This window comes from Anas platyrhynchos, chromosome 12 (genome assembly GCF_047663525.1).
Source record: "Anas platyrhynchos isolate ZD024472 breed Pekin duck chromosome 12, IASCAAS_PekinDuck_T2T, whole genome shotgun sequence".
NCBI lineage: Eukaryota > Metazoa > Chordata > Aves > Anseriformes > Anatidae > Anas > Anas platyrhynchos.
Window position 1 is genome coordinate 4,784,144 of NC_092598.1, and position 122,310 is coordinate 4,906,453.

At 40.0% G+C, this 122,310-nt stretch overlaps 3 protein-coding genes and 2 long non-coding RNA genes across 12 annotated transcripts; 1 reads left to right on the forward strand and 4 right to left on the reverse strand.

Moving 5' to 3' along the window:
- Positions 1–3,324: 3,324 nt before the first annotated feature.
- On the reverse strand, positions 3,325–13,329 carry HSD17B2 (hydroxysteroid 17-beta dehydrogenase 2). The gene is made up of 5 exons (XM_005020166.6): positions 12,987–13,329; positions 8,506–8,718; positions 8,023–8,208; positions 5,800–5,937; positions 3,325–4,754 (listed from the first exon to the last, which is right to left on the reverse strand). Exons 1-5 carry the CDS (start codon positions 13,261–13,263, stop codon positions 4,396–4,398), a joined length of 1,173 nt encoding a protein of 390 aa, XP_005020223.2. The 5' UTR covers positions 13,264–13,329; the 3' UTR covers positions 3,325–4,395.
- A 10,696-nt stretch (positions 13,330–24,025) lies between these two features.
- LOC106017288 (uncharacterized) lies at positions 24,026–26,647 on the reverse strand. Its single transcript, XR_002402484.4, has 3 exons — positions 26,463–26,647; positions 25,560–25,643; positions 24,026–25,350 (listed from the first exon to the last, which is right to left on the reverse strand). It is a non-coding gene; the product is annotated as an uncharacterized lncRNA (long non-coding RNA).
- A 4,495-nt stretch (positions 26,648–31,142) lies between these two features.
- On the forward strand, positions 31,143–34,070 carry SDR42E1 (short chain dehydrogenase/reductase family 42E, member 1). Its single transcript, XM_027466766.3, has 3 exons — positions 31,143–31,368; positions 31,688–31,789; positions 32,355–34,070. Exons 1-3 carry the CDS (start codon positions 31,214–31,216, stop codon positions 33,457–33,459), a joined length of 1,362 nt encoding a protein of 453 aa, XP_027322567.3. The 5' UTR covers positions 31,143–31,213; the 3' UTR covers positions 33,460–34,070.
- A 2,226-nt stretch (positions 34,071–36,296) lies between these two features.
- PLCG2 (phospholipase C gamma 2) lies at positions 36,297–108,552 on the reverse strand. Of its 7 annotated transcripts, XM_038185661.2 has the most exons (34): positions 108,521–108,552; positions 108,310–108,403; positions 95,553–95,792; positions 80,511–80,651; positions 78,262–78,355; positions 76,707–76,754; positions 72,776–72,860; positions 71,909–71,992; positions 70,486–70,529; positions 69,238–69,310; positions 67,992–68,093; positions 67,700–67,818; positions 66,330–66,415; positions 65,222–65,342; positions 64,217–64,385; positions 61,506–61,610; positions 61,212–61,301; positions 59,980–60,158; positions 59,031–59,231; positions 57,408–57,527; positions 56,284–56,464; positions 55,574–55,642; positions 54,448–54,557; positions 53,571–53,667; positions 52,575–52,641; positions 52,150–52,307; positions 49,647–49,749; positions 48,214–48,423; positions 47,477–47,622; positions 46,396–46,510; positions 44,886–45,053; positions 43,933–44,021; positions 40,328–40,512; positions 36,297–39,503 (listed from the first exon to the last, which is right to left on the reverse strand). In XM_038185661.2, exons 3-34 carry the CDS (start codon positions 95,746–95,748, stop codon positions 39,461–39,463), a joined length of 3,798 nt encoding a protein of 1,265 aa, XP_038041589.1. In that variant the 5' UTR covers positions 95,749–95,792; positions 108,310–108,403; positions 108,521–108,552; the 3' UTR covers positions 36,297–39,460. The 7 variants fall into 7 exon arrangements, with proteins under 7 accessions (XP_038041589.1, XP_038041591.1, XP_038041588.1 ...); XM_038185663.2 differs by lacking the exons at positions 108,310–108,403; positions 108,521–108,552 and adding an exon at positions 102,825–102,843; XM_038185660.2 differs by lacking the exons at positions 108,310–108,403; positions 108,521–108,552 and adding an exon at positions 101,224–101,382.
- Positions 108,553–109,177: 625 nt separating this feature from the next.
- On the reverse strand, positions 109,178–121,070 carry LOC140003467 (uncharacterized). Of its 2 annotated transcripts, none has more exons than XR_011812215.1 (4): positions 120,961–121,070; positions 115,095–120,447; positions 112,341–112,386; positions 109,178–110,683 (listed from the first exon to the last, which is right to left on the reverse strand). It is a non-coding gene; the product is annotated as an uncharacterized lncRNA (long non-coding RNA). The 2 variants fall into 2 exon arrangements; XR_011812214.1 differs by having other exon boundaries at positions 120,867–121,000.
- Between the last annotated feature and the right edge of the window lie 1,240 nt (positions 121,071–122,310).

A 122,310-nucleotide genomic window follows, 5' to 3' on the forward strand; every position in this document is an offset into this window, starting at 1 on the left:
ATGATATGGGCATGCTTTAAAAAGAACTACATTTCTTACTACAGTAAAAGCCCACTGCCCCCAAGGTTGCCACAATACACGTATACATGAATAGAAATGGCCTTAATCCTCAGGTTGGATGTCAAATTCAAAGGCTCGTGAGATACTGCCTACGAAGGTGTCTGCATACCAGGGAGCAGTACGCTAGCTGACAAGTTTCTGCAGGAATGATTACACCTCAGGCATCTCAAGATTCAATGTTCTGGGTGTTTCCTGGCAGCGGCAGTACTTTTCATTTATTTATCCTAGTATTTTAAGCAATGGAAAAGGAGAAGAAGAAAAAAAAAAAAAAAAGAAAAAGAACTCTTCCTGTTAATTTCCATGCCACTTTGCAAGAGCCAAAATCTTTTGTTTGAACACTTTTTCTTTGAAGCCTGCATGAGTTTTATTTCAAAGGAAGTCTTTCCGAGCATTCCTAGAAATACGATGACTCCATGCTGCTTAGTTGTTGCATCATTTAGGGAATCCAGCTGGCTTCTAAAACCCAGCCATAAAAAAGGCTAAATAGGCTGTATTTTTCCCAGAAAGGATCCCAGATCCAGTCTTTTTAGGAGATACTGCCAAACTCATATTTTTATCCCAAACATGCTGTAGATATGACTGGTGTTCCCAATGACTCACCTACACAGATCGGTGCTGATAGCCAGTTGTGAACTCTGAATCAAGTGAAGGAAAAGTGACCTGTTCTAGTTGTATCTGCAATTCTGTGCCCAGACTAGCTGATTTACAACAAAAATATTTTTTGTGGGTATGTTTTTATAATATATAGATCTCAGAGTTCCCTGGAAGCGTACTCTTGAAACAAAGCATATGTACAAAAGTCATTATGATTTTTCTTACGCACCTATAAGCAAAAATATCCTCATACACGGCAGGGCACTCACTCATAGGAACTTGGAAGTTTTCCTCTCTCCTCTCGGGATATCGAGGAGTCAAACTGTCAAAATCTGGAATTTTCTCTAACATTCACATACGTCTTCTGGTATGAAGTCATTCTAGCAATCACGTAGTCCAAATTTAAATCATTCAGTTTAAAAGCAACTAAGCTTTTGATCATTCTCATAATATCAGAAGAAATGACTGTTGCCTTTCTCCCCTCTTTGCCTGTGTTTGGCCTCTACTAATGAAAAGTTGGCTTTATTATAGATAGATGCTATACTATATTGATGGCTTTGGCCTGAACAACAAAGCTGTGCATAAATGTTACCAAGGTACCCAGCAGAAAGTATGCCCATGTGTAGCAGAAGGAAGGTCTGCTCACCGTTACTCTGCAGGGCTTAAAAGCAGATTCGGGATTCACTCCTGTCCTCGTGTGACCCGTAGTGACACAGAGTTTCCTGCTCTGGGGAATAAAACACAGGTTTTCTCCAACCCCAACCCCCTTTTGGACCCCCATTTGAACACCATAACTCCACGATACTTTCACTGCTGCTTTCCTTACCTCCAGCCACGTGGACAGTCTTGCACATCAGAGCTTCTGAAGACTCAGAGATGGTCCTTCAGCAGGTGGCCACCAAAACTTGTCCATCGTGGCTTTCTCCCAGAACATGATCACAAAACAAATGCCTGGTATTTCACTGCTCTTCCCCACCTTGCAATGCAAAGCGAGAAGCACACATCAGGTACAGCTGTCATCAGGAGGCCCATAAAGAAGGCAAAGGGAACCAGAATAAAGAAGTTATAAAAACAAATGACTTTATAACCCACCTTTTGGTTCACCAAAGATACACATCTTAAAATCAATTGCTCACATTAAGCAAGAACAGATGTGAGCCAGAGTAATAAACACAGACTAAGAAAGTGGGAGCCAACGATTTGCTTGCTAAGAAGTGTCAGACAGCATTCACTTCTCGGTCACAACCTGCATTCCAGAGGCTGGAGCTGAGGGATGAGTATAAAATCTGCTCTTTAATCATGATTTCTGAAGCACATAACCCCTTTTAAACTGTGCATGTACGTGTCTTTAATATATACACACTTGATTAGTAAGAGACACTTTAGAGTATTATTTATTAGCCTCTCTGAAGTGCAACAGCCAAATTCTTCAGTTTTCAGATGCTTTTCATTAGACTTGTCTTTGAAAATAGTTTCAAGTTATGGTGATTAATTTTTTTTTTAATACATCATCTTCTACTGCTAGAACTAAACATCTTCTCCTCCCACCCCAAATTTGTTTTGTGTTAGATCAGCTTTTTTAGGAAGTGAAGGTGAAACACCCAGACAATGATCCTTGCAAACAGGAGTTAGCATCATCTATAATATTGAGAGAAGCATGTTGGCCACAAGCTCCTATAATTTACTCTCCTGTTCTCCCAGCCATCAGACTTCTTCAGTATGGATTATTCACAATGTAAGTTACAGGCAAAAGAAACTCACCTCTAATACTACAACCCATTAAATGATGGGTAATTCAATAACATGTTACAACAGAATTGTCTTTAAAACACAAAGTAGGATCCCTATACGAATGAAAAAAGGAAAAATCTTTGATACTGTAATTATTTGAGATTTCGTAATTATTTGAGATTTGCTAAAATATCTTTGTACTTAGATGAAGAGGTGTAAAATGGCTATTTAGAATTTAAGTTTCCTGGGAAACAAAAGTTAAAATAATTTTTAAAAATAAACAGATCTTCCACATAAATGCCTAGTTTAACTTGTCTGCAATGTACAAGATAATGTTCCTATTAAGGAAGTGAAAGGGAGAAAACTTTACATTTTATAACCACTGCCAAATAATGCAGCAGTGATTAAAGATTGTTGTGAAGATTGCCACATAAAACAAACTGGCTGTTAAGAGGAATTCAGGTTGTATAATGCTTGTTGGCACCTAAGGGCAAAATTCCAGCCCACCTAAGTTACAGCTAAGCTGCATATGAAGTGAAAAACAACCACCTCCAGCCATGACAAAGACAACCTCTGAGGCAGTAGTTCCCTCACCTGAAGGTAGCCAGACCACAGAGGCTGCCTCCCTGAGTGCTGTGAGCAGCCCTGGCTGGAGGGCTCTCCACACCCAATGCCCCCTACCTCCACACCCATCTTTCCTTCCAGCTCACAACAAGCTGTCTTTGAACCATTTGGGATTGCTTTCCACTCTAGAAAGGGGCACCGACTGCTGTACTGTCCCTCTTCCCCAGGGATGATGTCCTGCTGCCTTCCTCCCTGTTGCTCTCCTGCAGGAATAAGATCAGCCCCAGCAGGGAGGGGAGCAGCCTCACTGGCTGTAGTGCTCATCCCCAAAAGGGCTAAGTGTCAAAATTAGAACAAAAGTCAGAACAATCCAGCTTCTAAATATTTTTTCTTTATTTTTTATTATGCAATTTTGCTGACAAATGAAAAGTTTTGTGAAGTAAGAAATAAATGGGCATGGAAATTTAAATAGTCTCAGACTTTCTGGGTGAAAAACATTTCTAGCCTCGTTTTCCTTAAAGAATGTCAAAATCTAATAGACACTGACACACCCACAAAGCCTCAGCTGCAAAAACAATAACAGAATATACAAGACAGGAGGATTTCCAAAGTGGAATTCTCCATAAACCCAAAACTGAGTAAAGAATTGTACAAAAAAACAGCAGTGAGATCAGAGTTTACTAGTGATTACAAATAAAGTACAAGCATATACAAGACAAAACACAGAATGACCAGGACAATGATATCAGATTAACAGCCAATATACTTACTATCATTTTTTTTTTTTTTTTTTATAATACTGTAGGAAGGAAATGGTTGACTGCTTGGTAAAGATCAGTCTTTGTTCATTTTTCCCCAACAAATTTATGTTGATTGGTACAGCAAAGAGGATACATCAGACAATTATACTTCACAAAAGTTGGGATTAAAAAAAGGATCAATCATTTCTCAGGTCCAACAGGAAAAGAGCCAGGAAAAAAAAAAAAGTACTGGGCTGAAGCTATATTGAAAAGTGTTCACATTAAACATTTATAAGTGATAGGAAAAAGCAGCTTCTTCTAATTTTTAAGAAGGGTGTGGATTCTTGTGGATTCAAAGATCTATTCAGAAAAACACACAGGTTAGACACCTGTCCATGTGTCAGTAGTGCCTTTTGAAGCAGACAGGAACTATACAACCTCATGACATATCTCACACCAAAGGCAGGATATCAGGACATCAGGGAAACATTGCAGCTCCTCCAAATAGGCCATGCCTGGGAATAATTTCCCATTTCTGTTTATTTACCACTTTTCCTGAACACTATTCTTAACAAAAAGATTTCCCTCCACTCATGGGGCAGCACAAATACAGTTTACCAAAAACGGTACAATAAATAGCAGGGTGTTAAAATAGAGTTTTTCCCTCCATTTATCTCATTAAGCGTGATAAATGCTGATGGATACCTTAGAGATTCTTGTTTTCAGCCTCCAGTGTTCTCAGTGCCCTTGGGACAGACTCAATGCTCATCAACTTCCTAATGAAAAAGTCATATAACCAGAAAGGAAAGTAGCAGAAGATGCAGAGGAACACGTAAGCCCCTCTGCCAGGGGTATACAAGCCATGAGGCCGCCTGGCCAGCAAGGCGTGCAGGATGGAGCTCAGCACCGGGGAGAGGTCGGCGTCGCAGCACGCAGGTATCTGTGGGAGGTAGCTCTTCAGCCCCAGCAGGTAGTCCTCACCGTAGTCTTGCCTCACGTCTGCTGGAAGGTGCTCCACCAGCTCCTTTTCTAGCTTGGCCCACAGCTCAGATGTACCATGTATACCTGCAGCAGCAACGGCATGGGATAGCAAGTGAGTTTGAGGTTAAGTGAAATTAATCCATGAGTAGTAGCTGATAAGCTGTTCCCACCACCAAGCCCAGGCTCAGTTCTAAACTGGAGGAATGAAGAACATACAAAGCTCCTGGTTAGTTACAACTGCTCTTACCAAGAAAAGAAACATAACGAAGCACAGACTAGACAAAGAGCATAGGGTTCTGTTGCCAGCTCTACTCAAGAAGGCCTCAGTATCTTTTTTGCCCTCCTTTTCCATTCTGTCCTCACTCATTTCATGGGTATTTCTACTCAGTATTTGTTAATATGTGTCATTGACAGTAGAAAGAAGCGGGCAAACTAAAACAAGGTCAACTTGGATTGGTCAAATGCTCCTCTCATGAGGGATATTGATATTTATTTTAACAAGAAGCTTCATGAAGGATGAGGCTTGTACTGGGCCTGATTAAAAAGAAAATCAAAATTCCCCCCACCCCCCCATTTTCATCATGGCCCTGCAGGAGCCAGGTGGGGAAACATTCAGGGGAGAGAGGTTTTATGGAAAAGGTTTCTATTTGCTTTTTGCTGACATAGGAATGGTCTCTGAAGTAACCAGGGTTTTGAGTAAGCAGCACTGGGACTTCATCGTCCTCGTGTTGCTGCCAGGCACATCCACGGAACGGGGACCTGTGTGACACCCACCTTGCTACTAGGTGGGCACAGGCAGTGGGTATGACAGGAGACAAGTCTAACATGGACAGACTCTACAGAAAAGGTTCAGAGCAATGGGGGAGAAAGAGGAGGATTTGGAAGAGTACACAGCAGGAGGGGAGCAGGGCAAGGAGCAGAGAGGAAATCTCAGGAATCATGTATAGTAACGTCAAGAGCAAGTAAGTGACCTGGAAAGGAACAACATTCAATTAAAAAAAAATCTTAATTTCCATAGTCAACATGAGGAATGGAAAAGAGTTTGAGAATCATTCAAGGCTCTGTTTGAGGATCCTGGAATTCAGGAAAAGAGACAAAGCATAAACCATCCAAAATGTCAAACACCAACCTGTTCTGAAGCCTGATGGCTGGATGGCAGCAACTTTGATTCCCCATTTGGAAAGTTCCTGCCTCATTACTCCAGAAAACATGGACAGAGCTGCCTTTGATGCACCGTATGCAGCATACCTCGGTAGCGGAATGCCTCCTGCAGGAGCAATATAAACATGATAAAGCTCAATGTCTGCTCTTTTCAAGCCTTTATTTTGGTGCTTTAGATAGAAGATTATAGCACAACCAGAATTATGTGGCTCTCACTGAGGTTAGAGACAAGTCAGTGAGGGAATCATTTCTTCCTAGAGGTTAAAAAAAGTGTGAGTTGTAAATTAGCACTTGCTTAGAGCAGTTATGATCAGTAACACCTTGTAAGATACTTTCTATGGGAGAAAACATGAAGTGTATTGCATCCAAGGGTAAAAATTGCTGCAAATTACAAAGTTCCCACTTCAAAATAACACTTATCTTAATGCGTGTGAAACTTGAAAGAAAACATTTCAATATAGGGGAATTTTCTGGTAAGCCACTGGTGCCATTTGTTGGGTTTTGTACTGCAGCAATCCATGTACCACAGGAGCTTCACACACACAGAATCTTTCCTTTGAAGATTTCAGGCCAAACATATGTTTTTTCTTCTGTATGCATCTGAAAAAGTTTTAGTTTCAATTGGTTTGAGCTAATTGAATCACATATGCTTTCCCTCTGAGGTCAGACTAACCTCCTGTCCAGTTAAATTAGCTCTACACAGGCAGGAATAGGCTCAGCACAACAAGAACTCCAACTTTTCTGCTAATGTTTTACCCCATGTTAAGAGGAAGCTATTTACTCAATTCAGAACATCTATGTGAACATCTATAGTTTAAGCAATGTCATTATCAGCTCCTGTAATAGAAAATTATTTAGCACAGAGAATCTCTGTTTATCCCTGCAAGACAGCTTGGGGACTCACACCAAGAATTAAGACATCTGCCTCAAAACACCTAAAATGCAAGCTTCACTTGGGTGCTTAAAGAAAACAGGTCTGTCCTCTGTCCATGCTTGTGAGGTATGGTGGACAGATCAGTACTAGAATGAGTCCCTCTCATAAGTCAGTCCTGATTTATTTAAGTATTGGCAGTGAACCATAAACACAGGTATACAGGTACAAAAACCTTCTTGGGACTTAAAAACAGAAGATGGCAGTGTCAAAACTAGGCTGAGACTACATCCTCAACATAAGCCATGAGCAAAGTAACACCTGTACAAGCCACCTTGGCAATACAGCAGGATTCAAGTGGACACCACCTGCACAGAAAAGACATCCAAACAGACAGGAAAAAGGGAAATCTGGGAAGCAGATGATACAGTAATTCCTTATGAGGTCTTTCAAAAAAGAAACACCTTCCATCATCACAACATCCTGCTTCTAGTAGGTCTCATTTTCAAAGGAGCATTTTTGCTCCTCAGCTGTTGGCTACTGTCATTACTTCTGTTCCTACATCAGTCTCTCAGCTGTCCTCCTAGAATAGAAGGCTATGCCACAAAGGCGTACATATTTAGTAAATACAGGAACAAATTTATAGGGTAAAACTGAAAAGCATATAACACACTTAATATTTTCATCAATAAAATCACTTCTTAGCAAAGTGATAATCCTAAAAACATGTTAGGATAAGTATTTTGGTAATCTTACTGAAGAAATATAAATACACATTCTTTGCTGCCCAAAGGAAACTTCTAATACTTGTTATTAGCAGTTACAAATGGTCTCTGCTTACAAATGGCAAACATCATGAACTTACACAAAACACATTTACACTCCAATGGAAGAACACCTGGTTTTACGTAAATCAGATGGCGTTCAGATATCTCCACAGTATGGTTTGGTTTGCAAACTGAGGTGTTTTCAAATTCCTGCTGGAATGTGTTCCCAAACCAACACAGTTGTTTGTAGATTTTTGTTTTTAAACCACCTATCTTCCTGGAAAAATCAGAGCTATCCCTCACTGCACCTAGAATACAAGACCTGAATTTTATGTTCTTTACAGAGCAGTGTATTTTTAAACCATATTAAACTTTAAGGACTGATTTCTGGAAACAGCCTCCCAACACAAAACCTGCACTTATTATCTAGATCCTAACTCCAGAGGCGTATTTACAGACAAGACTGACCACACCTTCCTCAGCATTTACGCAAGAAAGTTGATTGCTTTTCCTGTTGCACCAGAAACTTACCTGGTGCTTTAGCTCAGCTCACCTGCCATGCTGGACACGTTAACCAGCCTCCCCTGGGACTTCCGAAGTAATGGTAGGAAGGTCTTGGACACCTCCACGGCCCCGAAGAAGTTCACCTCCATGCACTGCCTGTACACGCTCATGGGGAGCAGCTCGCCATCAGCAGGGAAGCCCAGGATGCCCGCATTGTTCACAACTCCCCAGAGCCCTGGGAAGAGAAGAACGCACATAGCTGTTATAACAGGATACTAGCTTCATTAAGGTTAAAATGATGAGCTGGATGGTGCCTCCAGATGAAAGCAGAGATGATCTGTAGCTATAGATACACAGTACCCCCTCCCCAAGCAGTCATCATTGTTTTTCCTGTGTCTACAAAAGCAGGAGCCATCAAAGCAAATTCCCTGACTGCCCACAGACATACACAAGACAGAATGGGGCCATCAGGTATGAGATGTCTTATAAATATGTACATTAGTACCCCCATATATCAACATAAAAGCTGTACCTGTATTTTGCACCTTCTCTGAGACTTGTAGATAGGCTTCCTTGACTTGGGTGGGATTGGTTATATCCAGCTGCAGGAGAGAGAGCCTCTGGGAACAGGTCTGCCTCAGGTCCTCAGCTCCAGGGCCATCCTTATTCAAAACCCCAGCAAACACGATGAAACCTAAGTTATCCAGGTACTTAGCCAGCGCATGTCCAATCCCAGTGTCACTTCCTGGAAGAATCAAAAAAGACACATGAAAAGTCAGTCTGCCCCAGACCATCATCACCATTAAAACAGAAGGATTGGAAATGCACACAGATGTGACCAAAAAGAGGATGAAAGGAAGACACAAACATATAGGAGTAGGAAGAGTGGTTTTGATTCATAGGTTGGAGAAGCTGGTCCTTTGCCTGTTTGGCAGAAGCTGGCAGACCTCCTCTGCTCAGAGCTGAGGGCATCAGCTCATGCTCCCATCGAGAGATCCTAAGACTTACTCCATGTGTACAGAAGAAATAAAACCACAGATCAGTTTAAATACAAACATTCAGGCTGAAAACTGATAATAAAAGTATCTAGGGGGGAAAAAAGAATAAAAAAGAAAAAAGGAAAAACATCTTAATGTGAAATCTCAGCTGGACAAAGCAATTATAGGGCGTTGGAATTGACAGAAATTCACTTGCATCTTATTCTTTCTAGCATCAGACTTATTCCCAACCTTTATCTTGCAAACTTTTTTATTTACCTATAAAGCAATGACCTGCCAGATACATGAAGCGCCACTAAAGAAAGTACACAGCAACAATCACAATCATGATCAATTTCTCCCACCAAGGAAGAATGATGAATATTTAACAAACCAGTCCGTTGATTCACAGGTTTTCATGTTGCCTTTGACATGGTATTTAGCTGCCACTACCTTAAGAAACTTGTAAGGGTTTCCTGATGTGTTTTGTAACTATATTCTTCATTCTGCCCATCTACAGAGGAGCTTCTTACCAAGGGAGGAAGCATCTCGCCCATCTTCCTACCAAGACTCCCAGTGAAGTGACATAGGACTCTGAAGACAGAAAGGGAATTTATAGGGACACTGATGCAGCAGTTTTGCACGGGACAAGATCAGGAGGGCAATGAAAAGGTTAAGGATGGATGCAATTTTCACATCATGAAGAGGAGATGTAACAGCATGTCCCACACTACTGCACTGCACCCTCTTCTGCTGCAAAAGTCTGTGTGCTGACATGCACCATCTGTGGAATTATGCCAGGGTTTAGCTACCTCCTATAATAGCCATTTCTTGCATAAATGCTCAACTTCCAAACTCACCTGCAGCATAGGTGGAAGCCTGAATGTGGTACAAAGAGCTGGAACTTGTGTCAGTTTTTTTTTTTTTAACCATTTCTCCATTTGTGGAAAGGCCACAAGACTCCCTATGTAACATTACCAGAAAGGTAAAGGTTTAATTTATGACTCCAGCACATGCAGAGGGATATTATAATAGTCATTGGCAGGCCAGCTCCTGCACCCAAAATCCTTAGTCAATAGAATTTGATTGACAAATTCATCTTAATCCATGCTAGATCTTCACTTCTTGGTTTTGTCTTCTATCTGGGACCTTAGCCCTGACAGATGAAAAAATTCCAGGTGACTTGAGAAAAATATGTACTTAATGCCTCAATCAATAAGTGCAAGATGTTGAAACAAATTACTCATGCTCTGTTTAATCCCTTCTTTTTAAAAAAAATGCTTTGGGGCACTTTTGAAATCTGCAGTTTGTTGAAGATGCACCAGACCACAGTATACATCACGCTTCACTTCTTACAGCCCTCGCCTGGAAGAGAAGAAGTGAACGATCCTACATTCTTGGAATTCCCTAGAAAACATGAGGAGGCCTGCAGAGATCCTAAAGATATGATGGATTTCTGGGCATGGGGGTGGGGTGTCTTTCTTCCCAGTAAGAGAAGTCATGGAACTACATCCCCCATAAGAAAAAGCCATACAACACAGCTTTAACTGAGAAAGTGGCAGAGGGACAGGTATAGCAGCCCTGAGAAGAATAAATCAATGTTTATTTGTGCCTGCTGCTGGGTTCATCCCCAGCTTTTATCAAAATCAAACCTGATTTGAGTTCCAGACCTGTTATTGATGTCCAGAGAAACCACCTTTCAACTCAAAGTTCAAACAGCATAATCTTTCAGCTTTAGTTAAGTCTCCTGTACAGAAGAATTAGACTTCCTCCCCACATGTAAAATGACTATTTGCGAACCATTCAAAGATTTATTGAAGAAAGACAGATCAGTACAGACTACAACCGAGTCATTGCTGAGAATCCATTAGCAGCTCAACACTAAGCATCAGAGACCCCAAGTCACACACCAGGAATGGAAAGACCAAGGTAACTGAAGGAGTTTGCCCTACCAAATACAAAATATACGAAGCAAGAATTTTTCAGTCCCTGCTACTTTGCGTCTTCATGATGGCTTCATTTTTAGAGATGCTGGCTGTCAAGCCCATCAAACCACGGAAAGCACCTGCATGCTCAGGACCGTGTTTGAGGACAAAGCACTCGCTCCCAGCAAGAAGATCAATAGAAACGTTTCATCAACAACTTTCAGACAGCTCACACACCCACAGTTACTCATGCAAAAAAGCTTTTTGACAATTGGGCAGTTTTCCCTAGTTGTGATGTGGTGCTCCATTGAATTAATAATAAATAAATAATTTTTATATAAATAAATAATGCATAGCAGCAGCTGTACAAGGGCCATCCAAAGAGGATCAGAACAATGTATGGCAAAGCCCAGACAGATGAGCAGAGGTTTCTCCATGCCCTGGCCATAGGCAGCCGTCTCATGAGCGGTAGATATGTGGCAGCTGCTCCGAGCACAGCAGCATTCCTCTACTGTGCAGGGCTGAAACAGGGGGCAGAGTTGGGGAAATCACCATTTCCCATGAAATGCCTGCCTCAGGACTTCTCTAAATTGGAGACAAATGACAACAAAATTGATGGAAAGGAGCCCTGCACCTGTGTGCATGCTGCCACACACACCTTGCTGTCAGTAAGAGGATGAGGGCTGGAGACAGAGCAATTTAGCAGAGAAATGTGTTGAGTAAAACCTTCATTTCATTGATGGAGTGTTTGATTGATTGCATACCAGCCTGGAATCAAAGAGCGATTGAGAAGAGCCTCTTCAGATGTGTCAGCTGCCAGAGGTGTCCAAACTTGCATTTCTTCAGGACAGTTGCAGCACAGGTACAAAGAAAACATTCACTTGCTGCAATGTAACTCAGTGTTCTTCACTCCCCGGTATTGCCCTAACTCTAGTTCTCTGGAATAATTAAGCTCCAAAAGAAGAGCTTATTTGGGTTTTCGGGTTCTCCCAAAGAGCCACTGAAGAGCAGGCTTGCACTCAGGCATCCTCCTCCCTTTTTTAAGTGTGAGCCCAGTGCCTGCCTGGTGGAGAGGCACAGAGACTCTCCCTTCCCATGTGTGATGGTGTCCTTCCCGTACACCTGCCCAGAAAAACCCTGCTGACTGCAAGGGGAGAGCTTGCTGCTCATCCTCTCCTCCCTTAAGTTTTGTGTTTAATCCCCATAGCAATGCCTGCTAGGGAGATTTAAATCATTTCCATAAAGAAAAATGAGATGCTGCAATAAATAGCTATATAATCCAAAGCAACTTAACTCAGCTTTTCAGAGGGGAAAATGGAAAATAAAACAACAAAAAAAAAGAACAAGTTAGTGCAAGAACGAGTAGGTAGGCACTCCAATTCAAAGGTTTGATTAACACAGCAACATTTAAAGTTTCAGAAGAAACAGGAGAAAAGCCATAAAACTACAAAAACGCCATCCCTGCAAACCAAAAGTGGGTTTTGAGTAGATCAGGATGTTAATACAGAGAGTGAATTCATTAGCCCTGAACTTTCATTTCCAGTGAGAAAAATTACTCACTCCCAAACGATTTCATACCTCATTTCAAAGAGATGGCACCAACCTGGTGTCTTGAAATATAGGCATGATATACACAGCGTGTACTATGTAAATGCGCACATCAAAAGATAACTGTATGCCAGTACCTATTGCAGTAAATTCAAGTAAACAAAAGTAATGTATGAGTGTAGTAGGCTGAGGGCTTCCAGAAATTAATGTCTCTCCTAAAAAATTAGACCACCATAAGTATTCTTGTGCTTTTTTTCCCAACCAGTTATTTTCACAAGCATATCCAAAAAGCTACTTGTAAAGATTAAATGAGACACTTAAAAAAAAATGGCATCTATTAAGATACTTTTCTACTTAATTTCAGAGCACTTCTTCACCGGGGAAAGGGAAAAAAATAATAATAATAAAAAAAAAAAAGACATTTCTGGAAAAGCAAATAAATCAAGAAAAGAAAAAAGCAAACCCCTTGGAGCACATGTTTCATAGATTCCTGACCCGAGAACACAAAGTTTTCCAACACACCTCTGAGAAAAGCCCGGTCTTTACTTCCCACAGCACCTTACCTGTGACGAGCACAGCTTTGTCACCCACAGGCAGTGGCGCCGTGCCACCCAGGTACATGGAGGAGATGAGGCACACACCGCAGAACACCAGCAGCCCCCCGCAAGCCCCCAGCACACTCCCACACAGCAGCCCCAGCAAGGCAGGCAGAAGGCTCCAGAGCAGCATGCTGCCTTTCTCCACCGGGCTCCTCTTGGCCATGCGAAGCACAGTGGCCCCAAAAAGCACAGTGACACCCATACAGAGCCATCCTAAAGGGCTGGCAGCAAGAGCATCCATCGCCTGGGCAAGAAGCAAGCACAAGCAGCCCACCTCACCTCCGCAGAGCAAAGCAGGTGCTGCTCGCTGCAGCCTGGTTATATAGGAGCAGGGCCAGGGGGTGGGGCGAGAGAGGGGACTCCGTTTAAAGGTTTGACATAATCTCACTTACCCTTGGCATCTGCAAGGAGCAGGAGCCTTCTGGTTTTCCTTACCTTTTATTCCTTCTGCCTGACAGCTCCACCTTCTGAATAATGTGCTGGCTGGGTAATGATTGACAGCAGCGGGAATGGACATGATGTAGGAATTAAGCACTGGCTTTAGGATAAAATTTAACCACTGTATGTTTCATACGCTTAAATACATTTTTCCAGAGAGTTTTTTTTTTAAAAAAAAAAAAAAAAACAGCTTTCTTTTCAGGAACTGTTTGAATGCCCTCACTAAAAACTTTGGGTGTAGTTTCAGAGGACTTGGTTTTGATGGGCAGTGACAAAAATGAGCACCTGGATGAGGGGATGAGGTTATTTGCTTCGTAGGGCAGCCTGGTCAGTGTCATGCTTCAACACAAGTGACAGTGCTGGGCCACCCTCCTCTTTCAACAGAAAGCCAAAAAAGACTTTCCCTGCTTTAGTGTACACCTGGGTATTTACCTGATGCTCAGAGGGTACCTACGGCTCGCTGACATTCAGAGGTGTTCAGGTGGCAGGGAAAATAGGAATGGGTGACTGCTGGCCTGTCATTGAGGGCAGTTTGCTAAACAATGACATTTAACACACCTGAGGTGGACTCCTCAGCTGACCACCAGTGGTGACATTAACCTCTGTTTAGGCAGGAATTACTGGTTCAATACGCAGAGCAAATTGAAAACAAACATGTGATCAATTAATTGTATTTGAGAGATCTATCACCTCCCCGGTGTACTCTGAGGGTTATTTAAATAAGAAGGAATGAGTGCTTTAATATCCAGCTGGCTAAAATGCTTGAGATGCATTTTAGGCATGTTTAACTCTTTAAAAATCCCTGCTAATTGGTTTAAGACCACAGCAAGCTAACGTGCTGTAGCTGTTTTTCAGACAGAAAATATACTGCTGCCCACTTCTGTTTAGACAGCCACGGGGAGATTGAAGTGCAGGGTGTGCGCCTAGCACGGGATACAGGCGCATTTCTATTCCACTCTTCTTTCTGGGTTTTATGGGGTGGTAAATCTGTTGACTCTGAATTTTTACAGCCAGTAAAAATGTTTACATACCTCTATATGTCGTTTACATTAGAGGTGAGGTCACTTTCTTAAAGGCACATTACCCCAGAGGTCTGCTTGTCACTCACTACGTTGGGAACATTCGTTCATCCCTCCCCTTGCAGCAACACTAGCCCCAAAAGTGCAAACTATTTCCTCTCGTTTTTGCCATTTACTGCTTCTGCTTTTATTTGCGTGATGCTCCTGAGGTCAGTTATACCCTGCCCTCTGCTAAAGCATCTTTGTGAAGATTTCCTTGGAGAATTTTGCTTTCTCTCACTGTTTGGTCTTTACTGCATGATTGAGATGGTCACAGATGTGTTGGCATTTAAAGCATCAGCTCTCACAGAGGAGGACACGGTGAGCTGGAGGTTGTGGATAGTGGGAAAAGGGGCAGGAGTGACCACCTACAGCCCACCCTCGCCATAGGTCCCATCAGCCCACAGGGACACCAGTCCTCATCCCCACATTTTGGTCCCCATTTGAGCCTTCTCCTCTGCCCCATGCACCCCTGCCAAGTCCCCCAGTGAAATGCATATGTGCACCCACACACACATACTCCCGGCTGGAGGGCAAGGATGTGTGGACTGCCAAGGATGCCACATGTAGACTGTACATGCACCTGGTGCCATGTGCTGACACAACACCCGTCTGTGTCCACCAATGTGCAGGGCAGCCATGGGAAGGGCTGGTGCAGGCTGCTCTGTGTCTGAATTCGTGCTGAATTTATATATTGAATACTAAATATAAGCACTGAAGGCTTGGGGGCAGCTTTTAATGAAAGGCTTACCATGTGCTTAGCCTGCAGCGTGTGAATAAAATTACATGTGAATACACACCGTGAAATGGGCTGCTAGTGGAAAGGAGGGCACGATCTACAAATGGCTAAAAAACGCTAACTTGGAGTAACCACCTCATGTACGCTCAGCATGTCCTCCAACACCAGCAGAGACAGATTGCTGCTTGAGGATTTCTCAGTACAATTTTGCAATGAGATAAGTTTTATCATCCCGTGCCCACCATCCATCTTAAGAAAGCATCCACTCTCCTCTCCTCCACTTCGGTATGTCTCCAGTCCTCACCGCTGTACATTAGCACAAGCCTGCAACTGAGCTTACATTCTTTTCTATTTCTCTGGGCCGTGCCTACTCACGCTGTGAATATTCATCCTTATCTCTCCTCTTTCTTGATAGTTCTGCCAGCAAACATGGGGCTGCTCCAAATTATCAGGATGTTCCTTCAATAAAAGGTCTGAGTTACAAGAAGGATGGATTTGGGCTAATTAATTTTGAGCTAAGCTTGACCTTCTTCCTTTGCCAGGATATTTGTCTTCCTTCCCAGCTTTTCCAAACCATCAGACAATAACTCAGTGTCTTGTCTCTTTACACCCTGGCAATCTACATATTCTATACTGAAGTCTAAACACTGCTTCCATGGTCATGACAAACAGCAGAAGAGGAATGATTCAGACCAGCCTGCTGGATGAACTGTCCTGCCATGCAGTTACGATAACCTTTGAAGGTCAGTTAAAACAATGGCAAAAGAAGATGCAACATGAATGGCCAGTATCTACAGAATTTCTTGAGTCCGAATCCAGCTTGTTTTTCACTGAACCCTATAATTATGGCATCTTTCACCCTGTTGTATTCAGAAGACTTTCCCTAGGACAGAAAAAAACACCTCTCCAGTTTGTGAGATCTTCATCATTGCAAGCCTATGCTTGGATTCACATATTCCTCTGAAATGTGGTCAAGTTGGTCCTGTCCATGACTTCTTTGAAGTGCACCACTGAGCATTTTTTCTGTTCTAGCCTAGTAATGAGCATTCTTCTGTCTTTGCCTTGCATGGCTCCATTTCTGGTTCAGAAGTGTTCCTGTTGGGTTTTGGTTTATGCCTCCATGGCTATCAAGCATAGCAGCAGCTTCCAGATCAACGATGAGGTAGGTCTTCGTGTCCCTGTAACCTTTTCTTGCATCGATTGTCATTTCTTTGGACGTTTCTCATGTGCTTCCTTTGTACTTCCCAGTAATGCATTCATCAACATTTCTCCTTTCAGCACTTTCCCTTCACCCAGAGGTACCACGTGCCTCATCCAATATTTGTTTTCTGTTGATATTTTTCTGTCCCAGCTGCAACATAAATTACATTGTCTGCAAGCATCTCTGCCCAGTCTCTGTTTCCTTTCTCTCTGCCAGTCACAGAATTGTCTTTCAGATCAGGCTGGAAGTTCACACAGAGCCCTTCAGTTTTCCATTTTGCTCTGTTTTGTTTGCTGATGCAGCCTTTTTGTGTTTCAGCTGTGCAATTCAATGACTGCTGCTCCTGAGAGACCGTGCTTCGTGTGCCTTTGTAAGTAAGGGAACTGCGTTTCAAGTTCTGCGGGCTGGTTTTTGGCTGCAAGGTTTTTCCTGGAAAACATAATTTCAGCAGAAAATAGACTGGAATTTGTTTCACCAAATGAATCATTAACCAAGATAGGAAAGTGTTTCTCAGAAGTAAATACATATATAAGTAGCAAAAATATGAAATTATTTACTTTGACTACAGTTTCTGAGTACATATCTTCGAACATTTGGATTTTGGTGGACTTAATGGCTACACTAGCACTTGTCAGGCTTTACGCCCTGGATGCAGATGTTATTGACCTTGCAAACACAAAACTCATTTGGGCAAACAGACTTTGCACTTACAAATACCACTGAACTCCTATACAAAGGTTGAGATAATCCTTTGCCTTCAGCAATTTATCTATTCATGCACTCAACTTGCAGCACATGAATTGTCCCAGTAAAGACAGCAAAACTATTCATCTGCCTAAAGCTAGGAATGTAGCCTAGTACCTTTGTGAATTAAGGTCTCTGAAAACACAGACATGTACTGAATAAGTGCAAAAAAAAGGGTTATGTGCAGCTGAAAATTACATCTAACCTCTTCTCTATTGTCAAACTACTTCATTAATAGACACTTAGGGAAAATAATTCTTGTAGAACAAAGTATGTATCTATCGAGGAAAAGTATAAAATATGTATTTACCTCTAAGTTATTGGAGATTTTGTCTTTAGAAATAGAGTAATTGTAAAGACCGGGAATTCAGAGATAAACAGTAGTTCCTGAAGATCACTTGGCAGCGAAGAAAGAGTTGCAGCTCACTATTTCTCAATATTCAATTCTAATAAAAGCTAATAATGATAATAATACTAAGAATAATTATAATAAGTTCCTCAGCTAAATCTCCTGTTACTTTCTCAAGTGTTAGAATCTTGGAATCAAGGAACTTGTACCCATGGTCAAATTGGACCTATAAATCCTTTTGGCAGGTACTCATATAATGCACACCTTAGTTATAAGACCCTCAAGAGAAATAATTGCAGTCTTCATTTCTCATGTGAATTCAATGCCTGCAGCAGCTATACCTGTGGACTAGGTCTTGTAATAACGTGCCATATGAAATGAACCCTTGGGCTGTAAGTGCTGACTTGCTATTTACATGAACTCTAATCACCCTTTTTAAATTTTCTGCAATAGACAAAACATCTTAAATTAGAGAAATAATTAAGATTATGAGCAATCCTCTCTGTATTTGCAAGGGATGTTTTCTTCTGTTTCTTTCAGGAACAGTCGAAAGTGGATTGCACTCTTTCCAAAATAAGTCATTTTTTTATCAACCTAATTGTCACTATCTTCCAAAAAGAGGATGGAATCAAAAAAAAAAAAAAAAATAAAAAGGCAATTAGGCACTCTTCAGGAAGTTAGCCAGGAATCGTCTTTATGTTATCCTCATGAGAAATTATATTTGTCTGCCTTTCTTCTGTCATCCACTGACACAAAACAGCTTTCATAGAACCACTGGTGTTAGAGAAGAAAAGGTAGTAGTTTATCTTAACCCACTTCTCTGACAGAAACAGACTCTTCCTTAAAATCTCCTTTGGTACACTGAGAGTATAATTCCAGCCCTGCCTTGTACTGAGCATAGCACAGTCGTACCTCAGTACAATAAAGATGTAAGCTATAGTCTGGGATGGAAAATTACTTTGTTTTTCCAGCAAGATTTTTATTATATCAACTCTGTTACCTTCCCTTTCCTTCAGCACTGCCTCTCTGAAATTAATGGAAGCATCTGTGTTCCCAGAATGCAAAGGGTTTCCAAAATTTCCTAGCCCACAGTCTGCTCATTTCTTTGGTGATGCTTTCTGAAATGCAACAACAATTTTCCTTGCCTTTCTTCTAGATGGTTTCATAACCATAGGTCAAACAGACCTTATCCACATCAGCAAAAAATACTTCTTGCATCTTTTTTCTGTAATGTTTCCTCCTGAATGTCTCCAAACAATGGCATGTGTGGAGAAACTTCTGTTATACATCCAACCTTTTTTCCATAATTTTCAATAGTAGATGAAAAAACACTTTCAAACATTTGGGTATTATCCATGCAAAAGTCATGCAATTTTTGTCATAGTTAAACTCATAATTAGCGATGTGAAAAGGAAGGCACACAGAAAATTAGGCATACGTACTAATCAGAAGTCTGATTAAAGCATGCGTAGACAAATTGAGTAGCTAAGACAGGTAATGTTAGTGATGGAGATGCAGACTTCAGCAATCCCAGCTGATCAGGGCCTTCAGGTACTCATTGTAGACAATTAGTTTCCATTGCAATCTGGACCCTATAGCACCCTTATAGACATCTAACCAAATTTAACTTACAGCTGGCATAAACATATCTGTGCTGCATGCATTTTATCATACCTTTAAGGGTAATCCAGGCATGGACCAACATTGTCCAATGCAAGATTTTGACAAAAAAAGATCTTCAACTCCAAGTCTATCAGCACTCCTTTCTACACCTCCTCCTTCCCCTGCCCCCCCCCCCAGAAAAGAGTCCCCACAAAGCAGGGGGATTTACTACATCACCAACACAACTTGCCATTCATAGTAGATAGTGACAACATTATGAATAAACCATTCTTGTTTGTACCCTCAAGTTATTGTGTTCTGAGCATGGATTCTGTGAAGGGGATGAAAGGAAAGGAGTGGTAGCAAGTCTCAATTGTCAGGTGGGTTATTAAATATGCACACGTCTGGTGCACCTTCCCTTCCATCTGCAAACTCCTAAAAACATCTCCCCTCTCCTAAAAAGGGATTAACACATTTTTAGATTTTCCTCACAGTCTTATCAGCTAGTCTTTGAAATGCAAACTGAAATGAAATGAGATGAAAAATGAAAGATGATTCAAAAAGCATTAAGTGATCAGCCGTGACAGAGTGTCACCTGCTCTAAATGCATTCTGTTTTCTGCCGCTTGAAGGACGAGTCCCTCGTTTTTGAAACGTGAAGCCATGTATTTTTCCTGTTGAGGAATCACGACCTCAGTCTGTGTTTAATCAATGACTTACATTACTGCTTTGATTGGATGTGTTTGCTGCGTACTAAATGTCACCAATTTCTCCTTCAATGCAGTTGATCCGAAGGGCATCCCCGCGGCTTTTCGGCAATGCCTGTGCTGCTGGCAAACTGCTGCAATCTCATTTGAGAGCTGCTGACAAAACCAGCTTTCTGTCAGGAGTGACTCAGGGATGGATGATCCTCCCATGGAGCAGGGGGGGCAAACGAGGTGACATCTCAAGGTCATTTTCAGGATCTGTGAGGGGGTTGATGGTGCTATGGCAGGTACCATTTCAGTTAAATTGTTTTTTTTCCTTTAGCAAGCGGCTGACTATGGAAAGCCTGTATACTCAGTGTAATTTGTTGTTGTTTTGTTTCCCTTTATTATATTGTCTATCTTAGACATTTTATATCATGCAGTAACCTTAACCCCTGACTCAAAAATTATCTAGATGTAATCTCTAATCCCATTAAAATCACTGTGACTATTCACACATATAAAATTAGATAGATGATCAAATAGCTTCCTGAACAAGCATCCAAGTACTCACTAGGTCTAAACATTTCCTGACAGCCAGAGCCCACAGTCACTTATGTGCATTCTTAAATATAAACATAGCTACCATGCTCAAGTAACTGACATAAATGTTCATACACATAAACATACCTGCAGAATTAGACCTGTTGTAAAGCCCCTCTCCACCTCAATTTGAGACATCTACATGCCGATAGATTTGTAAAAATGAACACACACCATAAAACTATTTACTTCAATTTCTAGGTGAAACAATTTTCAAGTGCAACTTCTATGAACTTTTACACATTTTGTAATCAATATTAAAATATTTCCAAGCCCCAGGTGCAGTCAGACCCAAATGCACACAGATTCCATGGGAATAAGTACACACACATACTTTAAACAAATCATCTCTTGCAGGGGATTCCTTCCTGAGCTGTGCTTACTTTGTAATTTGTTTTATTAATACTGTAAACTGTCACTTGGCTTTTAATTTTTATTTCAAAAGTGCTTTTTAACAATGTACACGACAGCCCTGGGGCAAGCCTCTCTCATGGATGAGCACATGCACACTTTGCCTGAATCACTAAGGGCTATGCACATGTAGCTTCAAAGGCAGATTTGGGACCTATAACTTTAATTCATCCACCAAATGGAGCTCCAAAATCCATTAAGGAAAAATAACTAGTAACCATCTGTCTTTATTCATCAGACTGAAAGCAGTCAATCAAACCTAGTGGACATTTTTACTTTCTTCTTTCTCACTCAACAGCTTTGAACACAGATGCAGCCTTTCCATAATTAAGCTGAGCACAGTAGCTCCTAGACCAATTAATTCTGGAGAGCTTGTCAAAAATGTCAGATGGCATACAGGTTCTGTATCTTGTCCCTGGATTTTTATATATATATATTTATTTATATATATATATCAGATTCTGGATACAATTATTAAAATTAACAGCTATCTATAGCCCACACTGTTGACCTATCACGATGACAGCAGTGTTAGGAGAACCTGTTCTCCATGACAAAGTATATTTTTTTAATTTGCTGCAGCTCAGGATGTCACCTCTGCAGCTGAACAAATGTCCCTGGGAACAGAACTGAAGCACAGGATGCAAGTCGCCCCCAGAAGGCCACCACTTTTACTCCCTGCTGAGCCACATTTTCACTACTGACTGAAGGGCAAAAATCTGTAAAGTCGTGGACGGTATTTTGAACATGAAGAACCTAAAGGTGTTTCCATTTAGAGAATTTATATTCTAACAAGCTGGAATATAATTAGATAGCTCACACCCAATAACTGTTCCAGATAAGTTTTTAAGGAAGTTCTCAGACATATGAGATGGTTTCTATTAACTTTAAGGGGGCGAGCACAAATATCAAAGGCAGCTTTTAGATCTCGATTACTATTAATAATGAGCTCATATGTGTTTTCAATTTCCCTTTTTCTGAGTTATAACATTTTAAAGAGGAGAGCACCTCCAATTCTTAAGGATTTTATGTTACTTGTTAAATATTCTGGTTTTTCAATTTAACTTTATGATAAAATCTATGGGCTAAAACCAGAATTTAAAAGTGCCAGCCTAGGAGCAATTTTTGCTTCCCTTAAATTGGGTTTTTATCTTATTTTTAAATAAAGTAAAAACTCAGATCAAATCTATTTTGGTGATATTAAATTAGAATTCCAGTATCATAAAAAAGTGTAAAAGTTCTTATCTTTTTATCTAGTGGCAAGAGTTGATTACTCTTACTGTTGATTAAACACCGTAGTTTGAAAACGAGTTGTACAAAACAAGGAGAGACTGTTCCAGAGAACACCACTACATGTCTTTGGAAAGGAGAAAAGAAATGTGCTTTCAAAGTAGTCAGGAAAACTAGACCAATGGAAGTACTGATAGAAATGAGCAGATACTGGCAGAACTTCAGGAGCCAACTTCTGCACATGGAATCTATTTGCGTAATTAGGAAGATAATTTTGGTTCCATGTGTCTAATTAGTGATAACTGGCTCATCCATCCCCACAGATGTATTCAAACTGGCAAATTTGGCACCCACCTGTACTTGGAAATGTGGGCAAGTATTAGATAACCTTTACACCTCTAGATATCAGACTCTACAGCAGAAAATAGACAAAAAAGAGTTATTTTGAAGAAAAAACTATGCTGGCATGATCTCTCTTTAAATGGTGCTTCTTTCCCTTAGGAACATTTGAGCACTTAACTATCATAAATGTTCTACAAGGCAAGATAGAATTATTGTTCCCACTGTACACATGAATGAACAGAGGCAAAGAAAGGTCATTCCCTAATTAGTCAAAAAATCATAGATTAAACCTTCAATATCATAGCGCTCAGTCCTACACCCTGCTGCTAGAATGCCTTCCCTTTAATTTCTCCTGTGACATTTCCCAGTTCTCCGTTTAGTAACTGCTACGTGGCAGCCAGATAGCCTAACCACAGAGCTGCTCCCTTCGTGCTAGAAGCGATACAAGTAGGAAGTGAAAAGGACAGTTTCTTCACCCCAAATGTTACCAGCTAAATTCACAGAAAAGTGCAGGTGTTGGGCACAGACACTGAAGAATAGATTGAGTCAGTAGTGATCAACTTGACAGGCTCTTGATTACAAGTAACCTAAAGAGCATCAAATAATGTTTTATAGACATCATAACAGAATTTTAAGGTCAGCAGTGAATCACACTGTAGATGCTTACACAGGGTTTCTCTGGAAAATGACAGAAACATAAGCAAAAGTAGGAAGATGAAAAAAATAAGAAGTGGGCAGTGGAGACTGGAATTGCAGACTCATCAGAAGAGGGTGTTAGCATCTCTCTGCTGAAGCCGAGAGAAGTGTAGACGATAAAGACACATGTGTAAAGGGACAGATGCAAGTGAAGAAAAATAGTTTTTATGAAGAAAGCCAAGGCTAAACCATAGCCCAGGACTGTACAATAACACATCTGAACAATGGGGCTCTGCTCTACATATTGTCTATTAAAATCAGAGTACACGTTTACAGTAATGCTAGCCAGAAAGATAAGAGAAAAATACAAAGACTTGTAATAAAAAGGAAAGAATTTGAAACAATTATTTTCATCCATTCTTATGAATGCAATTATATACTTTCGTGTCATGTTGTTACAAAGTCTCTCTGCACAAAGTTCCCTTTTACTAAAATGCCAGAGAACATGTAAAGCTTTTATAAAATCAGTATTTATAATGAAAGATGATGAATTATAATGAAAGAAGATGAAGCCTGATCTGAATGGTATTAAAGACTTACATTACATTTAGTATGTCACCTGCAAGGGTACAGCTCATCTACTAAAACTGAATAGCTCCATCACCAAGCAGCTTCAGAAAGTGTAACTGCAATATGAAAATCACAGCTCAAAGGCTGCAAGTGCAGCCACAGAATACATGCAACAGAGGGAAAAAATATATATTTTTTTTATTTCAAACTTTCTTAAGAGTGCTGTTTTGCAGCCCTCCAGCATGATGTGCTAAGTGGGCTATAGCCACTATGCATGAAGTATATTCTATAGTATTTACATACATAGGTTTACTTTAGCCATAATTTTTGTACTCTTTTCACTCCACAAAAGAGGAAAATAAAAGTTCATACTCCATAGCACCTTCATCCCAAGATATCAGGCCATGACATTAACTTCAGCTATTATGGCCAGAAGCAACCAGTGGGTAACTTGTTAAAGAAATCTAATAACTCCAATAATCTAATAATTCTAGTTTTAAGAAGTACAAAGTATGGAACACACAAATGATGTGATTTTGCACAAAGATTACATACAAAAACCGGATTCAGTGGCAGCAGAGATGCTTTCTTAAAGCACAGTCTACACTCATTGGAGGCCTGCCTCCTTATTCAGTCCTGGTTGGACTGCTTTATGTCATGTTTATCTTACCAGAGATAATAAGGGAAATAAATTTGCTATCTAAATGGGGGCATTGCTTCTAGCCTGCTTTCAAAAGGGCCATTCCAACTTTGAAATTCTTTCCCAAGTTAGTAAACTTTAGAACACAATGAGAAGGCCATCCCTGCCAAAAAAAATAAAATAAATGCGGAACGGCAGAAGCAGTGTGGTCTTTTTGCAAACACAACACAAGGAGAGTTTGGCTGCATAATGTATTCTTATTAACACTTACAAACTGTGACTCATTTTGTGTTGTTTTTCTTTAAATTACAGTTATGGAAGGCATTTTCTCCATAATCAGATAAAACATCTCGGAAGGTGAGATGATCCTGACTGATAAGTTACAATGTGTGTGCTACTTATGTGTGGTTAACTGCCTGATTTAGTTGATGCCTGTTCCTAGCACAGATTACCTTAATTGATGAGGTTAGGAAAAAGAGCCAGGACCAAAACTACACAAGAAACACAAACAGTGAAGTCTTCTGGCTTTTCCATTAACCATATGGCACTCAAGGGATTCTCTCTGGTCATTCAAATTGCTTTCCCAAGGTTTTCCAGAGTATTTTTAAAGGCAATGTCAGTAACAGCTTGGGAAAAGAATTTTACTAGATAATGCCTTCCTTTTAAAAGTGTTAAAATGATGACTGCTAAAACAGACATTCTTATGATAATAATAATTGTGAGTTGTTAAAGCTGAAAATGTAAATTGATTAAGCAATTTTCCTCTATAACATTTTGTTCAGATAGTGTATAAAGAATTCCTTTACAACGTTTTTTATTATTGCTATTTTTTTTTGTAACTTTAAGATTGCATATTAGATGGGCAAAAATTTCGTTATACACAACATCCAGTTTCTAGAACATGTCATTCTTCTACATCATTCAGAAGACATTTCAATTTATACAACTTGTCCATAATGCATCTGATGTTTTATTCTTATGCATTCCTAGAATGAATGACAAATTAAGCTCATGTATGTCCTGGAATTAATCCAGCATTGTCAACCAGCACAAATCCTGTTTCAACTAGCTGGATACTCTCTGAAAGATAAAGAAGAAATACATTAAGTACAAAGCCCAGTCAGAATTCCTTTGCTACAAAAATCAAACAAAAATTCATATCTTTCAATCCCACGCGTATTCAGGTCTTGCTTTTCCCTCAAAAGTAGAAAAAAAATCAAAATTAGTTATAACCAGACGCTGCACCCACAATTTCTGTTAAGTGGAATGAAAACTAAGAGCAAAAATACCTTGCAGAAAATAACAGTGTTACAGCTCTTGCACACTCCCAGTTGAATAGTTCCCGCTTTGAACATATCTTTCACGTTACCATTCTAGGATAAAACATGTCCGAATAAGACTTTTGAACAAGATAAATTCATTTTATAACTAGCTTGTCTTTGAAATCTTAGTAACTGTGCCCCACTGTAGAGTAAGGGGATTTACCTTGTTTTGACAGAGTCTACAACCTTCACAATTTTGGGTTCTGAACAAATCCATTTCAAAGGCACGGCTTTGTGCCAGAACCACTTAATTTGGACTGGCTCAGAATGAAGTAATATATCAGGTCATGATAAAACATTTACGAATTCTGAATTATACTATCATTAATTTCATGGTACAGATAAATCACACAGATGCATAAGAAAACTGTTATTGTAAATACCAAGTTGCCATTAAGTAATGCTTACAGAGGTTATCTAATTTAAATACAGCTGAAGCAAAAACGAGATTGCATCCTTTTTTGAAGTTGTTTTCCTTTCCTTTACTTAGATGTTCAACTTCTTACCTGATCATTCCTCTGCAAAATAATGTAATTTTTGCAATGTTTTCAAGGTAATTACAGAACTAAAATGGGCAGTATAATTTCTGATGCCAGTGCCTGTCCTGCTGTTACAAGTGCCAGAGAAGTGGAAGACCACTACCTAGACCTAGAACACAGTATCATGAAAATGAAAGCACCAAGTACTACAACATTTCCTCAGTAAATACAGCTTCCCCTGAGAATCCTACTGAAACGCTAGAACAAACTCAGGCTTTGGAGTTCCTTCTGACACATCTCTTCTCATCCTCAGCACTGATACCTGCAGATTTGTTATTCACAGATAGGAAATTAACACAGTACAAGATACAGATTAAAGAACATATTTTACCTCCAGTTTGTTCTACATACAGTATAGCACATGATTAGCTGCTTGTGAAGCTGAAATATCCTTTAGATCCCCCAAATGATCAAAGTAGTACATTTCCAACCATCAGCTGGATGTTCAATTATTAGTGTCAATGATTCATAGCAGACTGACATCTTGTTTTTGCTAGCTAAGTAGGTAAAACTTCTGAAAACCTACAGATAGTGGAATTAAATTAGAATTTACTGCAACAGGGAAGCCATTCGTCATTATCAGTGTGGTAAATCAGGGCAGCTGGATGCACTTGAATCACACTTGAAAACTAATCAGACAATTACTGAAATGTAAGTGTATAATTCTGTTCCAAAGGAGTTGCCCGTTTAACTTAGGAGAAGACTTGCTTTAAGTGACTGAATCAAACACATTCAGAATTTCATCCCAAAACCTGTCCTCCCTTACTCTGAAAGCAAAAACATCTGTGAAAGTCTTTTCAAGAATATTTTGCTAGCCTTTTCATCAGACGTTTATTAATGCACTAAAGCATATAATCTTTTCAGGTACAAAGGGGCTCAATACTTCAGCCCTTAGAGTCCTGTGTACTTCCTTTGCATTACAGAAGTTATTCATGAAGTAAAGGATCAGGATAGGCTAAAATTTGGCCTTTTACCTATGGGGCACCTCAGTGATACTGGATAACATGCTTTTGCACTGTTAAATACTGATGTTTGTAACCTATTTTAATTATATGAATACCACTGGTATTTCATCGGATTCTAAGGTAATCATCTATGCTTTAAGAATCCTTGCAAAAATAATCGAAGACATTTTCATCATCTTTTATAATAATGACTTTTCATATATATATATATAAACTGATGCACTAAAGATGACCACAGTGAAACCCTGCTATAAAATTCAAGATAGCCATGGCATGACCGCCTAGGTTATGTCATTCTGATCTGTGAACAGCTGTCCGGAGGGAAAGTTGAATTCTGTCTTCCTATTGTTTCCTGATTCAGCACACATACACTGCATGAAACACCAAGATGGTAATTAAGCTGTAATGACTGTTACCATGAATCCAAATATAACGCTGATATTAACAATGTCAGATACTTGTGCTACATCAACGCTGTGGTACAACAGCACCCTCTCTCAGGGTGACTGCCATTAGCGTTGAAATCCTTTTCCTTTCTCCATGTGGAACAGATAGGCTAAGTTTTTCTATTATTATTTGAACAGGAAAAATAAACTATAATACTTGGCTTGTCATCTCCACATCTCCGAAAGTATGGCACTTTCTACAAGCAATACTGATGGGGAACAGATATCCTAAGAAGTCACTGATAACCCTTTCTGAATGTCTATCTTGCATACTTTCCAAAACTCTTGAAGCCCTATTCAACGGGTCTCTTGCTTTATCAATATTTGCATAGCACCTCCAATTTGAGCTTCAGAAACACAAATGAAACAAGCACAGTGAAAAAGTGCTTCATTAGAGAACAGAAATCAATTTTCTGAAGTTCACTCAGAAAACCCCTATCTGAGCCAAGAACTCAGACTAGCATTTTTATTCATAACCCTGCTCTCCTTTAAAAATATTCCTTTCTAATCTAAATAGAATGCTTAATCCTAATTTTGAACATTCCTGTTCTCTCTACTCCTGTTCTTCTCATGACACGGATGTTGTTTTAGACTTGTTAGTACTGCTCTAACCAAATGTTTTTGCACGTCTTGCGATGCAGCTTGTTTAGATCTAGTTTTGAGTCTTGTACTTCTCTCCCACTCTATTGGTTCAATGAAAAAAAAAAAAAAAAAAAAAGGCAGAATTAAATAATACCAAAAAGAAATCAATTGAGTAATATAAAAACAGTAGACTAAGGTTTATTTCCACAGATGAAATACTACTGCTTCCTGAGATGGTACTGTTGGCATGTTATATTTTGATGACAAAAGTAATTTTACTGGTTAAGTATTTTAAGTTTCAAACAGAATCTGATGAAGTAACATACAATAAAAGAAGAATAAATGAGTTCATTACTCAAGCTTTCCACCTTATGTGGCTCACTACAGCTGCTTATTTAGCTCTGTGTAGTTGCTGATTTAAGGAGTTCTTTGCAGTCCATTTCAGCTTCATTTCATCTAAGGTTATGGCAGATAACACCCTATTTACACTGCAAATGGTTCTATCCTGACATATCTTGTCCTAGCCTGTAATTGCACATATCAATACAATCTCTTCAATCAACTGCAACATAGTTTGATTCTCTGCATGCTGGGATATATGCAAGATGTACTATAGCATGGCACCCGCTCTAAATGTCTAGTTCTTTAAAGTGAAAACGGTAGTGGAGACCAGCATTGCAGGTTAGGAAAAAAAATATATAAAAAATAATAATAATAAAAAAAAAGAAGTTAAAAAGGCTGGATAAGCATTCCATCATACAAAAAGTAGAAGTGGAATTCTATTTATTTGATGGTAATATACAATCTAAGATAGATTCAGAAAGTCCATTAAAATGTTAGGGAAAAACAGAGTCTTACAGGAAATCATTGAGATAGCATGAACAAACAGATTGTGCAAAATGTGATCTGTGTCAAGTTTTAAAGTCAAATCTGTCACTGTAAAGTGAGGAATGACTGTTTCCTACTATGTTTTGAAGACCAACTAAATTAATAAATAAATAATTATATGAGTTCATTACCATGATAGTCATTTAAATTTTACAATATCTTAACCACAGCTTTCTTATATTCATAATATTTACACTAATTATAACATAATCTGACACAATTCTTTCACTGTACATAACTAGGCAGAAAACAAGAAAAAGCAGAATGTAGATGAAGGTCTCAATCCTACAAGCTGTCCAGCACAGACATATCACAAAGCCCAGTAGACAAACTGTCATACTGAAGTTAACCTATTCAAATGCAAGGATTTACCCACACAACATGGAAAGCAAGGTCAGAGACACAGTTCAGATAGCTCCAGGATTCTCATATTTAATATAAGGATATATAAATGATTTTTATTATTGCTTCTGAGCTAGAATTCTTATGCCTTTATGAATACACTGCAAACTATTTTAAGGGATGATTCAAGGCTGCCTCAAGACCCACTCTTCTGCACCTACAGACAGCAGACAGGGAATTATACCATCAGATATGACTGAAGGATGCCCTCCAAGCCAGACACTCCACACATCTACATAGATGCAGCACTTCTGCATAGTCAGGTTGTTCACAGGCTGACCACAACTGATAAGCGTGTGACATGCAAGTCATTTGCTCTGCTCACATGCAACATTTGCTCTATGCCTGAAATTGCTGTTTAAGAGCCACAGAGGTTCACTGGCAAAAAATAATTGCTAAAAATATATATATATATATATATATTTAGTGCTCATAGTATTCTTTTCAGAATCTGCTTAGTTTTAATTCTTGCCATTCGTCAATCAAAATAAAACACAGCATATTTTGTCTACTTCTCTCAAGGTTTTGCAAAATGGAAACTCATATATTTTAAGTAGTTTTGACAGTGAATTCACTTTTTGAGTTCTTTTTGACATTCCCCAGGTGACTCACACTGCTTTGAAAGAAAAAGGGAAAATACTACAAAACAGACTTTGAAAGTGTAATTCTATGTTGTTTTCCTATTACTGCTCTCTCTTGTAGGCAGCTTGCACTGCATTTCTGATGCTTAACTCGGGAGCAATTCTGTTGAAGTCAGTCACCATTACGCATTGCTTCCCCACTAGCAAAAACATTTCAGCCTCTCCATGAGATTAACACTCTTCTGTTAGCATGCTATACAATACAGGCTTGTGATAGATGAACGTTAGAGCAACTACATGTATTAGTTATTATTTAGCCTTTGTGCAGCACAGATTGCACCGTGAGAATCTGGGATAACTAGCACGACATCAAGCTGTCCCATTTCTTACTCAACTCTACGAGAAATAAAGTTCTTCCAGATTGATGACAATATAACAATAATGAGAACCTGTGTGCTCTAGAGGAGAAAGAGATTTATGTATCAACGTTTTGTTCTCTAATGAAATCATCGTCCAAAAATAACTGTAAGGTCTTACATTACACTTTCCAAAATGTGAAGCAAGCCTGGGGAGGCTCTGTCACCAGGTACTTTTAACACACTTCAGTGAAAATGAGTTCCAGAAGCAGGACACATCTCAAACAGGTTCATGGCCCCAGGACACCGTGAATACACAGCTCTCCTGAAGGTCACAACCTGTTCGAGAGTGGCCGAGGTATCTACACACCACTGTCAGCAGCAGCATGGCCAGAGAGGAGTTGGACTAACTGGTGCTGTGTTTTGGCTCTCAAGCAGTACACAGAAAGATACTGGGTTAAGCAGGCAAAAAATATATATATGATTTATTTTTTTTTTAAGATTTCCAGTGGTAGGCATGTGATGGAAACCAGCATTTATTAATGGGCTCCTGGTGAGGTTGCAATTACGGTTTGTTTTTGAACTACAGAGGCAACTAAAGACTTTGTGCACACACAGAGCGTCAGGACTAAAAGAAAACAATTAAAAATGAGGGAGACAGAAAGTTAGTTCTATTTTTATTTTCAAGTATAAACAGTGGAACGTGACAGCGCGACAAGGCTCAGGCTTCAAAGATAACTGGAGATTCCTCATCTTAAAGCACCTCACAGTGAACACCAAGCTCTGCTCAAGTATCGCCGGGGAAGGAAAGGAGGAAAGCAGTATCTGCGGGGGCACAGACTGACACAGCACGGCGCACACCATGACACAAACCCAACGCCCACCGCCCCATTCCCCCCCGGGTCGCCCTGCGCTCTTGGCAGCCATTTTGTGGCCCGGCGCGGGAACTCCATTTCCCGTGGAGCCCGGCGGCCCCGCGGGGAGGCGGCACGGAGCGGGGCCGGGGCCGGGGCTGAGGTACGGGGCTGGCGGGGCCTCGGACCGGCCTCACCCGCAGCGACCACCGCGGCCAAACGGGCAGGGAACGGCCGCGGAAAGCCGGGGAGGGAAGGCTGAGGGCGTCCCCGGAGCTTCCCAGCCGCGGAGTCGCTGCGTTTTCGCGACAGGCAGCGCTGCTTCAGCTATAAGCTGGCTTGGGAGCAATGCCAGTTTCCGCCTTGCCTGGCAGATGGTGGAAGGAAGGGCCTGAATCAAAGCACGACCTATAGCTGGGAATAACCAGACACGTTAGAACTCGGATTGGTTTTAACGTGCTTTTTTACTGTGTGTTTTATAGATCGATTTCCTTCAACAGCACCAAAGGCAAGAGGATGGAGGCAGAAAATGTTGCCAAGGAAACGGTCCTAATTACTGGAGGAGGTGGCTATTTTGGCTTCCGGTTAGTGCATTAAATAGTTATTACATACAAGAATAAATGTAATAGAGCGCTGTTGGTGAGGCAACAGAATCCGTCCGTGAAAGGAAACCTACAGGATCTAGGGCTTGAGCTTCCTCACCTGGTTCACCCCATCGCCTGATGGTTCCTATTGGGGTCTCGTTTTTCAACAAACAATCATATACTGCTTCTGAATGTTTTAAGCAAATACATTATTCTGTTTCCACATGATTACAAGACAGTTAGTCTCAATATTTAATCAGTCTGGGCAACTTTGTAACAGGAATTTACATTTTTATCCTCAAAATATGTAGGGAACAGGAGAGAAATGCCTGGGTTCTTCCAAAACGCAGTTAAAAACACCAGTTAGTGGTGTTGTGTTTTTTTCCCTTATTGTAGTTTCCCACTTTATGTTTTTTCTTTTGTTTTCTTTTCCTCTAAGTAAAGAGGGAAAGAATAAATTAAAAAGATATATTAGAATAGTTAATAGGCTTCTCTTTCCTCCAGGTGAAATGTTTCATGCATTACTGTGTTATGTATATAACATGTGGTTTCCGTCCTGTTTTAGTTTAGGTTGTGCCATATACCAAATGGGAGTGGATGTGATTCTCTTTGATGTCACGAAGCCACTTCAACCAGTGCCAGAGGGAATAAAGTTTATGCGAGGGGATGTCTGCTGTCTGTCTGAAGTGGAAGAGGCTCTTAAAGATGTAATCTGCGTATTCCATATCGCTTCCTATGGAATGTCTGGCAGGGAGCAGCTGAACCGAAAACTTATAGAAGTTGTTAACGTGAAAGGAACAGAAAATGTCATCCAGGCCTGCAAGAGCACAGGAGTGTCAAGTCTGGTTTATACAAGTACATATAACGTGATATTTGGAGGCCAGATTATAGAAAATGGGGATGAATCTCTGCCTTATCTACCTCTTCACCTTCATCCAGATCACTACTCCCGGACCAAATCTTTAGCTGAAATGAAGGTGCTGGAGGCAAACGGTGCTGAGCTTGGAAATGAGAAAGGTGTATTAAGGACTTGTGCTCTCCGACCAGCAGGTATCTATGGGCCAGGAGAGCAAAGACATCTTCCAAGAATAGTTAGTTACATTGAAAGGGGACTGTTTAAATTTGTATATGGAGACCCTCTCAGTTTAGTAGAATTTGTACATGTAGATAATCTTGTTCAGGCTCACATCCTTGCCTTTGAGGCCCTCAAAGCCACCAAAAAGCACATAGCTGCAGGCCAAGCCTATTTTATTTCAGATGGCAGGCCAGTAAATAACTTCGAATTTTTCCGACCATTAGTAGAAGGGCTGGGTTATAAGTTCCCAACCTGCCGCCTTCCTCTCTCCCTTGTCTATTTTTTTGCATTCCTTACTGAAATAGTTCATTTTCTTGTAGGTCATGTTTATAATTTTCAGCCTCTCCTCACCCGCACAGAAGTTTACAAAACCGGTGTCACACATTATTTTAGCATGGAGAAAGCCAAGAAAGAGCTGGGGTATAAGCCTCAAAAATACAGCCTGAATGAAGTGGTTGAGTGGTTTAAATCTCAGGGCTGTGGACCAAAGCCAAGAAAGTATACCATTACGAAGGTTGTTAGGAATGGAGGATTGCTCTTGTTGATTGCCGTGGTGGTTGCATGGTTTCCATCTGCAGTTACATTTTCACACTGAAAGATGAAACACTGAACATTATGGAATGTGGGGGACAGAATTTACTTATGTTGAGTACTCGTTAGTGTTGACAGGTATTAAAAAAACACATTGGTGCTATTCAGGTAAATATTTTTAACATTTCTAGCCCTAAGGAACGGAACTGCTAAGTAAAAAAGATGTAATTTTTATACAAAATTCCTCTTCAAAGTGAAATTGATCAGATCACTAATAAGACAAAGCTTAGTACTCCTGCAAAAACAGCATTTTTTTGTCTGTTACAGTGGTACACTTAGACTGACCCTTCCTCCCCAACAATATTATACTCTGCCCCTTTATTCCTAACAAGTTTCTGCTACATGATCCAGAGGAGAATAAACTTGCTCTTTGATCACATTCCAAAACCAAATTCTGCTTTCCAGCTTGGATGTATATATGCCTGACCAAGAATTTGCCTTAGTTGCTTGATTAACTGTTTAAGTGATAGACAATAAATGAATGTTTTGGGGATTGTTTTGCTTTTTTAAAAAAAATAAATTCTGATGTACTTCTCTAAGTAAACTCTGATATCTAATGACACTTCTGGAAAATGTTGAATTGTTAATAAAATGACAGCGAAGTGCTTGAAGCAACACAGCTCTGTATATATTTCAAACTACAATATTCCTGTTTAAAATGAGTTACCACAAGTGCATTCATAAGAAACAGCTATGGTTTTTCCCAGCATTACTGAATGGTTAAACAAAAAAAATACATAAAGGACATCAGATAAGTGATCACACTCATGTTCCATTGCTTATAAAGTCTTTTTAGCCTTTAATAATATTTATTTAACACCTGATAGCATTTGAAGAGAACGTCACCTTTGAAGCAGGATGATAAACGCTCTGCAGAGTGAAAGTCAGGATTTTGTGAAGTTTTAAGAATAGAAAATACTTTGCTAGAAACAGTAATGATCTGTACTTAACTCCCTCATCTCTTTCAGTTTAACAATAGAAGAGATGCTGAGAAACTTCACATCGAAATGTTAAATCACAAAGTTGTGTTCCCTTAACTGATAAGCATTACAGTTTCTCAGTATTTCTAGATAAGTACACAATCCTTCAGGAAGTTCACACTTGTCCCTAGTCTTTCCATTTTAATAGCTGAAACTACACTGTTTTAATTTTATGCTAGTTCCAGTAACTTCAGCTTCAGTTGGGAAACCAAGCTACAAGTACGCTGCCACCTGTGTTTAGAAGATGAAGATATTTTCAGTTAATGCTGACTGAAGCCAGCATTCTTTGAATGTTGAGTTTGTTTCCTCAGTTAATTTTTGTAATCACTGATAATTAGATGCTTAGTTTTACTTGAAATCTGTTTGGTTTTCTTTTTCCTCCTTAATTCCTCCACCACTGTGCATACCATAAAAGAAAATTTAATAGTTAACTTGAGGGACAACTGAAGACGATGGCATTTCAGTGTTCCACCATGCTGATGGCAGAAGGGCCACTTACCAGAAGCTGTTAATATACATAATCATAGTTTGCAGGAAGAAGAATCTTGCTTTACTTAAAGATGGAAAAATAAAGGTAGTTGTGATCTCATGAAAGCATTGGACTGCTGTTACCTTCCTAGCAGGCCCTGTTTTTCAAGTGAAAACCACCTGGTTTGTCTCCTCCAAGTACCCTGGTTTTGACATAATGTTATCAGAAATAGATTAAGAATTTTTAATGCTAGCAGAAGCAATAGACAAAAGAAAATGTACAAGAAAGTGCACAGGCCTGTTGCATGGCATGAAATACCAATATCGTGGTTCTGATTCTTGTAAAAAGCAGACCTTTTTAAGATGTAGAACAGAACTCCTGTGCCCCGGAGGAATTTCTTCTGCTATTTTCTTCTGCTCGGGGAGGGGAGCACGAACACGAATACCAAAACTGAAGCAGCAAATCCTCCTGCAGAAGCTGAGCAAAACACATGAAGGTCTTCATTTTCCTGGAGTCAAGGACAGAACTTCTCATTGATAACGGAGTAAGAGGTGTTACTGTGTCCTAACTGCCCATGACTTATGCTTGAGCACGGGGTACTAAATCAGGCCTAGTTCAGAGAAACAAGCGGGCGCTTGGCAATGGTTATCCCAGACCAAAACAAAAACAAAAAAGGAGAATCCAGACTACAGAAGAGGTGAAGGATACTCTTCCTCTTTTACTTTCCAAAATGAAAAGAGGAAACGTCTGGCTTAAGGAGTTTAAAATTGCTTGAGTTATGTACATACAAAGCCAGTCACAGCTGCTCTATTTCAAGTATTTTTCAATGAGAAATCTCTCCCTTCCTTCCTGTTTTTGTTGTTTGTTTTTTTTTGTTTGTTTGTTTTTTACTACTTTTGGATGAGCAGCTGAGTAAACTAAGGTAATTCACTTGTGTCTGTTTCAAAATTGTCATCAATGGTTTGTTTTCCTTTCACCCCATGATTTGTTTTCCTTTAATTACCAGAACACCTAAAAACTGAAAAAGCAGAATTGAAAATTTGCTACTCCTCACCATTATTTAATGAAGGTAAAAAGAACGGTGCTGATGTTTTAAGTGAACAGTTTAAGAACACCAATTTTCACAAATGAATAGGTGAAGATGACCATTTGGCTCGTCTAACAGCCTCATAGATGGCTTAGGCTACAGATACCTCATATTGATTGCTACTCAACATGCATACATTTTTTAATAAAAGACTGATAAAGTTTTTCTTCCCAAGACTGCCAAGATACAAATAAATAAATGTTAAAGACATCATGCCTGCCCCCAGCAACACTTACACCCATACAATTACGGTGACCTTGTGAGCAGAAAGGGAACATGCATTCCAAATTACTACAAACTTCATCTTTGCCTTGGTTATGCTTTATTGTTTGAGTTGATACAAATCTGATACTCACTACAACCAAAGTTAGTATCTGCCTGGAAAAGGTCGGTTAGGAGTTGCAAGTTAAATGTGATCTTTGACCTTTTCCTTCTGCAGTGCTCGTTTGTATCCAGATGAAGTGCAACAACGATGACTTCTATGGAAGCAATCAAAGTCAGTTCATCTTAAAAACACAGAGATGCCGTTCTTCCGACCTCCAACATAACACACCATAACTCTAACACACCACTTTTCAGTAACACACTCATACCGACTCAAATGGCTGGAGATTTAAGTCATGAAATTCAATAAACAATGCTTAAATGAAGAAGCATCCGTCATCATTTACATCACCGCTATCAAAAATTATTTATTAAAAATAAAATAATTTAAGGATTTAAAATAGTTTCTGTAAGAATGTAACAATACAACAGATATTGTTAACTTCAAAAATTTATAAATGTTTTCCCTTCTAGATTATAAAATTAGCACACACACTCAATCCTAGTTTTATATTAAAACAGCTGCAACTGTGAAAAAGTTGCTAGAGTCTGCCCTGACAAAGAATTGAGAGGTGGGGCTTCAGAGTTAAAACACAATGCAAGAGAAGAGTTAGTACACAGCCTGGCCCAATTCACACATCAACCAAACAGCTAACACAGTATTTTCTTTCTGAATACAACCTAGCGTTTATACTCAGAGGGGGAAAAAAAAAAAGCCTTACTGTAAAATGAAATGGATTTTCATAAATACTGAGTACCACCTCGTAACTTTTGACATTACATACGTGACATAACATACACACAACTTTCTGAAGGACTGTAAAAGGTGCTATTTCTTAAGCATTTGGACAACAGCAGCACAAGGAACTCATACGTTCATCACACAATGGCTGTTCTGTGTCAGGAACATGCAAAATGAAAGTAGTCAAGACAAATGACCCGCATGGGCAATCTGGCTATGTCTGCTCTGGAAATGAGCTAAAAAAACAACAACCTGGAGCTCTAGGTTTTGATCTCCCTCAGCCTGAGCATCTTACAGTCTCTTATTTTTTGTAATCAGTATAAGCCCAGCTGGTATTCAGCTGCCTACAGATCCAGTCCCAACTGAAGTAAGAGCTTCAGGACCTTCCAAACAGGGCTTTGGGCCCCCTTGTCTGATCAATACTGACAACACAACATTCTCGAAACATTAAACAAGACACATACATGCTGCTGAATGAAATATATAGCACAGGGACTGATCATGTAACAAAACAAAATGCATCCCAGATCATGCTACAAAATGTGTGCGCACCAAAGGTCCTCACCTTCCAGCAACAGCAACTGGCCAGCCCATCACGCATGGATACTGCAGAGAAGCACAGCTTTACACAGCAGTCTAAGTTACTGCTGTACCTTCAAAATCCACAGTTGATGATTTATTTTTTGTCCCTTTTTTTTTTTGTTTTTTTTTTTCCTTTGGCGTCCATCTAATCTTTGAAAAGACCAAGCAGAGCTGGGGACTGAAGGGATTTCAGGCAGGAAGAAGCCTAGAATTACCTTTAACTTTATCCTCTTCTCTTTTCCAGTTCACTGATTGGTATTAATTTCTCCAGGAAGAAAAAATAAATCTGCAGAAGCCACCGCACTGTAGGACACTATTACAGCACTTTCATCTTAAGATAAGAGACAAGACTCTATTCAGAGTAACTAAAACCTCAGAGGAGTTCCTCAAACCATCGCTGGTGAATGCACTATGGCATCAATTAAGTGCATCTTGAAACAACAGAATTCATAGCATGAGGAGCAAGAGCAACTGAGAACTGCTGAGGCAGCTTCATCAGGCAATGAATCCCAAAACCAAGCAGGTTTTCTGTGATCAGAAATACACCATGATGTATGCAACATTTTATAATTCAGGCAGTCATTTAGACATAACTCCTGTGCACACACATGAAAGGTAAACTCATGCATGCAGATAGTAAAACTCCACCCATGTAGACAGAAGGAAACTAGGAATTCAATAGTAGTAACATAGTACTATCTCAAATTAGGACAACTGGTTTTAAATATGCCATTCAAGGACTTTCACTCTGCTCTTGCAACAAAACACACTTGCTAATCTAACAAGTTTTCTCATCTGTAGCTCAATGCTCTTCAATTGATTAAAGCTGTAAGAATGACTGTGTATACTATCATTCTTGGATTAGATACATTTTGGGAAAATGGTCTACACATTTACAGAACACTATCATTTGATGCTACCATCTAACTAGGATTGCAAGATTAAAAATGGACAGTTCATTAAAAAAATCATTTCTAAGCACATTAGCAGCTGAAAGGGTTTGCATATAATGATAGTATACCAAAGCAAATGCTTTTCAGATTTGAAATACCTTTCCATTCTGCAAACAGGTATTTCCTACCACATATATTAAAACCTTTCCTTCCAGTGCCTTAAGTTAGGAATATAAATTCAGAGGGGCTGCAAACACAGGTTCGCACATTGTTCCTTTCCTAAACTTTTCAAGAAGAAACAACTACAGTCACAGAGGATATTTGGTTTCAACAAAGTTAACATTATTTGGTACTCAAAAAGAGAACAGAAAACTTATAACAAGACAATACAGTATGAGCTATTAGCTGCCCAAAATACTTTATACAGTATCGAAAGTACAATCTTCTGTAACATACATTAAAAAAAATGCTGGTGCAAAAGTGCTTTTACAGCATTTAATAAATTAAAAAACTCACTACCAGTTAATCTTAAGGAGCCAGGTTGTTAAAGTGGTGAGGTTCCATGCATGTAAATTGTTATGAATGTCTTATCTACAGCCTGTGTACACAAATACAGTAGATGATTTAAACTTGTGCTTCAGGTATTGATAAGAAGTGAAGTCTATGCAATTACCCACCCTCCAATTTTAAAAATCTTGAATACACAGAAGTCTGGCCTGCACAGAGGGTATGCTTTGTACAGAATATAAATTATTAGGAATTTAAACAGTTTTTCTTATAACAAGAAATTATTAAGGAAACCCATCTTTTCTCCTCCTCCTCTTCTATTCATTCAGCTTGATGAGATCTGCATGGAGTAGGATGACCAGGATAAATTAATATCTCCTCCTGAATTGCTCCATAAAGCATCCATCAAAGAATGATTGCTTTAAGAGTAGAATTTGCTGTTACTGACTTTCTTCTCCTTTAATCTTAAGGGAAAATAAAAAAAAAAAAAAAAAAAGAAAAAAAAAAAAAGAATGAAAAGTCAAGTTTACTAGGAATTTTTCAGAAGAGAACAGTTTACTACATTCATTTTACTTAGACACAAATGGCGAGTAACATATCGGCAACAAGTACTGTTTTTCCTGCAATAAATGTGAATAAGCCAGTGATTCACACAGCTGTTCAGCACACATAAAATGGTAAAAATATTTAAAGAAAAGTCTTCCTCCCATCCCATCAGCTCAGAAAGGAAAAAAGATGTACTTGACTGGTACAAGAAGCTTCTGTCTCCCTCACAATGCAAAGGTAGCAGCAAAGGAGACAGACCCTTCTCTTAAGCTTTGGATAGTGCACTGACACTTAACTGACAGTTCTGTGCTCTAACAACTAACTCCTGCTTTCATCTTTTGCAGTTTGTCTGTCTGGAAGTGTGCTTTCTTCCCACACATTTAATATGTTAATAGCACTGCCAAGGACATAATTCCGATATTGTAGGAGTAAGGTGGCTTGTTTATTTGACAATACAGGCTATTTGGCTGTGCGTATTTCCAGGCTTTTCTCCTAGAAAGCAAAAGAACATAACCTCACAGGATTACATGTTTCACTGCGATCCCTAAAACCAGGATTTCACTGAGCAGGTATTTCATTGAGTCTGCTGGCCTCTAGTGGCTTGCAGCCCAGCCTCACTTGAGATATCCTCATCCTACTCCAGTCACTCTTTAGATGATTATTTTAATAAATCTGAGACTTCCTTACCATAAATCATGTTTGGACAGAGCTGCCTTGGGAAGGAGAATGATTATCAACCTACCTGCGGTTGCATGTCTCTTGATATATCTGTAGTTTGTGCTCATTCACATTAAATTCTTTTAATATAGCATCTCTGTTAGGATTCCTTAAATTCACATGGGTGTCATAAAGGAACAGCTGATTATTAAGCTCCTCCTGGCGTTTCCGAAGTTGCCGACATGAGGAATAAAGCTCTTCTTCACTTTCCTTCAAAAGAATATTGGAAAACAATGTACAGTGTAAGACAGAACCAACAGAGTTTGGGTGGTTATTTTGTTTTTCTAAACACATTCCATTGTTTTTCTAAAATTAGTTTTGCATGATGATTCTGCAACATTTATGGAAATAAACTAAGTAACTAAGAACATAGTGGAAAAAAAAAACCCTTACACCCATTATCTAAGGCACCACACTGTCTAATAGGGGCATCATGGACATTCCAGGAATCATGAAGTGTCTGTATCTGAAACATATGTTGGAATATTTTTCCACACACAAAGTATGCCAGCATGTTAAGGAAAGGACAGCAAACGATGTATCACTGTGGGACATCAGATTATAAATTTTTAAAAGACTTTTTTTTTTTAAATCTTATTTTTGACTGCTCCACCATATTTATGTAAGGTGACATATTCCTGGCGCTTTCTTATTGAAATCTAGGCTGCAAGTGGAAATACTGACTAGTAAATAAGATCTCTAATATTATCAAGTGTCAGACAATCAAGAAAGGACACATCCTTTGTTTCTGTGGAGCTATGACAACCTGCAACAGAACTTGCTAAGTATTTCAAGTATAATTTGCAGCCATCTGAATTTCTCTTGTTGAATGTGGCCCACAGGAGAACATCTCAAAATTATCCACAAGCATAAAACAATCATCATGATTCCCTTCATGACTTCAAATTGCTTTAATATTTCAAAACTTTGGATGCACAAGCTGTCTCCTTTATTGAGTTACTGGTGGGGAATAGTATTGGCAGGAACTAAGTCTTAATTTTTACATCAACAGCAAAACAAGATGCACATCTTACAAGAAATGACATGGAATCAATAAACATAAAAATCTAAGCATTTTCAGAGATGGCATATTAATAAGAATGCCTCTTTTAGCACTCAGTACAGATCTAGGGAAGCTGTCATGTTTAGCAAACACCCATGGGGTTTCAACAGGTAGAGCAACCAGATCCTTTCCTAACCTTTCTTTTTCCTCCCAAAGCATACTCCTACAGCTCCCTGGTATGGCTTGAAGCAAATGGAGCAGCCTCAGTGCTATGCTACTGATTAAGTTTTAAAAAGCTTCCCCTGCAAGAATAGGAATGAAACTTTGCATTCCCAAATTGCAGAAGGAATAAGCAGATTGCTAATTACCAATTTGCAGGTGTAATTGTCGAGATGCATATGTACTACTATTTGTGCAAAGCTAGACTTTAAAATGCTGTTTAATGCCCACTGTAATTAGGAAGTGCTAAAGTGGTACACATACTTTCTGAAGCAAGTAAATCAAATTTCAAACAAAGAAGACATGCTTCTATATGAGACAACAGCACCAATGTAACAGAATTTCTGCAGGATCGGGAAGACCAGTCAACTTGGACAAAAACTACATAAGGCCCCATAAATGATTCACACATGTGAATGCTTACTTTGCAATATTCTTGCTTCTCTATTCCTAAAGAATTTTCTCAGCCATCTGTAATTCCCCTTTATATCTTTGTATTTCATCTCCAAGAGTATGCAGATGGGCTCTGTATATAAACAGGCCTGTTATTAAATTATACCATTTTATGGAGGGTCATTTAAAAAAAAAAAAAAAAAAGCAGAAGAACAGATGGATACAAGCTTGATCTTTCCTGATGCTTCTTGAATGACCTGGCAGAAGCTCTAGAAGTTGATTAACCATGGCAAATCTTGGTTTGCTGCAGACTGCCAAACTAAAGGAAAAATTTTTGAAAGTTCTCCTGCAACTGCATTATCACCCAAAGATATCAAAAAGCGTGAAAATACAGATCTGTGCTTCATCTTCATTTGGCTTAAGCAGAAGGGGCTTCAAGAGTGTGAAATGTGCTACTGTGAAAGGACTTGGTGCTGACAGACTGGGAGACATACACTGCTGCTGCGAGCAGCACTTTAAGAGATACTCCTGCCCCAGGCAAAGAATGATCTGAATTTCTGAGGAAGAATTAGCAATGTATCTACGTATCATGCCCATGCTCGACAGTTTTGGCAATAGCAAGTTGTTACCAGTTTACTCAAAGGAGGCAAGACAAAAACATGTAAGCTTATCTGGCCTCCTGTATCAGACTTGTATCCATGGAATATGAACATTTCAAATGTTATCTTCAAAGGACATACATCTCTTTTCTTTATACACACCCTTTGTCTCAGTTCCCAGCCTTCTTCTCTCCTAACTCTTGCTAACCACCAGAAGAAAGCTACCATGGCTACAAAAACTGTGATTACACACAGTCCTTTTACATCACGTGTCCATAAGGTGGCTTTACAAAAGTCTTGACAAAGGACATTTGGACAAGAGGCTGCCATTTGTCTGTGAGGAATGTGACTGAGAATTCAAACATTTCCATTTCAGTACGTGTAACTACAGGCACAAATCTCTCCAGAGACATAAAGACTTACTGTTAGCAGAATCTGATAGTTTAATCAGGAAACATAATGTACACTGGTGTGAACCATAGCATAAGCCTAAATGGTTGTGAATGACTACAAATAAGTTCTACTTTCTTTCCCCCCTCTTCTGAATCAGAAGGGTACTGGAAAACACCGTGAAATCCTCACTTCCCAGAAGTACCATAAAATTTCATCACTTGTCTTCTATGCCATTGTGTTTAATAAAATATTATAATAAAATAAAAAATGAATATATAGTTATAATTGCATATGTATTTAGTTATTATAGTTACTGTATATTAATATATAAAGCAAATAGCATAACATACTGTTGAGGTATGGAGACAGTCTGAGAATAAACCTGCTTTAAATTAGCATATAAAGCACCACCTCTGGAGCACCAACAAATGCTCTTCACAGATCAGCCGCTTTAATGCCTGGCTTCATAAGCAAGGGATGCATCATCATCATTTTTTCCTTATGTGCATGAAAATACTAGTACTTCAATCAGTTGTTTTACGGAGGCTTAAGAGAAGGAGATTAGAGCTTCAGTAGGAACCAGGATGTGTCTTCCATTTGTTGGGTTATTTATGTTAATGACATACTGGGAGAAGTAAATTTATCTTCTCTTCTTAAAGACATTTTTTTTTTTTTTTTTTTTTTAAATGCAGGACCTTTAAAAAGAATTCCAAGAAGCTAAGGCCTGAATTTAGCTAGCTTTGCACAGCATCAGGTAGTTAACACTGAAGACAATGACCATGCTTGTAACAGAAAAAAAAAATAGAGGCAATTAGTCTTTGTTTCTGCATTATTTCTTTTAACAAGTGAGTAATCTGTGTCCTCCCCAGAGGAGAGTAACTCAATTCGCATCCTTGGTCTTCCCCAATACCTAATGAAATATCAGACTATACAACAGTAGAAAACTAAATCCTCACTTCCCGGTTTCCACAAAGAACTGATAACACAAGCTCTAAGTGCACAAAACAAACCAATAGTTCTCACCAGAACTTGTTGCATTTCACAATGAATCAGAAGCGAGGCTAGCTCTATGTCTTCACTGTAACCATTCTTGAGAGGAACTGATCTAAAACCTGTGGAAAACAAAAAACATACACAAAGGAGAACCAGAATCAAGGCAAATGGTTACCTGCAGTCATCAAAATGGTGCAAACAGTCCTAAGGACTAAGAGATCCTTCTCTGCTCAAATGCTCCATTGCTGAGAGCAGGCTTTGCTACGTGAATTACAGAGAAGCAAAAGACAATAACGGCCAAAATGAAAAACACAAGATTTCACATGTTCTTGAAAACTAAAGCCAGTTGCAGAGAGAATCAGAAAACCTACTTCTGCATATGTCCACATCTAAGGCAATTAATAAAACAAATCCACTGACACCAAAACAGAATCTTCCCACATTTTACTTAGAGCACATAACCCTGTTGCTGAGATGGAGTCCATGGTGAAGACAGTTGAAGACATATAAGTGATATTAGTAAGGAGATAGGTGTAATATCAAAAGTAGTGATCTTGTTACTTTCTTCTGAAACACAACACAAACTAGAGAGGAAGAAAGAACCTTTATTGGAATCTCCCACTTTCAGAACAAATAAGTTAGAATTAAACCTCTGGGTCTACAGGTACACAAGAAATTTATGTTTAACTTCCTCAGAGTCACGGCACACTATCAGTAGCAATTTTAACATCTTTGTTGTGTTTTTTGCTGTTGCAAATTTTTCTATGTTTTACTATCTCAAAACAAATCAGAAAGTGAGAGGAGAATTATTTTAAATACTTGCACACTACACACCCCACATCATAACAAACAACTAAAGGAGCAGATCAAAAGCGCAATTCTCCTTTGGCGTGTTATAGTTGCTACTGACAGCAAGATCACAATACAACAATGCTGAACCACATTTTTCTGACTTAGCCCCATATTACACCTCCCATTCTTACCTGTTTTGATTCCTTTGATAGGGAAAGTGGCATGTGCTAAGAAATTAGGGTCACTGAACATATCCTCCTCATAAACAACAAAGCGCAGAAACGCTAGATTGGGATCATAAATTTCAAATTTCACTTGCTCTGGACACGGCGCCCAAACTGGATTAAGGCCATTGTCATCTGTAATGAAAAGGAAACATTTGCTGTATGAAGCAATAAATTCACTTCATTCATACATGGGTATGTATCCCTGGACATTTTCTGGGAATACAAAGGCCCAAAAATCCTATTTACCATCTGTCTCATGTTGTAACCTCACTTCAGGCAGTTTGTATTTGTTTATTTGTGGGGGGAGATAGGAGGAAGCTTGGCAGGGATGGAAATCCACAAAGAAAGGCTATTATTCGTCTTTAAATATACAAAATCTCCTTGGATGTGTACGTGTAAAAAAAGCTAATTCATTGCTCATATTCATGAGCCTCATGCTCCATATCAGTAAAAGCATGGAAAGTACTGGAAAGACTGATGTATAATTGCTCAATTCTCGTACTCGTTTCTGGAAGACCAAGTAACTTGTCATGTGCAATACTGCCAGGAATTTTGCTGTCTAAGGTCTTGGTCACTCCCCACAAAAATTTAAAATCATAAGCCTCTTCTCTGAAGTACTGAAGAGCCACAACACATGTTTTGCTCTTTATTCTGTGTTTTTCTTCCACTCCTCTCTAAGCTGTAAGTTTCAGTGGCCTGGATAATTAGATTCAAAGCCTCTTGTCTACCAGAGGAACACTGCTACATCCAGATATATTAAATCGTGAAAAGACAGCCAGTCAGTTTATTAAAGATTGTTCTGTGTTATCTTCTTACATTTAAAATTCCAATAATCAATTTTTACTTGGCTGTTGGTGAGATATTGTCCCATTTCAGTGCACTTAAATGCACTTAACCTCCTCTACAGACAAACACACCTTATCCAGAACTCACCAGGAGCAAGCTTTGATCAAACTTCTGTTTTTCAGGTTATACTACTTTACAGCCATATATACCCAAGCTGTCTCTGATGGGATGCCAGTCTTCAAACCCAAATTTAAATAAACACAGTCTGGATCTCAGAGCAGTAACTCCCCACTGGGACCAGAGTTTGGGCAAATGATTGTAACTGTAGGAGGCACTTTCAAGACAGCAATTTTTTATTTATTTTTTTAAAAAAAAACGTGCAGATTATGCAAACTTGTCCATGGGCAAAAATTAAAACAATCATGACTTTCTACAAACTGATGGTTGAGGTTTTTTGAAAAAACTCTGATACACATTTGAGTTTCCCAAATTAACTGGCACTGAGGCAACCAGGAAAACAGTAATGTATGACTCACCAGCCAAGAGCAACAGTTACCTAATTCCTCCCCATACAGGTTGCTGACCAACTACAGACATTGTAAATTCATGACCATCACCTACTCATTTTATTGAAGTGCACTCAGAGCATAACCATGTCCCCACAACACAGAAAACCTCAGATACTCACTCACAACTGTTGTCTTGAATTTGTTGTTATCATATTCAGCCCCACAAATTTCCACCTCTACAAAGGGACAAGCAATGCTTCTACCAGGCTTAGGAAGATGGCGAGCCCCCAAAACCTGCAAAAGAAACGACGTTATAACCACCTCCAAAGGAAACTTCACACCATTATTTGTGTGGAAGGTAGCCTACAGAACTGAACAGGAATTCACTAGAGAAAAAAAAAATAAACCCAAAAGAACATGATAAATCTCTTGAATATGTTCGCATGTATTAAACTATCTGTGCCACCAATAATAATATTCTCCCATTCTTTGGGTGACTCAGTGATTTATGCAATGGCTGACACTCATTGCACAGAGCATGCAGCTACAGATCAAGTTCATAACACAAGTTTACTCATCTTTCCTCAGCCTTTATCTACTTTAAGAAACTCCTGCTTTACAGTGATGACCCCTGTTTACCTTGTCTCTAAACTGTGGTGAAAAGCAGTTAATGTATTTCTTCCTTCTCAGAAAACATACTTTTAAAGGACATCTCTCTTATTGAATAGCAACTGAGAACAGAAACAAGTTCAATTCACATTTGGCACTAGAAGACAATATATTATAATTTTTAAGTGATAAATCCCCATCTCTCTATGAGTCAGTGTACTAAATACTATTATGAATGGGAAAAAAAATCAGTTTAATATCTTTTGTGTTTAGTTTCTTTATTTCATTATAAACATCTTTCATCCACACTGGAAATTTCTGACCTAGTTAGTCTGCTGCTAACCAATCTCCAATAGGACATTTCTATTAAGAAGTCATTAGGTGGGAAATTCACATTAGTCTATTTTATTAACAATTATATAAAATTATCCTAGGATTGTGCTTTCAATCCTATACCACGTGCTTCATTAGCATAATAAAGATAGCATTTCCTGTCAGGAACCAGTGGAATTACTTTTATTCTCCAACATTGACAATAAAAAACAGTATTTTGACAATCTGTCAGGTCTTGCTATGAAACATAATAGCTTTATTTTTAGTTGTAAAGATATTTATGACTTGTAAAAAACATAATTTACAAAAGAGATTTACCCTCACTGTCATAATCATCTGCAATTTCCTCCTCGATTCATTTGGCATTGGGTCATATTCTTCATTTCGCATGCTTTCTGGCTGCAGAACATAGCCAGTGCGTCCATTAAGTGAAAACAAGGCATGGTTCAATTGCATGTATTTATCTAGGGAGAGAGTTAAACAGTCATAACAGAAGTAAAAAACATTTGAATAAAGCTAAGGAACTACCAGAATAATGGCTTCTCTGTGCAGTTCCTCCTGGTTGCCACTATCTCAGAAAGAGCTGGAAAGGTAAGTTGGAAAACTCAGTTCCCTTCAGTAACTATATTTGACTGGTCGTTAATCCAAATAAATTCATCTCCATTCACAATTAGTTTGTTATCAGTGTGTCATAAGCTAGTTGGCCCTTATTTGAAAGTTGCGTACAGCTTTCCCTGCAAATGAACAACGGTTCATCCACCTGAACTTCAGAGTAACTATCTCTGCTTATCATGAAGAGATAAAGGTGGAATAAACCTTTCAGAGGTAACAAGTGGGTTAGTCTGGCTCAGCGACAGGGAGACTGATCTGGGGGGACCAGCTCTAGCAAGGGATTCACATACGCAAGCTAACTTTAGTTTCTGCATCTCCCTTCTTGCTGTGAATTACAAATCAATAGAATAGCAACAGTGATTAGAATGGCAGAGAGTCCATAAAGAGGCTCATTAATGGTAAAATGGAAGGCAGATCAAACCCTTTTTCAAAGGGAATATTACCTGGAGTTTGGAAGTTAAGAGCCACCATCTGAGAGCCACAAAGCCAGAGGCGAAATGGGTCATAGTTTGATGAGTCAACCCTCTGTCCTTTAGGATAGACACGCGTCAGTCCCTTCAGGTTGTATTTCAGCAACTCAACTGGCTTTTGCTTAACAATATTTTCTGCCTTGGTTTCCACGAAAGAACGGATTTCTTTGAAATCGGGATTTTCTACAGAAGCGAGGGAGGAAAAGAAGAGTCATTACATTAGTAAAGGAAGAAGTCGACATTTATGCTGTATTTCTACTAACATTTTGGTTCACTTTGTTTTGCTTTGTCCTTTAATGCAGCAATTTCCACTGTTTTAATGCAGACACGGCAAATTGGTTGAACACCAGGTCTGAAAGTTAAAATTGCCTGCCTGCCTCATGTTTTGCAGCAGGGCAGATAGTCTGTAGTCATGCTCTCATCTCATCATTGCTAATAATGCACTTCTGACCACTGCAAGACATATTTAAATGAGACGTCTTTTCCTAGGTTTAAATGGAGAGAAGAAAGGGTGAGCCAGGGTTACCCAATGCCTCAAACAATGACTGTAATTATAATGTCTTAACCATACTGACAGCTTATTAAAAATGTTTGCAAAGAAGCTTAAGGAAGAAGGGCACATTTCCTGGCTTCTCTGGAATAAGAAGTACATATTTCAGTGTCAGATTCTACACCCACACTTACACAGACCCCAGTTTTCATTTATATTATGAAACTATTCCCAATAGCTTACATAAATGGCAAATACACCATTCTTATAGCTTATATAAATGGCAAATGCATAACAAATCCATTTTGAGGGTTCTTACAAACAAATTGCAAGTGTTCAGTCAGACTTTTTAGTCTTCAAAAAAGTCAACTGACACATAAATAGTGAACTTCCCTATGAAAGTTATATTGAGATGTCTTTAGTCAACTAGGTTAGAAATTTGTGACATTTGCAGGATCTCTTCTTTTAAAGCCTCCTTTCTAATGGAAATTCACAAACATTGAGAAGCTTTCTAGTCCTTACCGTGATTTTACTGACAGCAAGAATGCAATGCTATGGGAAATGAAAGCCTGAATAGTTTCACAATTGTTCTTGTCTCCTCATTTATGGTCTCTTGTTTCTCTGTCTCATATGACTAATTTGTTCCACATTTGGTACCACACTTAAGCCTTAGCAGGTTGAGATGTACGTTCAAAACAATTCTGATAAACCATAGGCTTTTACCTGACATTTCACAGTATGAATATCATCACGTTCCCCAGCGTGCAATTCAAATTGCCACTGAATACTCTCCATGGGTGATGCAGAATATTTTTTTCCCCATAGAGAAAGGATATCTTCAGTCCTCTAATTTCAACTAACATCTGTACAGATTAGTAGTAAAGTTAAAATTCAGGTGTAATATTAAAGAAAATACCTAAATTGTCCTTGGTTTTGCTTGTTGGCTTGCAGTAGATTACCAGATCAGATAATTCAATAGCAATCAATTGATTCTTTTCCCAGTATTTCCTCCTGTTCTCCTGTAAAATTTAACATTTTAGATTACAGACAACACTGGATATTATGGTACAGTAACTCCAGGGTATACTCTAACAAAAAGGACAAAGTTGATCCATTCCTCTTCACCCAGATTCCTATTTGATACTTAGAACACCTACATAAACGTTGTGTACCCAATCAGAGAACAGATTAATGAGTGTGTGTTTGTTTCTTAAAGAAAGTGTTTCTGAGTTTCCTTGAATCAGTTCCACTCAGGAGCTCGGCAACCATGTTTTACTATAAGAAACTAATAATTTGTTTCTGTTCGGTTTTAGATATATTCATGACTCTATACCTCATGTAAATGCAAATGTATGAAGTAAAAAAAATGTTAAATGTAGTGAAGTTTCTCACTATTTATTACCTTGAGCAGGACTTAGGTCTTGTTACTAATCCCCAAACAGCTAAACTTAAACCCTATGAGTATCATTCCTGGAATTTTGCATTTGCACATCAAACCAACAGTATAGTGTACGGTAAGTCATGTGCAATCGTATAGGCATCATCACTAATAAACCTAGTAGCTACTTCCCTCTTTGTAAGCACCTGCTATGTGGAAGCTGAGCCAAGGTCTTTGCAACCAGAGGCTGGAAGCCACTGAAATCAGCAAGACATTCCCCGAATGGAGACATTTTGGCTGGAGGCTTTTCAGACATAAGAAGCAATTACAGGATAGCACATGTTAGAAGAGCCCCATACTGAACAGCTATTAGCTTTGGTACAAGAGGTTATGAAGCAGCAGCAATTAGGAGGTCTTCCAAAAGAATTCCCTCAACAAGATGAACTGAAGAGGAAAGAAAAACCAGAGAAGCTGATGGGTTTCTACAGTGTTTCAATGAACCAGAGATTATACATCGAGGTCCAAGAAAAGCAAAGAGGAATACAGCATTAACACTTGAAATAGGCGGAGGAAAAAACTGCAAACACAGACTTCATGGTACTTAATGATAAAGCAGTTTCCCAGATATTGCACAACAGAATGTGGTGCTTCAAATACAAAGAAGCACTTCAAAATGCTGTGAGCTCATCTTTAGACATGACCCTCTAGAAATACCCAAACAGGAGAGCTAACAATGAACAACAATTCCTAGGAGCATGGCAGGTGTTAATATTAGAGATGACAAGGTATATGAAGCTCAGATATTTTTACTTTTTATATACAATGTACACAGCACAAAAATAAAGTGAAACCATGTCTGTATCATACTGCAGCATTGTGGTGACTCACTATGCTTTTTCCTTCCCCAGAATTCAGACTGTTAATTCTACTGGCAAAAAAGGCTTTTCCTTGTCTTTTCCCCCCCCCCATGCTGCAGACTATCACGTGAGCTTTCAAGAGGCCAAACTGAGAAAAGCCTCCTGACTGACAGAAACAAATTTTAAACCACCTTTGAAGACAGGCTGTTTAATACTTCTTTTACTGTACAGAGGGAAAGAAAGCTGGCAAGCTCCTGAAGAGCCATTGATGTGCTATAAAAAAACATTCAATTTAGAGACATTTCTTCTAGGTCGTGTTTCTCTTTTTCTCATTTTTATTTCTAAATGAAAGCCGTGCAATAATGACTACATCTCTCTTCCTCCAACAATACGCCAACAGTTCCTGTTGCTTCCTCCCTTGCTGAATTTGCTGTCTCCTCTTCTTGAGATACCAACTTGCTTGCCATAAATAGGATTTTGATGACCTTCAGAATATTACTACTCCAGAGGAAGGATAAACAACACAAGCCAACATGATACTGAAACATATTTTCCATTGTACATGCCACCCACTTAGTAATAAAAAGTGAATAAAAACAAGAAAGGAAAAAGTACACCTAAGTATAGTCAACAGAAGGGCACTTTGATCATGTCAGAAACTTAAATATCCAAAAAGAGAAGAGCAAAGTAAATTAATACTTCAGGGCAGGAACAGCAAGTCTTGAAGAATGTCCTTCAGTGGCAGTAGTAGTACAGGTACACCAATTAGGTTATTAGTTACAAATAAAGTATTTGCCTAAACAATTACCTATTCAATTCTGCATTCACTGCAAAGCAGAGTTAGTAAGGATGCAAAGGTGCAACAAAGACAGTACTCTGCTGAAAAACTCCTGTTAACACAAAACCAAAATGTTTTCTGATGACTGGCACTCTGCTATCTTGGGTACTATTCCCAAAAGGGTTCAGAGAACAAGATTCACAGAATCAGTAAAACGAACAGGCAAACAGTAACTTGCAAGAGAGTCTAGGATCAGGTCTTAGCAAGGTTTAGCAATATATGGTAGCTAAAAAATAAATAGTATTGTAAACTTATAACAGTACGTTATAAAATAATGGGTATACTTTTTTTTTTTTTTTTTATCAATACCAGGTGTGTGCACACATAGTTATTTATTAATCAATACCTCTTCTGCAGTTTTCCACGTGATTTCACGGATACTTTGGTACCATTCAAAGAGTTCTTCTACTTTATCAGTTGCAAACTCAACACACGGATCTTCTGGATTCTTAGGTTCCAGAATGAAGACAAAAGGCTTTTTGTGTTTCCCTTGTGGCATTTTCACTGTTAAGCAACAACAGTAGCAAGAAGTTTATACTAAAATCTAGAAGTAGAAGCTGCCCTTGATCTGTTACAACAGCTAGTAGTCAAGTTCTGGCCATTGTAATAAAGGTCTTACAGGGCTGAACAGTTAGTATTAACAAGCTTAATCATATTAATTTTATTACCTGTAGTAATACAAATATTCTTCAAAAACAAATCTTTTATAGTAAAAACAATAAAACTTTCTCAATACAGAAAGCCCACATGTAAGGATCAGAAAATACATACCAACATTGTATGTATTGAGTACCAGGATGCCACGACATAGAGAGCCTAATGGATTGTCCTCGATGATCTGTGAAAAACATGAGTTAAATCTGACCCTCAGTCTTCAAGTGCATTTAAAGAATATTAACAAATATTAAATACACACCATTAAATCTACTCTCAGTTTCACTGAAAGCAGGCCCACCGTAATATTTAAAAGCCTACTTCCATATCAAGAATTTCTCGTTCTGAGAAATAGATAAGAACTTCTGTACTGAGAGTCAAAATGAGGACTGCAACTTCTGCCATGACACAACCACTTATTTTTCAAGTCTGCTTAACGCTACTATCGTCAGAAGAAAACAAAAAAAATCTAATAAACATATTTTCCTCCAAAGGCTCCTGGCAAATCATTGGAAGTACTTAACAACAACAACAGAATAATGTAACATTTTATTTCTAATACTCCAGAAAGTAAAAATGAGTATCTTTGTCTTCTTGTCATAAATAGATCTTTGTTCAAGACTCTGGACTAGATTTTCTTAGACCCATTTGACAATCAGTATAAACGTTAGTTATGCATCAAAACATGATCCTCGACTGTGAATATAAGAATTATGTGTTTGGGCACATGTTTTTTCTATTTGCAAATATCTAGGGAGTAATCACACAGGCAAACTAGTTTCAGACACATTACTGTTTAGATAAGCTATCTGAAAAATCTATACCGGTATGATTTTCATTAGCATGAAACCATTATAACCTCTTAAAACCCAAGCAAATCAGCTATCTCCCTAAGTAGTTTTCCTTGATGGAAGTCCTGACAAAAATACTCAACAGCACAGAGAACAGTGAAGAACGCATTCATTTCTTTATTCTGCATTCCCTCAAACACAGCATGCACAGTCCTAGTATAAACTAGATTAGCATAAACTAGATTTCCACTTCCAGAGGGCAGCATATTATAGGGAAACACAGCAGACAAACCTTAAACTTTAGACAAGCTTCAAACCTCACCTGGCTTTCAAGCTCAGCAGAGTTATCAGATGACATGTCTTCAACATAATTAGATGGAAAATAGTGTTGGACTTTTTCTCCATAATCCCCCTTCCACCTAAATTAAATTAAAAAAAAAATACATAGAGAAAAAGAAATTAAAGAGTTTCAACAGGCCATTAATGAAGCAACAATCTTCAATAAATTGGTCACTGATACCACTAGCTTCTCTAGCTGGCAGTCACCAAAATATAAGTGATGAAGTAGCTAAAATCTCTAACAAAGTGATCATTAACTGTAGTAACAGATCATTTCAGAGGGATTACAGTTACTGTAAACTGCAATTAATGACTTAAGAGGCTTTTCCCCCTCCAGTACTAAAAACACTATTATGTGGTTGATTGCACTGCAGAAACTACAGGGAAATATTAGGTTTCCAAGCTTTCTAAGCAATTTGCAAGCCAGCTAAGAAATAAAATCTTTTCTGAAAGGAGACCATACAGATAACTAAAAAAAAGTGGATTTGATTCCTGAGAAGTACCAAGCAGACAAAATGATACACAGCAATGATGATAATGGTAAAAGATGTGTGATTTCCCAGAATAGACAAGTGTTCAGGAAGTATTCATGTAGCAAAGGAAAAATACTGGATACGCTGGGATATGAAGGTTCTACATAGTGAGGTTAGTGCTACAGAGCAGAACAATGAAAAAGACAAGAAAAGAGACTTGAATTTGAGGGTTTTTGGTTTTGTTTAATATACTAGAATTAAGATTTGTAGGACTATAGTTAATAAGCAGCAAACAGTTATTTAAAAACCTACTACCCAAAGCTTAATTTATTTTTCTCCCATCTAGTAAGTCACTAGAAGTTTTCCTATGAGGAATTTTGTCCTTACCAGCCTCCAGTTTCCTTTGTGACATTATGAATTAGAGCTCCTCGACAGAAGCTCAATTCATCACTTCTTTTGGCTCTGTAGTCATACAAGGCTTTCACTGTTCTCTGAGGCTTTAAGAGAAGCAAAACAAAAGGGTCATCTATAGGGGGACGGGTCATAAAATGATCAAGAATGCAATTTTATTTATTTATTTATTTATAAAGGGTGAGGAGAATGGAATCAGATTTATTTTTTTTTTAAAGCTTAGAAATTGCAATACTGAAGTTCCAGAGTGACATCTATTGGTGGAAGCAAGTAATGCTACTTAACTGCTATTCTTTGCATACCAGCTTGGAAAATAAAAATTATTAAAAAAAAAAAAAAAAAAAAAAAAAAAAAAAGAGTACACCAACATAATTACTGTAGAAAAAAAAAATAAAATTAAAAATAAAATTAAAAAGTGAAATATCAATCAACTATCCTCATCACATGTATTCATATGCATCTGTAGCTTGTAGACTTCGATGCAGTCTAAAAGCCTCCACTTCCAAACCACGTCAGCTATCCTTCTGGTCATACTTCCTTTAGGAAGACATCTAGTTTCAGCAGACCAAGCAGTTGTTTTATCTTGAATTTCCTACCACTTGAATTGATGGTAAATGGTACCAACGTAAATGGCAGCAGCAATGTAAATTCATTAGCCAAAAAAAGATATATTTTTTTTGAATTACAGTCACAGAATTTACTAGCAGGTGAACTTTTATGAGAATCTAAAAGTTGAATGCCCTAACAATAAGTAGAGAAGTAGCTGTTTGCTGTGTCACTTGTTATTTAATTTTGGGAGCATGCCCAGATAAGCACAGCTGATAAACCATAACACTTCCACAAACTCAAAAGCAGGAAGTGCCCAAATTCCCAGTATGGGTGAACCAATACAGGATTTGCACACAAAGTATGTAGGTACAAATTTAGAAGAGATACTAGAAAAAACGTCACACTTTAGAAGTTCTGCTGTCTAGTCCTCTGTAAAGCACCCTAACATTTTCAATTAACCTTTTTATTACTACTAACAGGAAGTCAACGAACAATTCTCATCATTTTCAGAAGTCTAAGAGAAAATGTGAAGGCCATCTCTCCTTAAGCATACCACTGTAGGGTTGATTTCACTGGGTTCCACATACATCTTGACATCATAAAGCGAATTTATATCTTTTTCCTAAAAATGGGAAAAAAAGAAAAAAGATACATTATAGGAATCAAAAATTAGATAACTAATGTTAATAGACAAGAAAATTTTGCTGAAACCACCTTTCTGACAATATATAAGCAAATAGGAGAGGAGGAAAGCCAGAAACCGATGGTAAGCTCATTACTACAGTTGAACACAGCTGAACATGAGTTTGTTATTTAACTTGTCTGCACCTCAGTTTAATGAACAGTTAATACAATGAAACAGCAATGCCTCACCAAATTTTCTCTTAATCAAATAGTTTTGAGATTGTGAGTACCATTCTGGGCACAACAGTGGAAGACAATACCCAAGCTCACAATTTCTGTGTTAAAGTACTTTAGTTCCAACAGTGGTTTCACTGTGAGATAGAAACTCTAAGACAAGAAAAGTGGTTTTAATATACAGTCATATTTATTCTTTTATTGGCATCTGCACAATCAATATAAGATCTCTGCCCACTCCAGTAACAGAAGAGAGGAACAGTGCTATTATCAAAAACTTGTTTCAGCAGAGCTACACCTCAATTTCACAGACTGTGTAAGCTCCCCTGAAGGACGTCTATCATAGCTAGAACCACACCCAGCTCAACCAAGTCTAAATCTGGGACTCAAAGGTCCATCACTCACCGTGCTGTAGCGCTCCAGCAGCTCTTCAGTCACCGGGTAACGCAATTTCATTTTCCTGTACAGAGGGTGCTTCTCGTAGTATGTTACAAGCTCCACTAAACTCTCAAAATAGGCCGAGGTTCCAAGCACAAAATGGGGACCTTCTTGCCGAATTCGGAAGTGCTTCACCTTCCCCTCAGCTCTGTGAAACAAGTACAATTGCTGTAGAAGATATTGGTACTTGGCATAATGAAAGCATCAGCACTGCATACTAGACCAGAATAGCTTCATGCATCTTAATCATATGAAATTGTTTCTCTCTCTTCCAAAGCATCTTTTATTCAAATCAAATTCCATTTGCCTGATTGAATTCACAAAAAGACATTCTCACTTTTCTACAATGTGCAGGGCCTTGGGACAAATCCATGTTTTTGCCTAGATTAAGTTTCCCTATTTTTTTCCCCACTACACATGGGTATTCTGTCACTTTCATACTAACTTAAATGTCTTGAATCAGACAGAATCCCTCTGGAATCCACTGCTGCTGATCTGCTCCTGTCCCTAAGCAACAAGACAAACTCACTTCAAATGTGATTTGATTTGAAGGCACAATGGAGAATGCCATAAGTCTATACATTTTATTAATGTTGTTGCAGGAACCACAGTTTCAAAAATATTTTCTCTGGCAATAAAAGCCTACAAGTAAATAGAAAATAGCTTCATTTTGACAGATAACAAATTAACTTTGGTCAGTTATATGACAGGGCAGGATTTCCAGAGGATAAAGGCCTTGAATTGCTGCTGAACCAGCACCAAAAGGAACTTCAAATAGCACCCTGCAGCAGGGAGCATCAAAGAAATGAAGACAGGTCACACGCAGTTCTGTATACGAAGAAAGGGACAGTTGGTGCCCATATGCTCTTTATAATAGCATAAAGGTTTATTCCAGTCACACACTTAGGTTGTACAATTTCTTAAGCACTTTTTACTACGTATAGACCTACTATGTAAATTAACTGTACTAATTACTTCAAATTTGATGGCATGAATTTTATGACTCCAAAAAGCCCATAGTATTTTTAAATGAGAAAAAAAAGAACACTGTTGGGCTACTAGGTAATGTATTCATATCCATCTTTTCTTACCTGAAAGTCATGGCAAACGAATCAGGCTCATCTCTCTTTCTAATCAGAAAGGCTCCATCTCGAGGGATTCGCATCAGCATGTCTTCTGCCTCTCCCCGACTCAAGTTGCTATAGTACCAACTACAACAGTCAAAAATCAAAATGGACTAGGATTACAAAGCTTGTCGAATGTCATTCAGTAACAATAACAGTGTTTACTAGCGATAGAATTAACATTACTAATGATAGAATGTTACATATATAATGTTATATATATAACATTATAATGAGGTAACGTTACTAATGATAGAATCTCAAACACTACGAGAAAAAATAAGTCATTTAATATTTGTTTTATATTTGGACAGGCTGAGAGTTGGAGTTGTTCAGCTTAGAGAACAGAAGAGAAGGCTCGGGGGAGACCTTGTAGAGGCCTTCTGGTACCTAAAGCAATGCTGCAGGCAAAAGGGGGAAAGATTCTTTATTGGGGAATGCAGTGATAGGACAAGGGTAATGGTTTTAAACTAAAAATGGGAGATTGAGATTAGATACAAGGAGGAAATTCTTCATTACTAGGATGGTGAGGCACTGGCACAGGTTGTCCAGAGCAGCTGTGGATGCCCCATCCCTGGAGGTGTTCAAGACCCCACTGGATGCAGCCCACCTAGCGAAAGGTGGGCAGGAAGGCTGGAACTAGACAATCTTTAAGGTCTCTTCCAGCCCAAACCATTCTATCATTCTACGATCTAAATTCTTTCACTCAGAACTTAATTATATCTTTCACTGTAAGGACAGACCTAACATACCTTCAGTGTAGCTGTGACCAGTACAATGCCAGTACATCTCCACCTTATACGTACATACAGGAAAGCCAAACCCTTAAATTGTACCCTCCTCTCATGCTGCCTTCAAAAGTTATCTATGCACACACAGCGACTCCCAGATCACAAGGGGAAGAAAAGAAACTTTAGGTCACAGATTTCTATTTCTCAAGCAAAAAACATTTTCTCTTTTTCTGATTGCAGAGAAAACAGATCAAAGGGCAATGACTAGAGTGCTCTGCCAACAAACAAGAGCAAGCTCTGCCCAAGATTTATGTCAGGCAAATAGCAGCTGGAAATAAACACCAAGCTATACTACTCCCAAACAGCATGGGGTCAAGTAAGCCTAACCAACTCTGACAGGGGTCAGTTGGAAGTGGGGATCAGGGAAAAGTAACTCAGTTTGGGCTCACTGCCCGAGTAATAGAAGTTTTCAGATGGCACAGACCATGACCACTTAGTTGACAGGTCACAGTCAACTACTAAATATCTAACCCGGCCCACTGGGTACTGTAAAACACTGAGCAGAGAATGAAGGAATTGCACACTTCCACAGCATTACAGTTCTCACTGATTGTTCTAGCTATTTCTAGTAAATTGCTTTCCAGGTGACTGCTCTCTGTTTTACCATGTTCTCACAAAATCAGCGCTCTTACTCAGCGTCCTTCAGGGAAGCTTATACCTCTGATATCCACAAACAAGCAGCACTCAGGTGTGCTCCTGAATCTGGGGAATTTTCTATGCAAAAATCCAAGACCATCAAAAAAAAACAAAAATATTCTGTATCATAACAGCCCTGGTGCTTGCCTTCTGCTGTACGTACTCTTTATTTTCGTGTGGACTGGGATTAGGCACAGCATCCGTCAGACGCAGCTCAAATTCAGCACATCTCAAGTGGGCCTCTTTGTAGTGTTGAATGAGATCATAGATGCTATCAAAAGTGAGGTTGTCTGTCAGGTAGTATTTCACAGTGTCCCCATCACTTGAAGAACGGATACGGCAGTGCTGGACTCTACCTGACCTCCTGAAGATGTGAAGAGGGGGATAAGGAAAAGAAAGGTATTTAACAGCTTTTATTCTTTTAAGCGTTTCCTCAAGCATTCCTGGTCAACTATGTGGTAAGCAAGAAATCTTTACTATCTCTTAAAATAACTGAAATAACAACAGCAACAAAAATGCTGACCAGTGATAATTACAGTCCCCAAAAAATTATTTTTCAACCCACAATGGTTCAAAAGGTGACAAATACTTAGTCCCTTCAAAGTTTGTTCTGACAACAACAACAAAAAGAACACACAACACATCATGGAAAAATCCATTTCACCCCCAGGGGACTCTTTCATTGAAAAGATCGATCTCTGCTAATAAAGGTAAACTCACGAGAAAATGATTGTGGAAAGCGTGGATCAGTGTGAAAAACAATAATTTATCCTAAAACTAAAAAATCAAATTTTGGCCCACTCACTGAGGAAATAACAAAGCATACATCCTGACAGAGTGGAAAAAGGAAAAAGACATCATAACAGGGAGTCCCTTCTTGACAACTGCAAAACTTCAAATAAAGTCTACTTTGCAAAAACTCACTATTCAGTGCACAGAAACTCTATTTAGAAGGTAGTCTCTCAATCCCATGAATACCATTCTAGTAAATATAAACACCCTAATCCTATTTACTCTTGGCTACACCTGCACATTTACAAAATGCATATATTTTTATGCAATGCCATAAGATAAACAAAACCCATGTACAGTTTTTATGATGATCACCATACCAGAATGACAAGGTGCAATCGTTAGGGAAAGCCTCACTTTCCCTAACTAGGAACGTCCCATCCTTGCCACCCATTTCAGCACAATATTCCTGGAGCAGCTTCTCAGCAGTTGTTCTCCCCTCTTTCATTTTCCCATGGAACCACTTCTCTTTTAAGTGCAGGTCAGTACGCTTTACCTCCTAGACCAGAAAATAAGAATTTTTATTGTCCACTTCTAACTTTATAATTCTAATACAAAGTACTTCCTCTTGATATAACAAGCTTCTGTTTCAGGATTCCAGCTCTTCTCAGATCTAATTCTCCTTCCACAAGCAATCTGATCACCTTCATAGGCACACTTGACAATTCAAGTCACTCATTCAAGTCATTCAAGCTACTTCTTTGGATCAGTGACCAACTTAATCCTTATTTAAATATGTAATCAACATACTGAGAAATACATTGATAAAGTGAAAGAACACAGAAGTGCAAATGCTATTTTATATTTTCAAAGCAAAGCACACTACTGCAAAATCATGAAGTTTCTATTCCACTTTTTCTGGAATCATCTCTGTTACATTTGATTACATGCTAATGATTTTAATAACATTGCTATGTAGGTGAATAGATAAAAGGTTTTGTGTGTGCAAAGATCTCTCTGAACTATACTATGCACATACATGTTAGAAATGAGAGTATGCATGGAAACCAGAAAAAGTCAGAACAAGAAACCACGCTGAACATAGCTGAGTCTCATGCTTCTGTTTTACCAAGCATGACAGACAAGCAATGCACACCTGTGACAAACACTTTGCATGTGTGAAATGAATAGCATGCACTATTGTACACTGTGTAAAAGGTACACTGTATTAGTACACAACAAACCTTAGTTCATCAGACTGCCTAGTCAGAGAACAGCAATACTCAGCCAAAGGCACTTAAGAACTTCAATTGTCAGTGGGCACATCAGCATTAGCATTTAACCACCAAAATCATATTTAATTGTACTTGTACTCACCTTTGTATGTCCTCCATTAGCCAAAGGGAAAAAAGATATTTTATTTAAAATAGGGTTAGATGCAGTACCTCAGCAAAGACCCCTTTTTAAAAAAAGTATTTGCAGATACATGTGTTATCTGATACAGACCCTCTACAATTTCTGTAACGTCAGCATAATGACATGCATCTGTAAACACTGAAATAATCTGAGAGATTAAAAAGAACACACTTAAGTGATAAAAAGTAGCCATCACCTTTGATGAATCTTCATCAGCATTCTGTTCTATATCATCACTGAATGAAAGCTTTTCATCAGCAATAGCACAGTAGTGCCGAGTCCATTTCTAGAAGTTGAGAGAGATTAAAACCATTAACAAAACAGAGTCAAACTCACTAATTACAATTTCCAGTTAGGTGTAACACTAAACAAAATGCCTTCTCCTCGCTCACATTTCACGAACTGAGGATATTACACAAATATTGAGAAAATTCATGTACATATTACACAGCATAGTAACAAACTTTAGCAGATGTCGCATAAACAATACCTGTTCTATTGTGTCCCACATGTAAAGTTCTCCTTGTTGCTTTTTTTCTTCTTTCTTATCTTCTGGGTTCACATCAATGTCTCCTTTTGGCCCTAGTTTTTTGTGCTAAAAAGAAAAAAAAAAAAATAAACATCACATTCTTACACTCATAGAGGATTATATATAAAATTGATCGTACAGTCTCAGTGCATTCAGTATTACTGGAGTTATTTCCCTTCATTGCCCAGCTTTCTTCTGTTATTGCCATAACAGCAGCTGTTCCACAAAGCTTTATGTAACCTTGGTAGAATTTATCTCAAAAATGTTTATCTATTTATCTCTTGATAAAGATTTAAAAAGATAATACAGATATCATTCAAGCAATGAAGAAACAGCTAGTCTGATAAGAGCTCACAATTCTTTACAGGACAGAAAGCTTGAAGTGACACTTGCATAACAAGAAATAAGGACAAGACAATAAACATTCTGCAGACAGCAGGACATAAGGAGAACCATAAGGAACTAAAAAATACAAAAAAAAAAAATCAAGAACAGAAGAGGAATTAAAATGAAGGGGAATTCACTCTCCTAAAAGAAAAATGATCAAACATGATATCTTGTGTGAGAAGAGGGGTGAGTTCTACTTTCTTCTTCTCCTTGCTTTCTAAGTCCTGGTTTAGAGAGAACACTACAACTGCAGTGTAGCAACAGAAGAGGCAAACCCAGGAAAGACCTGGGTACTGCTACACAATTAAGCCCAGATCTGTCTAGCAGAAGGTAGGTTACCACACAGATGACACCAGTGCTTGCAGTGGAGGTGAGACAGCTCTCAACTAATTGCTGCTGAAGTTCATGGGGTTTTTGTGCAGCACATAATTTGGCTGACAGAGAAATACAAGCCAGAGTCCTTGAGAAGCATTTTGCATTAAATTGTACTATGTCCTCAGTTACAATGAAAAATGATGATGCAACATTTTAGACCATCCTAATGCAGCAATGAAAAGCTTATGACAGGGCATGACAGGGAAGAGCAGACAGCAAGTGAAAATAGCCCACAGAGCTAATCCTTGTAGAAAAGGTTGAACAGATGAAATTGCAATAGCTGGACTATTCTAAATGAAGACTAAAAAAATGAAGCAGGCTAGCTACAGCATAAAGAGCAAAATAGATAAGAATAGTTTTTGTTGCAACTTCTATGATTTTATTATTCTAAGACCATTCCTTCTCTAAAAGTACATTAGAAACATTTTTAAGTGATCAGTGTGCTTTCATACACGCCAGTTTTCAATTAACTACAGGCTGAAACAATACAACACAGGCTATGTCGAAGGGCAAGGCTCAGCAATTGGAAGCGCTCACAAAAAGCAGTGGCTCAAGGGGCTAAAGAACATCAAACACTTAAACCACAGTTAATGATAGGATTAATCCTCTCATAGCTAGTAGTTTTCAAATACATTCAATTCTGTGTCTCCTATAGGAAGATTTCAATCTGACAGGCCTATCTGAAAAATCCCACAGGCCCCTAAAGCAGGACTCAACTTGGTTTGCCAACTTTTTCCAGACAAAAGCCAAATACCACAACCAGCTTACTGGCAGGTGTGGATCTATTTACAAAGATTCTTTACTTCTCTTTTAGACAAGAAGGGATGATATGGATGTTCTCTTGTGCAAAATCACAGTAGTTTGTAGTTCTTTTTAAACCAGATCTGTCATGTTATTATTCACATGCCTATACAATTTCCCTTCTATGCTCTACATCATAACAATAGACAGTTTAGAGAAAGGAAGAAAGAAAAAAAAATAAGCAGAGATTTGAATTCTCTGCTTCCTGATCTTCTGCACCTCGCAGTGGGGTGCTATCATTTCCAGTCCTACATTGAAGAACCATATGCTTATATACATCTAGATGCATCTATTCATCATTGTTTCTTCTGTTCAGCAGTTCAATCCATGTGAGGTAGTACTACCGCAAGAGACAGAAAACAGAAGCATAGGTAAAAGCAATTATTGTACTATCATGAACAGCCCCCAGATTATCCACCTAATTTTGCCCTTCAGTAAGTTCTACTGCAGTTTCAATCCAAGAAGTCTTCTTTAAGTTTTCTGCCTGATGCACAAGAGTGCCAAGTAAAGCATCTGTATTGCCCAGCAGGTAAGACACCCTCACAGTGACTGCCTTCTAACAAAAGCACCGCAGTCTTTCCAAAGTGGTTTACTAAATTGTGTATGTAAATCACACCGAGTGAGTAAATGCCAATCAATTTTTGCAGTTCACCAAGTAAGCAGTCCTGACAGCTTAAGTCAGCAGTCTGCAAGTGCTTTGAGTTTTACTTGAAGGACAGACATCCTCTGAAAAAACAGTTATCGTTAATCCTACTTTCTATTCAAGAACATACTTTTAATATTTCTTAGCCAGTCACTAATTGTGTAAGAAGCCTATGAAGAGCATCTGCAGCACTGACATTTCAGGAGCTGGAAGACCTTTAGAAAAGAGCTGACATTCCATCTGGCACTTGAATTAGCAACATCTATTGCAAAGAAAACCAACAGACAGTATTTTAATAGGTGTCTTTATGGAACTCCATACAATATTATGAATTTTAACTAGTACACACTTCTAGCATGGGGTTTCTTGTCTCTTCAACAGAAACCAACAGTTAAGCTATGAAGCCAGCTGACCACTTCAGCTCTTGTTTTTATATTTTATCTACAAGCACACAACACAAGCCTACCTTGATGATGATTTTTTCTTTCAGCTGGGTTGGTGATGGTAGCTGATCTGCACTGGCTTCAACTGGTTTAGTTAAAAGCTGATCACCAAACACCTCCTTGAACACTCTGGCCATGTATCGCTGCTGTTCCACACTACAGTGCTCTTCAATTGACAGAATGACTGGGTATCTTTGAAGAAAACAAAAGAAAATTAAGACATTCAGTTTCTTTTTGATTCAACTGACAAGGCAAGGAAAACACCACATTCCCTCAACCCCTAGATCAAAGAAAGTATTTGAAGCAAGCACAAAGAAAAAATGAATAGACGCACAACAGATAAAGTCAGAAGGGACCTCTGGAGGCTATCTAACCCAAGTCCCTTCTTTGGGAAGGCCCAATTCCTAAGTTAGATCAGGTTGCTCAGAGATATGTCCAGCCACATTTTGAATATCTGCAAGGATAAAGATTCCTTAAGGGTTTTGGGAACAGTTTCAGTGTTAAGTGTTCTTGCTCCCAATTGTTGGCTAATACTTTTCATGTTAAGGACATCTCAGCACAAGGTTTAGAAGGGCAAAGCAGAGATTAAAAATTCAGATTAAAATTCACGTTATCAGTTCAGGAAACATTCTATGAATGTTTCTCTCCTAAGACCTCCCTACAACATGACTATCAACCCAATAGATACATTGCTTGTCACTTGTAGTTTGTTTTGATATTATTTATTTATTTATTTATTTTTAAAAAGTCATACTGTTCAGGATTTGACGTTTCACACTTCAGTTCAGTAAAAGAAGACAAGTGAGGAGAAAGGAATCCCTTTTAAGGTATTAACTTCCTCAGCAGTAAATTGTTATGTAGCAGCACCTTTTCTCAAAGACAAATCCATTAAAAACCCATGTTGTGCAATAACGAAGACCAGGATGACATAATTTCATTGTTTCTTTTACCTTTAAATCACAGGGAAAAAAGTTCAGGAAGGTCTAAGCATTCAAAAACAGACTTAAGAAACATAAATCAAAGCTTACTCGGATGCAACAAAGGCATGATCTTTGATTGCTTGTACTACATCATCAAATTTGATCTTTGTTGTCCGTGTCCATCCGTGGTAAATAATGGGTTTCCCATCAGGACCATCCCAGCAGTCCACTAGGAAAGACAAGCAGTGGAAAAATTAAGACACCAAGTAGTTACTTAACTCTAATAAACGGAATACAATGTACATTCAGTTCTTCAGAGCATTTCATACATGGATTCATACATTCATTTCTAATAAAATATTCTTAGATGAATTTGTCTATCTCACGGAGGAAATTATATTGTTCTTACTGAAGTGAACTTACGTAAAATACAGTATAATTTTTTCCCAAAGCATTATTATGTGGGAATCTGGAAAGAATTCAAGCAGCTAAAACTTGTTTACAAGTTTACATTAATTTTCCATGTAGAAATACATTCTAACAAGTTGGTTGCATATCTATTTTTCTGATTTTAACCCTGAAACTCTGAGACACCTTTTGAAACACCCAAACTGAATGGAGTCTCTTGTTAATTGTTACAAATGTAAACCAGGAACTAGCTTAATAAGAAAGTGGTCAACAACATGAAATTCAAGTCAAACCTTTTAATAAGGAACACAGACACTGGGTTGAAGAAGCATACAGACTTAGTAGAGAACAATGACACAAAGACATCAACTGATTTACATGCAAGTTAAACTGGATGACAAATAGCACCAAATTACAAAATTCTGAGACTTAGGCTTGTCTGTATTATGATGAAGGCAAATAAGCTTTTCACCTATCTACACTGCACAAGTAATTCAAATTTAAATCTTATGCTTTCATATAGCAGATCGAAGATTGAATTGTTTGTGTACAGTGAGAGTCAGACAGAACTTCTTGGAATTCCCAGGGAACAAGGACCAGAGCAAGTAAACAGAGCAATAATGAGGCATAACAAAAACTATTTAGGGAATCAGTGTTTTTCATATGACTAACTAAAAGTTAAAAAAGAAAAAAAAAAAAGAAACAAACTAGTTCTTCATTTCGGTTCTTTTTTCTTTCTTGGTAAACAGGGGAAACCCTGCTTACATGAAGAGTATGTTATAAACCACTCCACAAGTTCATTACTCACACTCAATACATCGGCATCCCATTCTAAGGCACCTGATGTAAGCTTCTGTGGAGGATTCACTTCGAAGCTGGTCTCCTGTCAGATATCTAAGGGATAAAAGAAAATTGTAAGAGAAGACAGGCAACCAGTTTCAATTATTTCCCACTCACTCACTGGGCAAAATGTTTTCTCCTGTTATGAAGGCTGTATGTTGATTGGTTGGGTTTTTTTCCAAACTTGCTATGGAAGAACTGGGCTCTGCAGAACCAGATACTAACAGATTTTTGAATAGACAAAATTATAGAAGGTTAATTTTCAATCAACTCTGACAGGTTCCTGGAGAAAAAAACATAAGCTCTGCACATATACATAGCTGATCATGTTGAGACATAATCACAGTGGAGGGATGAGTATTTGGAGTGATACCACACCCTATACTTCAAGTTATCTAGCAGCTATATCCATATCCACTTCATTTCATTCCCTGCAGTATTTAATTTGTTCACCTCTCCTTACTCTCTTTACATGCTCTTTCTTTTTATTACAATGCTAGATGAGAAAAATTCCCATTCATTTGAAGAAAGTTCAACTCAACACCACATAGGATTTAACTTTAGCTAAAGAGCTTGCACACAATGTATTATCAATGAAAAGGGCTGGATGCCTTAGGCACAAGCTATGGAAATAAGCAGCTAAGTTACTAAGCACAGAACACTTCCAGATTGTCTTCCAGACAAAGACAATTAATAGCCAAGCCCTGATCAGCAGGTATGCTAATTTAAAGTCCCCATATTCTTTTCCTGCTCAGTAACAAACCTTTTCTGCTTTTTGACATTGTAAACTGTCAACATACCTATCAATAGTGCACACCACCACTGCCTCCTTTCCCAACACAACAAACCCATTGCCCCTTAGATCACACTAGCAGCATGGGATTTTCCCACAGGACAAGTTGGATCCTTACAGCATTCTTACGTTCAGGTACAACTGATGTTGAAATAGGCTTAGCAAACTCTGCTGGTGCTTGGAAAAAAGAGAAGCTCCTTCAGTAACTTTGATTTCAGAAAACATAGATGCTGGAACAGTTTTAAGTCAAGACTAATTTTTCTAACACAGCTCGGAGTTTGAGGGTGTTTGTTTTTTGTTTTTGGTTTTGTTTTTTGTTTTTTTTTTTGCAGCAGAGCTTATTAAGTCTCAAAGTCTGTAAGATTAAGAGAAGGGGAGAAAGGAAATCCACATGCTGTTTTTGCCACATTTACATCACACTTCAGGAAGACTTCACACATCCAGACAGTATATTTCTGGATATTATAATTTAAAATGTTTTACTTTCTCCTAACATGTGCCAGGTCTGTTTGAACAGATAGATAATGGGACTTCTGATAACTTACGTGTTATGAGAGGAAGAAATCCAGTAATGGGACAAAGGATTATTCATGTCCTGCACATCTATTGAATCATATTTCTCATCCCAAATACTGTTTTCTTTTGCAAAAAGGTAAGTGAGGAACTAAAATGCAAAGAGAGAGACCGAATTTAAATGTTTTAATCATACAAGAACATAAGAAACCCAACAATGTAGCAGGAACATCCCAAAGGATCTGTCAACTAATAAACAAACTAGGAACTAGCAGCAAAAATAAAAAATCCATGAGAAACCATTACAAAGCATCATCAGTTTACCTCATCAACAAAGAGGAAGGGTTCAGCAGTTTCTCTCATAGTGTCATCTATAAATTTGGTCATTCGTTCTCGGACTTTACTCAGATCTTGTGCCCAAGACTCCTTCAGATAATAAAGTAGAAAACAAATTTAGATGTGGTGATATGCTATATAAAATCTGACAAAGAGCAGAACCCTACAGCTGTGATTAAAGCTTCCATTTCAGATAGCTTACTGACAGTATATTTCTTTGTACTCACATCTTAAGGGTTTCCTCTACGATGTTGAAGAGCGAAAAAATAGCTGAGTACCTTTATATAGATTGGAGGCCCACGAGATCCACACACTATGTATGTACGTATATGCATGCACGCACACAGGAAAAAGCTGGCCTCCTTGAAATATATGCCTTAACTATATTCTGTTCACACATCTAAGTGCAATCTGAATGTACTTTTAACACAGTGAAATAAGGAGAAAAAGAAATTAGCAATCTTATACAGGAAGCATAGATCTCACTTTTCATTCATATTTGCAAACCTGCAGTTCATCAGCACCTAACAAATATAACACTAACTAGCTAAAAGGCATAGGAGGCAAAGAACTGGAATGTGGACAAATTCCAACAGCAGTCTTAGACCCACTCCATTATATCCTTTGTGAAAGTATAGCCTTAAAGATTGGCCTATGTATCAAATTATGATTTTTCTTTCACAGTGTCTGTGCTAAATAAGATTACAGAAGGCCATGAAGACAGTTCCAGTACCCGCTTCCACCCTTATCTGCTTGCTGGTATGGAACATCAGACTGGCCCATTCAAGAAGAAAATTACCTTTGACTCAAATGCGGGCAGTCAGCTCAGCTTTTTACATACAAGCTGATAAAATGGGGCCATGGCCAAGGTATTACCCCTAGCTGTATCTATGGTGACAGCTGTAACTAGGCCAGGCTATCATGCAGGGTTTATTTCCAACCTTGTCCGTTTATCTACATGACAAAACGAAGACCTGCTGAAACATTATTTACTTTTTCCTGCCTCTCTTCTTCTGGTGCACCTTCAGAGACTTTTATATGGATGAAAAATAATAGTTTTTGTGAACTTCAACAGCGGCAAATAAGAAGAAATCTTTCCAAGACCTAGTAACCTAGTATCATAGCTGACATCAATCACATTCTGTGTCATATCTTTTTCTATATATATTTTTTTAAGGAGCACATAATATTATGAGACAGCAAAAAGAGCTCAAAATTTCTGTAACATTCCCACCTGCTGCTCATGTAGCAGGAATCTCTGAAAGTCATGGAGATGAACTGCTGAAGCATCTGGGCGGTCAGTATTTCTTTAAAAAATAAAGAGAGAAAGGAAAAGTGAATCTAAAGAAACAATGGAGAAAGCGTCATCAGATGTCATAGAAGAAAATGTCAGGGATTTGTATCTTGTATTTACAGTATAAATGTGCTGCCGCCAGGAAGAAACTTTTTATAACTTCAGTGGAATTGAGATGAGGCTTGTAATACTGTATTACCTAATCACTGTAATTTGAGCCTTTAAATAAAACCTCCTAGAGTCCTGATATAATTTTGATAATTATTCATTGGGAAAAATACCAAATATCTGTTCATTGATCTGTAGCAAATGAACAGCATTCACTTCACAGGTGTTCTCTTAAGTTTATTTGAGGCACATGGAGAGACTGTTCTTTTGAATTATCACCAAGCCACACATCCACAGATAATTCCCTTCCATATATTATCTACCACAGTAGATTGCCTGAGTAAAACTTCTTGAAGAAAGATGCAAAAATGCAGCCACACCAACAAAAAAGAAGCACAGCTGCTTTCCGTTTTGTAGGACACAAATGTTGCATCATCTGGTACCAATAAGGCATTTATAACCTTGCACATCCTTGAGAAATCTGTGGTTTAAAGCAGTCTCACCAGTTTAATTTACACAGCGTGACCAAGGGCTAGGGAAATGCATGGTATACTCAGAACAAACTTTTAAAACAACTTCCTTCATCTGTGGTGATATTCAAAGCTAAGATAAACTGGTTTAATTTGTGGTCAAAATAGTAGCAGCAGAACCTGAGACCTCTCTTTTCACTCTGTACACATTTTACTAAATTTTCCAAGTCCACCAAGTGAAATTTGTAGAAACTGTTAGCATTAGTGTTCCGCTCGAGTCCAGGCAAAGCCTGTGCACCACACCACTCCAGTTTCAAGTTTTTCCATCAAATTGTCCTTCACTAGTTCTGTTCTGCACTTGGTAAAATCTAAACATGTCAATTTGGTTGTTGGAGTCCATGCCATTTTTCTTCTAGTCAGATGGTAAAAAACATTCAAACAACATCCAGAACTTATTTCCATGATAAATTCAGCTTTCTGAATGCAATAAGATCCATGATTTCTTTTCACTTACTAAAGCATAAGAACAAGAGCCAGTGACATAATTAAAAAGTCCTGCAGCACTGCTACCATATGTGTACTATTTGGAAAAATAACACAAGAGCCTTACCCAAGAATGAACACAGAGGAATCCTTTTTGAATTCATCGAGAATCTTTAAAAAGAAAAAAAGGGGTGGCAGACAAGATTAAAAAAAAGAAATAAAAGAACATGCAATTCTCCATCTAATGACACCTACTGGTTTGGACAGGGAAAAAACATGCACTTCCACTCTAGAAAAGCTGCATGCAAGTTGACAAGATACATTTTGCATTAAACACAGTAAGAAAAAAACTGCCAAGGGTGGCGATTGCATGTCAAACCTTCCAATGTAAAGGCACATAATTCTCAGGCAAAAAGCTTGCCGTTGTTAAGAATGAGTTTTCTGTGGAGGTTTTATTGTTTGATAGCTCACAAACATTGGAATTGTGTATCTTCCATCATATTTACGCATTTGAATGTAAACTCTAAATTGCTCCCAGCTTGGAGCAGCCTAGTTACAGATCACAGGAAACTTATCAACTGCCCCATAGCAGTTGTTGAGCAAATTGAGGAGTTTCTTTGAAATGATCCACAAGTGGCGATAACACGAGTTTAAGGAAGTCAGATAACCTCTTTATTTTGTGTTTTACTCTTCAACCTTCTGCTTAAGATAAATTTCTAGACTTTCATAATCAAAAATAAAATCTTATCAGTACACGGAGATTAATAATTACTTCACAACAATTTTAGCATCACTTTTAAGCAGCACAAGAAAGCACTACTGCCAAAAGAATCAACATTGGCTTTCACTATCGAAGTTTCCATTTCAACAACTGCAAGCTGAGTTAACAATATGCATGTCATCAATAAAGATATGTATGCAAGTAATTTCAAAGCATCTGTTTTCACACAGTTACAAACAGTTCCTAATTTTCAGAGTCACTAAACACATGCAGGTTCCAACTTCATTAATCTTTGCAATTAATACAAGGAAACAGTAGTTAGGCAGTTAATCCACTGCATTTATTTTTCACGAGCACTGTCTGAAGCACATCATGCTCTGAACTCAGCGTTTGTCATCTCTGAGCATGAGACACAAGAACAATAGCTGCTACTTGATGTTCAGGATATACCCCAGTTGTTTACAGAATGTTCCTTGTAATGCAAGATTAATACAAGTATGAAAAAATATTGCTTCTACCAGCAAACAGATCAACCAAACCAAATGCAAAGACATTCTAGATACTAAACAAACTCACAAGAAAAATTCTTCCTAGAAACCCCATTACACCTGTGCATATTTTTGCTACCAATATACAAGAAACAATGTGAATGACTTTTTCATCTCCTTAAGCCAATTGTTGATGGTGACTGTTAACTTTACATCAAGCACAGTACTATAGCCTTTCTGTTACAAGAATGAGGAAAGACAAAAATGCTAATAAAAAACAGCATTCACTCTTTATTCTGATCAGTTTAACATTATGAAGACTAATTATAAAAAAAGCTTACCGATCTCTGTTGTTCAAACATGATTTTCTTGTAGAACAAATGAAATTGTTCAAAACTAAGTTCTTCTTTGTGAGCACCTATTTCCTACAATAGAAAGTAGCACATAGTGAATTTAGAATTCCCTGAAATGCATTTGCACAGCATAGAAGTTACTCCTCTTCTAGCAGCCACCCTCTCATGTGTTCAGTTCTACTCTGACTTCATTTGTTCTATGTTTGAGGATTATTTTCTATTTTTTTGTTTAAGAACACAAACAAGTAAATAGGCTCTTGGTTCATGACACAGTACTCCTAAGCCCACATCTTTGGCCTTTTATTTTGTACTCTGACTATTTCCACTATGTTACTGAGAGTGAAGTAGTGCCTTTTTCAGTCATAGTTCGCTGGAGCAACAGAAGCAAAAATGTATGCTTTAAGGGTGGCGAATTACAAAGCAGGAAAAGGTGGGGATATTTAAAATTCCTGTAGGAATGGAAAGGACCTTCAGAAGCTAATAGTATTACCATAAACTGGAAGAAAGAAGTTATTAATTTGAATATATATAATAATATATCAATAATTATTGATATAATTCTTATATATGAATTTTATCTTCAATATCCAACAGTTTCCTGTGCACTTGCACAGACAGTATCAGCACCAGAGCTCCAAGCCCAGTGCTAACGTTAGGCAATCCTACAATGAAAAGTAGGAACATTTATGTCTGTATTTTCTTAAAGTCTTACATACTGGCAAAATCAGACTTAGAAAATCAGTATAATTTATTTAACTGTACATGGTAGCAAACAAAAATACATGTAGTAACCTGAACAGAAATATCAACACCTATCAGATAACACAAAACAGATAGAATTTATCAGGTAATTACCGCAAATTTATCCTTCAAGAACTTCATGCTGCTCACTTTGAAATTTACTTGGGGAAGGACAGTTTTCAGCTCTCTAAGACTAATACTGGAAAAAAAGAAAAGATAGAGAAAAAAAAAACACACAACTTTGTTGTAATAAGCCAGCTACTACAGATAATACTAAATATCTATAGATATAGGGTTTTTTTTAATCAACAAAAAACTGTTACTACTGAAACATTTTGGATAGGACTCATCTCTCATAATTACTAACTCCTATAAACTTAACACCTACATGTAAGCAAGCTAGACACATTTTCTAGTTAGTGGGTAGAAACAGTCATGTCAACTATTTGGGGCATTAAGCTTTTAAACAATACAGTGACGTATATAAATACATCAAGTATTTCACAGAATCACAGAACGCAATACATAGATACAAAGCTAAACTTATTGCTGCAACACCAGCCACACCACTCGAATCATGTCCAGTGTATGTCAGATATTTTTTTGTTGATGGAAGACTATATAAGAAACAAAACTGTAAATAGCTCCATCTGAAAAACTCAATTTCCTTCACATCTTCCCATTCTTTCAATCTCAGATGTTTCTCTCATCAGCCTTCACTTCTGTAGCTATGGCTTCCTTCAGTACAACTTCAGAGCAGATCACAATATATGGTGTACTTATCCTCCAAGAGTAAATGGGAGGTAGGGCCATGCTATGCTAATTCTTGCATGAACAAAACGAGGGTTGATTTCTATAGGAGCCAGCTGCCTAAATGCTTTAGATGTGTAGTTGGTATAGGTGAGACAATCCAACAGCTCACTGCTGTTACAAGAAGCAACCCCTCTCTTTGCTCTTGTTGTTAAGGTCCCATTGCTTCTATAGGCCTGCGTGGACACTCAAACCTTCTACTAACCTGACTCAACTTTATAGGCCAGCAAAAAAAAAAACTAGGGCAAAAAGGAGAACTAGTCTTCAAGTCTTCCACCAGTTTCATGAGCTCACTCAGCTCACCTTGTGTCCACATCAGTGTCATACCCAGAATAAGGAAAGAGTCTTGAGTGCCTGAATAGAAGCACGTAAAGATGGTGGAAGAAAAGGGCAGAGTGAGACTTCCCCCACTGAGTGGCACCAAGCTGGTAGAACAATTTGGTCATCCCCTGCAGCGACTTTTCAGTGGCCTGCTCTTCCACTTATCTTTAGATAGCAAAGAACAGAAATTAGGTCTCGTGTTAGGACTGAGTCTCAAACTCTGGGTAGGTACTACTGTGAGGCCTCAATGAGAAAGACACGGCATTAAAGAGGGACATATGAGGGGCACAGGGACAAGTCCTAGACTGGAAGGTGAGAGGAATAATAACCCACCACTGCAAAGAAAAGCAGGGAAGAGACAGGAGAACACAGGCACAACATCTGTGGGTGCTGTGGCCAATGCCCACAACACATTAGCCTTGTTTTCTTGGGTACTGTTGGTACTGCATTAAGATGCTCTGCCTTGACCTCCAGTGCAATTCATAAGCCATTAACTCTGTGCAAATAAACAGGATCAGAACAGAGTCACCTGAAAGCAACAAAAGCAATTAGCACCTGGACGAAAGTAACACTTCTGTTCTACAGCATCCATACAAGCACCTGCCCTGTGAGAGATTCTCATCTCCATTGTGTAGAGAGGGAAAGAGGAAAAGCAAGAAGGAACTTAGCCAAAATCCACGCCAAAGCCAGATTAGAGTTCAGGAAATTCCTGGCTTTCCACCCTGTCGCCAGACCTCTGGAAAAAAAAGCACTCCTTTTAGGAGCAAGAAGGAGCACTCTGCTCATACCCCAAACACCAAAAACAAGCAATTTCCTCTGGCAAGACAAACACAAGCCAAAACAAAGAGCTGGGACTTCATTACCCCTGGCAAAAATTCAACCTGTGAAGCAGGACTTGCCTGGAAGCCCAACCTTTCCAATTACCCTCCCTAGAAACTGCAGCACTAAACAAAACCTAAACAAAAACGAAGCCCACCTCAAATTCCTTTCCTGAAGTTTTCTAAAAGCCCGGATCATCTACCAAGAGAACAAATCACTGCCTTCTCCACAGCACAAATCCCCGAGATCCTAAGCAGACTGCCTTGTACCAATGAAACAACCCTTAAACACCCTGTGGAACCTCTTCAGCAGACATATCACCAGTTCCAGCTTCTGTGCCTTTAACATTTGCTTTTGCTTCATGGTCCTCTCCCCCAGATGCCTTCATAGTAGGGCTAGTTTTACAAAATGCATCAGCAGGTGTAAGCCAACACCTCTTTGTTGTAAAGGACGATATTTGGCCTTTCACCATTTTGGCCATCTTTGGAAACACTGCTCACACTGAAGCAAGCCACACAACAGCGCAGGCTGTCTGCAGAAGGGTGTTATTTCCTGCTGTAACAGTCTTATTCGCACAGTGAAACATCGTGCTTCATTTTGCTTTCAGGAAAAGGCCTAAATGAGAGGAAACACAAGTTCTTTTCCACACTGAATTACACCTTAGAAAAAAAACAGAACACTACAAAGAACAAAATCATGATAAAGTAATATATGTGGGGAAAAGGAGGGTAACATTCTTCACAGTTTTGCACATTTTCTGGCAACTCTAACCAGAGGTGTGCAGATGAATTCATTTAGAAAGTCTCCTTTGTTACGCAAAAGCTACAAAACCTACTTCACACATGAAGCTGAAACAAGCTACTGAAATTCAAACATATAAAGCAACACAGCACATGAGAGCCTACAACCCATATGTGGTCGTTTTTTTGTTGTTTTTTGTTTGTTTGCCTTTTTAGACACGAGAAGCATCCGCTCAGAGGTGATTCTTTGGCTTTGGCCTATTCAAATATAGGGCAAAAACACAAACCCAGATAGCCAAGCCAATTGCACGAAATTGTATTCAATGCAGCAAGCCCTCAAAAAAGAAAAAAGGCAAAAAAAAAAAACACCCCACACAACCCGCAACCAGAGATTTTTGCCCTTACTCTAAACAACTAACTAGGCTTCCTTCTACAGCTATGCTCAAGAGTATATTTGTTTCCCACTGTTAAAGCAACTCTTTCACACATTACCCTGTTGTACCAATAGTACTCCTCCTGTCCCCTAACACACTCAGGCATCTCTTATCTCTTCTTCCCCTAAATATTCTGTTCTGTTCTCATCGCAGCTCTGACCCCTGCAGGAAAGTATTCATGTTATTGCTGGGACAACCCTGTCTCTGGATATATCCGGTGTTGGTGCTGTGACTAGTTTCAAACTAAATACCACAAATATTAGTCATGGTTAAACCCCATCAGGATCGAAACCAGGTAAGGCTAACCATCTGAACACTGACCCCGGACCTTTAGCAACACACACTGAAATCTGCTTACACGGCTCGATTGTTACAAGTGCCCAAACAAGCTTTTAAAAGCTGGTTCTGGTCTGTCTACATTAGACCACAGTTGCTCCAATGCAAACATGCTTCAGCAATGAGTGAAGAACTTGTGGCAAATCTGCACGGGAAAGCTGACAGCAGGTTATACAAACCACTCTGCTGGGGTCCAACTTGCCCCCAGGAAGTATTGAAGGGCAAATGCCTCTGCAAAGCGAGCAACCTAACAAACCTGCACAGCTGAGCTGAATCTCTGCACTAAGACTGGGTGAAGGCAACCACCCTTCTTTATACTGGCAGGGTAAATCTACACTAACAGCAGAGTATTCATTTCTCATCACTTGTTTCCTCATATTACATAATGAATATAACTGAATGTTATGCACATGCTACATTTAGCAAAAGGCAAAACACGTTGTTAAAGCAAGAGCAAATACCATTTTCAGAGGTCTCATATTTTATATGTCAGGCAAATTAGTAGTTATTTCTCCTCATTCCGTGTCACAGTCTGCAATGAAAGTTCACTAAAAACAAACGGAACATAAAAAGCGAGCCTCTTACCTATTTCTTCTAGTCTGATCAACAGAATAGATCTGCTTTCTCAGCCAGCTTGAGGAAAAGGAGAAAAAAAATGAGAGAAAAGAATTTAATTTGAGAATTATTAAAAAAGATCAATTAAATATCAAAATCCAGAGATGAAATTCAATAGAAGTATTTAAAAATCAGAACATACATCACTAAGTAAAGCAAACATATTTCCAGCATAGCATCTAAGTATTCAATCAGTTTTATAATGCTAGTTGTAAATATATACTATTCTGCTGCTTAATATTGCATTTTAAGGCCACATAAACAACACAGGCAAGGGAAGGGTGTGCACAGCACAAAGGAATAAACAACCAGAAACAGTAAAAATGTAAATTGATACAGTGGGCCAAGATTTCAGCTAATCTAGAGTTACTCCGCCACATCAATGATCTACGTCAGCTGAAGCTGGTGACTGAAAGATCTTATATGCATAAAATTAAAAAAGAAGGGGAAGGGAGGGAGGGTTTAGGGAATTTTTAAGAAAATCCTGATTAAAATGCACCTCAGTTTTAGGTACAGAGCAAAATAGTATTAGCAGTATTAATAGTAAATATACACATGCAGTTTTGATCTAAAGGATGATCACAGTGCGCCAGTATTAAGCTTATCTTCATTTCTCTACAGAAATCACTTTGTTCACTGCACAAACATAGCCTGAAACCTAGTAGCACTTTGTATAACAGCTCTCTGCAATACCACACAATATATAAAGGCAGGAGGAAGTGAAGAATACTTTCTCCCCAGCTGAAATTACAAGTAGGTAAAGACAACATCAATGTCAATATCAAAGTTGCAAAAGTCAGGTAGACTTCAAGGACAGGGAATATATCCTTTGTATCCTTAAAACAGGTAATAGCAGTGACTCACCCCCAACACAAAAGTCAGCAGTGATGAAAAGCAATCAAGTACAGAGACAGTGTTAAAAGCTTGTCAACAAAATTGGCATTCTGAACATTAGCAGTTTCGAGCACAACATCTTCAGAAGCATTAAGGGTGCATTTTCACCATCATATTGCCGTCTGCTAAAAAGTAACCGTTTAAAATGTTCATTTTTATCCTGGCTCTCCCAGGTGAGCTGATCACATTACCATATGGTGCAATGATGTCAACAGGCAAAACTGTAAATGTGCACATGGGAATCATGGGGACACAGAAGCTGAAATATGGACATCTACCAGATCAAGCCTTTTGTGACTGCATAAGACATTTGAATTTTCCAAGAACTCAACACAGATCAGATGACCTTGATATTGCATTCAGAGATGTTATTTTTCTGTGGTACATTGAAGAAGGCAAACTGCAAGTTCACAGCAGTGTATGAGAAGTGCAGTTCCAGAACATGTAGATAGCCAAACAGACATGGAGAGTTTCCATAGGAGCTTTCTGTATCGCGCACAAACTGGCTAGTAGTTGTTCCTAAGGTAACTGGCAGGGAGCACTTGTTGCACTTCAATAATTTCTTTGGCGTTTTCCACTTTACATTCCAAAGAGATGTCAAGTCTCACAAAGTGAAAATATTCCTACGTACCTCTCCATGATTGCAGGCGTGGGAGCACTCATGACTTCTTGATACAAGATATTCAAGCCACATAACCATTTATCAGCATCATCTTTAGAATCAGCTGGAAAAAAATAATATGCTGTGAGAAACATATAAAAGTAGGACATAACTTGTGATGTCTAGATAAACGCTAGTACACAGAGATGCAGGTTAACCTTTCTCCTTGATAGATCTCATTGCATAAATCCATGTTGTTAATACTAGAACTAGTAGCACAGTGTAAATTTGAGGGTGAGAGGGCCAGTCATGGAAACTCTGACAGAACATCTGCTTCCCAGATTAGGTAAATTTCAGCATCTCACCAGAAAGATTATGAAACTGTTGCTGAGTTCTTACCGTAACATAACCAAACTTCGTTTTCTCCCCAGGGACCTAGATCACGAGCAACTTGAAGCACACAGAAAAGTGAATTCAGTGTGTTATAGCATAAACCTAGCTCGTGATATTCCAAGCAACCTACAAGAAAGCTGTAAAGCGCTAGCTTTTGATGAACACAACTACCTCCTCTTTTCATAACCATGCCTCTAAACGCAGATTGTCCCAGACTACGCTTAGGCAAGAGGAACAGAAAGGAAGCAATGTATGAAATTAATGTAGCTTATATAGAGAATCATAGAATCATTTAAGTTGGAAAAGACCTTTAAGATAACACATTCTAATACAAGGTAAATTTTAAAAAGGTCTATGCAGCTTAACACTGTAACTCAGGTGCACATGCCTTCCAACCTCACAAGCTGGTTTACGTTTATATCTAGTTTGCCTTTCCATTTCCCAAAACAGAAGAGTCCTCTACATCAATTAACACGACCACGTGTAACATTTCAACCTTACAGAAGCATGATCACAGACTGTGTTCTGGATACAGCCTTCCCTGAGAAATGCCAATTAAACCATTCTGAGGGCCTTGAATGAGATGCTGTCTTTACAGCATTCAGTTGGACAAAGTCCATTATCTTTATCAAGCTGGTTCTGAAATTTCATGAAGGCATTCTTCAATTATAACAGCTCTTAAAAAAAATACTTTCACACAGGAGCTCTAATTTGTGCAAATTCTTTAACTAACTTCAAAGTAAAACAGTTTCTCAAAATATGAAGATTACGTTTTATTTAAATGTATTTTCAAACAATGCTTTATCCTCCAAGGATAAAACTAGAACCCAGCCTCAGCTCCCCATGGAAATGTTTTTCAATTAGCTACAATTTCAGAAAGAACACCCACTACCAGTGCCAAACCAATTCTTCTCCCAAGACAATTCTGGCCTTTATGACAGCCACCATTCCCTTCTAAGTAGGGACTATTTTATATTGTTTAAAAAAAAAAAAAAACATGACAGAGTACTTTAACAAGGAAAAGGATTTCCCCCTTAATTGGAAGTTATATCAGTCATGCTGTTCCCAGTTCAGCATTATGACAATATACCTCAACGTACTGAGTATTTTCAAAGTACTGGCAGAAATCTGGTTTTGAGAACTGCCATGGAGGCAGGGTGGGGGGTGTTGGAGGAAATCAATCTGAAATACCTGGCACAGCTGCACTTATTCAAAATTTTCAGACCTCATCCAGCAATGGTAAAACTTGATCTGAAGTTAAAAATCTATTACACTGGTTTAGTGACAAACGGTCTTTAATTACCTGTGCATCGGACTGTAAAACCAGGCTTCCAGTTCTGTGATCTATAGACAATTAATTCCCACATATACATGAAACATTTGCTAGCTCCCTAGGAGTACATAATTCCTACATTAAATAAATAAATAAAAAGTAATGCTAGTGTTGCAGTGCCTAGGAAGTGATATATTGATAAACACATACTACGAGACATGATATTAATTAGTGCTTAAATAGCTGTTGCCTTCTAATGAGCAACAAGCATTCATCTTCTTAAAACACAGAGCTGTTGACCTGTACAGTGCAGGACAGACTGCAGCAAGCGACTCATGTATTACATCCACAAGTTATACAACTGTTCTGTTTGGACAATGTAAGGAAAAAGTCTCACACAATACACTATTTGACAGCAAAATGTTACAAATGGAGCAGTTCAAAGACATTAAGGGCTGGCTGAGTAAAAGGTCTTGGGTTTTGTACATTTGGTGCACTCCTGAACTGCCAAGGGCAAAAAAAATCACAGTATTCTTTACATTACTATTTCATCAGTGTATTTGATTGTTCAATTGCTAGGTTTAAAGAGGAAACAAAGAAGAAAAAGGTTTACCTGCTAAACTTAAGGTGTTGAGGACAAACTGGGTACCATAAAAAACAGTAAAGCAGTGTTCTTCTCTGTGCCTTGCTTTGCAACGCTCAAAGTCCTTTGAATTCTTTCCTGGGCGAATTTCTTTTATTTCCATCAAATCCACTAAAAGGAAAAAACAGAAAGTCAGTCAGTACAACTGCACTAGAGTTCCAGCAGAGCCTGAAACAACAAAACTAAAAACTCAAAGCACATATATATATATATATATATATATATATATAATCCGTACATATGTAGTTATAATTTTTTATAGGGCAAGAAATGAAAATTGCACCAGCCTGCAATCCGCAAATCCACAACTAAATGACTCATTGTATTACTGACTAATACACAGCAGCAGAGAAGGACCAAAAGAAGAAGAAAAGTAACTTGTCATTTCATCATTTTTATCATTTGATTATCACTGACTAGCCACAGGCAAAGTTTGTATGCGTAGTCCCTTTGAGTTACAGAAGATATGTTTTCATAAATGGAATTTATACTAAGAAATTTTCAATTGCCATGCCAACCATTCAGAGACAAAAGAACAATACAACTTCTAGCTTACCCACCTAAAAAGAACGCGTTAGATCTTAGATAGTCAGCTAGCACCCCAGTACAGCCACTGACACCCATATGAAGGAATATTTAAAGAAAGTATATTTGGCATCCTCCAGAAAGTAAAGAGAAAATGCAGCCCAATAATTATTTTTTTTGAGCCTTCTCCTGGACAACTCCAAGCAGATCTCTGTCATTTAATATAACCTCTTGCAGCATTTTTAACGTGCTGCTTTCTACAGAACACAGGCACTCATAGCCAAATGGCAGTGACACACGAGCACACACTTCAAGCCAGCTCCCTTTTTGTCAACCCCTTTTCATACCGCCTGCATAAGAGCAGTGAGACAGCACTGAAATAGAAATATGTGCAGTCTCAAGATAAGATACTTATTAGAAAACTGAGGAAGTGGTTTTGCTCTGCCTGTGGACCAGACAAATAAACAGCTCTTCCCACTTCTGGACAGTCCTGACTTACAGAATGAAGAGCGAAGAAAAACATTTCACGGCTGCTCTTGAAATGTGTTTATCAGAGCCAGCAAGATCCAAGGAAAATAACTGAGGGTTTCTGTTCCTGCATTTAAGAACACCACAAGATTAAAACTAAGTGTAAAATGAGCACCTCGTCTCAGTTAATAACGCACAATGAACAAGCTACTCAGCTGCTAACAGGGTGTGAGGAGCTGAACGCTGGTTAGATCTCGGGCCCGCGTACCATTGGGTTTCTATGAAACTAACGTGGAAAGGAGGGAGACACAAGCAAGGATGTTTATCAAATTAATTCATCTTGGAAGTTTTTATTCTTTACAAAGAATTCCAACCCAAACTTCCCACCTGATGCTCCTTATTCCTTGTCATTAAACAATTTGTCTTGGGAAAACAGAGCTTCAAAGGTCAACTTGAACTTTTCCTAGAACACAAACATCTTTCTTAAACTTGTTTTTCCTAATGTGATTATCTTCAAGATAGAGCACATCTAACATCTCAACCTCCATGGTTCAGTCGCTCTCCCAAACCATGAAACCATCTCTTAAGATCTGCATATCTAGATGGCCAAGGCCTCTAAATTTAAGCGTAAACTTTTAAAATAAATTAATGACAGAACAACAAATGAACTACAGCCAACAGCTCCTGATGGCGGCTCACATCCTCTGACAACCCAGAGTGTCACTTAGATCCCTAGCAGTGTATCTGGACATCCATCCCAAAATGCCAGCATCTGAAAAAGAAGGTGTAAGCCCAGCAATCCACATTAGTACCAGCAGAGAAGGATCAGGCTGCAGAAATAGAAAATACCTAAGTGGATGGGGAAATGGGTCGCGTGGCTGCAATAAATGACACAGGACTGTACACCACGCTGGCTCATGCTAGTTACGGGCAATAATAACGCCAGCCATCTCTTCCTTCCCTTCACCCAACAAATTTATACTGAGAAACACAGGTGTAACTTGAAAGTGAAGCCTACCTTTCACTTCACACTCCCATAAATCCATGTATATCAAACACCACACCACAAAGACCCCCTCAAAGCGTAAACTATAAGCAGCGATAAGAGATTTCACAACCTGCACTGCTGTTGTCACTTCAAGTGGCTCTTACCTCATACTGACCTCTGAAACAAACACACAGCCTTGCCTAACGTCTTCCCTCAGTTACATGTATGCTCGCTACACTTCTTTTCCTTGCCTTATAACCTTTCAACCCTACCATCCCATTCCCACATGGGAATACACATGTATACACACATCCACACTCAAGGACTTTTGCACACCCAGATTTCACAGTGGTAACTGCTATTATTATGTTCCTGTTTTACTCACACTGCTTTACAGACCGGACCATGAGTCTTAGTCTTACACTAAGCTCTGCTGGCCCCCCAGGTATGCTACAATCACCCTCCATGCAGTGCCCACGGCATCTGGAAGAGCTGATCCCAACTGAACTGGGAAAGGAAGAGCCAGGAAAAGCTGCAACATGTTTCAGGCTCAGATTAGTAAATCAACTGCACCAACTCAGCCATTACTCACCTGTTACACAGTTACTGTGACATTTTTATAATAAAATCAAAATGCAGCTTCATGCTTGTGCCAGAACGACCAGCACAGTGCCTCAACCACTCCATCTTCTTACCGCCTTGATGTTCTGGAGCCTATCTGCTCTATTCCACATAAAAATCACAGAGCCATTTGCTCACCTGGCTTCATGGACAGGTATTCCTGGGGCCTGATACATCTGAAGAAAGCACAGATCTGGACATACACAGGTTGAAAAGTGAAAAATCAAGTAAAGCAGTCTTGTGAGTGTGGTTTCCATAAAACTGTACAAAATTACTGCATTTCCCAAGGAAACATGAATCAAATATGCTCTATAGAGAAGCTGACTCTAGCTTCTCTAGCTGACCCAGCAAGATGAGGAAGATGTTCCCAATGTATTCATTAAGGTGCTGAAGATGATGACACTGGTGACAATCAGGAAAACCTACAATGCTAGTTTACATTTCATCCATTTTTTTATGTGGTTATTCCCATGGGTTAAAAGAATCTTCCTGGCAGCCTCATCAGTCATCTATTAATTCTGACAACTCCCTCGAGCAGACTTTAACTAGACCAGACCCCAAGGCACCTTCAATTACTATCCTGTCTCAGTCTCTGATCTGGGTGTGCAGTTTTCACTACATTCCTGGCACTTTAGAGCCTGCAGCCGCTGAACTTCTGCTCTTGAGATGTAGTGTGCAAATCAGTTAATTCAATGGATCATTACACCACTACACGGCTACTTCCCAAAGACTGCACAGATTGGAAAGCAGTGAGCAATTTAGAGTGCCTGCTAGAGCTCTTTACTGCCATAAACTTCACAATAAACCTTTGATCCTCGGCATCTCCACTGATCTCTATTCAAATAACTTGGCAGCAGAAATCGCATTCAGTCCCAGCGTTTTAACTGTGAATCCCCGTTACCTTCCCTTCAGGAGGCAGATGGCAAAACACAACTTGGATTCCACTACGGCAGGTACTGGGCAAGCTCAGCAGAAGACAAGACGTAAGGCAAGTGCAGGTAGTGAACAAACAGAACTGCAGAAAACACAACATTGCTGCATACAACAACGCTGCTGACCATTCCGCCTCCGCCCCAGCGCTCACCCACCACCCATTGTCTACAGGGAGCAGCCAAGCAGACAACTGGATGAAGGAAAAGACCCTGCTTAAAACCAGCCAACACCAACAGCAGAACAGCAATATGTTAGCTGGAAGTGCCCATGTAAATTGACTGTTGTCAGGCATGCTTGCATAGATAGACTTTACCGAAGTCAGATAATTTGATGCTGTAAAGTCAAGAGAACTGTGTATAAATGGGATAAGCCTTACAGGCTGACAATCTAGCAAGGTATCCTTGGCAGAAGAGTCATGACTAGCAGTGTAAAAGTTCATCTGGGACTAGCAGTATGGAGCAGAGTCCTGTAAGATAAGGCTCCTGATTGCAAGGCCAAAGGCTGCAGGAGATTTTCATTGTCTGTAGCCACAAAGAACGGTCAGATCAGTTATGTACATAGTGGAGCAGGAGAATAAAAAGTTTACAGAGAGACTCAAAGGATGCTTGTAGTGTCGGAAATCAGGCCATGATCATTATTTACTCCATTGGGTATTTTCAGTAGCAGTCCCCAGAAGTCTTACAGAGAAGCTACTGGCAATGTTTCAGAAAGGAAAATAAGGGACTGATCATCCAAATGGTGTGGACCGAGACACAGAGGTGGGCATTGTCTACATGAGTGTCTTCACATTTTCATGCATGTATATAGTTACATTCTGCACAAAGACTTCAAAACCAGTTTTTGAAATCCACATCCCTCCTAAAAAAAAAAATTTGCATTACAAAATATTCCTAAGAAGGTTTCATTTCAGAAAGGCACAAACTGCCTCCTGCAACACAAGCTATGTGCAAATGAGCCCCCAGTGAATGAAGAAAGCCTTCAGTCTCCTTTTGCAAATGCACTTCACAGCGGTTTGTAAGGACAATGGCTTTAGTCTCACCTCTGCAGAATTAAAGATTAACTATACAAGGTGTGTCTTAACAGCCTGTTTTATTCAAAACAGCAGTGAAACACGTATCAAGTGCAATCTAAAGTGAAAAAGGTGAGGCTTGTCTCAGAGAAAGGCAAAGTCATATGAAGGCAAAAATCTGCAGCAGGTGAGAACAGATGTGGTATGGAAAGTGATCCAGCTCGTACAAACGGTGAAATTTAATCAGACATTCAGTGGCCCAAGGAAGTCGTTACAGGTAAGCCACAAAAATATCTGCAGAGTTACAAGGATGCAACGTGAGAAATGGCGCGGTGCATCTTGAGAAAGCACACGTGGCTGCCGTTCCAAGGGGTCCTCTGGGACTGAGCCACGTGACTGGCAGAAGCTGTAGCTTGGTGTACCACTTAAACCAGCAGGCTTTTAAGTAATCAGGCCACACAGAGCTGCCATGCACGGTAACAACAAATTGCCATCTTATCAATTACAGCTATCTTTTGAATTGACAACTTCTCACTAGACTGCTCAGCAAAGCAGCGACGTATTATGGCCCTTTCCAGTTTGAAGGGCACTAAATTGAAGGGGCCTTAAACCTCAAAGGGCTATTGGTTTCATATTAGAAATTAAAAAGCACCTTCAGAAAATGAGGTTAGGGTAAAGTTTATATATGTGTCCATAAAACTTTACATTCTACTTCCCAAAACAAAACAAGAAAGTTGCCACACAAAACTTTGACTTTGGGGAAAATCTACTGGAGCATCCACATCTTCCCCTCACTTTCATCAACCACATTCGTGGTGCTCAGGTCTGCAAAGTGCTCTAGATTGGATCCCCATTTCACTGGCTGGCCACGTCAGGAAGTCTGGTCAGTGTAAGTCAGCGTTAAACACTGCAAAAGCGAGCTGCTGAAGTGAAGACATGATTTGAAAACAGCTAAAGGCTACACACATTCTTTTTTTCATTTAACCACAAAAACCAGGCTCTAAATACTCAGCTGAAGACTTACACAAAGATCCCCTGGTAAGAACTGAAACACACCAGTTTCAAAACAGAAAAGGGTGAATTTTAGTGTCTCTTTGAAAAGATATTCTGCAAAGAGTAAGAAGTAGATTCACTTTTGCAATGACATGTTAACAGTTTACAGAATACAAAATAGAAAGAAAAAGACAAAATAAGGACCTGGAGTGTTCAATGCAAGTTAAGTTTATTTCTTCTGTTTATTTATGATTGCCTGAGACAGTAAGAAAATTCAGACAGGAAAAAAAAAACGGTAGCAATTATTTAAAAAAAAAAAAAAAGTCACTACTAGAAAGGTCAAGCTATCTGAGCATTAGCAAGATCAAGTTTGACATTCAAGCCAAAAGGAGCAGGCATTTCTCAGCAGAATACATAGATATTCATTACTTGTCCCAGAAAGGTACAACTGCTATAAAAGTTTATATCATTTTCTCCAAAGGCAAAGAAATAAAGTTTTCCACAATAGAGAAAGTTCATATTGACATTAAAATTTTAATAATGAAATGACTTAGGTGTTTAACTTGATGGAAAAAAAAAAAAAAATCCCTCAACTAAGTTTAAGAACTAAGCCGCGTTCATAAACAGTCTCTTAGGTGCTTGGGTTTTAATTTAAAAAAAAAAAAAAAATTCCTAATGCATCTGACAGCTGAAAGGATGCCCAGAACTATAATGTGCTCTCTTCGGCAGGTCATTCTAGCTAGGATTTTAAAAGCAAAATCAGAAAAATTAAATTTAGGGGATAACATGCTGCAGGATAACATTCATAAAATACAAAAAGATCTCAATAAATAAATACCCTGTTAGCTACAACAGCACCACCTGTGACAACATTCCTAAGATACTGCCATTACATTAGTTACACGTCCCTGCATTTTACCTCTCCCTGCAAACTGCGTGTGGACTGATCGGCTCCTAGTATCTACATGACTAGGTTATAGATGCTCTGCCGCTCCAATGAGTTTCGATCATTATCCAGGTGCAACGTTTTGCAGTAATGTGGTTTCTACTTGGCAGCGTAACAGTCTGAAAACACACGGTGCAACCTTGCAGATCAAGAAAAAACAGAATCAAAACTTGTGAGTGCTGTTACGTGTACAATGTGCACTTACTAAGTTAGTTCTTTGTTTCTTGCACTCCCTTTCTTAATACATCCCTGGAAGATGAAAATTACACTTGTACTTACAGATTTTTAAGATGACTAATTCTGTACAAATCTCTTGAGCAGGAAGTAAATCTCAAGTGATTTTTAACAGTCTCTGATAATTCTTTCTACTTTCATACGTCAGACACATTATTAGTAACACTAAATGAATCTAAGAAGGCAAATGTATTTAAGAAGTGGGCCACAGTCATTTTGTTCACAAACTCTGGAAAAAATTGCAGGAAAGAAGCAGAAGAGAGATAACACGAACTTAGCCACTCTAGTTAATCCTAAAATAAAATGTTAGGCACTATCAGTCATATCTTTTGATTAAAAATGAAAAAAGGTATATTAGTGCAGCAGGACTATCTTATACATCTGGACTGAAGAAAAAAGAAACGGTTACTACATGTTATACTGAAGCATACCCATTAGCATTAAAAGCCTCAATTTAAACAGGCTCAGGCCCTGTGCTTCATAATTTTGCCACTTCATTAAAAAGAAAAAAAAAAGTAATAAAAAAATAGAAATTATCTACAGAAATATTTATGCTTGCATTACAGAGAAGCAGACATTTACACAGTCGGTGAAGGCACCACACGCTTCTCAGAGCACAGTTCTCCTGGCTGTGAATCATCACTTAACACCCAGATTGATGGAAGAGTATGCAGAAACTTGCATATTTTCCCATGACTAATCAGACTCCAGTCACCACAGACTTTCCCTTAATTCTCCTTGAAGCCTTGACATCTGACAAAGAACGAGGTATCTGTTACAGCTCACCTTCCTGAAGACCTACAACATGCCAAGTGCTTGCTCTACCAGCTTAGATACCATAACATCTGTGGGACTTAGTCTACTTATGTGCATATAAACTTCTATATCATGATACAAGAAGATTTGGGAAATGTTATTTGTTAGCACTGGAGTGTGCTCTAAGTCAGCAGACACAGGTGCCCCAGACATGTCTCTTAGCAGAGGACGGACTTCAGCAGTTCCTGCTCACAGCTCCTTCCCCTCCGCCTTTCCCTGCTGTCCAGCAGTTCCCCCACCACTGTCTCAGCTCCAACAGGACGGTTGTTTGTGGGCCGTGTGGTATCCTAGCAAAGAAACAGCACAGCAGAGCTGCTGACATGGAGGCAGAAGTGATCCCCAGAAGCCACCATGAGTACAACATCGAGCTGTCGCAGGCTGGCCATGCAGTAGAAGTGGGGAGAAATAGCAGAGGGTGTGACCCAGGGGCCACTGCACAGCCCCATGCAGTTGTAAAGGGCTCATATGCAATAAAAATACACAGCAGAACCATAGGAAGTGACATGCTGAGCAACACGTTGCAGTAAGTTACGCTTGTACTTGTGTAAGTCACGGCTTCACAGCCAGGCATACAGCACACATTGTCTCCAAGAGGGAAATCTATCACAAATTAAACAATTCCTTCCATACCAGGAAACCAAAGCTTCCTTTTCTGGTGTGTTGATAAAGCAAACGTTAGTTTAGTTCTGTTCTAGTTACCAAAATAAGTACTTCTTAAACTGCAAATCCATGAACTTCCAAAGGTCAGTAACAGCCATGGGTAAATAAATGATCCACAGCCATGTCCTGCTGGATCCCACCTGGACTAGGACAGCACTAGAAGGAGAACACATTTCCCCACCACATGCTTTCCCCGCTATACAATTGTGGTTACCAAATGTCTTCCCTAGAAACGGGCAGCTTCTCAATCAGGCTGTGCAGGGAGTGGCTGGGGACTGTGGTCAACCCTTGATTTCTAGGAGGTTTGCTTATTTTTCCTGGAAATAGAAGGAAAAGTCCCCTTGACCCCATGAACGCTGCATCCGAGTCACCAGCCTTTCATCAAGCCAGCCTATCTACAAAGCAGTACTTCTGCAGCGCTTACCAAACCTACTTCTTGTTCATGAAAGCACCAGACTTCTACTGAAAAAATGGCAGGGGCTCCACTGCAATAAAAGCTAGGGTGCATGCAACGAAATACAAATGAAATTCTAAGCACCACGAGCAGCCCCATGGCCCACCTAGCAAACACCGGGTTATCTTTACAGTTTAAAATGACGGAGGACAAGGCAGAATAGAGGGAAATGCCATTTGTAAGCAGAAGGCAGAAGAAGCAGCCCCGACATTTTGTAGCCAGTACCTACAAGTGTTTCCCTTGGATGATCTTAGAGCTATTAGGGCATCTAAAATGTCTCTCTGTATAGAACAATAGCAAGATGACTAAAAGAAGCCCAAGCATGGGTGAACACAGTCAGATCTAGCTCAGATCTGCTTCCCTCAATTATTTGCATAGCTCTCTGCAGACCCATGTAAGGATGCACATGTTGTTGGCATTAATTTTAATACTCTAATGAAATCCTGCGTGCTAAACATCTGTGATTAAAACTCTGTGAAAAGCTGCACTGCTCCCCTCTACCTATTTTGGTTTTGTACAATGGGTTGTGTTGGACCCAGGTGAACCCAGGGAAGGCAGATACAAGGTAATCTGCAATCTTAGTACATTACATTAAAAAAACAGCAGCACTGGGAACCTTCCTGGCCTCCACTATACCTGAAAAACGCTCTGGTACAGGCATCCCCTCTCCTTCCATCGCTCATCTTTCCCTTTCATTTAGAAGGAAACTTGGAGCTCTCATAAAATGGAAAATGTAGACAAATTTTATTTACTTTTTTTCTTGAAAGGTGCTCAAGTACTAGGCTCTTCAGACATTACAGGCTGAAAAGAAAGACACCCCAAAGTCACTTAATCTGCGTTTAGTCCTACAGCGTGTTACATTTTTACATATTGTATGCAGAATCACCTGAAACCCAAGAAACAGATTGTACAAGAGGACCCAAGTTTTCTTTCACAGAGCAAACTCTACTGTCTTCAGCAAGTCTGATTGGCTTGGAGAAGTTCAACAGCTACCTTGTCCTCCTGAAAATGGAGATAGTATCCAAGAACTCCCTTGGCTTGAAGAACTCTTGGCAGCAAAGCTGTAGAGGAAAGAAAGACTGTGCATGCACAGGTTACTCAACCCATCAGGCCAACTCGGAGGAAGAAGTGTGCACAGCCACTATCTGGTTGCTCCCTCCCCTCTTGCAGGTGGGCAGGGAGGACTGGCACAAACAGAGGAGCTGGTACTCAATGCTCCCTATCCCCCTCGAGGCACAACAATGAGGTCCCCATATGGTGTGTTTTGCACGGTCCGATTTGTAAAGCTAGAACAAAGCACCAACTAAAATAAACCCCTGTGTTTGCAAAATTAAGAAGTGATGTAGCAGTGCTCCCAGAATGAAATAAATCTCAAGCAAAAACAAAGTGACCAAGGCCCTCAGTTGCTTTGTTAAAGTCAGCAGACTCTGGGACATGCATTAGCTGAAAATTTGGCTCCTTGATCTACTGTTGAAACTGTGTATCCTTGCTAAAGGACACAAACAACCTGTGCTATTTCACAGGGAGTTAAATACAGAAGTTTCTCACTAGTTCCTTTTTGCTAGGAAATCCCTTCTGTGTATGGTGACTCGGGTCTTTCAGAAGGTCAAAGTAAAATCTCCAGTACTCAGGCATTGCGTGGTCAGAGCCACACGATGGAGATGGGAGAGCATTTAAACCAGCTGTCCTTGCCTTTGTACATCCACACTTGTTAGAGGCCAAAGGCCTGGAACCAGGGACTTTCTAAAGAAAGGTAGCTCCATTTTAACTTACTCATCTGGAGAAAGACATCTGCACTGAGCAGGAAACAGCCATAATTTTAGCACCTCTTTCACCCTGTTCTGACCATAAAGGCTGACAACTTTTAAAAGAAAGGAACCCTTCCATGGGTAATGCAATTTAAAGTACATCGTACTGCCACACCGAGAGCCATGGCATTGCACAAACATTTCTATCAGCATAGATAACCCCACATCTCCCTTGCACAGATCCATTTATTCCAAAACAAAGGGTTTTTTTGTTGTTGTTTTATTATTAATGTGAGGCTTAACTTAAATCCTTTCCCAAACAACATTAACCAAACTTGAAAAACGTCCTTGTAATATCCTCAGGGTTCATCCATACCAGGCACTGAGCAGAACCACCTCCGCCCATTTATTCAGCTGTCTCCAGCGACTTGGACTTGCTGAACTATCGGTTTTGAGTAGTACCGTAATTTTAGCAGCACAGGAACATGGCCCCAGAGAACACAGTACAGATGGATACACTAATCATTTAACACGTCACTGTATATTAGATGTCTGTAAGGTATAAAAACCAACAGCAGTATGAAAGCTTACCAGCTATAGATACAGTAAGCAGCTCTTGGGAAAATTAATATCAGCTGTCTTATTCCGAGCTAGACCCCACTAAACATAAAAATAATTTAAGATAATTGTGTCTGAAAGAACAGCAAAGCTTTTTTTGTACCAACCTTACAGAAGAGCAATATTTATCATCACTGTATCTGCAGGCACAAGCCACTGCTTAAGGATCTATGTAAAAAAATGTCACAACTCCAAAAACAACTCCCTGTTTTAAAAGAGCTCTCTTAAGGAAGTCTAATGACTACATTTGTGTGTTCCCAAACAAGCTTTTATTACAGTAAATGAAAGTTTAAAAAAAAAAAAAAAAAAAGACACCTGCATCTCTGCCTCACTTCAGGATGTCTCAGATTTTTCCCACCACAAATAACACAAAGTACTTCTTCCAGAGACCACACTACTCCACTGAAATCAGTGCAGAAGTCTCCTTGATATCCATCCTCGTAACGCTGCAGGTGTCTTTCAGCAGTTTATGCTATCATTTTTTTAAGATATTTACTTGTCTCCTCACAATCAAAAGAGCTTTGCATCCCTGCAGTGCAGAGCATTGACCGGCCTACACTACGAGCTGCTCTGGCTTAGAGGAATTTGAGAGCCCTTTACATATTTACAGTTCAACATCAAGAAATTCAGCACTGTGATACCCCAAACTCACAACACTAGGCAGAGTGGTTAACAGAGAGAGGGGAAAAAAAAGGTTCTTATTTTCCAAAGGAAAGGTATTAGGATACAACATAAAAACTGGTCTCCATCCTCTCTATCAGCTCTTTTTGCATCCAAAACTTAAGAGCTCTCCTTGCTATCTGATTTATGAACACAATTCCCCCAGCAGGTGCAAACATTCAGTTCCATGCCTCCTCTAAAGCGCAGTTGCCAAATGAGTTAAAATTGCACACACAACGATCTTCACTCTCTCACCCATGATCAATATTAATTCTTATTGGACTGTAGCACATGGAAATAGCAACCATTAAGATCACATCACAAATGTGTATTGAACAGCAATCTTCAGGATGATTAAAGCACAGAATATTAAGCAACAATATAATACTTGAGATCCTTCGCCACTAAATATATATTTTTCAAATGTATAAGCCTTCTTAGTTCTTATTTTTCACAAAGTCAATACAACCCACCAGTGAATATTTGGGATATTCATACATACATTTAGATACTCTCAAGTGAAAATGATTTTTCTCCCATCACAAAGTTGGTAACAACTTTTTAGCACAGCTCCAGGGAAATAAAAATTCTTATGCTCCTGTTATTGGTACTCAAAAAGCCCATCCATTTGATTACTACATATGAAAAGTTCAAATCCATGTTTTTTGTACTTTTCAAGCAAAAGGGAAGCCCAAGTGTCAGTCAAAAGGAGTAATAATAAAATTAAAAAAAAAAAAAAAAAGATTTCCTTCCTCTTCAGTAGAAACACTGTCAGCAAGTTAAAGCTGCAGTGACTTTCATTTCAAGCAGATCAGATAGAATTTACCATGAACCAGAACAACACAACAGCAGTTCACATCATATTCTGAAACAATGCCTGAAAATACATCTTGTTTTTGAGAGGGTTCTTTGCTTTGTAAGACAACAGAACAATATTTTTGCATATTCATGCTTTGGAGTCTTGACATATTCTCATACCTGAAGTTTCCATTAAGTATTTCCACTTAAATATTCCTGAATTTAAAAATACTGCTAAAATACTTGAATTTTCAGGGAGAAAGGCAGATGGCCTTTGGATAAATTGCAGGTCTATAGCTGAATTCCCTGTCCTGGTAACAAGTGCCAGTGTATCCAGAGGCAAGTCATTATCCTGCTGGATCACCCACGTATAAGGGTCAAAAAAAATATTCACCTTTCTTTAAAAGGGTCAAAATCTATACGCAGAGCAAGAAATTTAATTATCAGTATGTATTCCTACACACACACGGGATGCTTTGATAAGACTGCAAGTCACACACTGAAAAAAACTGGCCCCAAAAACCTGGAATGCTCTGGAATACAGACTGGTCCGCTTTAAGTTTAGTCACTTTGTGCGAGTGGCTGTGTTATAGTCTTTAACTACATGATCCCATGTTATTTTTTGCCAGAGGACTCTGAGGCCTCATTAATCCAGCAAGTGGTCATTTTCTATTTTGTTTTAATCTCATTGTTCTGTGCGTCACCCCAGGCTTTACTTGTAAGGTTTATTCAAGCCATGCTCTCATAACTGAATTACTCCCCTATGCACTGGACTTTTTTTTGGCACACCTCATTTTGGGATCTGAGCATATCATACTTGCATTCACCCTCGTCATTGTAGGAAGGAATAATTACCCTAATTTTACACGACTAACCAGGGCACAGCAAAAGGATGATCCAGAGAACCTGTTAATTAGGGTGTGCAGATCCGATTGCTTTTTCCCAGAACGCTATGTATGACCACATTTTCACCACCAATTATAAAAACATTCTCCAGATGAGCAGTCTTTCATTCCACTGCACTAGATTTCCTGTTGCAGGCGCAGTCTTTGCAAAGAACAAGACAGGAACTGGTGGAAATACCAAATAGAAATTTAATGCTCCTAAGTAGCTTGAAGTGAAGTTGCACAGACAATTCAAAAATCATGCATCTTCTCAGTGCTTGTCTTTGCAGCCTTACAGATCAATGTGTTTTTAGCTTACGGTGGATTTATAACAAAAAAAAAATCTAAAAATCAATAGACGAATGCCATTCTCTTTCTCCTCAATTTCTTTCACCACACAATGCAGATTTTTCTTCCCACTGAAATTCACATATGACTGTCAAGCCTCCAGAAAAGTAAGAGGCCGCAGGGAGAAATATCTGCTTATTCTCCACACCTATGGCCCCTTATCCCCACACACACTTAATTTAGCCTCAGTCTCTCTCATGTTCCTAACCCCTCTTCCTTCTCTCAGGCATCGATCAACTTATTTCTCACCTAAATTTCAGTCTCTGCTCAGTAAGTTCTAGTCTCACCTCTGAGATTCCCTGTGCTGTAATTATTCCCCCACTACAGTGTACTGGCTCAGCCTTTACTTCTTCACCTCAAAACTCCAAGTTCTTATCACAATTTCAATTCCTAAATTCAACTCCAAACTTCTCGTATTAGCTGAGGGCAACCAGTAAGTGTCAACTCAGACAGATTGTCCAATCCCTTCATAGAAGACAAACACCATTTAGCAACAGCACATAAAATCATGCCCACAAAAATAAAGTTATCAAATGCTCATATGCAACACCTGTAATTACATTATAGAAATGGGAACTGTACAAGCCCCCAAAACTGCAGGTTGAACTTGGTTGACATCAGCCACATTCAGTGAGAACTGAAAACAAGTTTCACTTTACTCTTGTACCATGGCTTTTGCAGTGCTACGTAGCTTTAAATTCCCCTTCGATTTCCCCACCTAGTTATAAATAGTGGATTTTACCAGTTCAGATATAAGCTAGAGACACTATCAACTCAGGACCTTCAAACAATCTCATATTTCACAGCTTCATCTTCCTAAGTCATTAGTACTTTCCAATAATGATCCTAAGTAATGATTTCTAACCTGAAACAACAATTTCTTTAAGAATATGGGACATTTACTTCAGTTTCCTTGTATTTGGGTGTTTTGATTTTGGGGAGAGAAGGGCAAAAAAGTACTAATTGTTTGGATCTACAAGACATCTCAGTGCTTAATGATGGAAAACAGTTCTCACTCAGTAACACAATTCATAGAACACAAGCATCATCACATTCAAGGATGAAAACTTTGAGAGCAGGGTTTAGGGAAAAAGAACGTTAACCACATACAAGGGTTAGGTATCTAACTAAGGAGCTGCAGAAGATTCTTCACCTGCATTGCCCCAATTCACTGTATTCTTGTCAAGTTACCAGACTATTTTCAGCCAAAAGCTTCATTATATTAACAAAGGCTCATTAAATCAATATTCAACAATTATATTAATTTATTAAGTAACTCCAAGTTCAGGTACGCTTTGAAAATACTCACAGAAACCTTCAATCTTGTCAGCCGTCTTGCTCCATGCCACCTGCCTGGTTTCCATTATGACTTGTATAGTCCTCCTTTCTGGACTGCTCTTCTTAAGACTGAATACTGTCATGACAGTTCCCAGCTCCAAGGTCCTTTTGATCTGGCTTTTCTCATACTCCGGCAGCACCCCATAGTCTATATTCTTTCTGGACATGTTTGTTGTTTTTTTTATATCAAACTTTTACAGTTTTCGGTGTGCTGAAAGAGGCAGAAAAGGGGAAAAAATCAGTATTTAAAACAGCTTATTTATTTCCTTATAATTATGTTTGTATAAATTAGAGATACATAATAGCTTTAGGTAATAGACCACCCATTTAAATGCATGGCATATACATGGTGAACATCAAGGATAAAATGGCAAGGGTCCTGGCAAAGTAGGAACGGTCTTCACAAAGAGAGGTACCAGTGACACTTAAATCTATTTTCTATTAAACATCAAGAGCCAGGTGGAGCTGCCACTGCTCAATTCCTCTGCAAGAGCAACGCCCCTCTTCCAGCTGTACCGTGACACTAACTGCTCCTGCAGCCTTCTCACACAGCAGTACCCAGCACTCCACAACAATATAAAGCAAGCTAAGTTCGTTTAGCCCAAATACATAAAATCACATTCAAGGATATAATTCCATGTATTCTCTTATGCAAGCACATGTTCAGTTGCATAGATACACCCACCATTACAAATACAGACTTTCACCTTTAAAAGCTCACTAATATGACATAGAAGTGTGTGACATAAACATGAAGGGGGAAAAAAAAAATAAAAGACCAGGAAGAAATAGCAAACAGAATTCTACCCGAGTAATTGGACAAAAGAACAATAACTACAAAGAGTACAAAACACAGAAATGCCAGTATAAACAACACCTAGGTTATAACAAATAAATCCTTTACGTTCCAGAGTATTTAAGAATAAACAAAACTAAAGAACACGCTGGAAGCATGAAAATGTGTTCAAACTAAAGCAGAACTCTATTATACACCTCTTCTAAACAAGCAATATTCACCATCTCTGTAGCGTTTTCTGATGTGTTTTCTATCCCCTCTCCTAACTAGCATTAGGAGAGCGGACAGAAACATAGTGTAAAAGCAATTATACTGCACAGATTGTTTTCACAACAACTGTCTATTTCACTCACCAAGACTCCAGCTTTTTCACAGGTATAACCAGTGCCCAAGGAAAGATTACTTCCTGGGACAGTTAAACAAACAACTTGTGAACAGTTAGCCAGAAAGGGTACCAAGTACAATTATGAATCAAATCCGCCTCTGCCACATCGAGCAGGTTTTCTGTACTTAAGTGTATCACTGACACATTATACATGCACATCAAATATGCAATGCAAGTTTAATGCATCACATATTCTGTCTAAATGCACTTTAACAAAAAAAAAAAAAAAAAAAAAAAAACAGCAACAAAAAGTTCATAGCACTACGAAGCAAAAAAGAATCTCTGAAGTCTGCAAATAGCAAATACCGGTTTCTCCCCAGAAAGAGTAACTGTTACTGGTAGATCCAATGTAGAATAGACTCCCTTAAACAAAGTACAAAACCTGATTATATTTATCTTGATTTGAAGACTTTAGGAGTCTCAAAATACATCAGAAAAAGAATCACTTCAAGCCTACTGAGATCCTTTCAAGTATCAGATCAGCTTTTACTTACCATTTTATAGGGAACTAAATATCATCAAGTCTTTGCTCATACAGATTTTTTTTCTGACAGAGACAGAACTAGCTCTTTTCAGAAATCACCATTCCTATAAAAGTTTCTTTATTGTTTTCAGGTACTTATAGACTTATGCCTGATAAAAACTTTATGAATTCTATGTTATGCTGAAGTCAAATCTTTAGCTCTGGAAACTGAGGGCAATTTAATTTCTGCAACTGTAAAAAAATATCTAGAAATCAATTTTGTCCTTAGTATTAATGATCATGCTATTGATATGGAAAAAGAGGTTTTGAAGTACAATCAAAATCATCCTCCTTTCCCCCATTTTTCATATTCACAATACTATCACCAGACAGTCAAAACACCATCCCTACTGCATCCCAGCTGCAGAAAGTTTGTTGCTCTTCTTGCCCCAACTTATCACAGAAGCATCAACTTGCTGTTTGAAGAAAATTCCTAAATCTGAGGAGCCTCAAGGGCTCTGTAGCCCATGTAGCTGTCGTCTTCATATTACACCAGGAAGAGCTGTGAAAAAATGCTGATGATTAAGGCCTAGCTGTCCAATGACAAGGTAACACCAGAAGCAGTAACATCAGCTTGCGTAAACTCTAGCACATGACCTACATGAGAATTTAAACCAGGTGACTGTCTTGTTTAGAACAGTAAAGAAAATGAAGGGAAAATATGAGTTAAATACAAATACTGGAAGAAACCTTGGCAATGTCTAAAGTACATCAGCTTATGCATTTCTAACACTCCATGGCTATGCCTCTCCTAACAGAGTCTGTTTTTCCTCACCGGTATTTGCATGCATACACTCAGAGCACATCTTGGCACAAAATGGGCAAGAGACGTGCATGCAGTAACTCTCATAAATATTAGCAAGTTTCCGTGCTCTGGTCCCGCCCACAAACAGCTAATTACAAGCTTGATTACTTCTCAGCAAGCTTATTTACAAACAGAGTGCCCTGGAACCTGCTTTTTCATCCACGCACAAAGAAGGAAGTGATATCATTTTCGCCCAAGATACCATTTTTGCCCATTTTGCTGCCAATCTTTCCCCTTTACCCCATCCCTGAGCAGGACAGGTTTAAGTGACCAGCTGAACGTCCCTGCAGCAGGCACGCTGAGGCACCAGGCACAGCATCCCCTTGGGCTCTCTTCCTCTCCCCTCAGTCCACTACTCTCCATCACAAGCAGTTTCAGTTTCCGTGTTGATAACTAATTTGACCATGCCACTTCTCGCTTCCCCTTCGTAACTTCTTCCAGCCCTCCTCCCCCTCGCCCCATGTCACGGGCTCCTGACATGCTCTTCACTCTCTTTTCTGCTCTTTCTCATTAATACCACAAAGCTGTCTTTCAACATCGTGTCACCAACTGCTTTCAGTCCCATCTGTCAGACTTTGAAGCTGCCCGGTGCAATTTTTCCAATCCCTTTTAAAATTCTACCACTTCAGTAAACACTTTTTTTTTCTCAAGCTAACAGAAAAGCAATCAACTGTCCCTCCTTACCTGCAGAGAGGCCTTTTCTGCATTACCCACACTGAACCTGAAGTTCCTCTAGAGCAGGAACTGTGCCTTACTCCCTGTTTTGCAAAGCATCGTAAAGGTTATATCATGTTTAATATCTATGAGCTTGTTACTGTGTAAGAAAAGGATACTCTGTTTTCTTACTGGTACTGAAAAATATATGTATGTAAACGTCAATCCTACAACTGAGAACTCTGGACAACTTTTAAGGGTTGTAAGCAATGGCGTATTATAGTCAGAATGTAACGGATCCTTTTTGACCCCCTGGGACCAGTCAGATTATCAGAGAAATTATCACGGCCTTGCATCTCACAAGATAGCCACAGTCATCTCGTCTTACATTTGTTTTTTCTGTTATTACAGTGACTTATAATAACAGAAGTGCAAGGAGCAAAAAATAAAGTTACAAATCTTTGAACGGTGCCTGGCTTTTAAAAAGGAGAAAGCAAATAAAAGAAACCTAGTGTTCTCATTTTGCTCCCTCATTAAGAACTGTAGTGAAACAAACATGTTGTGATTGGAACAACATTTAACCATTTCAGTAATACTGCACAGTGACAATAAAACAACAATAAAACTCAACTTGTAAATGGATATTTTTTTTCAGGAGAATATAACAAAACATACATCTGCTGAGCCTGTTGCAGTACAAGTTGTAGCTGTAAAATGAAGCATACCTTACAGCAACATCAAAAAGAATTTCTAAATATAGCTGCTTAATAAAAGGCGATGAAGCATTTTTGAGAGCTCAGTCCCCTAGTGCAAAGGAACTGCCTTTCAGAGGTGGCTTCTTAAACAGTTTCCGCTGAATATAATATACTGGACTTCCCCTTTTAAAGTAGCTCTTCCTTCTTAAAAGAGAGTGAATGCTGTTTTTAGTCTACCTTACATTCTAAGCCAGGTTTTAAACTTACTCTGAAACAATACTGCAGCTGAGGATACCTACTTCATCAATAAACAGGTGGCAAAAATATCATAGCATTTCATCAACCTATGTGACCATTCCTTCATTGTTTCATCTACCTGTTCCAGTTTGGGAGTAACTTACAAGGAACACCACAGGAAGCTTCCTAGCAGTGAAACACACCAGACCTCCCAGAAGAGCTCAAGGAAGCCCTTCATAGCCTTTTCAGTATTGAGAATCTTCTTAGACCTACATATGGGTGCCCCCCAGCCTTCTTACACTCATCACTGCACAAATATTTGAATCTACAATATTTCAGTCCATTCACTCAGCAAAACTCCATTATAACCCTCATCAACACAGTATCTGGATGCCTCTACACCAGAGGAGCATGAGCTACAGGACACCTTTGAGTGAAATAAAAGCATTGCTGCTCTTCTACAGAACTACTGACGCCTAAAGCAGGGAGGTCCAGCATCATTCAAATGATTCAACGAGTGATCCAGTCATCACATAAACATGCCACAAACTGTAGTTTAGACACAGATACATTACTTTACTTTTAACTGTAAGCACCATAGGTGTGAAAATATTGGTATCCTGTATGCCACGCAGAATTGGGACCATTTGTTACTTTTTGCGTTGTGACACAGGAGCAATTTCTACATTGTCTTTTACCAAAGAACCTGAATACTTTGAACTAAAGTCAGAAAGGCTCATTGCAAGGAAACAAGCGAACACAGACATGGAAATTAACCGATTCCGTCCACCCCCAAAGCTGCATATTTAGTTTTCCTTCATTACAGTACTCCTGAATTTCAAAAGCAAACCCTTTCTGAAGATCATCTACAATTCTTGCCTAGCAGACATCTGATAGAGCAGGGAAAGCGAGGAAAAACTGAGAAAAGTCAAATCACAAAGGTACAGGTTGGCAAAGAACATCTCAGATGAGCACTGCTGAACCCCCACTCTTAGCTCCAACCACAGGACACAGCAGCTGCCTTCCTGCTCCAGGTGGCCCAAGAAGTGCAATCCTGGTCAGTTGCTGTTTTCCCCTATGCTCTGTGCACCGAAACCTCAATTTATACAAGACCTGCTGCATCCTTGGCCCCTCGCTTTGCCTTCAGGTGCATTTCGGACACCGCCTCACCACAGCACCACCAGCACGGGTACCCGCGGCTCCACTAATTAACAGCAATCAACGCACGGCTCTTCGCAGGGGGGCTTCCCTCCTCACCCCTGGACCCCCATCAGGCACCCACCACGCCTGAGAAGGTTTCCTCCTTCCCTCCTTCCCCAGCCAGCCTGCAGCAGGCAGCGTCCAGCCGCAAGGTGCAGGCAGGCAGCGTCCCCTCTGCCAGCCTCCCCCTGTCCCCTTCGCCCCAAAGCCGCCCCATGCCCTCGCCCACCTCCTCTCCGCCCTCCTCTCCCCTCCCCACGGCCTCCCGCCCCCTCACCTGCCGCGGGGAGCAGCCCCCCGCCGCCACCACAGCCACCACAGCCGCCCTGCCCACCCCGAGCCCCCACCTGCTGGAGGGGCCGGTGGCTGTCCGGGAGGTGGCGGTGCCGGTGTCGCCGCGCCCCGCCGGGGCTCCCACTTCTGCTTCTGCCCGAACCGGGAAGAGGCGGGGCGCCGCCGGCCACCTACTGGCGTACTGCCCCTCAGGGCGTCCCCTGCCTGCCTGAGGAGAAGGAGAAGGGGCTCGGTCCCGTCCCTCCTCGCCCCCCGTGCTTCCACCTCCCCCGGGGACCAGCTACCTGCTGCTGCCTCCCCTCAGGGCCGTGCCCCTGTCCCCTTCAGCCGCCCCTGTCCCCCTCGCCGTGCCCCCATGCGAGGCCTTGTTGCCGAAGCCCCTGTGAGAAGCAGGTGTTTGTGTGCCCTAGGTGATCATTAACCCATCACAGTTTTCATGAAGTGCTCAAAGCTCCGTGCGATTCCTGCTCGCGATGATCTTTCGAGCGTGTGGTAGCAGGAAGCCGCAGAAGCAGGGATATGAAGTTGACGCACTCGGCTGCTCCTCAAACAAAAAAAAAAAAAATGCCTAGGAAGCAAAACTAGAGATGGCACAGTGTTTGCAAGCAATGGATCTCCCCATTCTGCCCATGCAGAGGAGGTTGTGGACAATTCGGCAAGGGCCACTCCATAATCCAAAATCCGTATTCCACGTGCTGCTTTCCAAACACAGGTTAAGTCTATTAGAGAGAGCTCTTCAGCTGCTGTCCTTCCAACCCTGGTAGCTAGCAAAAAAAAAGGATTGAAAAGGACATGCCTCTTAGCAGTCAGACTTGGAATCAGATCTAATCTACCGACAAGAGAAATGTTTTCAAGAATTTCTGTCAGCTTCATAAATGGTTGAACAGTAGTCAAACACTATCTTACTCAGTAAAACACTTACTAATAATTCTACCCTATGCATGCCAAAGCTACTGAAGCATTCTAATACGTGGAATGGGGTATCAACAAGAAGTTCTACAACACCAAGAGCGATGCTACAAAAATGCTTAGCTCAGAAAGAGAAAGAAAAAAAAAGTTCCTTGTATCCAGCAAAAGCTGTAAGGAGCAATTTGGGAAACTCTTCCCAAAGACAAGCTAACAAACCCTTACCATAGGTAAAAGCACCAAAAGATTTCAAATGAGTATGACTCAGGACCAGAAACTGACGAATGCATTCGAAACACCACCACCACAAAAGGAAAAAAAAATAAAATAAAACCTGATTATCTGTGAAAGGATCCTTTTAAAAGCAAAATAAAAATATGACAATTATAATCTTGTCATTGTTCACTGTTTCATGAGACATCTTGCTGAAGACTCTTCAGATTTTTTCAGGTGCCAGACCTGGGAAATATTTCTTTATAATGTGTGATGTAGTTACAAGTTCACAGAACATCTTACAGGAGACATGACACTAAAAGAATGAGAATAGCAGAATATGTATCAATCATATCAACATGTCTCCCAAAGTTTGTTTTTAGCTCTTGATCATTAAAACCTGGAGTGTTTTATATTGAAGCTGCCTTTGAAATTATATGAATGGCGACAGAATGCTAGCATCAAGTGGCCAACTTCCCCAGCTGCAAAGCTGAATACCAGAACATTCATACGACCCAAGCCACAAGGCACATACCATACACCACAGAGAGCTACAAGGTGCGGGTGATCCCAGGCATTTTACAGGCAGGAGATAACAGAATTCTTTGAATCCCATCTGTCAGATGCAGTGTTAATCTGGATACGTTGGCAGTGAATCTGAGTTTCAGCAAATATCAGCCTCAGCAGCCCCTCCTTCTACTGCTTCACTAGTACCAAGTCTCCTCACCAGTCATATGGCATAGCTGCAGCAGAGGAACCACCCTTGAGCAACCCACAAGCCACAAAGGCACGGAGTTGACCATCTTTATGATATTCAGAGTCTTTGCTGCAGAAGTTAAGCAGGGCTGCAAAACATCCCAGACTTAGGTCTAGACATACTTCGGTGTGGTTGAGCCTCAGTGGCGCCCTGAAAGACTAAATCCTACCAATTCACAACATTTCTGGCACAACCTTAGGCTTCACTGATAAAACTTTCTTGAAGCTGGAGAGTTGTGAGACAGTCAAAGGAAATACGTATGCGGAACAAAATCAGCTTCAGTGAAGATCATAACACTGAGTTCCAAAAATTGCTGATTGTAACAAAATCTTGGACATATAGATGGGATAACCAATCCAAAAAAAAAAAGCACTATAAGAGTGACTATTGCTCAGCACATCCAGTACACTAGAAGTAAGAGTACTCAGATTCCCTCACAATCACAGCAGAAGATTCAAAGTTACTGTCAGAATCAGCAGCTCCTGCCATCCAACTTTCAAACCTTGAAAGTGGGACCTCCCAAGTGGACAACAGAATTCCCTGTAAAGAGTATGGACCTTGCAGTCACAGATAATTACCAGGCAGCATGGCATTGTTTTTTGTAACAAAAAAAAAAAAAAAAAAAAAAAAAAATTGTTTATACATGTGGGCTGGGAAGAGTTGTGGGGAAATTTGTCCTTTGAGTTGAAGAGTCTGACCCCAGAAAAGCCTTTGTGTTTAAAAGGTTAACCACTAGAATATTTTTTCTTTTTTTTTTCTTTTTTTTTTCAGCTTAACCTTCTTTTGATAATTTACATTATCAATGTAAATGTTCTTCACATTGTTAAATATAATCAAAATTCATACTGTAAGATCCAAAGAGAGTTCTCAGTTGAGAGTACATTTTTTCATGTCAGTCATAAATCCCCCAAAAAAGGGAATTTATAGGCTTGACATTGACACTTTCTTAATTACAGCATTAGTAGCTTCAACCCTGTCTTATTGTCATATTTGGTAATGAAGTGTTGATTACTTCCCTGAAGAATAAACAAGGCACAAAAGAGGTTCACAGGCCTGGCAAGACAGCCTCATGGATAGAATAAATAATGGTCACAAAACTGGTGCCATTTCCTCACAGGAGCTACAAAGAAAATAAAGCTTTTGTGTAGAGGATAGAAGTTGAATAGCTTTATCCCATCAATCCCCACTTGTAAGAAATATTAAAGAGCCATTGGGCATGAGGAACAAATATTTTAGAGACTGTCACTGATAAGAGTATCTAGTCTAAGTATTTGCTCACCATCAGAGCACTTGAACTCCTTGGCAGGAGTGCATAGCCTCAGCTAGATTTTCTGTGAAACCTATAAGCAGAGGCTTCATAGAGAAAAGTTATTTTTCAAGCTTTTCTTTTATGAACTTTTCCTCTGCAGGACTCTGAAACAGACTTTAAACCTGTTGCCAAGAGAACTTGCATGCTACCATACCAGGATTACACATCAATCCTGCTCCCTGTCAGAAAGCAAGTGCCAGTTTGTGAGGGGAGAAATCTGTGATCACTAAGGACTGGCTTGTTCTTTTATAGCTCCTCTTCATTTAAAGTCATCTATTTTGTCCAAGTTCTTCCCTGGCCATAGAAAATGAAGTTGTTTAAGTACAGTGCCTAGTAACCAAGGCTAGTCCTAGACTGGAGGTTGCTTGCAGTGGCCTAGCAGGCATTGCCCAGCTAGCCTATTCTAGAACCTTCAGCTATGGCAGGAAGCCTTGATCAAGTTGTAATCATCACCTTTAGTGTCTCAAAGCACCTTTGTAGCTGAATCTGATCTCAGAGTATTGTCCAGCTGCAGGAGCACAACTCAAGCAATGAACTTTTCAAGGAGGCAGCCTCAAACATGTTAATGCCATCTGACAATACAACAGCCTCAGCACATCTTCACAACATAGAGGGGTTTGGACTCCTTGCGAAGTGCACTTATTAAAAAAAAAAAAAAAAAAAAAAAAAAAAGTGAAAGTGTTCTAGTGTTTACTTGGCTTCATTCTTATCATATTTTCTTTTTAATCTTGGTAAATTATTGTCACAATCGCAATATTTAAAGTAAATATTGATTTAAAATAAACTAAAGTAGCCAACAGAAAACCTTACATGAAGGAACGGATGCTGTGCTTGTAAGTGTCAGGCCTGTTGCCTGCTGTGATGTTTGCCTGAGTCCTAAAACATTCAACCTCTTCTCACTTAACTCACCTTGTCCCTTGTTACTTGCAAGCACCAGGTTTAAAAAAAAAAAAACATGAAGAATTACTGTCCTGAAAACTTGGTAGGATAATACCCCTTGGCATTTCTGAAACAATTTTCATTTATATATGTCAAAACAATTTTAAAAAGGAATAGAAATCATCATTTCACATTTTCAAAGGAATCGAGGCCCACCCGGAGAGTGAGGAGGTTTACCAGAGATCTCACAGCAGCAGCAAGCCTAGGGCAGAACGTCTTCCAGGTTTAATACCAGTGACCCGTCTTAGGAATGGTGTTTCCTCATAGCAAAACTAGCTATTCCAGGAAAATAAATAAATAAATAAATAAACACTTTTCATTTCTCAGAACAACGTTTTTTTTTAAAAAGTTTCAGTTTAGCAGAAACTCTTGTCATGTGATTTGGGATGATCAATCAAAAACTAAAAATAGATGTGAGAATATGTGAATTAAATGTGGTTTTTCTGTACACGTATTAGCTAGCTAACTGTTCACTCAGTGTCTTGGACTGGTTTTGCCAGCTGTGCATAACACCAGTGTATTTATAGGGCCTGCAGTTACACCTTCAGATGAAACATGAAGTACTACAGTCACTGCATCCACAGCAGCACAATGCCAGCAGCTCTTCACCAGCACCGCTGAGAGCGAGCAATTCTGCCTTACCAAGGCCTCAGCAGAGCAAAGCTGCAGGAGACTCAGCAGGGAACCAGGTAAACTTTCCGTCTATGCTTTTTAAGCCAATCAAATGAAAATCCTTCAGAAAAAGAATGTGACTGCAGGTGAACAACGACAAGAAAAAGCATCTGGCAATATTTTTCAACTAGGTGAATTGCCACTCAGCAAGAAAAAGTCCAGATCTTCCCTCTAGTTATCTTCCAGCCTTTCATTTTTCCCCACTGCAGAGCAGCAGCACAGGTGAGCTCAGGAGAGCAAAGCGCTCTGTTATCATGTGCTGTAGCCTCCTGCTCTCACTCGTCATCCCTTCAAGCTCAGAGAGGTGGAAAGAAGCACGACTTCAGGCAGGCCAGGCACGGCGATGAGCAAGGCTAGACTGGAGCGTTTCACCACTGCTCTGAACTAAAGTCACAGGCGCCGTGGTGGGACCGTACAGCGTGCTGTGACGACGGGAGGAACAAACCGAGCACTGCTGCAACGTGCTCTCTCACTGATCACTTCCCATTTTCCTCTCATTCTGCTAAGTACTTCTTAACATTGGCTTAGCTGCTGTGGGTGGAAGTTCTTCTGGGACCATTAGACAGATGTAGCCCCAGTCTTTTTCTACTCTACACATGGCTGATTGCAGGGATTTATTATAGTCTAAGGCCTTCCCTCCAGGCACACAGGAAGGGAGGAGAAGTTTCTTGCATCAGTGCTCACTCATGCAAAGATCAGCTTTAATCCGTCACACGCTGCATCAGAAAAGTTTAGAAAAGCCCTCTGGCATTAGAATTAACTGAGGACAGAGCGAGCACACTGGTCCTATTTACAGATAAGCATGCAATCATGTAAAACACACGTCAAAATTTCACTGAAATGAAAACACGATTGAAAAACTAATGAGGTACTTGAGAGGTTTTTTTCTGAATAGGGGTAGGATGAGAGACACTCTTCTGGGATATGCATTGCAGGCGCCTGTGCCTTGGAAGAGAGTCCATCTGGTGTATCTCTGTGATCAGCATGTTTGCATAGAATGCAAATCGTTACTGCAACTGCTGTTATCTTTATGCACTGTAGTTATAACTGAATGAGTCACATAAAAGGGTCAAAACCTTCTGTTCTACTTTTTATGATAAACATCTTTTTAACATACAGCGTTAGAGATCCTGTGCGTCAACAGATCAAGGTAGGAGTTGGTACTGAGTGAGGTATGACAGACCCTGGCATAGGGGCCCAGTCTTATTAACATATTTATTAACAATTTTTAAAAAACAGGGTAAAAAAAAGGAGAAAACATAGATATGTCTATTAACTATTAAAAGCCTGAAAAAATTAGAGATTCATGATAGGCTGCTTAAGTTTTCTTGTTTCTCAAGCTGCCCTCAAGCCTGCAGAACAAATGGGAGTAGCTGTGTTAGGGTCTGCTGTGTACTCCGCTCCCAGGCTGGCAGGTGGCAAAGATGTGATATTGCAGCCTGTGCAAATTTGCTGGGGCCCACGTTCTGTTATAATGGTCTCCTGAGTACCCGTGCTGAGTAAATTTAACTTTGCATCTTCAGAAGAACTTCTGTTTGCAAAAGATCCATTTTTCAGCAATTCAAATAGATATCATCCATCATGTGATATGCTCCATTTCTCAAATACAAGTTTTCATACGTAGGTACAGTCATACTATTTTACTTATTTTAAAGACTTTGTGTAAGACACTTTGCACATCTCCCACCAGATTTCATTTGTGCAACAGAATTCAGATACTTCACAATACATTTGTAAGTACCAGCTATCAAAACCTTCTCAGTTAACAACATTTGACTGAAAATCTAATTTATATATTGTGTAAGCTCTCTTAAGAACAAACATTAGATTTGCACTTTTACAACAGAGAGAAAAACATGAGAAAATAACCTTCAAGAGAAAAATTCTCTCATTTATTAGGAGTCAAATCTAGAATAAATGAAGAATCTAAGAATGTGAATTTGCAAATGCTTATTTAGCCTGATCTCCAAATTGGAATGAATGAAAAATAGGTCGGTTATTTTCTAGCCTTAGAAATTTCACACACACATAGACTGATTCCTCCACTTTCTTTCCTTAGACTGGACTAGTAATTTTAAGACACCACTCCCTCTTTCAAGGAAAATGTCTTTTACATTTCCTGTATGATTAAGACAGTCCTTTTATTCTGGAGCTAAGCTACAAAAAACATTTACTTTACATGAGGGAAGGCAAAAACTAGAACACAGAGGGCTCTGCCAGGTAATTTAAACCCAACTGTCTTCACTCCAGAACCTTTCTGCCACACATCAGGAATTATTTGACCCCATTTCTGTGAAGGATATCTGCCCTGCTGAGTCTCAAAGGCCGCAATACAGAGCTTACCTTTAATCCTGTGCAGAATAATGAATGATATACTGCTGAGATTAGCTAGGCAGTGTCAAACGGAGGTTTCTTCCTCTTTGTGCTCTGATTCCACCTGGGTAAAAGCTTACTGTTAAGACCCCTTAAGCACACAAAATCTCACCAACCTGAGCCTTTTATTTAATATAAAATTAAATAAATAATAACAATTTAAAAAAATAAAATCTGTCACCTGTGATGACAGTCTCTTCTCCTTCTAAAGGGCAGATTTTGTTACGGCTGTTGCTAGCAGAAAAAAAAAAAAAAAAAAAGAAAAAAAAAGAAAAAGGAAGTTATAAGAAGGAAAGTGGAACACATGAAGTGTGTCACTTTTCACCAGCAAGACTCTCTCCTCTTTCACCGTCTTTATGAGCTGAGCTCTTTCATGACAGGTCACTACCATCACATATTAATAACACATTAATAATGCCCCTGCCTGTGATAAATGCAACAGTTGTCACAGTTTTTATTTTGTCTCAGGTAAATTTTGAATTCTTTGATCTCTGGTTTCTAAGCCTTTGGGATGCCCTCTCTTCATGTTTTTAAAATTTGTCTGCAAACAAGGGAGTTCATAATTTACTTTTTTAAGAAACACTGAGAGTTTCATGGACCCTAGCGATTCCAACAACTGGGCTTTAAGTAAAACATTTAATACCTTTAATCCTCAGGAAAAAAAAAAAAAAAATGAAAATTGAAAGCATACCTTTCTGGTTCGAGATATGCTGTCTGGAAAAAAATGGTTTACATGTGGAACATAGGATTTTAAGATTAGAGCAGAAGACAACACCTAGCTGGTTACCCCAGTGGGAAATAGATTAAAATAGGATGGAAATAGATTATCAGTCAATGCTTGAAAGTTTTGACCATTTTTTATTCCACTGAAAATAATGAAATTGTTGAAGCTGAATAATACTAGTTTTCTAGCAATTTATATGCAAAGAGTAGTCATACTTTACAGCTTTATAAATCAACAAATATACATAAATCTATTTGTAAAGAAATAACAGTTTTTAAACAGATTAAAACAGAATCCAAATATTTGTATCAAACCGATGTTCATATAGGCTGAAACATATTTTTGAGGTATTTTATGAAAACAAAGTATGACACCATTTGACTAGAACTAAAATATACAAAACTGGGGGGGGGGGGCGGGGAAGCATGCAGAAATATAACAGGAGATGTAGCTCCTTACAGGGCTCTCCTAAAAAAAAAAAAAAAAAGTAACAAAAACCTGATCCCCACAGGTGACAGGCACCAGCTTTCACGGGTCTGGCAGCACAGATGGAGGCAGCGTGCGGAGCTGCTGCCTTGATGACAAAAGCCATCAGAGGGAAGAGGAGACTTTGGGTACTCCTGTGGAAGGAAAGACTCAGTCACAAAGCAAAGACAAGAGCTAAAGTTGCTTTCTGACAGTTTCTGTAGTCTAACAACAGCCAGACTTGTAGCTCTTGGCATTGCATTAGCAGTGCTGCTGCAGAAAGGATATGTTTTGCTAAGAAAATAGCCAAATGAAAGTTACAGCAGAAGAAAATCTTTACTAACAGGGAAAAACAAAATGTTTTCAGCCTCTTCCGGCAGTGGACATCAGACAGTTGCTTTGGTGCTGGGGAGGAGACCAGAGAAGGGAGTCAGAAAAGACTCAAGCAGGAGAAATAGATGCTTTTTGACTTGTCTGCTTGTAAAGAGCAGCTTGCTACCCCCTGAAAATAGAGATGAGGCAAATGGAAAAGCAAGGTGTTGCCAGACTGTGGGTAATTTTTTCTGTGTTTTCTTTTTTCTTTTTCTTTCAAAGAGAGGAAATAATGTGTGCAGAGCAGCAGTGGTTCATAGTGGGTCAGTCAGGAAGTCTGGGGCTGGGTATTTAGAAGACAGATATTTTTATTTCACGTTGTTCTCAGAGAACAGAAGTATGCAAGAAAATATTTTCTTAGCTAAAAATGCAAAATTAGAGTTCACGTATAGTTAGCTAAGCTATCAATGGACTTCATGGTTCACAATGAAGAATGCAATTTGGAGTCGAAGGTTTTGCAACTGCAGCTGCAGTTATTATAGAAATGCACAGGGGTTTTAGCAAAAGCCAGCGCTCCGCTGTAACACAGCAGAGGTAATAGCAGGCAACAGGACAGGAAAGTAATCGGAGATTATTAACTCTGTTCCCACAGGTAAAGAGCTGAGGCGTAATCGGTTTAAAGCTGAAGTTTCACGTACATCTTCATCCAGCACTTGTAATGAAAAGAGGCAGTCCCTCCTGCTTCTGCCTCCTGCCAGCTCTACCCCGACTGCTCCCTGCCGCTGGCACAAGTGTTTGTGCAGCTGCTCTGCAAGCACCACCGGAGAACAAAACCATATTGATCTGCCAAAACAAAAACAAGAAGCAAAAAGGGAAGCAATTCAGGGTTGGCCCATGTAGATAACGAGAGGGCAAAGGTATCTGAAAACACAAGTCCAAAACCGACATTACGAATACTGCAAGTAATGGAAAAGAGAGAATCAGCCGTATGTCTTTAAGTTAAGAAATGGCTTTTAATCGCCTTTCATGATCATTACGTACTAACAGTAAACTAGCTGATAAACTTTACTGCTGTAGATGTTCAGGAAAAATGAATGCAGCAGAAAAATTAATGCACTCAGAAGCTCACAGCAATAGTCCCTGAACAGTACAGTTGGCTGAAATACCTGGAACTCGATCTGCATGCTGCATGGGTTAGGTACATCTAGCTTCTGATGAGGAAGCTGAAAAATTGGCTTTGTAGTTAAGCAAAGCAATGTGTATTTTAAAATTTGACTATGCAAAATCCAGCCTAGCTAGTGACTGATTCTTACAGTGATGAAGACAAAAGGAAAAATCAAGACGTCTATGAATACCTACAAATAAATTGACATTCACCACTGATTTACCAAAAAAAAAAAAAAAAAAAAAAGAGAGAGAGTAAGCAATTTGTCAATGATACACTGACAAAAAAAATAAAGAGCATAAAGATCATTTTGCAAACAATGGGGATAGGCTGGCTGTACTACGGTGTAATTAAGATGTTCTTTAATCAGTCTTCCCTCCCAAGTGGAGAAGGCCAGCAGTCTTTCTGGACATGTCTTAGTTGAGAAAAGACAAGGAAAATTTGGTCATGCTCCTCATACAGAAGTTCTGGGCTACTGCAGTGGGAAAAAAACACCAGCCAGGGTGACAATCCCAGATAATCTTACAGGAAATCTTTTTTAAAGAAATTACAGACACATTTTAGAAGCCGATTTGCAATAACTTGTTCAAAAAAAAGAAAAAAAAGTACCCTAAAATCCCAAATGCAGGCACTCTTTATTTCAGTACGGTTTGCTCTGGGCCCTTGAGAACAAAGATCACAATCAGGACATAACTTAAGCAGTGCTGTGGTTTTGTAGCATCAGGTCAAAATTCAAACCCCGTCTGATGTGCTGCCGTTGTGTGACCACTTTCGGGCCATTTATGTTCACATGAGAGCGGCAGTGGTTCATTTGCTTGTCCCTGCAGCTCGGGGCGGAAGTCGGTGTGTCTAAACAAAACTCTTGCAAAGCGCCCAGCAGAAGGCAGGGAATGCTATGGAAATCAGCTGGCAGTTCATTTTCTTTCCTTGTTTGAACCAGTTTTGGACTGTGAGTATGATGGGGGGCCATATGGCAGAGGGGACAGGGATGGCTTCCCGCCTACAAGGAACAATGCTGCATGGGCACCTCGAGACAACAGTAGTACCCAAATAGACTGTGAGCCTTTTTCTAGGGACTCAAAATATTGCATTACAATGTCACCTTCTCCCAAACCTCTGCATGTGTGCAAAGGGGGCTGCAGAGGTGCAGGTTTGCATTTTGGGGCAGAATTCCCCCTGGGACCACAGCCACAGCTGTGTTCACCCCTCCTCAACCCCACAGCTGCTCTTCAATACCACTGAGCCAGCTGCTTGTATTTCAGAACTAAACCTGAGCGAGTGTAGCACTGAAAAAATAATCTGTAATTCTGAGGCCAACATGCCTTCAATACTTACCTAAATTTCTGGTTTCTCAGCCACCATATGATGGAATCACGTTTGCCTAAGAAGAAATATATTTAAAAACATCACTTGTTTATGTCAATTTCAATGTTGTTTTTACCGGTTTTCTGAAGACAAAGGATGATGTAATAAAAAGAAAGTCAATATTACAGCACTGGGGTTTGAAATTAGTGTGATAAATTGAATTTTAAAACAATACTGGCCTTCTCATGTACTTACAGATGATAAAACATAACAGGGGGGATGATTTGCAGGTGCTGCCATTGAGAATATAACACAGAAGGAGGCTGCTAAAGTAATATTCCTGTTTATATATCTCACATTACAACTATATGTCCCTTCCATTGCCTTTCCTCAGGAAGAAAAACTATGGTTTGTGTACTGTAAGCCTGAGTCAGCAAGCTTGCTCCAGCTCCAGCCCCCCCGTAGCTGTCCGTTCTGGCTCTTGGGACCATCTCCTTTAGCTGTGCCCCTGGGAGAGCAGTCCCCTTTCTACAGGGTTGGTGGTTGTCTTATTACAGTTGTATGAGTTTGGCTTTCTGAGCAGAGGAGGACAAAAAATAATAAGAATAATAATAGGAAAACATCAGGGCACTGCACAAGTATTTTGCAACCAAGCCAGTAAAACTAAAACGCAGAGCTAATACTACCCGCCGACACCCCTGCATGCTGTGGGCCAAAGTCCTGTGTTTGTCTGCGTGGGCAGTGCAGGTGTGCCTCCCCTTGTGCCACTGTCACCTTTGCTGTCTCCTGCCTTTGCATTACTCAGACCCAAGAAGTTGTCCCCAAGGTGGTGACGATATCACATGTGCTGCTTGTTACACACGCCAGGATCCGTATCCTTTCTTGTAGTGCTGCCTTTGACATCCTTTTAACAACAAACCGAGGCGGGCTCAATGAGCACCGACACCCTAGGCATTTCCATCACCAAGGCTGTTACTGACGCTGTGCATTTCTAGGAGCAGTGAAGTTCAGGTCAGAGGGGGAGAGGGGAGACACAACAGCTTTTCTCACTGCCGGGGGCTGCAGGACAGGTGGACTGGACCAACACAAGCACGTGGCTTTATTTCCATGCCCTGCAACGCACACTGCTTACAACTAGCACATGGACAGGACACTGACATACAGGCAGGATCCCGTGCTGAAAACAACCCCTCCTCAGCAGCTGATCTGCCTTCCTGCTGTGTCCAGTCATCTCATTTCTGCTGTGCTGCTCCTTCCGCGGTACCACGATGCCACTCACTGCCTGCAGCCTGTACTAGCAGACTTTCTGCTCTAGTAGAAATGTTGCTACCTCAGCACAAGCTTGCAAGCCTCTGGCTTGGCTTCTAAGCACCTTTCTTCATACTGCACACCCACTGTATCTTTACAACTGGTTTCTTTCAAAGTGGGAACAGAATTTAGCAGCTAAATCTACCTGCACCAGCAAAGCCACCTCCAGACACCCCAACAACCACCAGCACAAAGGACTGCTCCAGCCCTCTGACACCTACAAAACCTTACAGCAACCACCAAAACCAGCTTGCTTTCTTTACGCAGCACAGTCCTTCATCCACCCACACGGATGAAATTGCACAGAGAGGTCGGACACATTCATCCCACCCTCACCAGTTCTCTCTGCTCTCCCCTCCACCTGCCTCTCTCCAGGTGCAGAGCAGAGCCAGCCAGGTGCACATACCAAGGCTGTTAGCTGCTGAAAGAGTTGCTCCAGCAGTTTTATGTTTATTAAGCCAACATCTTCAGGTGGAGAAGCCTCTTCTGGAGCTGGTCTGCATCACTCCACAGCTTTCTGGTTGCTCGGTTTCAGGGGCTCTGGAAAACCTGGTTACTCTGAGCACCCCAAGGGACACAGAAGTGTCCCTTTGTGCAAAGCAGCTTGGCTGCCCCTGGAAAAACCCACAGAGAGAAGCAGTTTCCCTTTTCCCTCACCATGAGCAGCGTTTCCCTTGTGCTGACACGGCTTTCGCACAGTGACCCGGATAAGGAACTGATCCAGATTAACACCAGCCTTTTTTTTTTTTTTCTTCCCTGGCACCACGAAGCAAGGGCTGCCTTCCTTCTGCCTTATATTTTGTACAACGGTGCCATTACAGTGCTTTTTAGGCTTCAAAATCTTGCCTTGTTCTGTTTCTCAGTAATTTGGCCACTGTTTATCATTTGATTCATCCACGCAGGCTACTTAATGCTTAATGATCTTTCAAGATAGTTTACAGCAAAGATGGATTAAAGATCAACTTCGCTATTAGCTCAGCTGTTCTAGGCTGCCAGCTTGACTTTCTCCCAGAGACAGTTTAGCAGCTTATCTTCTCAAATCTGCTCTTGCAGACATAACCTATCTTTGAATATGGCCCATATCCCATGATACAGTGATTTTTGTCTTCTGCAGGCTGTTACTAGCTCTTTTACAACAGGCTTTCTGTAATCGCTCCAGGAACGCACACACTGATGTGCATCCCACTGTAAATATTCTCCTGGGATTGAGCAATGGTGAGGTGAAAAATAAGGACAACCTGGTGCTAAAATTCAGCTCAGCAATGAACGCAGAGCTGCTCAGCTACAGCTGGAAATGGATGCAGGATACTGAGATATTTAAACGTTCAGAAAACCTGAGTTTCTCATAGCCAAGAAGCGGGCTGGATTCAGGCTTTCCCAAGAGTTAGCTCCATAATTTGGTAATTATATGAAATATGGCATTTAGTAGTAACAGCGAGAAGAAGACCTTAATGCAAACAAAGTCTTTACTATTACCTAAAGATCTGAATTCAAAGCAGGGCTCGAGGCTGTGTTTTATCTTCAGGATGAGCAAGGCTTTCCTAGGAAATGGGCTCTTAGGCGGTCTAACGATTTTGAGAACCTTCCATGGAGAGCCTCAGCGGAGACCAAAACATCGTCATGAACCCCAAAAGTGCCGAGCAGGGAGCAGCTGCGGACGAGCACAGCTTGCCCTGCTGGGTGCCCGTCCCAATCCCTTCCAAAAACCCGGCTTTGTGCCTGAGCGCGGCGCTGCCCGGGCGGGGGCAGCAGAGATCGCGCTGAGCACCGAGCCCCGGAGCTCCTGGGGCCGGCAGAGGTCAGGTTCCCTGCTCGGCAGGGGCAGCCAAAAAGGAAAATGGTGATGTCTGAGAATCTGCCTTGAGATAGAAGCACGCTGCTCGTCCTCTCGCCCTGTTTCCACCCTGCAACTAGCTGGGTTTGAGCAGAAAGTTTCTCTTCCTTTGCAGAACTGCAGATTTCCAGTCTGCCTTAATGGGATAAATAAATGTTCGTTAATACGTGGAAGCAGAAAACACCAGCAGCAGGCATTGGGGAGGCTTTCTCTTGGGCAGTGCTGCTCACCCTGCCTGCACTGTAGGGCAGCGATGCAGGACAGCGATGCAGAGCCATGCTGGAAAGCAGCAACACAGGGCAGTGATGCAGAGCAATGATGGAAGGCAGTAACTTGGTGGCACTCGGCGATGATTTTAGGAAGGAAATGGTGCTGCTCAGCACCCCGTTAGGCCAAACCCCAGCTGAAACTCCTTTCTTGCAGAGCTGAGCAGCTGCCAGGAGGTGGAGCAGCGCACCAGCTGCCAGCCGCTCCTGCTGAGCACCCGGAGCTTTGAGCTCCCCCCGCGCACCCCCACTCCAGCCAGGCTGATGCTGAGTCTCCGTCCAAGGTCAGCTGCCCGCTGACGAGCGCCGGCAAATCAAGCAGAAAGCGCTGATGATAATGTCGCTCATTACCGACCGCGTGCTGGAGGTGGTGCTCGGGAAGGGCCACCCGCTCCCATACATCACTAGGTAACGGGGCTGCTCGGGGTGCACTCGGGCTCCCAGCGCAGAGCTGCGGAGATAACGCCCTGCTGTGCTGTGTCAGGGCCTGTGCGGTGCTCGCCGCCTTGTCCTTGGGAAGACCACTTCATCCCGAGGCTTCAGAGGGCTCTGTTTGACCGTACTCGATTGAGTGGATAACCTCAAGATGAAGAGGCAGCTACACGTACTCTTCTCTGAGCTGCCTCTTGACTCTGTAATCTTCTTTTTCCCTAAAAATGAAGCCTTCATCTCTTCCTACAAGGCCTCCTTTTACCTCCACGCCCAAGCTACATTGCCAAAGATCCCCTGTGTCTGCTGGGGACAGCGTGGGTGTTGCTCCACCCAGAAGATGAATGCAAGTGTCTTGGGAAGCCAAGCCTGCTGCAGAAACTGGTGGGACAAAGCACCCAAACATAAAGCCTGTATGTCTGATGGCAGCACAGGCAAGCACGGGCTGATGTTTTAAACTGGTCAAAGACAAGCACTGTGATTTGGTTTCCTTTGGACCACTCCGCCTTGAAAGAGTTGCTCTAATCTTGGTGTAATTTTCTTAAAGGAAAACTGAGAAATTGCAAGATTTCAGTGTTGCAGGAACAACATTTTCCACTTAAAAACAAGCAACATGGGAAAATTCCCAAGCAGGTCTCAATAAGGCTGAAGTACTGACGAGCATAAACCTGTGATGTCCTTCCATGCCTGTGGTCTATTTAAGCTATAAATCCTGTCTGTTATGCGCAGGGATGGCTGTTGAACATCTTGATAAGAGAGGTGTGATTTGTCTGTAAATACACCATACAATGATGTTTTTTAATATTTGGTGTAATAAAGCCTTCTCCTGCAAACATTGTCGTTGGTTACCTCACTGATACGTAACTTTCTGTTGGCATATCTTTCACAGTAAGGTTATAATAACATCACTCTTTGGCATCTCTGCCAGATACTCAACTCTTTATTTTCTGTTCTGTCATATAAGCTGAGTAACTTATACGCCTGTTCTCTGCAAAAGGTGGTTATTATATGTTTGAAGAAAGAGATTTGACAATACCTGCCTTGTAAGAAATACCAGCAAAGTAGTGCAGAGTAAAGGCAAAGGAAAAAGCTGTAAATCAAAAGGTGACAAGGCAGTTTTCAGATGGAAGATTAGAACATTGTTAAGGGTTCCACAAACAAATATGGTGAATTATAGACAAAAATCCACTTTCTCGCATTTGTCCCCTGTTGTGGCTGTCCTTTTATGGATGCAAATCCCACTGAAGTCAAATCATGTCTATAAACTAAATTCCAAAATTAATCCATAAGGAGAATCTGTCATGGAAATGCTTATTATTAGTTTGATTTGTACAAGATGTATAGATATGATTTCAAATAAAAGCAACATTATGGAAAAAATTACGTCAATTGCCGTTTTGTCTGAATAAGGAGTGCACAGTATGAATACTCTCCCAAAATAACACATCTGCAGTGATCTAAGCGGAGCTTGCCTAACACTCCCTGCACTGTATTTTTTTACACAGGTAATTTCATGTGAATGCTTAACCACCACTCTGAAATGACACCAGTCCCCAAGCACTGACAAATGTACGCCTTGCTCTGCCTGGCAGGGCAGCGATGGGCCCTGGCCTGACACCAGCGCTGCTCTTTGATCCATACGAAGATGCAAGGAGATGCATTTTATCTGATGGAGCGCAAGCACTTTGCATTTAGCAACTGCACAGAAATGTGCCATCGCAGGTCTGCCTCCTGCCACGCAGGCCAGCAGCCAAACACACAACTTGGAGAGCTTAAATAAGGCAGCGACAGCAGGTGACAGAAAGCCCATTTGGAAGGGGGCATTCCCTGTCCCAGAGCAGTCCTCTTAGAAAGGAAAAGGCACCATCACATCGTGCCGGGGAGGGGAACGTGGCTGGTGCTATTTTGAAGCAGCCACTCTGGTACAGGGCTGGTGGAAAGGGCTGAACTCCTTCCTGCTGGCTCCACTGACCTACTTGCACACTGCATGCATAGGGTTAGGCAATTGTTAATTCCATGCTGAAAATTAAAACGGTTGGGCAGGGACTGCAGCAACTACTATCACATGGCTGATGAACCCCGTGGAACACGGTACTGCCCCATGGCAGTGACTGCTGGACGATACCACATTTCAGAAGGATGTTTTGGGCACAGCTAGCAGGAACACAGCCATTGTCTGAATCGAGTGTAATCATTCAAATTATTTGATGGGATCAAAGAGTTTTCCTTATTATCACGCACAGTACTTTACCAAATGAAGAGTTTTTAACTTTATCTCACAAATTGCAAAAAAATGAAAGGCATTTTCATGCTGACGATCCAAGCAGTCATGTGCCGCTGTGTGAGCAAAGCTGAGCGAATGAGACTGTCAGCAGGATGAACACACCGGCAAATTCAGCTTTTCCAACAGCCTGGCTGCGTGTCACAAATCACGCAAGCTATACAGCCCCACCATACGTCACGCACTGCTCTGCGCTGGCAGGGCTCTAGCGAATCTTCTCTGCCTTTATTTCATCTCAGCTGGGCCAGGAAATGCTCAGATAAATCTGTACTGAGCCACTGCTTCCTGAGTTTTGAATGGTCATCTCCCATACGTGGAAGAGAAATAAATTAATGAGTTAACCACTCTTTTGGACTTCTAATGAGTTTCTAATGCCTGCACTAAATGACTAACAACTATTTCAGAAGCTGGGATTTGGTATGATATTTGCTTATACTTTGACTCTATACGGTTTTGTGCTGTTTTTTTTGCACAATATCTGGTTTCTCATACATTGGCCAACCCAGAAAAACAGCTATCATCAAAAAGACCCCCAGTAACCAGCAAGAAAATTGACCCCAATGGTTGCAGCTAGTAAGTCAAGGATCTTTTATCTCCCTCTTTCACCCAGAATTAGATCCTGGCACCCTAATTCACACGCAACACAGCCCGTCTCCACAGAGAGTCGCAATCAAGTCAACTCTTTCTTTGCAGCACAAAGGAAATCACATTTCTTTGAAACACCGAGGAAATCTGAATGTGTGTTCCTGTTTAGCATGATTAAGGTGTCACATAGCACTCCCACGCACCCCGACACAGAGAACTTCTTGCCGGCTGCTGATGTCAAAGCAAATCAGCTGAAAACACTGAGGGCTTCTGAGAACCACAATTAGGACACGCCAGGCAGGCTGCAAGGAGCTGTGCAGCTTCATGTGGCCTGGGAAGCCTTATGGGCACCGGGGACAATACAGAAGCATCCCACCCCCCCAGCAGGCCTGTGGGATATGCATCGAGCACATCTTTGGCAGTGTGGGGATTTCTGCATGTGAAAAGCTTGTTATAAAACATGATACATAACAGCACCTGTACCTGTGGAAAACCATAGCATTCAGGAGCATCCCCAAGGCGTGCACCCTTCTTGGTTTGTGCTCTGTCTCAGTCCCGGTCAGCTCAGATATCTCACTTTTTGCCAGGCCCAGCTCTCTTCACCCTAATGGTCCCAGCTGCTGTCCTCTTGATTGCCTTCAGCTCTTCCTTCTGTGTATTTTTGCCTGTGCCCTGTGGTTTGTCCACTATTAACATTAATAATTTAGGGAATTGTCTACTTCTGCTGAAATCAATTCCTGTGCTACTGCAGCTAAGTGCTGGGCTGGGCCTAGGCCCAAGAAATGCTGTGACAGGGCCCAAACAAAACAAACGAAATGAAATGAAAGCAGAGGAGAAGAGGATCTCCATCATTCACCACCCCACAAATTTAGGAGGGGATGCCCAAAGCCTAAGAAAAATGAGCACCAAATTCCAGCTGAAATCCCTTCCTTTTCAAAGCTCTCCCGTGGGAGGGTTGTGGCCCTGCTGCTGGAAGAAGTCAGCACCACAACAGGAGCCCCACAAGGCCCACGCTAAGTCCCAAAGCAAAGCTACTTAGACACAGGCAGTGGGGCTGAATCAGTGAAAAATACAGCACTGTGCCTCCACTGTGTTCACCTAGTGGCTGAGGAAAACTGTGAAGGACACAAAATGTTTGTGCGAAGCCATTGATCCAAGGGGCTCCTCCTAGGCCCCCGTGACTCCTCCATCCCCCTGCTAATGACCGTCCCCAGCATTCACACCAGCCTTGTGCAGATCTCGTTTTTACGTGTGTTCACCATCCTGATTGCAGCTCGCTTCCTTGGAAAGGAGAGGAGGAAAAGCTCTCTGTGTCTCATGGCTTAACCCAGTGGGGACTGAGTTCTCCTTGTTCTCATTTCCTTGCCGGCATCTCATGGTTACGTTGCTGATGGCCACACATGAGGAAACCGTCAATGGCAGAGGGCGTGGGCTCTGTGAGGGAGCAGAATAACAGAATAACTAAATAACTCAGTGATTTAGAGACCAGGAATGCAGACAGCATGGCTTAAAGCTGAGACGGTAAGGTCACCTGTGATACAACATCATGGCAGCTAACTCATCCACACCACTGAGCCATGCAGCTGGCTGCTTTGCCCTTCCCACTCTGCCAATTCCCTGAACAGCATTTAGCAGAAGGATTTCTATTTTAATCCAAGTGGCCGATTTCTGCCCCTAAACACAGGCTGCAGCTATCGCCCAGCAGCAGCAGGCATTTGCCAGCCATCAGCAAACACGTGCAAGGCTCTGTGAGGAGGTGCCAGCACCCACGAGGGCACCCAGCCCCACCGCCCCTGCTCTCTCTGGCTGGGAGCACAAGGGGGACACCAGTGTGCAAATCCCAGCTCCTTCACCTGGCCAGCAGACACACAGGGGCTGTACGGACACTAAAAGCCCCTGCCTCCACCTGCTTCCTCTCCAAGGGCTCTGCTGAGTCCCTCTGCTCACCACACTTCCAGCTCTAGGGTTCAAATCACTTCGTTAACTCCAGCAATCACAAATCCCTGGCGGCACCTGACAGGGATGTGGGGATGCACTTCCCTTCCCCACAGGTTTTTGGAGTCCCAGGGCTCCGGGAAGGAATGCAGTGCCAATTGTGACGGGGCATGGACGGAAGCCAGAGCAGCGCGCCGCAGTCACGTAATTAAATAACAAAAATGGATTAGGCAATCTCTGTGCTTCATGTTGACAAGCTTGAAGGGAAGAACAGAACATGTAATCACATGAGGGGGGGTTCTTTCTTGCTTTATTTTGAAAGAAAGACAACATTACAGCATATAAGATGTGGAAGAGCATGCGCTAATTATGCTGCCCTGGATATTTCTCTCTTGCAGGTTGGAGAACAAGGCTGGGATTGAAGCCCAAGGGAGAAAAGGACTGGAGGAACTGACATTCACTGACAATTAAGCACCCAGCTCATTTAGTCCTTATTCACTAACTTTTGCCCCTCTGTTTGGCTAACCTGAACACAAGTTGCTCTCTCTCATTAGCAACCGGCAATCAGAAGTCACCTGTGATGCTGATTTACTCCAGAAATAGACAGATATCTACACGGTCTCCTTAACGACAGCTCAGCCTAAGCAAAGGGCACAAATTCACACCCTGCTACCAGGAAACGTTTAGGGCTTCCCCCTTTCCATGTTTTCTGCAGTGCTGTTCCTGCTGTGCCACCGGGTTTGCAGCGCTGCGTGCCCACGGGCACTGCAGGAGCTAACCCAGGACAGAGGCTGCCCAGAGGTACAAAGAGCACCCCAGGACCTTCTTCAGGCTTCCTTGGCCAAAGGTGCCAGCCAGGGCTGGAGTAAAATTGGAGCAAAGAGATCATCTGACCCATACGTGAGGATTTTTAGCTGAATTGCTTCACTGGCTGAGCAGGCAACTAGGCATCTAGTTATCCAGCTATCCATTTCCAGACCCAAGGATGTAATTTGATGACTCACCAGCGTTCAGGTACCAGTGATGACAGCTGAAGAGTTTTTCCCCAAACAACCCATTTTAGAGATGTAATTAGTTTAGATCCTGTTAAAAAATCTGCTCCCGATTTTTGTCTCTACAGTGCTAGAGACATCAATATCAAGTAACGCCTTCTGCAGCAGTGACCTGGGTTACCCTGCTTTTGGGAGACATCCAGAGAAACGAGGCTCTTCGCTTTTTGAATCACCCTTCCAAAGAGATCTGCAGATAGAGCCTGAGAAGTGACAACCCCAGACTGCTAACAAACATCCTCAGGCTTTAGCAAACAGGCTCCTAACCTCAATGAGATCAGGCCAGCATCTTTGGTTCAGCAAAGCCCTCCTG

Bases quoted from the DNA above. Each gene is read 5' to 3' on its own strand.
- HSD17B2 (XM_005020166.6), bottom strand. From the start codon at position 13,263: ATGGATGCTCTTGCTGCCAGCCCTTTAGGATGGCTCTGTATGGGTGTC. The intron at 8,719-12,986 runs GTAAGGTGCTGT...TGATTCTTCCAG, and splicing joins CAAAGCTGTGCTCGTCACAG to GAAGTGACACTGGGATTGGA. The intron at 4,755-5,799 runs GTTGGTGTTTGA...TTGCTGCTGCAG, and splicing joins GCCATCAGGCTTCAGAACAG to GTATACATGGTACATCTGAG.
- SDR42E1 (XM_027466766.3), top strand. From the start codon at position 31,214: ATGACACAAACCCAACGCCCACCGCCCCATTCCCCCCCGGGTCGCCCT. The intron at 31,369-31,687 runs GTACGGGGCTGG...TGTGTTTTATAG, and splicing joins GGGCCGGGGCCGGGGCTGAG to ATCGATTTCCTTCAACAGCA. The intron at 31,790-32,354 runs GTTAGTGCATTA...GTCCTGTTTTAG, and splicing joins GGTGGCTATTTTGGCTTCCG to TTTAGGTTGTGCCATATACC.
- PLCG2 (XM_038185661.2), bottom strand. From the start codon at position 95,748: ATGTCCAGAAAGAATATAGACTATGGGGTGCTGCCGGAGTATGAGAAA. The intron at 80,652-95,552 runs GTGAGTATTTTC...TTTTCCTTTTAG, and splicing joins TGACAAGATTGAAGGTTTCT to TGGATTTGATGGAAATAAAA. The intron at 76,755-78,261 runs GTACGTAGGAAT...CTTTTCCTCAAG, and splicing joins ACGCCTGCAATCATGGAGAG to CTGGCTGAGAAAGCAGATCT.